The sequence below is a fragment of the Apostichopus japonicus genome, chromosome 13, assembly GCF_037975245.1.
Source record: "Apostichopus japonicus isolate 1M-3 chromosome 13, ASM3797524v1, whole genome shotgun sequence".
Classification (NCBI taxonomy): Eukaryota; Metazoa; Echinodermata; class Holothuroidea; order Aspidochirotida; family Stichopodidae; genus Apostichopus; species Apostichopus japonicus.
The window spans coordinates 731,724-833,361 of NC_092573.1; the positions used below are offsets into that span (position 1 = coordinate 731,724).

The window sequence follows — 101,638 nt, forward strand, 5'->3', positions numbered from 1 at the left end:
AAGTGTTGAACAAGCTGTTTAATCTATTCAAATCGATTATCGACTTTTCACTTTAACCTAATTGACCTATTGTGCATTTTCAGAGGAAGTATATGTAAACTAGTGTTTAGAATGTTACTTCTTTACCTCACCAAACTTTACTTCCAAACATGATAATGATTATACCATTTTGACATTGAGTTCAACATCACTTGAACATTTACTTTGATACGCATCCTGGGCTTCATCCACATATTGGGATTCAGGCACGATCTACACTAAGGTGCATTGACTGGAAGTGTTTCTATTTATTAAGGTGTACACCCTTGTCTCCAATATGATAGTTGGTTCTGAGAGATCTGTGTAGATCATATATAACCAGTGTATTATATATATTCCGTGGTACAGTCCATGTCATAAAGCTAACATTACAAAAACAAATTGTAATTCATTAACGGAGCATGGACAGAGACGTGACTCAAGTGTGATGGTTGGGGGGGGGGGGGCTCCGGATCATTAGGGGCCCTCGAGCCTCAAAAAAACACGATGCGCATAATAACAAGATATGACTGGATCAACACAATCAAGAATATATTATAATCGATTCTCACTGATCAAGTGTGGTCTCGCAATTGGGTCAGCAGAGCCATCTTATATATGTGAGCCCCTGGACCCCAAGTTAATCGTTACGTCACTGGTTGGGAGGGTTCGATCTGGCACGATAGAAAAAGTGCTCCCCTAATCGCATACATAAATGTAAAGGTATATATAGCGTTATCCATATCAACCCCAGTCGACCTTCCACCTGTAAGAATCTCTACAATTTTGTGTACAGTAGTTTTATATCTAACCGCCAAAAAGATTTGCCGTCGTAAATGGGGTCATGTAAGATTAAAGAGAGAGGGTTATACGAATAGGCTATACGTTGTAATGATGGGGTGCGGAGAAGTGGGGGTGGGGGTAGCTGGCAGGTCGAATAATCTGGCGAGTAATAAAGGTAACATTTTAAACCGCTAAAGATTTTGTATTAAGGCTGGATATTTTTCTAGCTACGAAAACATAATATGCCTACCAAAGATCGCGACAGGAATGATGGTATAAGGTATGAGGTTTGAGAATGAAACAAAACACTATGGCCTACATTTCATATACAGGATACAATTTTATTTTTGTGCAGCAATTAAACTGTAATTAACACTCTAATTAAGAGCAATCAAATGTTCATAACCATACAGACCTCATGGTTGGGTTGGTTGGGGAGGGGGGGGTGGGGGCTTTGGTTCCCCATCCATCACTGCCCTACCTCAACCGTTTACTATAAGGGTCCTTATTTACACAGTTATTAATACTCAACGAAATCAACGTTAGATGTGAAAGTAAGACAAATCATAGGCGTAGGAACAGGAGGCAGAAAGGGCTGTTTACCCCCCCCCCCCACCTATGAACAGGAGGCAGAGAGGGCTGTTTAACCACCCACCCCCCACTCCACCCCCTACGATCCAAGTTTTTAACTAGCGATGACAGTGCTTGATCGTTTACATTAGTACATTAAGGGCCAGGCAATCAAAATAGTCAAGTCTCTATAAGTCTCTTCGACATAGCAGTATCAATTTCGATACAAGGCTGCAATTTCGACGTCTTATATAAAAATGTCGTCACGAATAGTCACAAGTCTGATAAAAAAAGTCAGATATATTATATCGAAGTTTTAGAGTAAAAGTAGAAATTTCAGGCAAAGATCAAGTAATTGCTCTTTTGAGATAAAAATAAATAAATGTCGTAATTTCAAGAATATGTCGAAAATGTAACATAAAAGCCACATCTCTGTAAAAAACCTCAGTGAGAAATATTTCCAGCCGAACATGATGTTGACGACTATTATCATCTAAAATTAACCAATATATTTACTTCTAACTGCACATATATGGCACGTTATACAGCGTACAAGTTTGACTCGAAACTGAATATCTGCAAATTACCATAGTCTAAAATGTGTCTATCAAGGGGCTTCTACCGCATTCCACGCTATCTACCCCCCTCGCTCTCCCCAACCCCCTTCCCCTTCGCTATTCCCGCCCCCTTCCTCTCCGTACGATCAACCAGCTCCATACCAAGCGTTTGTTAAACCAACCTCGATTTGCGCTGCGCTGACCTCTTATCAGCGTGTGCTCCATAGCAACGTAAATACTGTTAAAAAGTTATCAATACGATAGGCCACATTGTATATACAAAAGTAAAAATTGCATCGTCGATGCGGTTATGATTGGCCTACCGATGCGCATGCGTGAAACCCTTTGTTGAAAGACATATAAATGTATCTTGAAAGGCAATTACAGTCATTGGAATAAATTGACCAAGAAGTCTCTCATAAAGTTTTACCTGTCAACGAAGCAGTTATTATGGCTTTGCGGATAATTATCAGTATTCTTGCAATTTTTCTTGTTGGTTCTTCTGCGGAGTGTCCTGCTTTTTGGACCAGATGGCGTGATAACTGTTATATGTAAGTATATATATAAGACCCTATTTGGAAAAAGGTTTCAAACTTTATCATGCTCTCTGCTTTATGAAACTAAAATGCTTTCTGAGATTTTTTTTCCGTCATAAATGTTGTACTGTTTATATACAATATATAGTTTTACCATTGTTTACCGTTGTTATACCATTGTTATACCATTGTTTGTGTTAAACCATTGTTTTATTATGTGAAGTCAGCATAGCCAATTTTTACCTTTCTAAAGTTGCATACATCATTCAAAAGAACCCGAATGAGAGAAGAAACATAGTAATAAATTCATAGTTATATAATTATATTGTTAATAGTTTAGTTATGTACCCATTAATATGAAGCAAGCACATTCAAGAAATAATACAAACAAATATATTCTGATTAACGGGAACATCATCCTCCTCCCATACCCCTACCCGCTACATCCGAGTCTAAACCATAACTAGCATCTGAAACGTGAAGAAAGGGATCAAATTCTTTACCGCAGATATATTTTGCTTCTTTCAAGTTGGTATCGAGAGGGAAGGGGTGGGTGGGTGGGGGGGGGGGGGTTGGAAGAGAATATATTGTGAACTACTTAGCCGACGGTAGGGGAATTACTTTCAATACGTCGGAGAAGAGATAGACCGCACCTTTACAGATATAGGCCTAAATATAAACCTAATTTATAATCAATGAATGAACAGAATGAACCATTAGACGTCTAAACTGCTAATGTTTTCCCGGGGGAAGGACCTCCAGACACCCCACCCTCCATGTAGAGTCAGATACACCGCGTCCTTTTAAATATCATGAATTTGACCCTTGCCATTCAATAAAGGTTCCTGTCCTGCCTTAAATCAGTCGGCCGGGGACTTAAGTTCGCCACGGCCACCCTCACCCGCCCCCCCCCCTCACATATTCACCTTTTGAAATCCTGTGCGCATCACTGTGACTGGAACATATTCTTCATTGCAATTACAACTTGGCTCTGAGGTAAAAACGAAAGATAATGTTTCTTTAAACCCATGATAGTCAACAATAAAACTAAAATAAAAAATTCATCTTGATTGACATGGTGGATATTTCTTTCTTTAAAATACAAAATATGTAACTGCTAATAATTAATTATGTCTCTTTCAGAGCTATATATTTTTTTCTTCTATCAGGTACACAGGTACACCGGCGATGAATTGGGACGACGCTGAGAAAAATTGTGTGCAAAATGGCGCCCATCTTGTGTCGATACACAGCGCAGAAGAAAACAAGTTTGTCTTAGACTTATGGAGAAAAAGCAGGGACGAAAATACTTGGTTTGAGGTTAGATTTATATTTGTAATGATTACATAATTGTATGATATACAAAGCATGTTGGCAGTCCATTTGGCTTATGAGCCAAACAACCGATTTCCCCCCCTAATGTGGCTGCGTTTGCAAAAGAATTTCTCTTACCGTCAGTTATTCTACGAGCTTGGTTTATAGGCTCAACAGATTGTTGAAAATGTTCTGGTGCCCTTCAAAAATAAAACAAGACAATTTCGAGGTTTTGTAGACGATTAGGTAAAGCTACAGCTTTACGTTATAGGGTGGATGAAACTATATAAGGTATTGTTTAATTCAATACAAGAATATCATTCCGAAGATCTATATAAATTTGTCCCCCAAAAACTCATTGTTGTTGAATCGATTGGAATCGTCCACCGAGTCCTAGTCCAAGTGGGTCCTAGCTCGAGCAAAGCTCGAGTCCAAACTCGTCGGAAATAAAGTCCGAGTTCCGAGTCCCAAAGATAATCGACTTGAGTCCTCTAACCCTGTACTTTAAAAACAACAATTTTCTTATTCATTCCCAGAGTCCCTTTTGGAAGGCGATGCGCAAAGCTTCACGAAAGCCATTTGTTTACATTGGGCTAAATGATAGAGAGGAGGATGGGGTGTTTAAATGGACCGATGGAACGACCTACGACTTCGGACAAGATCATTGGCTGCCGAGGAACCCGGAGCAACAAAACACAAAATTAGCTCTTTTTGAAGATGGCGTGTTCATGTGGGATCGAAGGGGTAACATGGGCAAATGGAATGACGTTAACTCACGAAGTAGATTCCTGATCGGTCCATCTGTCTGTAAGAAGGCAGTATGATGGAAATGCTTGCTAACTTCATCATTAGATTGTAAATAACAATAGATTATGACAAGAATGTGATGTGACCATGGAGAAATTGTAAGATACGTAGTTTAAAGTGTCATACGCAGCGATAATGGATAACCTCGTATGCAAATAGAAAGTGCTGTCTTTGTTTAAGGAGTACTACTATAATAAATTAAACTATATATTATGTGTTTGGATACGAAAGGCAAATACCTGTCCTTCCTCTTAATGATTTTTTTTTTCCTTCTTCTTAAGATTAAAACAGTATTTACTAAAAATTTGGGAAGGAAGTAAGATAACGATCGCACACAACGGAATGAAGATTTTGCGGAGGTGTTTGTGGGTTACAGTATTCGATAGCAATATTATACAATGTTAGTTAAAGAAGATAACGATTGCACCTTCCTTTCCGCCCTTACTTTCCCACATAGCTTGTATATAGTAAATATGTTAAAATGGCTTAGCTTACGTTTAATATAGTTATCTCAGGCGCACTACTTTGCGTGTGTGTTTGCGTGAGTGTGCACGTATATTACATTCCCTTAACACTTCCAATCTGTTGGTGCTTGAATACTGCGTTTGTACCCGCAAACCTTGCGGGAAGTTCAGGTTACTCTAAAACTAACTAGTTCACATCAAGTTAGGAATATTTTTATTCGCCGTGTGCAAAGGGTCCGGTCTGATCATGTTGTCGTGGAGGAAATGTCCAATCGGAAACAGTATATATGGTTCCTATTTGCCATTCCAGTGTCCTCCAATACATACCCCCGACGTATACTTATTTAGCGTGTTTTAGATAAACAATCGCAAATGGTGGCGAGGCTCATTGTTGTGTTAACGTTGGCATATGGAAGTAATAAGATGTGATATAAAGCGACAGGATTTATTTATAGCACGATGAACCTTTACTCAGCTGTTTTCACTCATATGGTAACGTGGGAATGGTCTCGATATGTGACCTGTGGAGTGGGTGTAACCCTGGCTGAATTTTCACAAGGAGTGATAAGACATATAGGGAGAGCTATTTCGTTTTGCGAGATGGTGAAGCTTCGGCCGTTGTTATGGAAGGCTAGCAAGATCATGAGACGAGAGAGGAGGGGGAAGGGCGGGGTGGGGGGGGGGGCACTGCCATTTAGGCAAATGTGTGATGCTATACTTCCTATACTGTTACACCAGGTGGTGAGACCTTTGCATTTTCTTCTTTTTTCTGTTCATCTTTACATAGTGAAATTAAACAATAAGGTTGGTATATAAATATTATTACATACTATATTGTAATGTGTCATATTTTCTGGTAACAGAATATTTGCAAATGGCAATTTTTACCAATGAATAAAACCAGCGGACCGCAAACGTTTAGTCCCACTACCCAAGAACTTCCCACTCCCCACCCTATAAAATCCCCTTCCCTACCCCACCCCACCCCACCCCACCCGAATCGATACTTAGAATGCATGAAAGCACGGAGCAGTGGACTACCAGAGAGTTGATATAAAAATTAATTAAGTTAATCTATCTCCGTCGCGGCAAGCTCCAAAAAACTGTAGATAATTTTGCCTACATCTGTGGAAAATCCCCTGGTCTCACCGAAATTATTTCGCGACACACTTTTGGGTCACGCAATAAAAAGTAAGTTTTCGGACCGTCGAATTAAACAAAGTAATGTTAAAATAAATAGATTTAACAGTCCTAGCCCTGCATGGTCGCCATATTTTCTTTTCGAACTCTTCCGAGCCCTAAGTATTGCATATGAAACAGTATTAACCATTCGATATCACAAATGGAATGAAGATTGTGCGGAGGTGATTGTGGGTTATAGTATTCGATAGCAATATACTATACCATGTAAGTTTAAGGAGATAACGATCGCAAAATTTACTGTATGTCTCTTATACATTGTATCTTGGCCACGGCATGATCTTTTTACATCTTCGGCTTCGACCCCTCCCCTCCCCTCCCACACTGGTTCCTCCCCACCCCACCCCACCCCACCCCCACAAACATTTATATAACCAATGGCAGCAGCGCAAGAATCCTAAGATTTGGTATCAACTGAACTATTCAAGGAATTCTCGCAAGTATTGGTGTGAGATATGAATTATTGATACAGTGGCTATAACTTGCCTTTTCTTTCTTTTTTCCTAATTTTCTTTTTCTAAATAAGTAAAGGGACTCATCGAATGAAGTATTTTGTTTTGTAGTTGTCGGATTTCCTACAACCAATAACAGCACAAGTATTTTCGAATAAAATGCGATCTTTCAAACTTGTAATTATTCGGAAACGCTTAAGATACTCGATAACCTCATGATTAAAATTCCGTTTAGTCAATGGAGTGTCAATGAACTTCTTCATACTTCCTGCCAACGCTTCATGTAATTGCAGAAACACATAGTGGAGTTAATACTTTTTCGGAAACAGAAACACTTGTTCAGTTTATTGCCCTGTCTGACCAAATGTTGCACACTTTAATGTCCCCTCATTAACACACATAAAAGCTAAATTCCATACTCGTTTGTAACATATTAACTCTTAACTTGAAAGAACATTCATTCATTCATTCACTCCCTCCCTCCTTCCTTTTTTGTTGTAAGGGAAGGGGGAACTTTTACGGTAATAATACCTGCAGGAGCGAAAATTGGTGAGGAAACTTTTCTCAGTGAGTTTTATAGGCAACCTTATAATATATCGTTAGGAGTCTGGTGAACCAGGCATTGAAAAACAGCAATATCATTCACAAAATTAAACTTAACAAGAAAGAGGTCGCTATTAAAATTCAAAAGTCTCAGTGTATAATTGTAAGGTGCCAGTTTCCCAGTTCCTCTGCCTGTAAATCATGATCACGCCCTCTACACACATTTGTCATTTTCCCAACAAAAAACAAAAAAAATCAAAACTACAGTTATGGTGTCGCACCAACAATTACCCCCATTGACTTACACACTAAACTCGCCACTTTCCAAGGCCGCTAGAGCATAGATAGAAGATTTCAACTGACATGTCCTACCCACCATACGATAGCTAATGGCTTGGGCTACCACAGTACATTCATACATCTTTTGCCACCGTATTCGTTTGAGCTAGAACAGCGCAATGTTTAGCAGAGTGCTCCCCAAACCATCTGCCAGCTCTCGCTGCAGAATCTTCATGTTTCACCCAAGACATTCTAACATACCTTAAAACACTACAATCCTCCACATTTTTAGACCATCAGTAGTTTATTTCATCCTCTTCAATATCCAAGCATCAGACAGAATGATAGTGACTTAGAAAATGCCGAAAGAAGTCAATACAGTAGGTTTCCTTTTAGGGCTATTTTCCGACAATGGTTAACCTTTCAGGAGGACTTGCACTACTCTAATTGTGGTGCTATACATTATGAAATGTTTCCCCGAAAGGTAATGATAGACGGTATTGAATAACTTACCACAGAGCCGTTTATAAAGCTCTGACTTAGCATTGATAAACTCCTGATGTGTGACCTAATAAATTCACTTTGGCTTCGGCTTTGAATACAAAGGCTCTATATGCTGCGTGTTGAACGAATCTAACTGTAATAGCAACTACTGACTTTAAGATCCGTGTTGTAGTCATTGCCGACTTTGCAATCCGCCCAACACCCACCCCACCCCACCCCCTGAAAATCCTTTTAAAACAGGATAAATATTATAGATGGATATATTCAAAGAAATTTATCGATAGAAACGAGGAAATTTTTTATTTCTGTTTCGCCACTTCTTCTAATACGTGTGAAAGTCATTTGTGGGTTTGCTACTTTTTTTTGTCACAACAGAGTTTTACTCCTGAAAATTACATCAACACACGGCCGATCGCCTTAGCATTTTAATATAACAGACGTGTCCACCCGGCATAACCTATGCTGCGTGTTACAATCGGGACGGAGTTATCATTATTATAAACTGATAATGATATAACCTGCCGCCATTCCAGTTAGTTAAATATGGAGAAAAACCGAATGGCTTGTATCTGTCAAGTGGATGGCTCCTGGATGTAAAACCCAAACCACTTTAGCAAGCTTCGAATCATAATTTGTAGACTCCATTTATTCTCATCGTCGTTATTGACTCAATCTTAGCACTGATCTCATTTGCAATGAATTGTACATTTTAGGAAAGTAAAGAAAACAATTGTACCAATGTAATAGGTATTATACTAAACACATCGGTCTGTGGCACGAGCTGCCAGCGCCAATTATATCTAAATGGGTTCCGACAAATGTTGACTATTTTCTGCAGTTACTCTCTCATTCTATCTGTATCTTTAGTAAACAAAATGACCAATTTAGTGAAACGATTTAATGTCAGGTTTACGTCAAAGCCATTACTTGTTATTTATTTATTTCTCACGTGGAAATTTTTTAACCCATGAACAGCGATTTTTTTTTTCCGTAAAAAAAATCTCATAGAACCCCAAAAGAGAACCATGCTACAAAAAACTGAATAATATACATCGAAAAAAAAACAAATCTTTAAACTTAGAATTTCAAAAGTAAACGCAAAATCTTGCACTCATCTTGTTCAGAATTAGTATTCATGTGACGTGACGTCAGATGCCGTTATACTAACAAGTGGCGATTTTCCGTGCATGTGTTTATCGTTTACGTGATAAAATCAATAGATGAGATATAAGCGTAAAATATACGACACGTGACAAAAATTAAAATAACGTCTAATACAAGTACTCGTTTATTCCACAAAACTTGAAAATATCTGACCTTCAGTTAATTTTAAGACATAACTCTCAAATTAGCTGTTTGTTTTTCTCTCTCTCTCTTACTGTATTTTTTCGGCAAACTAATCGATTTCCATACAACCTTGCGTCACTTTGAACTGTATAGCTCTATAACTTCTTCAATTGCAAAACCATTGACATCCGATAATAAAAATCACATCCTGTAACCGGAACTAAAGTTACTTTGAGCTTTGACCTTCAAAATGTGCTTATAATAACAATGACCGATTCCAGATTCTGGTAGAAATATTTTCATGATTCGGGCAGAGAAGTCGGAGTGTCTCAGTTTAGTCTTGAATCCGAAACATTTCAAAATGGCGCTGAGATTATTGGTCCTAACTCTCTTAGTAACGGCCACGTATGCAGCCTGTCCGAGCTTTTGGACTGAATGGGAGAACAATTGTTACCTGTAAGTCTATTGTTTTTGTTTTTGTTTTTTAAACAATTATAAATAATGTGCATGAATAATTTTAATTAGTTGTTATAAACGGATCAATAACCAATTCGTTCTTATACATCGGGGATTAGTCTTTCATATACTTCAAATTAAGTGCTTGTATATATAATAAACCTCGGATGGGGTGGGCGAGTGGGATTGTTTAAGGTGGGAGATGGGGAACCGGTGGAGGTGGGGTGGAACCTAGAATATCGGGGGAAATAGGACGGAATGTTATAACATCGCTAATCGTCTGAAATTATTAATCAAACTTCTTTCGAGAATCCTTTTCAAGAATTTCTTACTTAATCAACTAACCATTTCCGTCGCCACAAGGGTTCACACATGTTTTGATATGTGTATGGCTGTTTCAACCTCTTCGATGTTATAGAGGCATCATTTTCTATTAATGACATACCTGACGAGAATGATTGTCAGGGGCGGCGAGAGCTATAGCCCGGGGATCCGGTGTCAATGAGGGGCCCTGACAAAAAGGGTGGTGTCAAGGCGGCGAGGACTATATCCCTGGGATCCTGTGTCAATGGGAGGGGAGACGGAAAGTTATATGGAGGGAACCTAGGAAATGGGAATAAAGATAAATTATGTTCATTAAATTGATACCGAAGAGTGCAAAAAAGAGGACCCCGTAGTATAAGTATTCCCGGGACCCAACCTGGCTTCCAACGTCCCTGTATGAGGAGGGCGCACTATTTCCTCTATCTGACACATTTTGCTGTTTGAATCTGTTGAATGTGTATTTAATAATTATTTATAGGTTTTCCTTTTGTTTATATAGTATATATTTGTATGCGCTTTTATGTACATTTAATTGTCTGGTATTTTAACAATTAGATTAGACTTAGATTAGATTAAAAAATTTCAGGATTTTCATATTTTTCGAATAGCTTCTGTTTCTCCTTATGATGTAACTTTTATGCGTGTCACTTTTACAATATTACTCAGTTTAATTGTTAGCTTTTCTGTTTTGTTTTAGGTGTAGAGAAGTGTATGAAAAACGATATTACAAAATAATAACTACCTTTACCCTTTTATTTCCCTAACTTTTTCTCGTCCTTTCTTCAGCCCCCCCCCCACACTCCACCCCCTTGTTTTCCTACTTTATCCATGTTGAAGAAGCCAGATGGTTTTATACGTTTTAGAAAGAAAGAAAAAAAACAATCATATTCTTCGAGTACGTTTGAATGTATTAAAAGACAGATATTCTGATGGAAAATCACTCACCAGCAAGCTTATTTCCCATAAGTATACTAACATCTTTATAAGAGAAAAACAGTATTTAAAATTATGAATATAAACAGCGTTTAAAACATTCTACAAACACCGGAAGTATTGATTTAGGCTTTCCAACCTTGGCCTTGTGAGTTTTACATTAAGAAAGATTGTGTTGGTTTAAGAAAAAACAATGAATATTCATTTGCCTACAGTTACGTCGGTACACCATCTAATAATTGGAACGGGGCGGAAGCATACTGTGTGAAAGAAGGTGCACATCTGACATCTATACACAGTGAGGAAGAAGATAAAATGGTCAAAGACCTCTGGAGATTGTCACGTGATACCACAACTTTCTACTTGGTAAGAATGACTTATTTGAAAGTCCTAGTATTGTTATATTCGCGTTCCACAAAAGAAGGGCAACTTATGCAAGTGACTCCCTTGCGATTAATTACGTCACAATAGTCGCTTCTCGTGGCATATTTGATTACGTCTATAGATAATACCATGGAGGTTACCTCCATGATAATACATAGGGCTACAACTTTAAGCGAAACCATATCTTTTTTTTCCTTTCCAAGGTACATCACTTTGACGTATAATATCGTCATGATCATCCGGTTACAGTCTCGATTGATGTATATACATAGCGCGAGGCCCGGGTTCGAATCCCGGTGGAGGCTGGAAGTTTTTTCACTGTTCTTGAATTTCCAACTCATTACGATTTTCAATTATATATATTCATTTGCCTTTGTCGTTTACCTCCATTTCATTAACATAAAGTCCGTTCAAAGTATCTCTTTCGAGATCCGGCTTTAGGAATCACAAATGATTTTCGAGTTGGTTAGCATCATTTTTGATCTCTAGATTATGGCAAATTATGTCACCAAAAACAGAACTAGTATTGTTCGATACAGGTGACAAACGCCTATAGTGGAGTTGCGACCTTCCTTACCGGTTTCGAACCTCTGGACATACAATCAGCGTCCATAGCCTAGTGGTTAGGGTGTCCGCGTACAGAGCGAGAGGCCCGGGTTCGAATCCCGGTGGAGGCTGGATGTTTTTTCACTGTTCTTAATTTTCCAACTCATTACGATTTTCATTTAAAGTAACATTGTCATGATCACATTGATGAAAGAAGACTGGTATTGAGGGCGCATCAACTTCTACGACGTTTCGTGCTCGGATCCTCTTTATTGGTGACTTCTATTTGAGCGCATGCAATATATCTATTCTTTTGAGAATGGTGATTCTAACGGCGTGACTTTTTCATAACCACTATAGTCCTAATGAAAGAAGATTGGGGCAGGAAATGAGTTCCATTCGGCACTGTAGATCCTAAAACTAACAAGCGAAAAATGTTTCGATTTTTTTTTTTTCTCAGGATGACCTAGTGAATCAGATGGCCCCTGTTTCCGTGGCTCCATTCGTTTACATTGGTTTGAACGACAAGGATGAGGAAGGAACCTTTGTTTGGACCGATGGAACTCCAGTAGACTACACTAATTGGATGCGCGCTGAACCTCGACAGGACAGGCAGGACTTGATGCAGCGAGAAGATGGAGTTTTTATTTGGGATAGAAAGGACGTGGGAAAATGGAATGACGTTAATGAGCAAAGCCGGATTCTGATTGGCCCATTCATATGTAAACAACCTTCTATCTAGGGCATATCCTGCCAATAGAAAACAAATACACATGTTTTAGTTTGATAATAAATATTTAACTTTTCTGTTATTTGAAAATGAAATGATAATAATCTAATAGATATATCAGTGTAATAACTGTTGTTGACATTGTGAGAGGCAGATACGACATAAACGTCTGTATACAGACTGTTAGCTGGTAATTACAGTCTATTACTGTTGACTATAACAACACCCGCCCTAATTAATATATGCAAAGCAAGCTAGGCTTAGTGTATCTGTTACAGAAATGTGTAACTAAGGCGTTAACAAACTTTCCTAAGCTTCATAGTGGGATGTTGTGATAATAAAATAGAAAAAATACAATATAGTGTATACTCAATGTGTTTGCGTTCCGAAGGACCTAGCCCTTCCGTCGTCAGCCCAGATTCGTAGCCAACAAGAAAACTGGGTAAAAGCCCATGGGCTTCGAGACTGAAATATCCTCTCCTTCAAATTAGTTAGCTAAGCTACTTTTAATTTAGCACAGTCTATAGACGTAATGTTTATTCCTGTTAATTCGTTTCGGTATTTTGCTCCTCGTTATCTTATTAGCCTAACACCCTAACCTCCCCTCCCCTCCCCATCCCCCATCCACGTCCACCCACCGACAAACACACCCACGAACTTCAATTTGGTAACTGTTGCAACTCTATTGGATGTATCTACTATAAATGTAAATTATATATATATATATATATATATATATATATATATATATATATATATATATATATATATATTTATATATATATATATATATATATATATATATATATATATATATATTTATGTCGATATATAGGTATATATTATTATATATATCGGGGTCACTTATCGGGACCGGGAAATGTGGGTTTTAGTATGGTTTAATCTAATTTTTATTATAGGCTATATTGAGTAGAATGAAAACATTCACGAGAGGGCTCGATGAAGTACTTGAACCAGCCTGGCACTCGGCGCCAGTGAACTGATCAAAGGGTGCAACACAAGAACGGAGAGGAAGGGGTGGGTGGGATCACTGGCGGATCCAAGGGGGGCCATGCCCCCCCCCAAAGGTGAGCCAAAAAGTGTTTCCGAACATCCGCTAAATCATATGATTGGAAATTTAAAAAATCGAGAGGAATAGCAGTGGTAGACTAGTCTAAACCTTTTCGTTTTCTGGTTTAAAATTAAATGCAGAGCTCCCAACTGACCCGCAATTCGCGGGAATTAGACCCGCATTCTAACACCCAAACCCCCTGACCCGCACAAGCGTCCGAAAACCGCATTGTAATTGTCAAGTATACATAAAAAATTTGCATCAAATTTTGACTTAGCAACCATCATTTCTTTAGCATTTAGCATAATCGAGTATAAAACCTCCTTTACAGCATCATTTGAATCTCAAATTAGCCTATATTTCTTTTCATTGGGGCGAGCAGCGAACATTTTCATGCCACGGGAAAGAATGAATTATCACCTACTATTCAATTTATTGATGTTACACACAAAAAAATGCATATTTCTCAGAAAATTTTGGGTGACAAAAGCCTTTCTAAGTGCCACCATTTAACATGTAGGCATCACCAGGATTCCAAAAAAAAAAATCCAAAAGGGGAGGGGGACCCCCCTCCCCTTATACCCCTCCCCCAGGACGGCGATTCGTGGCATGGACCAGCATTTGCCTTCTCAAGAGTTGGGAGCTATGTAAATGTATGAGCATGAGGAATTACAGTTTAACACCATTTTGCAGTTACAGGCTGGTTGTAAGAAATTTATAACCTATGACAAATAAAATTTCTTGAGAAAGATGATCCCAACTTTGTTTTATAAATATTTTAGAAAATTACACCTGGGAAACATTTTTTTTAGAAGTAAATTTACATCACCATTGTACACTTTTGTCGCACCAAATTGCATCTGAGGGCATTCAGCAATAGAAAATTTTCCAAAGGGGAGGGGGAACCCCCTCCCCTTAGATCCCTTCCCCATATCACCCTAATGCCACTTTGGCCCCTCCCAAACAAAGGCCCTGGATCCGCCAGTGGGTGGGATATGCCCGTACATCAACTGTCGGTTCTTATACACGCTATCGCACCAACGAAAAACACCTATAGAAAACTAATCAAAGGGTGCAACACAAGAACGGTGAGGAAGGAGTGGGTGGAATATACCCACACATCAACTGTCGGTTAATACGGGAATACGCCTATATATACGCGTTAAACTCCTATAGAAAAACCCCTATAGAAAAGCAGTATATATAACGGATATCGCGATCTATATACCATTAGCAGGTGCGTAATCAGGGGGGGCGTTGGGGGCGCGCGCCCCCCGGGTAACAAAAAGAGGAGAGAAAAAAAAAGAGAAGAAAAAAGAGGGGAAAAAGAGGGGGAAAAGGAAAAAAGAGGGGGAAAAAGGAAAAAAGGGGGAAAAAGAGGAGGAGGAGGAGAGGAAGGAAGGGAAAGAAAAAGAAGAAGGAGAGAAAAGGGAGAAAAGAAGGGAGTAGAAGATAAACGCCAAGACACCGGGAAGAGAAAGAGGAACAGTGACATCATTACAGCGCCGATCCCTATTACATACACATGGCCGGGTAGCCAATGACGGATCAATGATTTCGTAAAAGTGTGACTCACCCTACCCCTTACACCGACAACTCCATTTTTGACGTTTCCATTTTTCCTCTTTCACTAATGTATCTATATAAATACTATATATGGTCTATCATAACACGTGTGTGTGTATGGACGCCTTAAACAATTGTGCTATGAAACCAACTGTGGCTGGTCTCGAACTCGACCGAGTCGTCGGAGAACATGACGCATTTCAGGAATGGGGCGACCGCCCCCCACCCCCGAGGATATTTTTGTTATGATATCGCTAGTAAATTCGAAATAGAAAATGCTTAGATGCAACTTACAAGGCATGGTAAGTGTCATTTCGAGCGATCTGGGATGCATTTTCGGCCAAAATGTTCTTGTACGCTTCGCACCAACTCGTGGTGGCGCTACGCTTAGATAGTTTGCCTACAGGCTTCGCCCCTCCCTTGGCAAATCATTCGCTACGCGCCTGTTCGAATTTGTAAAGCAAACAGCAGATATCACATCATATCAGTGAGCATGAAAATGGCGGTTCCAGGATGAACAGCCTCAAAACTGTCGATGTGTGTAGTCATAGGAACTCAATTTGATTTTGGGGCTGTAACGACTTGCCCGAAAAATATAACCTGAATTTTAACATGTTGGTGTCAATATCATATCAGCAAGCATCGGGTATTACATTGCATGCCATCGTGTACCGTACGGTCCGTGGAAATTGCGCAGTATACCGCGGGATGCTAATGTAAACAATTGGAATGTATTATGGAGAAAAAGCATTATTAGGTCCAATTATGTCAAATTCTCTTTTACATTAGTAATGGCGAATTAGTCGGCCAAGCTTAGAACTTTATTTTAATTATCAAGGAGATATTTTTTAAATTATTCACTTCCTTTAGCTACATCATTGCAATTTATTTTTCTTTCAGTAGGAGCCCCCCCCCCCCCGCCTCCTACGCCTATGTGTGTAGTGTTCGGTTTCGGAAATATCTGCTATTTTTCCATTTCCTTCAACCAAGTTTTATAATAGCCGTTATAAGAGGGTTTAATATTTGTAAACCAATAAATTAACTGTGTCTGAAATTTCGAAAATTTCCTAACCAACCTTCTTCATCATACTTCCCTGAGTTCCCTCTATACTCGTGTAATTTTGACCGGTCTGTTAGGGGTTGAAGGAGGTTTTTCTATATTGGTTGTCCTAAGATGACATTTTTTGTAACATTATAGGTATGTTTTCAAGTGAGTTTATTCACGAGAAATGTGAATTTTCAAATTCTGAACAAATAACGGGCTTAAAACCTTCAAAAGTGGGACTGTCGGGTATTGTGGGCCGCGACGTAGAATCACCTACAAAAGCAATGACCCACGGGAGAAGCGATGAGGTCGAACATGATGTGTGACTGGTGAAAATCTTCAAAACGTTATGGATGGAAGAAAAAAAAAACTATTGGGAAATACTTGGTTCACAGGCAAAAGTGTACATTTCGTTGGTCATTTTCAAGCCCGAGAAGTGCCATTTCCGGTGATCTGGGGGGTATAAAACCCAGAAATTTTCTTGTACGCTGCGCGCCAACCGATGGTGGCGCTCCGCTTAGATAGTAATACGCGCCCTCCGGGTTAAAAAATCCTGGATACGCGCCTGATTAGCTTCTTTCCTCATCATTACACTAATTATAGGAAAAGAAAATATACCGGCTTTGTGATACTTCGCTGATAAAACCCCAACACTGTCCCTTTTTCGTCCCCTCCCGCCCGTTGCCCTCCCTCGCCCGTCGAAATGTGCCGATATACCTTACACAATGAACCATTACTGCGTTTAGCTAATACAAGGGGACCCCCTCTTTGTAATATTACTTTACGGTCAGTACATGCAAGCGTTTTTTGTGTGCGTGTGTGTGTGGGTGTGAACATTTCACATTATACAGGAATTTGAACATACCGGTTACCTTGACTGAGGGATATAGTGACAATCCTCTGCCTGCCAATATATATATATATATATATATATATATATATATATATATATATATATATATATATATATATATATATATATATATATATATATATATATATATATATATATATATATATATATATATATATATATATATATATATATATATATATATATATATATATATATATATATATATATATATATATATATATATATATATAATATTATGTGCAGTAGTCACCCTATAGAAGTAACTGAGTAATGGACAGCAGATGTTATGTCCAGCCGGAAATTGTTTGATCAATTGTTTTGTGAACTCTATATACCTACGTCTGTGAAAAACACATTCTTCTAGCACATCACATAAACAGCAACAGGGACTAAATGAATGAAGTCTTTCGCTAGCTTTTTGTTTACTCGAAAAAAATGTTAGCTTGCATTATGAATGTATAATTCCCAGAATGCACAATGATGGTGATATTGTGATGTTCAAGAAAGCATCGTGCTGCCTCAGCACAATGATTCGATTTGTTTAGCTTATTTTCAGCTGCTTTCAAAGATGTGTAAGTAACGACTTAAAGTGTAATTTCTTGGAAACTATAACGAATTGAATCGACACATATACAATGATACAAATTATTCCTAGTTGTTTATCACATATCGAAAATGTTAATAGTTCTGTTTACGTGTTTCTGTTGACGTCGAGGGATCTTTATTGAAATACACGCTCAAGTTCTTCCAACCTGAAATTTGACGTAGTATCATATCTAACTTTATGACTAAATATTGCCTTTTTAGGGATATGTAACAGTTTCGTCAGATTAAGGTCATGGACATGCACAGACGGTAACTCTAATATCAAAGCAGAATAAGAGGCAAAGTCACTTTGAATATCCAAAACCTTGTTCAATCTTGTCAATGATATTCCATACCGGACCTTCGTTTATTGGTTACCTAATGGTTACCCACAGTTAATGCTAATAAAGAAGAGCGAATCGGTTTCACGAAAAGGTTATAACGGTCAAAACACCCAGCGATTGGAAAGTTAATGAACTTATCTATCCAGACTGTCGATTACTTCATTTAACAGATGCATCGATCCCCGGTCTGCTTTTATGCCTGTAGTGCTAATTCATATCACCTTTCTTAACCAGACTTCTGTATATATCAGTTCCGCGAAAGGACTCTCTTTTAACCTCATCATACTTATCATATCGCGTTGTGTAGCGCACGCACGTCACAATGCATTGCATGAATTACAAGATAAGACTTTCATTCCAGTTTGAAGTCGACGACCAGTTTGTGTTTCCTAAAATAAAATATATATATATATTTAAAAAAAAACAGGCAGGATACAACAGTGTCGGTCATCATGGGCCAATGCTGTTTCAGCTGGGAGAAACATTGATGTTATCACATGAATATAGCAATGTTCAACTATTTCATACACATGGTTGATGAAGAATTAACTACAACTTCACATGTCTGACAGCGATGCAGGCTCTCTTTTTCTTTTCCTTTCTTCATTTCTTTTTTATGTTTCCCGCCTGTAGATCTATATTATCAGTGGAGTAAGACTATTCTTTATCCTATATTTTTCACTTCCAGATTTGTTCTGTCTCCTATTTGGTCCTGATCCCCACAGAAGGAAAGTTGACTGGCTGGTGATGATTTTGGGCCTAGACACCCTCCCACTCCAGCCCCCCCCCCAATCCCCTCCCCCCCCCAAATATTGATGCCAGTTTTATGCAGAACACATTGACAGATTTGCTGTATTGGAATCAAAAGGGCGCTTACTTTTCGTTGCTATGGTGACATTTGCTACAAGGGATGTAGTAGGTACTGCGCGATTATACATCCCAAGACTATACTACATGACTTTTATGTTACTCTTAAGCAATTATGGAGACATTGTGTGATGATATGTGCTGTATTATATATTCAGCACTAGAGATGTTTTCTCCCCCCCCCCCCTTCCTCCACCCCTGTCCCTCCCCTCTCCAAGGAGAACCATCATTTTGATGAATTAACCGTATTGTTGTTGTGTACAAACCTGAGTGTATATACGTAGTCAGCATATCGCTTTAAAAGTGTTGCAGGGGAATATATGTGAATGGCCTGGGTCAAATAAACAAGCTCTTTGGTCGGCAATCAATTGTAAGAAGATTGGAGACGATTTCAGATGAATTGTTTCCGATTTTTCGATATACAAATGTCAGGAATGAATTGAAATTATTTTTCAAGACTTTTGTGAAAATCGTTGACAATATTGAGCTGGAAGAGACATTGACTGCAGACATCGTTAACTCAAATCAAATCAATAATTCATGAAAATGGGAAAGAGGTTCAAACAATGAACTAAAATCGACGAAGAAACTTTCGTTTGAAAAATGTCGAAGGATTAATACTTACGATAGGGGCTGCCACCCCCCTCCTCAATATGTGTTACTGAAAACCAGGCAATGATGAGAGTTGGTCAAGTACAACAGCTTCGGAGACCTGGGTCAATGGAACTTACGGGCAACTATGGAGAGGTTGGGCTGGAAACAAGGAGGGGCCAGAGAAAAAAAATAAGAGATAAAGAATAGCGTAATCTTGTTTTAGGAATGTACACAAATGTACATAGACACGAGGGGCAGGCGACAGCATTCGTTGTTCCTTAGCAACACGTAAACAAGCGCGTATGATATATAGGAGTGATCGCTGTAAAAGCAACCTATAACGCTGACAGTAGATGTTTGAATTGTAGCCAGGGTCCATGCAGAAGGAGCATTTCTTGAGACGGAAAATTTATCTCAAAACGCTATCATCCAAACTAAGTAACCTATTCTCATATTTACCGTAAATGTCCGTTACAATGCACCACTGTTAGCAAAAAATTTGTATTTGGTTTGTATGTATGTGTATGTCTTTGTATGTGAAAGTATGACGAATTCCTTAATACAATTGCAAAAAGGGACGTTTTGTCCCTTTTTATTATTTTGATTTGGACGGGGGGAATTGCTGGCCAAACGCAAAATGATGCTACAAAGGATATGGAACACAGTCCCGACGAAGCCATGTACTCTTAACCTTTAAAGTGTCGTGAAACCTAGTAGATGGGAGGGGGTCGGGAGGGGGAGTGGGATGACATGAGTCTTCTAAGTCAGTCACATGGAACAGTATTTCGGCACCTCAGTTTAATTCGATAGAATATCACAAAAAGAATATGATAACATGCAGACCTTAATTCCTCTAATAGAATCTAATATTCACTTTTATCCAACTAATAATTGCTGAGACATGCAGTTCATCCATGACTTTCTTAGAAATAAAGGCAAATTTTTGCTGAATATATACTTTATAAGTTAATACATAATTGTGGCTGTAACCCTTGATGTAAAGTGACCTCGTTCTGTCTCGTGATATATATATATATATATATATATATATATATATATATATATATATATATATATATATATATATATATATATATATATATATATATATATATATATATATATATATATATATATATATATATATATATATATATATATATATATATATATATAATTAAGGTGGGTAATACACGCATTTTGTATAAAGATTGGCAAAGACATGGTATATTATATGTTAACGATCTGATAAACTCTAAGGGTGAGTTCTTATCTGCTGATGAGATTTATACAAAATATGATGTGAGAACAAATTTTCTTCAGGTGCATGTTATTAAAAAAGCAATAGAGAAATCCTTTTCTGGTCTATTAGGGGGGTGGGGGTGGCAGATGAGAGTTTAATTCATTTATTTTGGGAATGCAGCTTCACTCAGAAAGTATGGAGGGATTTTCAAATCTGGGTTCAAATTAAATTGAATATCAATATTGTAGTTAGAAAAGAGCTTGTTCTGTTTGGAAATTATTTGTACAAAGACTATGTGTTTAATAACATCCTTCTGGTTCTGAAATTTTGTGTTTACAAAAGTAATGTTAAAAATGAGAAACCTTCCTTTAACTATGGTAAATTGATTTAAAGAATTTTTTTTAAAAGAAAAGTTTATGTATCAAACTAGTTGTAAGCAAAATGCTTTTGATATCAGATGGCATAAGTGGAAATCTTTATTTGAAGTTTAATGATTTATTTGTTGTTGTCATTAATATTGACTATTGGTCATAAAGTATATGTTATTATGAATTGTACATTGTTTGGACTCTTGTTGGAATGATAATAAAAAAATATTAAAAAAAAAAAAAATATATATATATATATATATATATATATATCCGGCTTCAGGAATCACAAATGATTTCGAGTTGGTTAGCATCATGTTTGATCTCTAGAGTAAGGCAAAATATGTCACCAAAAACGGAACTAGTATTGTTCGATACAGGTGACAAATGCCTACAGTGGAATTACGACCTTCCTTACCGGTTTCGAACCTCTGGACGTAAAATCAGCGTCCATAGCATAGTGGTCAGGGTTTCCGCATATACTGAAGCGGGAGGTCCGGGTTCGAATCCCGGTGGAGGCTGGATGTTTTTTCACTGTTCTGGATTTTCCAACTCATTACGATTTTCATTTATATATATATATATATATATATACATATATACATATATATTTGCTTCAATGAATTTGAATTTGGGTCGCCGAAATTTGTCTTTAGGCTACATGCAGGCCGTCTGCACGGACTTTGGCCCTCCAGTTATCTGTAATATTAACGCAAGGTTATAGTATATCGAATAAGATATATATATGCAAGGATTATTAGTTTAACAAGTACGTTAAACCCTGGGTTGGTCGCTTATATGATGGACCAGGTTAATGGGTCTGGGGTCGTTTGATCTTTCCTGGCCTGGCCTGGGAATAAGGTACAAGTAGTGTCAATTTTCATAAAGGAAACACCTGTTTGAATCATTTAAATATCCGTACTAGATGCTAAATGAGAAGAACATAGTTGAAATTGACCAGTAGACGTTCAGCCGCTTTGCTTATCAAAAGGACAGGGAAAGGTCTTCGTCCTTTATATCAGTTTAAAGACTGATGTGTTAGTTTTAATTTGGAACAATTGCAGAACGAGATTTTGGTATAATTGTTAAAATAATGCATATATATGCGTGATATTAGAGACATCGAGGGCCAGGCGGGGGACCTGGGCATGATGTTAAGCAAGTGATAACACTCTCTTTTATACCAAACGGTTACTGGGCGCTACAAACTCTAAAATTGGCCAACGAACTCAAGACAGAGTATATACAAAACACTATAGCAACAAACATCCGAGGAGACGCTTGGATGCATATTCAATAGCAATGCATATTCATAGCTTCGATGCTACTGCAATCCAACAACATGTTTGACATTATTCTGAAATTAACATGATCTACAAAACTTGGACTAAATCATTACACATTTACTTGATTTCCACAGACAAACAATACTCATGTATTACTTTTTGTCTTGACTCTTTATAAATCAATATCTTTGAAAAGGGGGAGCGGTTGGGATGGAGTAAGTAGGGCCTCCCCCCCCCCCTGTTGGGGATTGTAGACGCTTTCGAAAGGAAACTTATTCTTCGTCTTCAAAGTTTCTTCAAGATAGCTAGAAATTGTTTGACAAGAAGGAGAGTAATAACCTGCATGAAAAGAAAAGTAATAAAGACAGATAACGTAATTAGAAAATATGTGTAGCGTGGTCTTTGAATTGATCTACGGTGCTGCAATAAGTTCCATACCCCCACAATTTCATCGCAAAACACCTTTCGTTGAGGTTTACTGTAATCTGCATATGATGAAACATGACGAAAACCTTAGTAAGAAACATACAGAGGAAAAGTAAATCCAATAATGATATGCATCATCATCGTCATCGTCATCGTCATCATCATCATCATCATCATCATCGTCATCGTCATCGTCATCGTCGTCGTCATCGTCGTCGTCGTCGTCGTCGTCATCGTCATCGTCATCGTCATCATCATCATCATCATCATCATCGTCATCATCATCATCATCGTCGTCGTCGTCGTCGTCATCATCATCATTATAATAATAGCAACATCTCTTAGGGTAAAATGAGACAATAATCTCAAAGGTGGGCCACGTATTGTTGCACATTGCGTTAGTTTCAGTTTCCGGTTTCTTGAATAAACCTTAGCCAGCAAAACTTTTCTCGATTCTTCAAAAGTTGGTTTCATAGACAAGAGACCACAATGTAAACACTACCTTGGCATTGACTGTACAGTCAGCCTTGATTTAAATAGGTCAACCATATTGTAAGCATAACAGCAACACATGGTTTTAGTTTTAATGTCCACCTTTATAACATTCACATAAGGTCAATGTTATGCCCGATAAAGTCTACCGTAAATTTTACACGAGGTACATGCGTATACACATGTTAATTTACTTGAATGTATGGTTTGGTCTGTATTAATTCAAATCCGAGAAGTGTATATGGTGCGTAAACATCACAATGTCGCGTTTTTCAACTTTTAAGCAGCCCATAACAGTATTGACACTTTCTATCTAAAGTAAATAATATGCGATTTTTTTCAACGGAATATTTCTAACATAATTCAAGGCTTCAACGTAATATAAAACATGTAAAGAAACTTCTAAAGAAAGTCTTTGGAAAGGTGTGTTACTATTCAACACATATTTCAATACTTATGTAAAGCCTAGCTACCACATTTTCATAATACATGTGTGGTATACGTATAACTGGAGTACAACTTGGTTATCTAACACAGCTAGTTAATAATATGTATGGAGTATGCACATATTAAAACTAGGAAAGAATGGCGCCGTCTACACTAGGTTATTCAAAACCACATAGCTGGCCTACAATGTATGTTAATGTTACAAGCAACGTATTGACCAACTTAATCTCCTTATACATAACCATATTCCACATTATAAAACTATATAACGTTATATTATACATTTAGTCTTATACTTGCCGTCAATACCGGTATTGATTCGTAAGCGACAATTTCAAAGGTTTCTCATAATTGGTGAGTGTCACAGGAACGGTAACAGTCTTGGAATTTAAACAGATGGCTAGACGAACGGAGATAATTTTCTTCTTCCAAAGAGCCATCTGTGTGTGAAGATGATTACTAATTTATGTAAAATTGTAATTAAAAACCGGTCTCGAAATGAAACTGAAGGCTGAATATTTCCTCTTAGTTTCCGATTATCTCAAGGTGAAGGGTCTATGAGTATTACCGATTGTTAAAACATTTAAGTCACGCGGTAATGCAATCGAAAAGCTGCATAAGATATTTCGCAGAATAAGTTATTTTAACAGACTTTTTACCTTATGACAATATTACATAGAAATAGCTCCAGTTCAGTCGATTTAAGTGGTTCAGGAAAGGCGAGAAAACTGATATTAAATCACATTCTAAAGCAAATCTGCAACTTTCCTTTCATTTAAAAAAAAGACACTGTATATGACTTTTAATACACTTCGAACAGTTTGATCCATGACGCCTGCATATTTCCTGCGTAGTCGATAGCCAACAAACAACTGGTATAACGTATACGTACGGTAAGTAATCAAACGAACGCTCGCCGAGTTGGCCACTAAATCTAAATATTCAGAGCTAATGACCGGTCACAACAATTTGGGGTACATTTTGGGGAATTAGTTTTCAGCTGAAATTTCAGTTAGCAATTATAATGCGCATATATACTTATGGTTACACAGATAAAAGTACCGACAGTTTTCTGGTAAAAGAAATTAGTTAAAGGAGGTAGGTGTTCAGTTACATTGTGTGACGTTCAACCCTTTCTCCCAATTCACTCATCCCCTTCCTCCCTCCACCATCCCCTCTGGAGACTGATTGCGTAATTTTGGTTCAGTTCAAAATTGATGATTCAAGCAATAATTATTACCAGGCATATCTTTAAATTATTATACTTTCGAATAAATTAAGAAGAAGAATTCGTGAACTCGTAGTCACTAACCGCTGGATATCAAAAAAAGATAAATTACTATAATGGGTTCCATGGTATGAAGTCATACCGTCCCCATGGTCTGGAATCAGACGAACGCTCGTTTATGAATTGTTCAGCAATGAAGCTGAAAACAACGTAGGCCTATGTCGTCAGAACACCTGAGCCAAAGCCATGATGATGTGATATAAACCTATAGTAACGATATTGATTTATTGAAGTTGATCTGATAGTCTGATTTTCACTTGACGGAATTAAATGTATATTTTTGAAAGTTTTGGAAGAATTTTGTCGATAAAAAGTTAGCTTACTACATTGTGTGGGTGTAAACACAAGACGTAAGAAAAGATAAGGTGCTAGCTAATGAATATTCATGTTGTGGGAAGCGTGAGATAATTCCAGTTGTTAGTACTTAAGTACGTGAAGGTCAAAACCAAACAGAAATTAGAGGTTGTTAATGTCCTTTGCAAAACATGTGAACATTAGTATCATCTGGCATATAGTCTACCATTTTTCATGTGACTTTGAATATCCAATCACATCTTCACTATACAGAAAAAGGTTTAGGTTAATAATTTCTGCAGATCTGACTTCACAGAGGACAAGGTTATCTATGATATACGTGATCAGGGTACAACCAATACGTTTCACCAGACATCATTTAACTATAGACTATATTTGACTAATATACAGTAGGAAACTCACGTAGCCTACATATACATCAACTGAGCTTTAATTACAAATATACAAGCATATACAAGGGTATAGATTTGAGGATCAAAATCATTCAATGTGTTGTAACATGTCTTATCTGATAGCTATATATCATATCGTATAGGTTATGAATATGCATGACATAATACACACCTACAGGGTAAGGGGTTAAAGTTACATCTGTGAACGAAATTATTCATAACGAAGTTTATACTTCTATAGGTTAATATATGTGGTTCTCTAGCAATTGGGGAGGCTCATCATTGGGGTGGGGTGGTGTATTGGGGAGGGGTGATCTGGTTTACAACCTTGAGATAGCGTACTAACACCTTTTAGGCATAAATATAACAAAAAACGAACGAAGAGGACCATTAGTTAATTCTTAACTTTATTCACGACAAGATATAGGTTGTATTTCTAACACAAACATGAAGAGCAAATAACCGAGGGAGACCATGGAGGCGCCATGGGTTATATCTAAATGGCAGCTCCCTGGATATTAAGTCTTATTAAGTAACGAGGCAGTTTATAGTGTTAACATAACACATTGTACCGTTTATATCCTACCTATACTCCGCTGTAAATCCAATCTTTTAATATGTCATTTAAATCGAAGAGGGAGTGTCTGCAGCCATTCCAACGTTTCACAGAAAATAATATGAGTACAGATCGCAAAACTGTTGTTCAATTTAACTGACTGTCAAGGTAGATTTTAGGTTTTACAGAAGTTACCATGCAATCGTTATAACTCTATAATTATTTTTTTCCCTCTCACTTTTACATATTTTGTTTTAAATGTATTTATTTATTTAATATATTGTGAGATTTAGTACATGAACAACTGTGAGTTAAGACATAAACTACTTTATTTGATGTTTCGGACATTTCAACACCAATTTAGACGAGTTGAAAAATGGGTGTTGGTATACAATCTTTCCGTAAAACAATAACTAAGTTATAACATCTGAAATGATATGAATCTTCAGAAGCTGAAATTATGCTAAATATAATGGTGAGGCGGCAGACCGGTGTACGGGTGGATGTTCCCCCTCCACCACCCCCACCCCTAGCCCTCCAACACACATATTCATGAAAACTCAGAGAATCCTTTTTCGTTTATGAAGAGTACGGTGACGTATCGTTCTCAGTTTTGTGATATTAAAAGTGCTCATATCTGCATGGGGAAAACTACAAGTGCAATTTTATTGTAGTTGCAAAGAAATTTGTGGTACGGAATACATGGTGTAGTAATTTAATTTAATTTTTTGGAAAGTTTGTGAGTTAATATGTGGTTTTTCTCTTCGAATGAAAGTCACGTGTCACTCTGTCCATATGCTTTTCATAGTTTTCTGTGTTAATTACAGGCAAACACAAGTCGCAAAAAAAGAGTAAAAAACAAAAGCCCTCTTTAAGTGTATTATATGATATGCAATTTGATTGGACATTGATCAACATGTGAAAAATAGAATTAAAAAAAATTCTGCTTTTAAGTATGCTTTTTTTCTGTGAGTGAAATGGTGAACCGCAGCTACTCTTAAATCTTCAGTACACAATAGGCCAGTCAAAGCAGGAACGTGTTTCGAAAATTGAAGGAAGCCATTTGACACACTATCGATTAAAACGCAAAAATTGGACAGGAAATACAGACTTACCTGTTTTTGAATTGTTGAGTTAAACATAGTTTTATGTGACCTTGACATAAAATCGAAATTATTTTAAGTCACGTTTTCATATCTCTTCTTTTTTGTTTGTTAATAGAATGATGGCTATTGTTAAATTAGAACAAAGAAATTAAAAACACTATAGCTTCTTTTTCACTTAATATATAGATTAGGAAATAGAACGAAAAATCACAATTAAGTTTATAAGGAATAATGATCACAAAATCCCCCCCCCCTTGTTTTATTTAACTCGTATACAGTATCAACATCACATTATCATATATTTCTTATTAATTTGAACTTCTTCGTGACGTCATACTCAGATTATTTCAAACTGTTTCGTCTGAACAAATCCTCAATAAATAATGACGTCATAATGCATTTGTACAAGTCAAGGCCCCTTCTATTTTTAACATCATGTTGTATGTATATAGTTACATTTATGTTTACTGTCAAGGATTTGCGTATTTCTTTCCGATTTGTTGAGATTTTGACTGAAACAACAATTCCTAATTGATACTTCGCTATTACAAAGACCCCGTGTGATTGGGACGGTACCGCTCCTGTAATATCTCAGTTTAGATACAAGGACTCGCACTTGGACTCGGATGCCAAGGACTCGAATTCAAGACTGGTCCATATAGCAAGTGTTCAAAATCTTGACATATCCTATAGCATCTTGATATATCAAATAAAACCTGCTTTACGTATTTTAAAGCGATTGATGTTACATACGTTACTGTTCAAACTAATTACCAGCCAATCGCACCTTTCCGGACAAAAAAAATGACCTCAAATAGTTTATATACAGAACAATAACTCTATTGAACGTGGTTATATGAGACGCGATAAGTTGCCTTGAGGAGTCTTTATATAGCACAAGTATAGGCTTTAATGACCTGAAACAATTGCTATCAATAAATCTATCAATCTGTGGAATTTCATTTTTCTAATAATCGCTTATTAACATAAATACAAAAGAAACAAAGGCTTCTAAGGCATCCACGTTAGCGCACAGGTATGAGCATGCGTAGTATATCGATGAACTTAAACCAGGAAGCACATCGCTAATATAAACCTCCATTACGTTCTGTATGCCAGCACAACTGGAAATTTCAACTGCATATAGTATATTTTAGTTCCGAAACTTTGGGCAAACAATCAACGTTGCAAAATGGCGGTGAAAGTCGGTCTCCTGTGGTTGGCCTCTGTGATACTAGTTTCTCATGCCGCGTGTCCTACCTTCTGGACTGAATTCGGATCTAACTGTTATATGTGAGTAAGAAAGATTACTTTATATAAAGAAATCGTTAATTTAATATTTTGTCCTGAGTATATATCAGTTTGTATCGTCCCTGTTTAGTATTACACTTGCTTCATATATAATAATGTGTTGATTACCGTTGAGTCATATACCTCCTTAGTAAAGGGTTGTGTAGGAGGGGCCTGGACGGGCGTAGGGGTGGGGGGTCGTTAACAAAGTTACCAATTAATGATTCGAAATATGTTTGATCGCCAACTGCTTTTAAGTTAACACAAAGTCAGATTATGAGCAACCGAAACATCAATGCTATATGTCTAATTACCAATTTATTTAGCTTTACAGTTAATGATATGTTAATGACATGCATGAACATGCAAATTTCCGGCAACAAGACTTCATGTTTTGAAAGTTATGGTATATGAGAACGAAATATGTTTTTACTCCGGTGATAATTTGTTCGGTGCCTTAAATAATACTGTATCATAGAATCAGCCTCATGATTTTCTTCTATAGACCTATATTCTTCTTTACCCTTCTCCCTTCTCAAATCAGGGACTAAAAGGATGTTAATATTTATCCAAATTGCGCTATTCATCTATTAGTCCTCCTCTATTACACATGTTTGCTCATATCAAACCATAATACTAGACGTAATGGAAGTTTCCATTAGGGTAGGGGCAGAGTGTGACAGATTTCATTTAACAGAGGCCACAAAAATCAAAAGAAATGTTCAACCTTCTTACTTCAAGGATGAGTTTGTTTCCCCTCTGCCATTCCTCCCTGCATCCCTTCCTCACCCTTCCTCATCTGCTATGCACCTCCGGTTACCCCCTCCACCCCCCTCCCCTGAAGTAGGTTATACGTGTGCAGGCCTTGGTGCGGAAATCATGTAAGAATCTATATATATAAATTAACTTTATTATTAACTGTATATAATATATTAAACAATAATATATTTAATATAATATATAATATGATATAAATATATATTTGGCTATATATAATTATCTCCATATATAAATAAACTTTAGAATATTAACTTTACAACTCAGCTTTATCCTTTAAGCTGAAATTGAACCCTTGAATGCTCCTTTAAATGATATTGTAACATGACCTTGTTGTGATATTGCCAATGTTAATATGTGCAACATTTATCTATGCTCCTTTAAGGGACTTCATAACATATTCTTGTTTTGATAATGCCAAAGTTAATGTATGCCACATGTTGCTTGACTGACAGTAACGAAGCCTATACTGACGACTGTTGTACATACTCCTCACATGTCTGTGTGTCTGTATGTCTATATACCTCTCTATCTATATGAGTCTGTCTGGCTTTATAAGTTAGTGACCTTCATTTATGAATTTCTGGTCTTAAAAACAAATTATCATATTGAATTCATTCTATTTTGTTCCCTACCAACCAACTAGTTGACTTAAATGGTAAATTTATGAAACAGTTTTTTTTAGTCCGATTTTTGGAATACTTTCATACTGAGTAAAGAGCGCAGAACAATTGTTCATTTCACAAGACAACTAGTGAAGTAGTATTTTTTGTAAAAACAAAGCATATTTAATACCGAATAGAACGATAATATTAGCTAATTACTAATGATAGTGATGATGTTTGTAAATGTTTTTCATGTTTCCTTACTATTCCTAAATTATTTTATGGTTGGATGATTTCAGCGGCACATCTTCTATGACCACACTTTTTATTTAGGGTAGGACAGGGAAACGACCGTGTATAGGGGGGGGGGGGGTGGGGTGGGGGTGAGACTTAGTTTGAAAACAAATTCGTTATAACTGTACTTTCGAGAAACCATTGTACATGGATTAAACAAGATACGTTTCTTTACAAGAAAGTCAACACTGAGTTGAGACCTGCATCATTTTCGTATCAAAATCACACATACTCAGAGAAATAAATATTCAGATTTATGCATCGAAGCTGTTAAACTTTGTGATGGACCCTACATTTTTGGATGCCAGAAAATAGTAATAACAAAAGTAATAATAATGTTACAAGGGAGACTTTCTACTTAGTTGTAAAGAACGAAAGTGGAAATCGTTTGAAATAAGAAGGTGTAGCATAATAATTTAGGAAAGAGACATAAGCGACGGCTTAAACAAGATATCGATAATGTAGATATTTCAATAAATTAGGATTGAAACTGTGTCCGTCTAACAACCGAAAATTACGTGTAATAATGGAAACTAGTGTACAAAAAAACCCCCACACATGCATGAAGTTTGTTCTACTTCTATATACTAAAATCATTTCACACAGTAACTATAATGACCGAATGAAAATACATGACATAACTATGACGTCAACACATTATCTATGGAACAGTCTTAATAACGTCTGAATTAATTAAGAAAGAAAGAATAAGAAGTATTTCTACTTGTTTACTGGTGATATAATTTTAACATTTCGTCTTCATTTATACAGGTACGTCGGAAATCCATCTTCAAATTGGCAAGAGGCCGAGGCATATTGCGTAACAGAGGGCGCTCATCTTGTATCCATTCATAGCAAGAGTGAAGAACAGTTCGTTCAAGCTATCTGGCGAAGGTCAAGGGATTCCTTTACACTGTTCCCGGTAATAGTTTCCTTCAGATATTTACACAACTGCTTTCTCAATTAAATATGTCGGCTATGAATAGCAGAGAATGCCAATACTATCATTTGGTTGTGAGCTGGTCGAGTTGTCCTACTGGATTACCGGTTCTGCGCCGGCTTGTTTCGATTCGCCTTATTACGGTACACCGCCACGGTGACGCGCAGTCGCGTTGTCGACAATGACGTTAGTGTGGTTCGAGGCGGCGAATGTGTCAACTTCCACAGCATCACTACGCCCGTGGGAATATATGCCCCAGACCGCCCCTGGTTGTGAAAGTACCAAAACTGAAAAAAGGGGAAAGTTATTGTATAACCCCGCACCCCCCTCCCCGCCATTTTCCCACAAAATAAACACACACACACACACTTCATTTCATCTGGTGCGAAAAAAACTTTGATAAATGTAAAACCTAGAAAATATATTGGAATTTTTGGTCCCCTTGTGTATTAACGTTAACTGTAGCATATTGTTGTAGCTGATTTAATAATGCAAAGTACTAAGTTGGGTTGTAGTTGTATAGCGAGTATTTTGAGCACACCTTTATACGTTCACCAAACGATATTGTCGAAAATGATTAAGATTTTAAAGAACGCGAATAATTAGCGTGGTCACCGTGATTGATTAATGCATTCATCAATTCGAATTCTCACCAAAAGGAAATCTTTTCCATATTTTTTTTAAAAACTTTCTGTGATGTTGATGATATTTTGAAGACAAAAATAGACTTTTGCTCGTTTTCTCTCCGAAGTATAGCCTCTTCTCCATACAATGGACTTGCACTGTAGAAAACATAGTACAATATGCTTGATTACGTTCACAGTACTAATAGAACATTTCAACAGAAGTGAGAATACAATACTGTTTATGTTGATGCAATCACCATTAACTGCTGACAGTGTTTATGATTGCTTGCATTATGTGAGGGTCAGCTTCAAGACAGACATAATACAAATAAACCTTTGCCGGGAATGATATGTTAAATGTTACAAACGGGGGGGGGGATGAGGGGGGGATGAGGGGGAGATGAGGGGGAGGGGATAGAGAGAAAGTTTATAACGTACAAAAAGTATGTAGTACTGTTTACGTGAACATGTGCCGAGACGCTTTCAAAATAGTGGCGCTATTCATGAAAATATATGTTACAATTTGAAATAAATTTGAACAGCGTAAAAAAGAAAACTTTGGGTTCGAATCAGTGACCTCTGGATTAAAAAAAATCGTTCTTCATTTACTTAAAATGTGAAATAAGAATTATATCCTCCTACTCCCCTCCTCCTCCCCCTCCTCTTTCCGCTCCCCCACCCCCACCCCCCACTCCCATCCCCTTCCCCTTCCGTATTCAGTCGAGAGACATTTTCTTTCAAAATGCAAGTGTACTCATTAGCACAACCTAGCGTTTATACCCAATTGTGTTAACAGGGGCAGCGAAAGGTTGTTCAGTCTGGGAGACATGTGACTTTGATATATAAGGAGGGGCGGATGGGACTAAAAAGTTACCTCAAAAACTTAATCTTCGTCCTTCATGGACTGCACACCATTTCGTGCTTGATTATAGTATTATTGTACATTCTTCTTAGTTATAAACCCCTCGTTCAAACCATCCAACCAAACGTTTATATAGTATCGGTACTGTGTGGATCATGAAAGACATTCTTTTCACAGTTTTGCATTAACCTTTATATTATAATTCCTTATTTTTTTTTTATATTCGTCGCCAGAAAAAATTGACAGACACCCTTCCACCAGTCTCCCTTGCTCCGTTTGTATATATTGGTCTCAACGATAGAGCGGAAAATGGCAACTTTGTCTGGACCGACGGAAGCGCAGTGGACTATACCAACTGGATGAGGAATAACCCAAGCACCGACGCTGTCTGGGGCCCTGCCGAAGACGGTGTAATGATGTGGGATCGAAAGAGACAAAGGGGCAAATGGAACGATGTTAGGTCAGGAAGTCCCCTACTTAAAGGACCATTCATTTGCCAAAAACCAAGTTGAATGGGATGAATGAATTTTAGTTTCTCGTTTTTAATGCATAATATTATTTTATATTATATTGACTTCTTATAGCAACTTATTATAATGACTTACTATAATGACTTATTATCTGGACTTACTATCGTGACTTATCATGTTGACTTACATGCAATAGTGACTTAATATAGTGACTTACTATCGTGACTTATCATGTTGACTTACATGCAATAATGAATTATTATAGTGACTTACTATCGTGACTGATCATGTTGACTTACATGCAATAGTGAATTATTATAGTGACTTACTACAGTGACTTAGTATAAAATAATAAAAATTAAGATATTTTAGAATATTGCATTAAACCCGATTATATGAGAGTAAAACGAGTTTGAAATGACGTTTATACAAAATAAAGTTACAATGCAATTATTGGACTCATCATGAATGTTGAAGGATAATTTAGGAGGTAATGAGAGTTCTTCAATTTACCTCATGCTGCATAAACGTAAAGTAAAATTCTTCATTTTTAAGACCCCCCCCCCCCATAATAAACAAACCTTCTTTAGAGAAGCTTTGATAAATAAAATTTGCCGTGTACTTACTTGTACTTAGTCCGCTTAGTTGATTATGAATAGCGCCATCTTTTAATACAATTTTTTTTTCAGAGCGTGTTAGATGTTTCCGTTCTTCTTGGTTGAGACTTAGTTAGTTTCAGTTATATGGTTATCATTGGAGACACGTCTAATAAAGCTATTTACTGCCCAAATCAAATAAATCTCATGACGTTTGTATAAATGTTTGAGTCCAAAATTTCATCGATTGTTTGAAGAATACCGCGCGCGTACATACTTTTACAAGGTCATCTATCGATGGTATTGGAAAGCCAAAATTTAACGTTCTTAAATCACAGCAAGATTCCAAAAATAATTTCGTTGGGGATTAACTTTCCAAATTATTTCCAGACAATTGGCATTGTTCAATTGGACAATAAAACATTCTAAGGGAGGAAAAACGATCGTTGGTAACAGACAGGAAACATATATTGGCGACGTTTAAAATGAGTGGTTTTGTCATTCCAGCATATGTAGGGGTAACATCCTGTCCAGTATAGTATATCAGTAGAATGAACTAATGTGTTCTTCTTATAAGAGGGTGTACACCGCATAAATTGATCGTTCTATCTTCTTAAATAGTATTCAATTCTCCGCACGCATAGTACACAACAAGAAACATGTGGGATCTTCGTGGCGAGAGCTGTCCTCATATCAGTGTTACAACCGGAAACTGTGCATAAGAAAACGTTAATTTTGGTGATGGTCTCTATGGTAACAAACGAAAGGACTATAATCACCATGACTATAAATCATTGGAAGCATATACATCAGGGCCTGATCGACCGATGACAATCATTATAGAATCGTTTATCGTAAAATGCTCAAAGTTATCCAAGAAGCCCTCATATAAATCAATCTTTAACCAAGTTCACAAACCCTGTAAACACCTCAGTTTTCTAAGCTAGACTAACCTATACATTGTAAAGTCAGAATTGAATATTTTTGCAAGTAAATTCACTGAGTAATGTATACTGGCTTAACCCCCCCCCCCATTACAAACTATCACCTTCCCCCTCCCCTCCCTTACAATGTTTCCATGAGTTTACGTACCAATGCTTGCCCACTCTTTTTCATCTTTGACACAATTTTCTTAGGTTAAGCAGGAAACGCTCGCGCACCAAACTAAATTTCTCTATTCTTCTAGATGTTACGTCAAAATGTCCGATCGAAGGACTGGTCATAGAATGACGTCAGTCATCGAGCTGTCAACCAGTGGTAGATTGAAAAGATTTCAAAGTTGAAACGATGTTATTGTTTCCTATCTGTACAATATAACATGTACGACGACTTTGTTTTTGGCGTTTTTCCCCGCAATAAATACTGTTTTCCTTCTCACCAAAAACGACATTGATGAAGAAGTCAGGGTTGGCCGTATCTCTTCCCACGTCCTTCTACAGTTTGATTTGAAAGTCGGGACACCACTTTTAGCATTTTCATTTATTATAGGCCGGTAAATCGACGTAGAATATCCTTAATAATACTAAAAATGGTGATGGTGATGATGGTGATTGTCACCAAAATGAGAGTTGCGGGGTATTCCTCTGTCGAATCCATCCGCCCCTAACCCACCCATCACTTCCCTTTCGCCTCCTTTTCCTTCTACCTTCTTCAGCCCTAAGCTTCCAGCAACATAGGCGTCGAGGGCCAGGCTCGGGTCCCGGGACAATAACTTTATGTCACTGTGACTGTTAATGCATTCTTCATGTGTATTTTAGGAAAAAATAAAAAAATAGCCTATATTCTCCATCCTTATGCTATGTTTTCGCCGATCCCCGTCATATTTTCCCGGGCCCCTAATTCACCACGATCCCCTGAGCCATGGGAACCCTGGAGCCGCAGCTCACCCACTCTCCCTGTCCTGTATCAGGCCCTCGATTTTCCTCTAGTGTTACAACGTGTTGTTGTTTTTGTTTTTGTTATTTTACTGGTGACACGTAAGCTATAATAGTAAAGCCAATAATTGTGTAACAGCGATGTGTTGTTATGTAGGCTTTCGTAACCATGGGCACGTGTGATTAAATAACAATGCCTTCACGATCAATTTCGATATTATACTTTGCTTTCAACAATTTTAACGGCAACATGAACTCACCTCCGTCGAAGGGGGAAAGGGGGGGGGGTACCCCATACACCATAACACATGGATTAGACAATCAACAACTTACGTTCAAATATTGTGCTGAAGTAATACTGTACGTATTATTCGCAGATGAATACGCATGCCCTAACCCCACACCCCACCCCTAGCAACCCCACTCCCACCACGTCCCTGATCCCGTTTATCCTTTCATTGCATTCGATTGAAGTTTTGAAATAACATGTAACGTAACAAATATATAATCATTATGACAGATTAAAAGAGATAAACCAACAACACAAAACAAAAAAAACATAAATAGCGGATGATTAAGTAAAATGAAGTATATAATAAACAGTTTGAAACAAATATTAATGCCATGGTAACGGCTATTTTTGCCTTTCAAGAGATTTAATTTTCGAAACCCTCATTTGTAAATGTGCTGTGCCTTTTCCATATTTTTTTTCCTTTTTGGCTTTAAATATTCAAGACTGGAAACACATCACTTTATTTCTCTAAAATTAAGTTTCTTCTTTCTTTTATGCAAATGTTATTATTCTTGCTCTTCATTCTGCTTCTTAATTTCATTTTTTATGATGCATTTATGTAATGTGAAAGAGAATTTCGGTTGGAAGCCAGAGGCAATCAGATAGTTATCCTAATGGAAGTGAAATATGAATATTGTTTAAAAAAAAGGGGGGATATTGCAATGACTGTATCAAATGTTCCCCACAATGGTAATATTTGTACACAGTTATAGACCAAAACTAGACCAAAATATACATAGCGCCACCTATTCGAGCCTGATTGCGCGCCAAGAACTTCTGTATTTTTCGCATTATCTTTGAAGAAATTGATGTAAATTTTATCAATTACAAATAGATTTTTGTTTACCGTAACATTCAAAATGTGTAGCCCACATGTGGGAGAGGAGTGTTATTCAAGAGTTTTGAGTTTTACCATTTTAATCATGACCGTGTAATGATAGGTAATTTGAAACCATTTTCAGACTTTTCGTTCAACGAAAATTTGGTGATTCATTTCGTTTCAGAACCAATCAGCGCATTTTCCAAAATATATTCTCAAACAACTTATATACCATTCATTCCACACTGACAACCAATTCGAACTGTTAAAAATTTATGCCATACCCTTGAACGGATATAAAACCAGAAAGCCTGCCAACCTTAATGTGATAAATAGCTAATGATAAAGCACAAGAAACATCGCTTTCGATTTCGGATCAAACTTTTCTTGTTAAGTTGTTTTTGTTGCTTCATTATCTAACAAATGACAAATACCGGTCACGTTTATTTGACAAATTAATCTTGGGATAAATCCAATCAATTAACAAGTTTGTAAACACTTGTTGATGACGTCATCAATCGCTGTGACAGAATATGAATATTTCAGTCGATCAAAGTTAACATATCTCACATGTACTTCCAGAACTTCAGCTGAAAATGGATATACTCATCTTTTCTACCGCTTTCACTGATCTTGGTTCACGTTCAAGCTACAAGTGTAAACGTCATACTAATTTTCCCTCTACGTTTAACCTAAATTGAATGTTAAATTATTAAGATTTAACTCAAAGGCCACATGCACAATTCTACTTTCAAAATGATAAAACAAAAAACTTTAATTTCGCTACGATTTCGAGCCATTTCTTCTTTTGCTTTATAATTCAGGTTTTATACTGAAATGTTTTTTATTTATTTTTTATCTTCTTTTGTGAGTTCTTTTTACCGCTTTGTTTTTCTTTTATCTTTTTGTATAAGGATTTCACGTTATCTCTGCTCTGGACGAGATGCGGCAAAACTCTACACAGCTATGTCTGTCGGGGTCAGACGGCCCCTGCTAGAAGTATGGGACGCCGATCTTCAACATATCTACTCTCGAATTTGCGGGTTTCCTCAAAACCATAAGTACTTCCGCTTAGCCGCTTCTAGCGACTAAGGGGTTACTTCATTTCGATTAAGAAGTGAACTTATCGATGAAAAGTAGGATTTCGCGACTTCCAACCGGCTTCAATTCAACCTCTTGTCTACACTCATTCTGTAACAAGATCAACTCTTAAACGAGAAGGACTCTTGAAGGCGCAATTCCGGGGGAGGCACCGCAAGGAAAGGAAAAATGCTTGTCAAACTTAAGGTATAAAGGCTTTGACTCAGCGTTTCTCAGATTCTAGGTTTTATAACATTTGAAATAAATGTCAAAAACAGAAAGACGAAAAAACAAGAGGGAACGATTAATTATCTTGGATCAGAATGCTTGGGGGATGTCCTCTGGACATAGACACACCTGTAGGCTATAAACTGCATTTACTGTTGTCTCTTGGTCTTAATTGAATTATATGTTAAGACGAAAATAAACAATATTCAGAAGTCATTTATTAATTTTGTTCATAACGAAAATCACGGCCTTACTTATTGATTATTGACACCGAAATGAAGTTGTCACCATTTTCTTTTATTACTATAGATAAATACACTGTAAATTTTACATTTATAATTGATAAAAATATAAATGTCAAGAAAATGATTCCTATAAGATTTTTTTAAGATCATCCCTAAATAATTACAGGGCAACGTCGTGAACAAATTCCCTCCTCGAGAAACTGATCATTGCGGACTTTACTAAATTTGGAATTGGGACTGTAGTTTCAGAGTTTAATCATTGCCTTTATTATGTTACGTCATACAAAATATGATAACAACATATGCCTAATGAAAGAAAACTCTTTGGTAGGCGAAAATATTCCATTAAAAATTTGTATATATATACATTAGAATTAAATATAATTTTTTAATAATACTTGTGAGTTGAGTATATGGGTTGTATATATTATGATAATCGTATGGTTAACACATTTGATGTTAAAATACATAGTTTTATAGAATATAAAACTACCATTGGCTGTTATTAAGTTAAGTATATCTGTTGGTAATACATGAAATCTTTCATGTAAGTTGCAGACCCATTTTAACAAGTTCCATTTGTAACTAGCAATCTAATTTTTAATTTCGCTAGGCAGAGGGGTCGATGCTTTAATAAACTTCTATGCACAAAGTGTCACCTTCTTTTTTTTAATGGATTCATTTTTGACATGTATTTTATATATTTTGTCGAGTCCAGATTTTTCATAGTAGTGGTACCCCAGCAACAAGACAGTGGGCCTGTTATGAATGTATTTTGATGAGATTCCGTTATTAAATTCTTCATCATCACAAGTTTCGATCATTTCAGATCATAAAAGATAGGAAATTGTATTCTTAATTTGTCCCATCTTTGTATAGATAATCGTTGGACTGTGCCTCAAGCTTTCACAGTTTAGATCTATGGTTTATTTATAAAGATATAGTTAAAGTATAGACTATATACAGCTAGCAGCTGGAACCATGTCGGGTCAACCAATCAGGAAGTCGCAGACGACCGAACCGTGGTAACCACGTGGCCAAAATTTGTCTGAGCAACGGTGAGCAATAAGGTATGACTTATCCAGGAATTGACAACTCCCATCCCCATCCCCTTTTCACCTTCGCTATAACCTCCCTCACAACAGTCTGAAACAATTAGAGATTTCATATATTCTGTCATGCGCACTAAGTAATTGTAACTACAATGTTGTGTTGCTCGTGTCAACCTTTGTCATATTTTGACTACTTCCAAAACAAAATGATTTGATCTCCTACATTATATCGGCTTATTTTTAAGAAATCATTTTTGGGGCAGTCAGGTGAAGGTTACTATGATAATGTGAGTTGTTTTGTATTGATTTGCTAATTTGCGATAATATGATCAAACCTACCGATTTATTTACTGAACTGACATGAAATGATACTTAATTAGCAATTCTAACCATCAGGGAAGATGAAAAAGAGAGAAAGAAATGTAACCGACCTGCTGCTTCATGTTGTAACATTAATCATATGGAAAAAGTAAATAAATCTACAAATATAGAAACAAATCTATGGGGTTTGATTAGTTTCCTTAAACTGTTTGAAATGAAATATGACTAGCAAATCTATGAAATAAATTTTGCATCGAAACGATACAGAAGTTTAACAAATCTAACACGAACAGATCCGTTGAAAATGGAGTAACTCGTTACAACTCAGTTATATTGTATGTATGATCTTGTTAAATATTATACAAGACTAGAACAAACGTATACGTGTGCAGGCCGAAGCTGCTACACGGGTTTCTGTATTACAAGCGAAAAGTGCTTGCAACTATATAATACTGAGCAAATTTAGCGCGAATAGAAATTTAAACTTAGTTAGCGCCCTCATTTATTGCTTTGTTCTTTTCACGACATCTAAAGCGACGTTTGACCTGCGTCGAATCAACAGAGTTCAACACTGACCGGCTGCCTTCAAGAGCCATTTGAAAAAGGGTAGGAAACGCAGTATTTTTAAGTTCTCGGTTGGTGTCATTTTCTTTGTCTTCCCGGTTTTCTTACAAGCAGAATGGGATTTTATGCACCCCCTTTACCCCCCCCCCCTCCCACCCCTGCATCTATACCTCCTCCATCACTCTTTACTAGGCATCACATACCAGTATCTTGCATTGAACATGATTAACACAAATCTTCGCTATTGAAAATTGTCAAGTTTCACTGTAAAGTTTTCTTTTGCACTAATTCAAGCTATGCGCAATTTGAAAATTAAGTAACGCTCGATCGAACAATAAACACATTTACATATCACATGATGAGGAATATTATTAGTTATGTTTTTTTCTTCTTTTTCCCCTTCATTTTGTCTTTCACATTTGCTGTAGTTTCTGTTGTATTTTATATGATATATTTCTTTCAAATGTTAATTTATTATTTCCACCTCAGGATTTTTCATATTCGCAATTTCTTTTTATGATTTTCTCTTTCATATTATTTTTTTGGCACTGTCGAATAATATCAAAGGTGGGCCGTTTCGTCATCCGGCCTCACCTCCCCCTCACCCCCCCCCCCCCACAAAAAAATAACAGGGAATATCTAGATTTTAACTACTCTACAAAGAGAGATTTCAAATTTAAGGGGCAGCATAGTTTGCGCTGTTTTTTCTGTTAAGTTTTTACTCTTTTAAGTTAAATTAAGCGCACGAATTTCTTCAAAATATGCAAGCCATGTGGTGATCATACGCGATCAGTCTTTTGACATAATCCTTTAATCCTATGCGGTTAGGGATTGTATCCATTGTCACCCAATCTCAAACGCGACCACTCTCTCTCTTCATTTCGCCTGCCTCAAACAACTTTCGTCCACTTACCTCAACAGAAGACCTACGTCACAGTTGATTAACCAATCAACAAGTAAGATTCGGCCGTCTTGCTGAATACATTTTAAAATGACGCGTTTTCAAACGTGTAATCTGAACAAGACTTATCGCGCCTCTTTCACGTAGGCCTACAATATAGAGTAACTCAATGTGCACAGTAAAGGTAAGGTACAGTTAGTGACTAGGAAGGGGGGAAACTTGCAGGAGTATCTACATATAAACTACCACGGCGCGAACACGCGTGTATAGTAGTGAACTAAAATCGACTCAAAAGTGAACGCTGGGGAATTTCCTCTTCGCCTGGTTTTTTATCTTCTTCTGAACATCTTGAAAACTTCGTGTATAGAACATCTCAAGTTTTTTTTTTTTTTTTTGGGTACTTACTAAATCTTTCTCTTTGGACCACTTTACTTTTTATCGATGACAACTGAAGGAGCCATTTCTTCTATTTGCGAGAGTTCTTGACATCTTTTTTAAACTAAGTTGGGAATAGCTTAGGATAAAATTTGTTTGGAATTTGTGATTTTCTGTTTCACCCTTGCCTCATCATGACGATGGAAGATTTACAGATTATGTGTAAGTTACAATTTACATAATTGTTTTTTTTTTTACTTTTTCATCAATTTTATATTATTATTTTTTGGATAGTATTTATCGTAATGGAATGTGTCAATTTATATATAGAGAAAAAGGAGAAATTGTATAAAAAAAAATAGTGATTTGGAATTAATACCAATAGTGTAAAGGTCAATGCAAAAAAAAAATAATGAAGGTAAAAGTCATTTAATAATTACTAATGTGAGTCAGTTTTTAAAAACGTCAGGAATGTGATAAAGGGTTTTGACATTTATTGGTACTACAAAGTATTTAATTTTTTTTTTTAAAAGAATGATATTTATTTGACAACAGCAAAATTATCATAAGCAGCTATATTGTTTTGGTTTCACGAAGAAGTCTGATTCAGAAGAAATTTGTCGAGGAATGTGTGATAATTTGGTTGCCAGGAAAAGTTTGGATTTTAAAAATAAATTCTCGGGATACTGTTAGGTTGTTCATGTTGTTACAAAATGACACTATCAACTACTTTCGTTATTTTTAATTTAAAAATAAAGGCTTTTGAAACTTGCGTAAACAGAAACCAAAATGCATGATTTTATTAACTAAGCAAATTTAGTAACTTCCGGTATAAGTTAGATTTACTTGTACAAGAAACTATGGTTGTCATATTTTTCAGTTCAAATGGGCATAAATTTAAAAATTGGCTCTGAAATATTACCTTTTTGCTTCCATTCGGAGTATTGTATATATTTATGTCAAATTTATGACTTTACCGTCACTTAATGTAAGCATGTGGCTAAATGTGGTAAACAAATGCATGTGTTTAATTTATTTTTAATAAAAGATTTGTTTCCCCCACATACCAACCCATGTTTATTGGATTTTAAGTTTAAAAAGAATATTTATTGGTATAGGATAAACATTAATTATAAAATATTTTTTCAATTGTAACATTGTTATGCTTCATTTCTCTGTTAAGGATTTTGAATAAAGCAAATATGAACACAAAAATGTGAAACGTTAGTGATCAAGGAAAGATGTAACAAAAAAGTTCAAAGTTAGACAAAAACTTCATTAGAAGCAGGAATATTAGCTACGTTATTTGTTGTGATTGATTTTGATGTTGAAAAGTAGGATGTTTGTCTTTATTATAAAGTGAATGTCAATTTTAAAAATGAAGTTTATTCGCTAAAAAGGAAGTGAGAGGTTTATAATAAAAAGCTAGTTTCAGTTTCAGAAAAAAAAAACATTGTCTTGGAAGTTATGGTAAGAGAACAAAAATAAGATACCATTAACAAATCATGTACATCGGCTATGACTTCCTTATATGTATGTATACCATACAGAACACAAAACATATAAATCAAGTAATGGAGTTCAGTAAATATGTTGTAAAATAATACAAATTTAGGATCCGTTTAAATTCTTTTAGTTTACTTAAGATAAATGCCAAAGCGCAAAGTAGTCGGCCCTTGATCGTTAGTGGTATAGTACGCGAACACACTCTAGTCTCGTAGAGGAAAATAATAATAATAAAACGGTTTTCAGTTAAAGGTTTCATTGAGTTTTTCTCTTAATTATGAAGTTGATAAAATGCCACGAAACGTTCAGAGCTGGTGATAAAAGAACGGTTTATCAAAATAAAGATTATTTTCGGTGGCATTAAACGATAAACGAAACTGTAATTCTATGGAAAATAAAACAGTATGTAATGTTAAAGCGTTTAATGACAATAAATGGGTAACGTAATGTAAAGTAATTCTGTATCCGTGCACATACTAATGGGGTCACTTTTAATACAGATACATAGAAATGATAACATTGATGTCCATCTCAGTTATTTGTAATAGACAAAGGATTCACTGTTATTTCACTTTCGTACCGTAACAACAATACCATCGGCACCGCAGGTTATTTTCGCTTTATTATGTCATATGTATTTATATATATATATATATATATATATATATATTGCATACCACTTTCTAATTTAATATTATTTCAAGCTGTGATTATAAATTCCCCCAATAAACAATAAAAGTCCAAATATGAATCTCGTTGTACCTTCAACGCTCTCTTCAAGACAGGATATGTATACCATAGATATACCACTTAAACCAACATGCAGGTATGCATTGGGTTATTTAACATACACACACACACACATACATATATATATATATATATATATATATATATAGTATATATATATATATATATATATATATATATAGTATAACCTATATTCATTTACAATATGCAGAGGTGGCAATTCCTCTAAACTCTTTGGCCATTTTTCATCAAATCTGAATTCTGTATAGTCTAAGATATCAAACTGATCCATTTTGCCTGAAAGAAATCGGCTTTCAGCGTGAGAAATGTAATCAAAGTAACCAATATTTATCCATACTCAACTCTATATTTACGTTCATATTTCCTTGAACAAGTCCACCCAAAACCTTGGCTTGGTTTGTTTGTTGTTCTTGGTTATACCACCCTGCGCGAGATTACTGCTACACGCTTCAGCGACTGTATGATATACTGTGCCGTTGGAATGACGACTTCGGCAACGTAATGTGGCGGAACCCGTAATTAGCAACTGTGATTTATTTTTTCAAACCGAAATAAAATTCACGACACAGAGATAGAGAGTGAGAGAGTTTACTGCAGAACGAATCATCTACTCTGGTTGTAACTTTTCGTAACACATTTCGACAATTGCTACGTGCTTTGATCTTCTTTCTTCTGTTTCTTCCCTTCTTTTTGTGTCGAGACATAAAACCCTGTGTTTACGACGACCGCGTGAATAGATACTTTGGAAAATGAAGAATTTGTAAATAAATCCATTCGCAAAAGGCTTTAATCATAGCTAATAGCTCTATACTATACATTGGCCAATGACTAAATTTAGTCATATATTATAGAAATAAAGTCGATGTGAACTATTCTTTGATTGCATTCTATCTGTGCTTAATTCACCAATTAATTATTTCGGATATAAAAAGGTACATTCTTTGTCTCGGACACAATCTAAAACAGAGCGAATCTCCCTTTACGCCACCACCCCCCCCCCGCCCCACATCATCCCACCCGAACCCTTCAGCTAATCCTTTCACATAAACCTACATGAATGGATATGCATGTGATTGTTCAATATATAAAAAAGAAGAACAGATATTATATATATATATATATATTTCAACTGAAATGTAAAAACAAAGAGTACATATATATTTTAATTGTCTTCGACTATTGACCCTGTTGTGGTTTCCTTGATCGCTCGATATTGATTAAGATTTTGGTAATTAATATCGATCTTCATTAACATTACCGGCCACGTGAGATTTGAAAGTGGTACTGTTAGTGTTCCTTGGAGTTTTCTTCAAGGCAGATGAAGGAGGTGTCGGTTAACATTTTGAGTCCAAAGAATGCTTGGAGAAGGAAAGTTGGGAGCATATATACATAGAAACAGTAAATTATGTTTTTTACATATTTATTGTTATCGGAAGTTTCCTTTCTCTCTTTCTCGTGCTGTATATTATAAGATCACACGAGAGCCATTGAGTCTAAACCGGTCTGCAATCATTCTAGCTTAATTAAAGATTACCTTGGCTTGTCAGTATTTTAGTTTAAATATTACCCACTGGTCCACAAGTAGGCCTATTCTAGTTTAAATATTTCATGATGGAGTGGATCTTGGATAAAGTCTAAAATTCTCGACCAATCAACCACATAAACGTCTTTCAATAACAGTCGTAAAAAACAAGAAAAAGAAAAAATAAGGATTGTTTTCACTTTAGTAGACCAAAGTAATCTGCAAGGATAAATCAAGATGTCAAACTTGAGATAATCTTTAAACTGACCAAATGCATCCATTTCAAGTGACCTGATGTGTATATACGTCAAAATTCCTGCACGATAACACGCGAGGCTGATGTGTATGAGAAAAAGTATTGATAGTATCTCACAAGCATGGATGCTTCGAATAACTTATACCTTCGATAGGAGCAATATGAACAGTGGTTACAAAGAAAACTAGTACTTGAAAAAGATATGATTTAAGCCTACAGATTTAGATATAATCAACAACAATATGATCTGTTTATAAATAAGAAATTACTTCACGGAAAGTTACAGAGCTGAAATATCAATTGGGTTGTCTTTTGTTTCATTTTTTTTTTTTTTGTAATGTATTTACATACTTTTCAGATTTAATTATTTACAAAGATCCATAGGTCATGCTCATAATAATCTACAAAAGCAGCAAAGTTGTACTTTATACTTGATGGGTAGACATGCATGCATACAGGGCCTGCAAATGGCATGGACTATGTATTCGAAAATGCAGCAAACTTGTTTCTCTATACCTCAAAAAAAAAAATCCAAATTTGGTTATAGTTGTTGCTGGTAATGTTGTATTCCCCCAGCAATCCCTCCCCGGGTTTTTATTTGCTTTCATACAATAAATCAATAACAAAGAAAGACAACAAAAAAAAACATGCATAAACACAATACATGCTTATCTTAGTAGCAAAGAAATTTGAGAGCCTGTTCTTTGTGGTTCCATTATTGACAAAATTAAAGAAAGGTTAATTTTGCTTAAACCAATAAAAGAAAGTTGGGGTTTAATTTAGTCATTGTCTTGGTAAAAAAAATATTAAAAATTACCAAGAATGTTATTGTTTTTTATTGTATGCAAATCAATAATGTACCATATAAAGTAATAGAGTGATTAAGTGATTTTTGTATTTTGTATTTAATTTTTGTGTCAGTAAATATCTTGTAAATCAAAAATCATAGTAAAATACTTATGGTCGTGCAACTTTCTATTAATCATGCAAATCAATTAAATGTATTTATAAGACAAGGTCTCTCATCTACTAACTCATACTTTTCTATGAGTTTATAGCCTATTTATGTTATTATCCTGATAATGTCACTAACATACTTTTCTAATTTGTCTTCCAGCGGACAAGCCGAAGAGGGCCTCCGTATGTGTTGGTTGCGGAGGTGCCATACAGGACCAGTACATCTTACGGGTAGCCCCTGATTTAGAATGGCACGCCTCTTGCCTTAAATGTTCCGATTGCAGCACGTACCTTGACGAATCTTGTACCTGTTTTGTTAGAGATGGAAAACCTTATTGTAAAAGAGACTACCTCAGGTATAGTATATAATGACCATCATTATATTGTTTGTATGTTCTCGTAATGAGTAATGTTTGTCAATGTTTCTTCTCACAGTGTAATGCATACTACATAGAGGCTTCACCATGAGCCGTTCTCAAATTAATATAGCCCTAACTTGAATCATTGACCAAGAGGCAACGTACCCGCGAAGTGAGTCTTGTTCTAACTTGGTTGAAATATCACGTTTGCTTACCCTAGATTGAATAAATATAAAATCAATATTTTAATTATATCTGGGCCACACAAGTAGGCCCAGTAGTAGGCTATTCATGACTGTATGGAAAAAAATCACTTCGGCATGTTTTAAATTGCTTAAATATAATCAGTGAGTTATAGATCCTTCTATAATATCGTTACTGTAACCTACTGCAGTTACATCAAGTGTAGACGGTAGCCTACATGCTAAATAGTTTATAGGCAAGGGCCTAGTCAAACTTAGATCTACATAGGCTCTACAACACGTCCATATAATGAATTATGAACAGCCTACGCTAGCCTAGGTTGTTTTCATTGCTACTACACTGCTACCGTGCAAAGATCCTGAAATATTTACTGTAATTACCAAGTTATCGTATTAAGCAATACAACTTTACACATTTTCATTACTTCACTGTCCACCAGCTTTTCACCACGGATTCCGTTTACCGTCGCACAGGGATACCTACCCGCCGAACAGATGGTTATCACAAGTCTGAATCTAGCCGCGCGGCTGAGCCACGTGTTGCGCGCGTGGCTCAACTGTGTGTCCTTTATATGAGGTGGCATTGACATTAAACTTTACCAACACACATCGACATTAGACCATTTGAGTTTGGACATATGTTAGGCTGTATTCACATTTCTTGTGTTTTCATAGAGAAATGCTATCTTCTTTTGACGAACTATCAACTTGATGCGAGAGTTTTTCCCCTTGGGGTAAGATTCATGCCGAATTTGCGTTTAGACATGGGGCAAAAAATCTGTTCATTTTGGAGTTCAATCACACGACGGGATGTCAAAGTATATAATATATACCGCATTTAGGCAGGCTGCTACGTCCTGGCTTATAGTTCACACATTTCATGTCAGACTCCAGCTCAGAGATAAATACAAGACCGATCGAATCACGGATAAAAATGAAGAGAAACACGAGGCGCCCTCTGAAAATTACCCGATAAATGTGTCAGTCTGACATAGGAGACCGCTTGTGTCATATTCAAACTTTTCAATTTAAAATCGGTTGAAATAAATACTTCTTTGAACAAAAGGTGCTCCCGTCTTATTCTCAGTTATTTGTTGATAACATGGGCAAGTTAGTGTCAGTCATAGACTGTATTTTGTAAGTGAAGTCACTGTCATAATTTTGCACACAGGCTAATGTTTCCAATGTCCATCCCCCGTGCAGTGACGTCACATATTACGTAGGTCTATTTTGTTCCATTTATAGACAAATAGCATCACAGTCATATTTTAATACAAATTTTTTTTTGGGGGTATTGGACCAGTACTTCAACCACGCGGACAATGCCTTTCGGTCTGTTTAACTGGCATAGTGCTATATTCGAACAATTATACTTTGTTCGGTGATCCTCAGAGAAAATAATAGGACAACACCTTTGACCCTTGACCTGTGGTAACCCTCTCTGCGATCTCGTCCATGGCGTATTTATTTGCTTTGCTATGATTTGTTTAGCCTAAGAAGATCTGAGAATCATGCGAACTATTCGGTCGGAGGTGCTAACGGAATCAATGCGTGAACGCTTCAACGTTACACTTAGATATATTGTTGTGTTACTTTTGATACACATAGAAGGTCAGATAAAAAGATAAATCACAAAACAAATAGGTATAAAATCATGAATATTTGATGTCAATAATTCGGCTTCTGGCACGGATGACGACAAAACAGTAGAATACATCATGAAGACATCCTATAGTGTGGATCAAATGCTGAGAAATCCAACAATCTGAATAATTCTAACAGGTCGCGAAACTTGTGATTTTCTTTATTGCAAAAATAATATAATATTGAAAAGGTTAGCAACTGCTCAACTTTAAATTCAGAGTGTAGTATAAGAAGTCCATCCGGTGTATAAGTAAATCCATCCATTCATTCGTCTGTTTCTATGTATACAAGATGTAGGTCAAACCTTCAAGAAGTATTTTCCATCGCTGTGTTTGATTTAAGCAAGTTCAATTGTTTCAACTTATGGAATATAGTTCATATTACAAATAATGTCCCTATAAAGACGGGACGAAAATATTTTTAAAATGTCAACAACAACAAAAAAAACCACTTAGGCCTACATCCATGTCAAGTAAATTTGAGTGCAGCCTAGTTACGGCGTTTCCATGGTGATCATCTCTCAAAAAGCAAAAGCACTTAAACATGAGTTATGACAATAGCTTCTTCATGGATTGCTTAACTTTCGAACCAGATGTGGAATATCTCGAATAACAAAATATGTCAGCCTTTCAATACAAATGTCAAAACTATAACAGCCGTTACATTTGCAGACTTACAACACTGTATATTCTTGACCTCCTCCTTTATCCTATAGCTTTGAATACAACCAACGGACGGTTATTGTTCTTGGTCAGTGGCGTAGGAAGGTACTTTTGAGTGGGGGGGGGGGGGGCTGAAGACTGATGGCCGGCCTGGGGGAGGGGTCTAAAGGGAGGGGGTGTCCCCCTCCCCTTTGGAATTTTTTGCATTTCCAGGTGGCCTCAGATGCAATTTGGTGCAATATAGCACACTTCAACACCCACTCCATTTTGTAAACTTAATTTTGTATTTTCAGCTGGCCTTAGATGCAATTTGGTGCTCCAAATGAGATTTTTTTCTCATTTGGAAATGAAAAAGGGGTTTTCTGACTTGCGGAGCGGGGGGGGGGCGGAATGATACTTCCGCCCCTCCACATTTTTCACGGGGGGGGGGGGCTGGCGCCCCCCAGCCCCCCCCCCCCCGGTTCCTACGCCCTTGTTCTTGGTTATTTCCATTAATCAACTTATACTATTTTCCTTTAGAATGTTTCCAACTTGCAACCTTCACCGTCTTACTTTATCGTAGCCTTTACAAGTTACATACCAACATTTTACATCATTTTACGACAAGTACATAGTGGGGAAATTTAGGGTTGGGGTGTGTGTGTAGGGGTGGTGCGGAGAGGGGGTGTCTAGCCCCCTTGAACATTTCATAACCACTACAAAATTACATACAAACATTTTCGTAAACAAAGTACAAAGTGGGGAACTTTGGGGTTGGGGGTGTGTGTGTGTGTGTGTAGGGGGTGGTGCGGAGAGGGGGTGTCTAGACCCCTTGAACATTTCATAACCACTACAAAATTACATACAAAGATTTTCGTAAACAAAGTACAAAGTGGGGAACTTTGGGGTCGGGGTGTGTGTATTGGATGTCTTGGTCCCCCCCCCCCCTTGAACATTTCGTAACCACTACAAATTACATACAAACATTTTCTTACACAAAGTACATAGTGGGGAACTTGGTTCTAAGTTCTGTAGCCTATCTAAAGAAACTCGTCTCCGGGTCCCCCTATTCCAAGGAATCCTGGGCTGGACAAGATTTGATAACAGGTGAAATAATATGTTGACTTTACAGAGCATAAATTAAGACGCAACCAGTTGCTTGGATGTATTTATGTGCACTGTAGAAGGCGGGATAACCGGGCTGTCTTTTGCGTTTGTAGTATAGGAAATTTGCGTCTTTCTGACCACGCCATGTAGCATTTACAAGTAATGGATAGGCCTACCCTTCAATCTAACTTTGATCTATGCAGCTTTAGCAATTTGGTTGTATATAATTTGGTTACTGAGTGATGTAGAACGAAAATTAAAGTAGGTGGTCCCGTGCATATTAATGTCATAACACTGTACGAGTTTTTATGGAGTTTGGCTTTGTCGAATATTAGTATTAAGTGAATATGTTTTTACGACCCCCCCCTTCCCCTCCCCGTCCTTTCCAAACGGTCTAGAAAATACAGTCATCATCTGATTGACAATTAAATGCAAAATTAGGTTTCTCTCAGCACTAACATATTTTGTATTTTCAGATTTTAACTAGATCTATATATGACTTTGCCGAAATTTGCATGTGTCAAAAGAGTTACAATGCTTATGTCAAAATTAATTTTATAGTCATCCTGACTTGAGTAAGGAGTAAGTATCACATGAGAATACTTTATTTGTGTATACTCCTTAACCCGACTAGGTTTGTTATTAGTATTGTGGTAGGCTTTGTGTTTTTGCTAGCCCCTGTGGAGTTTGTTGTATCATCTAGTTCGACTACCACATAACCTCCCACTCATGTGAATCGACATGTTTCCTTTTACATGTTAATGCAAACAAGTCTCTACTATACCTGTACTCCCTGTTTAGCTCACACGATCGACTCTATTTTCCCATCCTCTGTATTCAGTTGACTTGAATCTTTTAGTTTACTCTTGAAGATGTTTAGATTTGTCTGCAGAGGTTGTGGAAGTATAGAGTAACATACCGACCTCATCATTGGCTATACAACCTTTTACTTAATTCGACAGCAAACAGAATTGTACCGTGGCCTCTTATATAACAATAGATACAATAGGTCCTTAGTGACTGAAAGAAATGTTTGAATTTTACAATACAAAGCGACTAACGAGCCGTGAAGTATTGGAATAAAGTTAACTTACTTAGGCTTCAGTACTCCATTCAAGACAATTCAATCTGTCCTCTGTTGATTCTATTGTTTGATTCTAGTTGAGGCTACAATACAGGCTAATTGTAGCAAATCTCGTAAAGGCTTCCTGAAAAGTTTTGTGTCGTGCGTGAAGAACAGATTAAGGTGAAGAAGGCGGCCCGATATTTATGACTTGTTTGGGGGATGTAGGGAGTTGTTTCTCAAGGGTCCCGGGATAGAATAATAGATAAGAAATAGTAAGCTGTCGTTAGCTAACTAGCTTACCACACATCCCATTATTAGTGATGTTTTAAGCTGTAGGAATTAGGTTAGAAGAAGCGCATGGTAATTCAGAAGACTGTCTGTATTCTTATTTTTTTATGTAGTAAAATATATTGCTGTTATAGTTTTATATTTCTTGCCAGAAGTCCCTATAAGTTTGTATAGGCCTATCCTTTTTTTCCCAAACCTTGGGTCCGTGTCAGGATTTGGTAGGATAGATGATGTAAAGATACCTTTGTTCAGTTAAATGACTGACGGAAGGTGAGATATCCTTTCACATGAGTTATAAGGGATATAGTTTCGGTGAATTCTTGATGGCCAAAAGAAAGTGTTAGTTATCGCGACATTACTCTTTCCACGAAAAACGAAAATATAATTTATCACTTCCTATGCTCTCATCCATGTCCCTTTAAATAAACATGACCTTTGCATGACTTGAATGCATAGTAATTCTTGGAATAGGAATGCATTTATCATGATTGTAGTGAAAGGTAAACATTTTCTTTCTCATACAAGATCAATCAAATTAGACACTTGTAAAACCAATAGACCTTTAAATATTTACACTTAGTATGTGAATTGAAATCAAATAGCATGTTATATGACACCCCTCCCCGATTGCCCCCTCCCACCGCTGGCCGCATATACAATGCTATCCGTTACCTGCACTCATGCACCCCGCGACCCTTTCTTCTTATTGGACCCTACCCTACCCCACCCCAACCCCCCCCCCCCCCCCCATCAGTTCTTACCTCTCGTTGCGCCAGGCGATACAATACAGTCCGAAAATGAATACCCTTCCCACTTTTCACTGACATTGGCATTCGCGGAAACCCTACTTTCCATATTACCTGCACCTGATTCATCAAGAACACGTCTATAACAAATGTTTTTTTTTTTCTTTCATTATTTAATCTTTTGTCTTCAGATTCCAATTAATTTGTTGAACATCTCCCAATGCCAACGAACTAGACTTATATTGTAGTTATAGACTTTTTGAGTGATCTCACTGTTTTTAATTAGCTCGACTTGAGTCTCTCTGTTCCCCAGAAGTGGCTAGGATTTTCTTTTCTATATTTCTTCTTCTCTCATTGAGTCTCGTTTTCTCTCAAGATAAAGCAGTTGTTCAAACATGTGAAGAAATCTCCACTGAGGTGAAGTTAATGGACTAACTCAGGCAGACAGACCCGGGGACTTTTACCTTGATGCTCGATGATAGTGGTCTCTCCATTATTATGATCTATGCTAAGTCAAGTATATCCGCGTGTGGATAAGACAGTGCCAAAACTGGTAACGAACGCCGATATGACTGGTGTATTGTACAGAGAAAAAAAAACACATAACGTTAACATCATGACCAAAAAAGTCAGAAAGAAGAAAAATATACATTAACTGTGAGAAAAGGAAACAAACAGATGTCATACTTATATCAACAAATTGATATAACAAACGTCTTTATCAAAAGCTTGCTGAATTTCAATAAATCACGTACAAATAAGTCACGTGCAGCTAGATTTTTTGTTTGGGGGGGGGGGGATGGGGGTGAGATAAACCCGTAAAAATATAGGTTATCAAAATGTTACATCTGTTGATTTCAATCGTAGAAAACAAATACATGCAGGCTATATTAAACATCTAACTTCAGGTTTGATTTACATCGCGAACTGCTATCTTAGAAGAAGAAATGTCATCGGATTTACCTGTCATGGAAAGCCTTTCGCTTGACAAAAGGGTTTGCTAAGCTAACGATGGGTATGAGGACTCTTGGCTTTTAACACTGTATATAGGCAATAGGTCTCGAGCGTCTGTCAGGGAGGGAATTCTATTTTCTGGAACCTGCACATATCACGACCAGTTCATGGAGGGATATAGAATTAAGCTTGTCGTGATTTTATAGTCAGTGAGCCATGCCTCGACCTCTTCTCACTCCCCCCCCCCCACACACCTCCTCTCCTTCTCTCCATTCTCCCTCCTTTCTCGAGCATATGCCTATCAAGATGTATTTTTTTTATGTATATTGATGTATCCGTCTTGTCAAGTGATATCTTCCAGTGTGTTATACGAATGATCAGCTGATGTAAACATCACATTATCAATGGATAATATTGTTGTTACATATGCCAAGTTTTCTCACCGTGTCGATATTCTTAAGCCCTGAAGCGAACTGAGCTCACAGCCTTAGGTTTAAACATGTTAATCAGTAACAATATTAACTCAGTAAACCACAGGTCTCGTTTTATACATTTATTTGTCTTAAGTTGTGATAGTGAAATTAACATTTTGTTATCCAAAACTTTCAAACGTTAAAATAAAATTATTTCTTATTTACGTAAGATTTTCTGATGAAATTTTAAGTAAAGTTCAAAGAGTTATTTTTACATAAGTAAAATTTGAATCTCTGTGACATGTTTACCCTATCATTAGTTAAAGCATGAAATGTGTGCATTATTAAAGTTAATCTTTTCCCACCCATCAGGAAGGGATATATTCTTTGGCATTATTTATGTGTATTTTTGTCCACCCCCCAATCATAATAATAATAAATGAATAAAAACAATAAAGAAAACATCTATTGATGTGTTTTTAAAAATATATGACGTACTTGTTAAGAACCAAACCAGTTGTGAAGTTGTAGCCCAAACAAATAGGGAGCAAAATGAAAAAATGAAATTTCTGCTTAAAAATATGAATAATCTAACAATTACAAGTTTTCTCCTTCATTACTTATTCATATTATTATCAATAAACTAACTCACCCGTGCTGTGAAGTGTCAAATTACACAGAATTTTGTTCAACAAAATTCAGATTTCGAAGAGGGAAAAAGTCCCTCGAGAAACGACAAAACGGGACAAAATGAAATAACAGAGAGGGATATTATAAAGGTGCGGTCTATTGTAGCAATATTAAATTGCCATATTTTAGCATATTTTTGGTATAAAATTGTATCCATGTATACTCATTTTTTCCACCTTCTAAGTAATGTATATTTCTTCGTCTTCTATTTTCTTGCAGGTTATTCGGAACAAAGTGTGCCAAGTGTAATCAAGGATTCAGTAAAAACGATTTTGTTATGAGGGCAAGAAGTAAAATTTACCACATAGATTGTTTCCGTTGCGTTGGATGCAGCCGCCAGTTAATTCCCGGTGACGAATTCGCCCTTCGCGACGATGGATTATTCTGTAAAGCGGACCATGACGTTCTCGAAAGGTCCGATGGAGATTCGCCAGACAGTAACGGTAAATATTATTAGCATTTTTTCGGACAAATTTGGAAAATTTACCCCCAGACGTTGGTATATACGAAAAACAGGATACACCGTTATAACCTTCAGAAGAGCCCTTTCCTACCACCGTTGAACCACCCCGTAACACACACACATAACCGTGACACGAATTTTATGAACCAATATACCATTATTTTGTTCCCCAAATGGACCATGTCCGTCGTCCCGAAAATAGTATTAAACCCTTTTAAAACATTTATCCTGACTATTATCAATATTTGCATTATTTGATATAACAAGTGTAATTTGGTGGCAGAAACTGACTCCTTTCTTAACTCCTCTCTTTACACGGCTTTGCCTGCATTAATAAACAAACATCCCGACATCATGTATATAGTGTGCTAAAACATGAATGAATATTTTAAGTTAAGTTAGTAGTGTAAATATTGTACCTGTCAACTTAAGAGTATGTGACGTCATTACTACAGATCTACTTTGCCACCGATTTTCTTCGCAAGAATGATGTTGAAATCATCATGTGCAAATAGGAAACTAAAGTTATTTTCCGTTCTAGGATGAACGAAGTACTATAAGAAAAGAGACCCCAAATTTTTACAAGCATTTTGGTGTTTTGAAGTAAGAAACATGCTTATGAGGTCATTATAAAAGTGTACCTATATCTGATGGCTTCCATCAATCATGTTTATATATAGATATAGTTATATATATATATATATAGATAGATATACATTTATATATAGTTATATATCTAGTACAACGCTGACGTGTATAGGCCCCAAATAATAACATTAGAAAATCATTATACGCCTAGTCTAGTCTGAAGAACACTCGTTCATAACAAATAGATCGGGTTTTTCCTCTAGTTGATGTATACACGGCGTGCCGCCGCATTCCTATAGTTCCTTTTATTGGTGCTAACACTCTAAAGCTCAGGCTGCCTGGTGATAGTATTGGTTCTTACTTTACGACATTTGGTCTGTGTGACGATGAACATTAAATGACAACAAAATCAAATTTATTTCCTCCTTTCCCTTCAATAGAGAGAATGCGAAGAGCGTAGTTGATTTTGGTTTACGCCCGCCCCCTTTTCTTTCCATGCACTTTCATCTCTTTGTGTTCATCGTAATAAATATCGTGCAGCTCTGTCTCTCAATAAAGGGTCCCATGTGTTCACAAATTGACGGTTCCTTAACTAGCGGAAAACACAGACACTGCTATAGCGCAAAAATAATTCAATTAAGTCCGCTTACGTCAGCTTTAATGATCCACTAAGATCAATATAGCGCGACGCTCTCGCTTTACATTGAAAGCTCACCCGAGGGCCGTTATGTCTTTGTAGTCAAACATAACGACGAAGTCAGTCAAATTTTTAATATGTAACAATCAGTAAAAGTTTGGTGGTAATTAAACTACGTCATTGGTTCACCGCTGTCCGTTTGATCGTGTTGTAAGAGGGTAATCTCTCTCGGACGATCGAAGTAATCCAGGTTGAGGCAAAATAAGGACGTCAAGTATAGAGGTTGTGTTGGCTGTATATACTATATGTAAAGATTCTAATTAGGAGTAAAATAGTCCCTATACAGGTCTAAATATATATACCCAAGATTATCCACATGCTAGGTAAGGTTAGCTGAATATATATATATATCTCGTGTGGTCATTTTAAGGTAAACTTAAAAAAAAAAAATTAAAAATAAAAAAAATTAAAAAAAGTGTCTCTTAAGACATAGGGTGAGCACTATATACGTTATATTAGCAGCTAATAACTCGCTAACTAAGAAATGACAAACTATTCATTTGATTTAGAATAATGTATAAATATTACATGATTTGACCTGAGTGATACACATTATGGCTTTATGGCCAGAACCACCCCTCTCTACAGGGAGGCTGGGGGGGGGGGTCAAACAGGTCCTATGTACTCTTTGTGGTCTGAGAAGGCCATATCCGGTCTCTAAAGGTGCCCAAAAAAATTAATCACCCAAGCCGAAATTATGGATTAAACTGGGGTGAATAAGGACTCTTCTATGAAAGGGGGGGGGGGTCAATTACTGCACCATGGCCCTGATGCTCCCTGCCACACAACTGGCTATTGCCATATCCTAGAATGCATACATAATTAATGTGGCCAAACACACTAGTAACTACACAATGTGTCATTCAGCTTTACCCCAGCCTGGGAGGGATTTTTTTTAACTTTCACTTAATTCACAGAATTCAACAAATTCAAGATGATAAATCGTCTCGACGTGTGACGTCAGACTTTTATTCTTACGCATGCGCAATTCAGTATTGCCCGTATATGCACTGTTATTGTTTTTTGCGGCAATACGATATTATGATTTAATAATTGAGTATAGGTAAATTTTTCAGTGATTCGCTCTACGGTTTGAATACGTTCAGGTTATACGCACATGATTTCTATTCAATGCGCTTATCAACATTTACTACAGATAAGTTGCATTAGCCTTTTATAGAACTTCGATTTATAATTCGATAAGTTGGAAAATCCACTCATCCATGCATTAAATAAGCGATTGGAATAAATTACATTGAATACAAAAATTGCAATCTATTGCTCCGAAAATTAATAAATATTTTGGAACAAAATTAATAATCGGTATCTCGACAAAACGACTGTTCAAAGTCTAACATTCACTCCTCGTTATATTTTGTATAGGCCTACGTCAAACACAGCTGATACAAATTTACGCTCATAACCATTTTGTATAACTATTTCTGTTCCCATATTTCAATTATTCTGTCTGTTTATGCTTTTAATTGCTTCCCACACGGTCCGAAGCAAAGTCTCGACTGGGAATCACAATTGTTTCTTTCAGATAAAGTAATTTTACGGTTGATTGATTTGTTGATGATCGATCAGAGAGACTATATATATGAACGTACCAACAGCCGTCAGTATATATTGTTGTATCACATGAGAATCATGACCACTATACCGTGAAAAGTATAGTCTTGTTGCATAGCGTGATGTATACCTTAACCAGTCATACGTGACTGGTAAATGCGTACGCATGAGTTACAATCTGTAGAGGTTGAAATATACTGTAAACAAAACTAAGAAACTGAATCAGAAATATGACTCAATTCTAAAATGGAAAAAAAATCTCAATATGTATATAGGTTTTCCGCTATTGCGGAGCACTGAATGCCTTACTTTCTCTTCTGTTTTCTGTCATGGATTCATCAGGGTTTTGCATATCACAATTTATACTTACGAGGAAAATTAGGGCAGATAACAATCTTTAAATGAAATTGCGAAGGTTGTCTAAATCAACTTGTCTTGTTTTCTTAGAGCATATCCTTCACACATAATGTCCATTGAATACGCATGTCTAGTATCACAAGAAATATATTATATATATATATATATATATATATATATATATATATATACATACATACATACATACATATACATATATTAACACTTATATTTATTAAAAGAAACAAATCTACTAACATGTATAGGGTTAAAAAAAACAAGTAACGTTTTCGTATTTATTTAGTTATTTTTCGCAGTCCTTGCATTTTGCACGTCCAATTATGTACCCTCTATTTCCGTAGTAATTTCGATGTAACTGACAATCCCTCACCTCCCCCTCCCCCGTTCTCTATTCCCACAACCCACACCCGCCTCGGTCCGCCACTGTAGCCTGTAGACATTGGCTTATTAAAAAAAATTAAAAAACGTTCAAATATTCGAGACGAATGCTGCATGAACTTGTTTCGTTACTAGCCTTTGTCTTATACATTTTGTTTACATTTTAAACGTATTCAAGTTGTGTTCATTTTGTGTTCTCTCTCCCTCTCTTCGTATAGCCTCCTCCAGAACGAGTGAGAATAATACCAGTTCGAGAACATCGGTCAGACATCATGTACACAAACAAGAGAAACCAACGAGAGTTCGAACGGTACTTAACGAGAAACAACTGCATACCCTTCGAACGTGTTATAACGCCAACCCACGACCAGATGCACTCATGAAGGAACAGTTGGTAGAAATGACTGGACTCAGTCCGAGAGTTATCCGGGTTTGGTTTCAGAATAAAAGATGTAAGGATAAGAAAAGGAACGCCTACATGAAACAAATGGCGGAACAACAAGCAAGTAAGGTAAGAAACACCGTTTAATTCATATTCATCACCGAGAACAAAAAATGATGACGTCAGCAGGTCATGTAAATGATACCTTTGTTGACGTCACACGATTCAACCATTTTGAGATTGATAAGTTCAAAGCCCTGTGTATTTTAGTAGGGATCGCCTTACTTGGCGGTTATGATAGGAGGATGCATGTGGACCTGGCCAACATGAGCAACAGGAGACGTGGCACACCCTTTCACTCCCTTACACTCCTTCTCCCTCTCACTATCCCCCTCCCTTACCCCTCCCCATGCCTTTCACCACCTCTCCTAACTTCTCAGTGTGTACGCCTCTGTTTCCATCTGTTTTAATTAACCACATGTTTACTTTGCCATCTAACTAAAAACGCGTCAATATCTATGTAGATATAAAGGTTTTCACATATCATGAAAATGAAATTGATTGGACATCTCGTCTATGCATAAATTATCCCAAATGACATGTAATCCAATCTTTCGGATTTTCTTTGTTAGCAGCATTTGTTTGAAAGTTGTCTGTATCGTTAATAACGGTTTACAGTAAAGTAAAGAATTCGGCTACAATTCTCGCTTGTGTTTTACTTCGGCAAACTCAACTTACCACCTTGTCAAATCCAGCGACAAGTTTGTGTTATGCATAAGATATGCCTTTCGTGAAAAAATCTAAATTTTGATACAAACTTGCCATTGGAAGACATTTATCGACATGTGTACAGCTTTATGTAATTTTAGTTTTGAAAACATATTTTGCTTCAACGTTTGACAACGAATTCTGAATAGTTTCGTATATGTATAACGATACGCTAAGCTTTCATTTAAAGGCATTTAAAGAGTATTGGCACATAGTATACAACGGCTGGAAAACAAGTTTTATAAGAAAGTCAGCTCATGAAGAGTATATACTATCACCAGCACCTATATAAGAAAACAGCAAACGTGTTCTCAAAAAATGGAAATAATTGAATGAATAAAATGAAGTGCACTGACTTTGTCAAATGACAGATGCGTTTGATGTCACAGGTCTGTACATACCCTGTCATTGATCGAAATTAGAGGGTGAGGGAGGGGGAGGGGGAAGTTTTGATAGGCTGAGTAAATATTTATAAAATATTAACACTTCTACTTGAAAAGTTGACGTCATAACCAAGATCGCATATTATAACCTAACAGGTGATAAGTCTTTTCACGTATTTCCAAAGCGAATCATAAAAGCCCATAAAACGCATATAGAAGACATGGCGTGCGTTCACTTTCATTTGTCATCATCATATATCAAGTCATAATACGACCATGTGTCAATTATCTTTCAAGGACCACTGTGCAATTTTATTAGACATATGATTATATTCGAGAATATCTCGGCATATATATGCATATATACCCTTACATAATAAACGATGCACTGATTCTGCAATACATTACACTTGACACATTTAGTCCTCAGAAAATCAATCGACTGAGGTTAAAATTTAAATAACGCAGCTCACAGGAACGGTCAGATGAAAGCAATTTCCAAGACTTGATTATATTTCGTATCTGTCTTCTGGGTCTTACACGTTTCCCCATACAGTTACATGTTAATCTATACGCCAACAGCACTTGAGAGGATCTATACCATGGAGTTCCCGTGTACTTTATCTACAAGTAGGCTCTTGTCTCGCCTAACTTGTTCAAAAACAAGACCGTTAGAGTGAGATTTAATTCATGTTGCCCAGCGGGGTAAAGCGTGCGCCATCATGAATGAAGGGAGTACCTACTACAATTGATGCGTATATATATACTGAAAGTAGATATAAGCTGTATAACATGTACCCTTAGGCGGCTTGTACGTGAACCAAATGAATGGTAGGATAGGTATATACATATATACATACATATATAGGCTATAAAGGCTTGAAGAAACGGAAAATGGAAAAAAAAAAGAAAATCAAGGTCTAGAATTGAACTGGATTGCAAACGAACTTGACGAAAATATGCGCTAGTGCAACTTCAGGTGTAAATCAATTAACGTCGAATTTCTATGGCAGAGATGAATCGTATTTACGAGTGACTTTGAAGAGCAGACGACAAGTAATAATACAAGATTTGTTGTGTATAGTATATATGCTACACAGATGACCGACCTACTGTACGTGGGTTGGAACGATAACTTCAGCTATACCGCCAAGGAATAAGGAGAATATGAAAAATTTAGCTGGTTGGAACGTCTGTATCTAACAAACTTTGACAGATTGCAGAGTAACACCCTTTAGGCGTTGTTTTATTAAATCCAAGAAGATTAGGGGCTGACGCCTGCATGGTTTGCCGGCGGATTGCTCGGATGTAAGAGTGAAATTTAAAGTAACTCAAGTTAGGCTTTAACAGGATAAAATCATTGTATATATTATATTCTACATAGAGTATATGAGGTGTATATAGGACAGACATTGAAAAAATGAAATGAAGAGTTACAGGTTTTATTTGATTTATATGAGTCCCGCATACTTATGAATGGAGAAGTGTGGTTCATTGATGATATGTTAAATATACATCGGGGATAGGTTGTGTAAATGCATTTCAGTGTAGAATTCGTATAGGAATCGTTATCTGTAATTTTATCTTAAACAATTTTGATTACTGACATTCATCTAACGTTTACCATGTACATTAAATTCATTTGGAAAGAATAAAGGTATTTGCCTTTGTATAAACGAATTATTATCGGGTCAAATCTTATTCAAAATGAATATTCGTATATAAAGACGTGCTAAACTTCATTCGATCAATCAAAGTGATTCCTCTCAAATATCCATAGGAAATGTTCTTGTTGGTAAAGGATATATGCGAAAGAAATGGATATAGCAACCATACATTTATGCTTAAATGTGATAATATTATGTAAAGTTTGAGTAACCTTTTCTACAGTGGTAACGTAACGAATTATTTATGAAACCCACTGAACGAAGATGTCACTTTGAACTTAAGCAAGATCCCACTAATGAACATCGCGTACCGATCATGACCGTATATTTGTCTGTGAAATGTAATTTTCACATTAACCGATGTTTCCTTGGCATCAGTCTGAGGATTCGATCTGATCATGTAACACTGTGTGAATCCACGATTTATATAACATAACGCATGCCTTAGATATGTGTCCCGGTTTGTTATGCGAAACCAGAGATAATTCTCTTGAACTGAATAAAAAAGTAAGTAACTAAATAAATACAAATAAAGAGCCTCACCAGCATTTGGGTACCAAACATTTCAATGGGAGATGATAATAGCATATGGTGTTTTTTTTTACGGACACAGAGGGGGTGGGGCGGTAGGATGGGGTGAATAATATATCTTAACAGTTTCTTATCATCATGTAATATTTTTGTATTAGTTTCGATATTTTGTTATGAAAGGGACAAACCGAAGTCTCGGAAGGGGAGACTCAACCCCTCACCCCCCCCCTTGTTCTTTCCCCACGATGCCACTGATCCCAAGCTTTCAGGCTTTCCATTAAATATACACATACACATATCTACATTAAGTAAATACAATACCGTATAGTCAACCATTTACATCGATGTCATTACCACGCGTACCTTGTCAAACATATAGATCTGCGACCACATGTTCTAGTTTGATAGTAATTCGATATTTTCATAACACTTGAAATAGCATATATACGCCATCTTTTAATCTCTGCTTGCATACTTTGGTTACCAGTCGCTTCCAATTGGTTATCTTTTTAGCTCATCTTTCTGAAAATACGTGCGCACGTTTAATGCACTGTTATGACATATACTGTTCTGTATCGCTGCATCGTGAAGTTCAACGTAATATATTATATATTATATACACATGTAGACATATATAGCTGACCGCCATTTAGGTGTACTCATCGTGTTAGTTACTATATACAAAACTTGAATTAGCGTGTGTAATTCGATCAACCGAGAATAGTAGCGGAAAATAGAAGATATTGTTAAAGCAAGACTTTACTTATAGCATTGAGGGAATTTTCTATTTTACACGACAACAGACTTACATAATTAAGGATGTAACCTTGAAAGCCGTTCATAGCTTGTACGTTTATGTAACAAAAACGATAGAGCCGGGTCACTTTCCGTCAGTCAACTTCAACTAGTAATAATGCAGAATGTATATGTATGTAGGAATATATATATATATATATATATATATATATATATATATATCTATATATATATATATATATCTATATATATATCTATATATATATATATATATATATAAATATATATATATATATATACATATATATATCTATATATATATATATATATATATAGGCTATATATATATAGGCTATATATATATAGGCTATATATATATATATTGGCTATATATAAGCATAGACATATATATAGGCTATATATATCAGTACATGAGCATTATACAATTATACAGGAACATAGGTAATAGATTGTTCGTAGCATTGTCAAACTTGCTAAGGTAGATGAATACAATGGAGTTTAAACGGAGTGGCCGATTAGTCTTTCATCTTCCGCTCCTTTGCACAGAACTCGCCACTGAAGGGCTACGCGACGAATTTATTTCATTACACGCGGCGACATCCACTGTTCAGGTTAGAGTAAAGGCTCGCGGCTTATCGTTAAAGCGTTGGAACTGATGTCCCGTACAGTCGACCTTGTATCCTTAAAATTAGATTACCAGATTTGTATGATTACAAACTTAATTTCTGTAAAGCTTCAAGCGCATATGTGTCTTGTGACATCACTTCACCTTCACGAAAAGTGCATCTAAGTCGATAAAAGGAGATTGTAACAGTGTATAGTCTAATATAAACCCATCTAAGTAACACTTCCCGTTTTCACATTAAAAATGGCTTGTAATCTAAACAACTGATTGTTATATTGCAGGCATAGGTCTCTTATTACGAGTTCCGCTGAATCTTCGGGGAATTTAGTCTTCATTGAAACATTATGAAGACGAGATTTTCTTTTCAAAACACAAGAAGAGCGACGTTTTCTATCGCTTTTGCTAATTTGAGTTTTATTTCTAATAAAAACAGAAATAAAAGTAATCTGAACGTGCTTTCATCCTTTTTTTTTGTATTACAATGGACGATGTTCAGAGATAGATAGAGTGTACTGACTTGCGAGGGAGCATGTCTTAAATCTTCTTCGGGCTGATAAAATTCAATATGGTGCTATATATATATATATATATATATATATATATATATATATATATATATATATATATATATATATATATATAGGTGGTAAGCCTCTCTATATGTGTGTAAAGGCCTATAAATTCGGGCATGAAATTGATTCGGAATGTATCACTGAAAAATTGTTATAATTTGAGGAAAATTGAACTTGAGACGATGGCATACACAACCTCCTATTGAAATATTCAAGCTTCATAGTAGCAAAGTATGCGCAATATCGGTCTTTTTAAGTTATCACATTAGGACCTACTATATGCATGTATCACCATTTCCTTATCGCATTCAAATCGGTTTTCAGATTTCATATTCCATTCGCGAATTACCACAGCCTACATTATTCTTTATGTTATTAATATTCAGCAATGAATTTCCTGGAACCGGTATGGAGGTAATTGTTTATGACGTCACACTATTAGACGTCATATGTGACGTCATATTCCAAACAGAACGACATTTCAGAGGATTGCGTATAACATACAGTGGGCCTATCTCCATCTCTGTAAATATTTGTATATATAAATGTTGTAAATATAGGCAGGACGTTATACTGACAGACGGAAATATTGTAGCTGCATGCCTCGTTGGCTTTTTAACCTGCTAGTATCCGTATATCTTGAGATCTTTATTCAAGTTATCAGTTCTGTATCCTCACACTTTTGTTAAAAGTTTATTTATTCAACGTTTGCTCTGTCGCCACCATCCGTACTGTTTCCATTCACAAGAGAAATTATACGGATGTGCTGTGGTAACGGCTAAGCTGTGTTTCTTTCCACGACACCATCAGTAGAGGTGTTTGAAAGTAGCCTGAACTAAGCCATGGGATAATTTTATTTTTAGAATGCATAAACCGTGAATGCTATTAAACAACATGCTTCATATAATTAAATGGCGTTCATTTCAAAATTATATCGCATGGTTCACATTATATTACCGTGTTAAGAGTTCAAAATTACTTACGAATGGGACAGTAAAGTAAATATATATAAAAAAAACTGTTCTTGAAGCATTGTAAAATATGAACTTGAATGTTAAAACAAATAACCGATTCAAATCAGAGGATTAAAAATTCTCTTGATTGAATTAGAATATTTTGTATTTCGACTTATAGAAATATTACAGCTTTTAATATAACTACAATGATCATGAAATGTAAATTACTTTTACGAAACAGTTAATTTAATAAGTTTGCATAATTACTAAATTTTTGGGTACAATGCATTTCTTTATTGGATCAAAACTTAAATAAGCATTGAAATATTAGTAGTATAGCTACATGTGCATTACAATACTGAGGGATTGTTGAGGAAAGATTATTTTATTCAGAATTATACTTTTTATGTCAAGGTTTAAATTTAAGCAACATGTCCTCTATATATTACCGAGTTTATAGAATACCTTTATTCTATATATATATATCTATATATATATATATATATATATATATATATATATATATATATATATATATATATATATATATATATATATATATATATATATATATATATATATATATATACCTTCGCCAATTTGCGTGACGTATTGCCCTCCGTATAATGAAAGAGTCCTCATTGTTTATACTTTCCCTGAAGCTCATCTATGCGAAAAACAATAATTTCTTATTAGTGCGTCTGACATGCGAGTGGTTTTGTGGGTAATATTTACGTTAGGAAGGTTCCTTGCACGTGCTATTCCTTCGACAGAGTTCCCTTGTCTTGCTGGACCATTTAGCACTAGTCTCCCTTCGAAGAAAACTGCCAATCGGCTCGGGAAAGGTTTTAATTTCTCGCTGAAAAAAAGATGTGTATGTCTTACTTTGATGGCTTCGTAAATCACGAAAAACCAATCAAGGTTCTACGGATTACCACAGAAACGCTTCACAGAAATTTGTCGAAAGTTTAGGCCTGGACTGTTGAAAGGTGAAGGAAAAGGTCCTTGTATAGTCATTCATCTTTCTTTTTTTTTATTCTCTTTTCTTCGTCTTTTGTGTCTGATGCAAGGTTTTGTAATGTACACAATATCAATCTCAACAATATACTGGATAAGAGTGGATATAGGTTCATGATATGACATTTTCTTTTTGAGAAATAAAGAAATAAAAAAAATCGTCCGTCCACGCTCAATCGTGCGTTCTATTGTTCGGACGAAGTATTTGTCTATTGCAGAGAGCGTTCAAAGCAAGTTAATCTTTAAGCAACACGATACATCTAGATATAAATATTTTTTATTAACTACACACCATCCGCCTTCTTTAAATATCTTGATAAGACATATATTTGTCATTTGCTGTCAGAGCAATGCATCATTTTCTAAACCTACATAAGTTTGTCTGGAAAAATTAATGTTTACATTATGCCTGCACTTTCAGTATATAAACTCTATACAATGTGTATGTACATTGCATGATAAAACAAAAGCGAAAACGTGCCGTTGACAAACATCAGATTGAAGGGGGGAAAAAGTGACAACTTCTGTAACATATTGTGTATGCTGCGATAGATCAGTAAATGTCACGTTCGATTTATTTGGGAAAATCATTCGTGTTATTGGAATAAACGTGAATTCCATGAACATTCCAGGATTAATATGTATGTTTGAAGCCTAATATGTTATATATATATATATATACATGTATATATATATAGCCTATATATATATAGCCTATATATATATATAGCCTATATATATATATAAATGAAAATCGTAAAATAAATAAATATATATATATATACATATATATATATATATATATAAATAAATAAATATATATATATATATATATATATATATATATTATAATGTTGTATTTGTCTGTATGCATGTATGTGTGTGTGAATGTGACATGACTAAATGTAATAATAATCACTATAAAAGTACTCATATAATAAGCGGCTATAAAGTCCTTCATTGACAGATTGTGAACTAGTTATTCCGACAAGACCGGTGATATACTTTTGTCAACAATACTTGGTGACAGGTGAAATCACTGCACCATGATTTAGTTTATTATACCATACGTTCTTGTGTAACATATATACACGATCCTCTTGAAGCTTGACACAATTATTAATGTTACAAACCAATACCGGATGAAGATGCGTACAAATACCAGTCTGTTCACACACAAAAAGATATCATTTTGTGACCTTTTTGTCGATTCCAATAGAAGCGAACGAGATTTTAATATGATTGCAAACAATGGTGAGCGTTCGTCACCCACCAGTCAGATATACAATTAACTTTTGTGATCTCAAGCTCTCCGTAAGCGTAACATGTAGGCTAATTCTCATTGCCTGGTTTGTCACAATGTACACACACTTAAACTCGTGGAGCGAGGGCTTGGGCAAACTATACAGTTTGAATTTGATAACGGTAGTTGTATTACACGCACAAACTTTAAAGTGGTTTATATATATATAGAGACCATCTGCAGTTATTATGCACAACAAATGTTGCCGTTTGTTACTGATAAGGAGTGACAAAGGATAAATGAAAATATGCTCAAGCCATCAGTAAAACAAATTAGTGCTCAAAATCATTGTTCTATTGGAATTACAAAACAATGTCAAGAACCAAAATGGAGGGATATTTGAATCACTTACTTATTTAAATTGCAACGGTTTGCAACTAATAGCATGTTTCATTGAACGCCAATGAATAGGTTCCTTTTATCAGTTATTGTGTCACTCCAACCCCTCCCCCTACATCCCCTGCCTCATCTTCCCCCCTACTTCCACCCCTAATTTTGGGTCCTTCTTTGAAATATGTATATACATTCTCTTTAACTATATATACAAAGCATCAACCCTGACGAGAGACAAACGAGTGTTTGGGGACGCTCCTAGTAGAAATGTACACACGTTCTGTGCTCATCAGAAAGCGATTTCAGTTTCCGGCTTGCTCGGTCTCGGCCGTGAAGAGGCGAAATCTAGCCCATGCAAACCGGACACGAAGCGCGTGCCTCGGATCAAATCTCCAAACCCGCTTGTTTGAACAGCATAAACGGATCGAAACTTCGCAACTCGAGAAAAAAAAAGGAGAAGAATATTCACTACGTTTTTATTTCGTCTTGTGTGTAGACAACGAACGCTGAGTCAATAATGAAGGCGATCTGCTCTTCGATTATGAGACAAAATTCCCAACCGATGATCGGGTTGCAATGGAATAAAATCGCAAAGAATGTAGGTTAGAATTCACTTATTGCATTAATGCAGTAGGCTAGGACTGCATCTGATGATGTGATGAGATTTTAGCATCATGTGTATAATTGAAAGATGAGTAACGGCCTGCACGTATATAAGATATCTGAAAGTTTGAATTTTAGAATAAAGATTATTCATTTTGCAAACCACGAAAAAAAATGGGGAAGGGGAATATAATTAATATGAAAAGATGAGAAACGCAGTGTGGAGAGTAAAATGTTATGAACTAATCGATAAAATTGCATCGTTTCCTACGGATTATGATAAAAATGAATTAATGTGCATATTCATGTCACTATCTATCTATATATATATATATATATATATATATATATATATATATATATATATATATATATATATACACCCGACTGTATTTATATCAACGACGGCTTCTATATACGCGTATGTGCAACTGACTTAATAAACGGCGTTCGTTATAAATTCATGTTTAATAAAAAAAATTCTATACCAATTGATATCAAATGGAAGGCTCGTCCTAATTAAATATACATAGACAATTTTGTCAACATAATATAATTTATCAACGTTACCTCCTCGTTGGAGACAGACAGAAAAATTAGAAGCCAAAAAAAAATGAAAAATGAAAAAAAAAATGCTGCTGCACTGTTGAAATCTTGACATCATCAGTCGTTTACAATAGATATAGTTTTTTTTTACCTGCACCTTTAGGCGACAAGCCGACGAGATAGTCTGGGAGTGGAATCTTGTATTTCGCTTTAAAGAATTCTCATGATGCATCTTGTCTATTCTGGCTTTCTGTATCAAAAATTAGGTCGCTAAAATATTGGACATATATAATAATGCAATCGGAAATCGAGCGAACACGTTTAATTTTATATAGATCAAACACTATCAGACATATCTTTTTGTCAAGAGAGGAAATTGTCAGAGAAACATATATAACATACACAATTAAACCTGAATATGAATGTAAACATAAATATGACTTTACATAATTTTTTTGTTATTTTGCCTTGACTGTTTTCTTTGAGGAGGGCAGAGAGAAGTGGGTGGGAGAGGATTGGAGTGTGGTAATGAACCGAACAATGAGTGGGCATTTGAAACTATACTTCTTCTGACAAGACCAAATCATGTTTCGGGTACATTTAAAAGGATTTTAGCAAAGATATAAAAACCTATGAAATGTCAGTTGCTGATTTATCCATCTCTCTTTTGGGAAGGAAGAATGTAGGGAGGTGCGGGGGCGGGGGGGGGGGGGGGTAAAGGGAGGTGATGGAACGGTAGAAAGGTCAAAGGAGTGAGAAGGCGGGAGGGATGGGTGTGGACTGAGTCCTCTGTCCTCTTAAAAAATGGACGACCAATGAGTAGGTATACTCACTTTAATATACCTATACCCTGTACAGATTGACTGAATGTAGTAGGTTCAATAAATTAGGACACGAACGATGCAAAGCTCACAGGAAAACCTTGAGATCCGAGTAAATTTGAAATGTTAACATACAGAGGCCAGCTTTGAGGGTAGCACTCAGTTGATTCAATACAACAAAACAAAAGTCGAAAAATTGTCTATATTATTTCAAATATTACAGAAAAATAGAACAAATCTTCTTTGAAGAGATTAAATAATGTATAAGGCCTAGTTAATTTTATTTTCCCTTCAAAATACATTTGAAAGTTGCTTTGTAATGATAAATATTCTAACTTATACATGCGGTGTTTTATATATCATCTTTACTACACGTTTATTTCACACTGTATCGTGGGTTGGGTTGGGGTAAATTAGGATAGTATGTGTTGGAGGATATTTGTGTGTGCGTCTGGGGGGGGGGGGGGCACTAGATTAAAAACAGTAACTAAAAGACGCCTATCATATCAAAATAACTTCATGTACTCGTCCAATTGTCGCGCGTGTTTAATGTCACAATTTTAAAAACTCGCGTCGTAATGATAAACGAATAGTCAGCCGTACCAGGGATTTGATATAGCAAGAGATATGAGGTATGATACAAACTTGGCTCTTGCAGCAGCGACATAAACGTCATCAGCTTGCTCGGGTTATATCGATCACAAATCTCTACTCCCTCCGCCTGACTGTGTAATTTTAAACGGATTATGTGTACCGTAAGTATTAAGCGTCTTGTTGCGACGGAGAAATAATAAACCTTTTACTATATTTATATTATTCGTCGGAACAAGGTTTTCAAACAAACCTCGAGAATTTTTTTTTTTTTTTTTTTTTGCTCAATCAGGGGTTTTTGGAGACGTTGATGCATCCTTTCTTTAATGAGATGGAGACTATATAGAAACTTTGAAAGATTCAAAAGACAAAATGATGAATGGTGTAGGGGCCTCATCAACAGTGCGTTGGTGAGTTCTGCAAACAAATCACAAAATTAAATCGTGCAAAATCATTGAATGTTTGACTAACGTTTTATCATGAACGTATTGTCGAGACGTGAGAAAAAAAAACTTCCCTTGGAAAGTAGTGTTTTTATTCTCCTTTTTGTCCCTTTTATTGTTTGTTTCCTCTAGTGTGTGTGTGTAAAGAGACGAACAAAAATACCATGGTGGTACATTTACTATATGTGTATATAGGTCTGTATTGACTCTGATGTGGATATTACATAAACGCATATTATCTTAACGGTATTACTAGCTATCTGTGAAAACATGGCTGACAGTAGCAATAGAAACAACCAAATCATCGCAAACTATAACCCTTGTCTTTTATAGTTGCAGCATTTATATAGCCTATATTACATCAACACACCAACACTCCAACACACGAACCCCCTCTCCCATCCTCCCATCCACCCCAGCAACGATCATTCGTGGAGACCAAACCCCATTACTCCTCTATCATTTATCGATCCTGTATGTCTTGACCACATACCTATTTTTCTCTCTCTTCAATATTTTTTAAGATGTTGGTTGTGAATTAATTTGCCAACACAATGAGGTAACTGGGCAGGAGAATGGAAGGAAGTGGGGGGGGGGGGGTAGTAGTGGGGGGCGAGGGTGTAGGAATGTTCCGTATTAAAATATTTTTACGAGTTGTTGATTTGACGCACGTATTCGATGTTTTTTTCATACTAAGACCCAATTACAATGTATATAGTTCATTACATCTTGAGTATAGCCGACTTCCAATTTCAATCAATCTTTTCATTCTTTTATGTTACATTTTTCCTACTTATGCTTGATATGATGTAATAAAAAATAAAGAAGGGGGGGGGGGGAACTGTCTGGGCGACGAAACTCTGAGGATCAAATACCATTCAATATACGCATTCGCTCATTATAAAAAAAAACTAAGAGGTTGCCTCAAATTTGATTTATTCAGGCAATCTTAATTTATGCAACAATCGGGTACGTTTGGTTAAGTTGCAGACCAAACAGAAAAAGATACTTTCAAGGGAATGAGTTACACAACCACTAGAACCGTTTACTGGTGAAGATTCTACGTTTCAGTCATCATCCCATTTATTAATTTTATTATTTCTTTTTTATCTTTCAAGGATCCAAGCAGAAGGATACAGAGTTTTAATGGTGTACCAATGGTTGCCTCTAGCCCAGTCAGACACGAAGCCCAGATGCCACAAGGCAGTCAAGTGGAAGTACAAAGCTACCAACAGCCCCCATGGAAGGCCCTTAGTGACTTTGCTCTTCAGAGCGACATAGAACAACCACCATTCCAGCAGCTTGTGAGTATATATAAGCATTGACTAAAAATTGTTTGTTAAAATTCCAAACAGAATTTATACTTATAAGAATAATATGTCATTTTCGTGTATTTCTTTTTACATATGCGAAATGAATCATATACCCAGGGTAGGGATAGGGGAGGGGGAGGGGGAGGGGGAATTCGGTGGTTTATAACAGCAGCAGCAAACATTTCTTTCTTTCTGTATAACTCCCCTATCCCCCAAAACCAAAAACAAAATTTCTTACCAAGACGTACTGCACAGTAGATGAACCCAATTTAAAAACATGTTTTTTCTGCAATAATTTCTTATATATATATTAGGCACATGTATGGCTCAGGATTAACCCTGACACGAAACCGCATCCGCGTTGCTAGGGTTGGTTAGGGTTACGATGTACGTAGCCTACCGTATGTCAGGATGTGAGGTCCCCCTCCTTTATTTGCCCTCTCTCGTAAGCTATACACCGCCGTTTGCCCTGCGGTGCGCCTCGTTCCTTCAATACATTTATTCTAACCAGGTGTAGCCGATATACAATATTATTTGACAGGCCATCAGATCACTATAGTAATGTGTGTGTGTGGGGGGCCTTGTAATCTTATAGTAAGCGGCTCTATATACCGCGCTATGCCACGTCAAATATGATAAGGAGGATAGGCCTACTCAGGGTAACCTTTCCTTTCCATAAGAGTTCTTATCCTTGTCAATTAGACCCAAGTGAGACGTAAATTCCAATTCGTTGCCTCTTTAAAAGATAACCCGTTGAATGTCAAGTCTCTGAAACCTTTAACGAAAATCGACAGGGTAAAAGATACCGCGCAATGTTTTTGTGGGACCTTCAGCGACCCGCGTCTGAGGTAAATACTTCAAAAAGAAAAATGCGATACACCTTGGATTGACGAAATAAGAAAAAATGTTAAGGAAAAGATGAAAATGTAAAGATTGATGTTTTGAGAACCAGACAACGCGAGGTCAAGAAGAACGACTTCATGTGAAAAACAAACTTATTCCGTCTGAGAAATGCTGACGCTATAACTATATCAACATAACGTGAATTTGTGCGAACAACAATTATGCAAATCGTACGGTCACGTGACCATAGGTTCAAACTGCTATTAAATGCAACCCTAGTTTTGTAATAGGATATCGAAGGAGGGTAACCGTCAGTTGTGCAAATATGATTTGTGTCGTTCGGTGTTCGTGACGTCACAAGAGCCATCTTTTATATGCATTCAATCTAACACGACACACAACAACATCAAAATTATACATTAATACTCGACATGTAATATATTCAGATATTTATAAAAGTATAGATGAAAATATAGATCTTAGCTTAAACGCAATTAGTTGTGCTTACGTCACACGTCCTGACTGGCCAATCGTTGATCCACTAGTGATCCATTTAATTCTTATAAAACACAGATCTGTCGTAAGAAACCTCGCAGTACCGCCAACAGGAAACCCATGCTATAAAATAACCCCTTAAATTCTATTTCATTGTCATTCAAATGATTACTTCATTACTTGTGTAAAGTGTTCGTTTGATTCTTATCAATACATCGTTATTAAAAAGTTTACACTCTTAAATCACGCGTATCTGTTTGTCTGTCAAATATATATTGTTTGCTTTCAAATTACGAAAAACGTTTGAATAAAAGACCTTTTTACCTGTGTCAAACGCACGGTTTTTTGACACAAAGAAATGACAAAATATTGATGGTTATAAAAGTTGGTATAAGGACAATATACCAAATCTGTTTTTTTATATATATTTTTTTTACCATTTTATAAACCTTTCAAATTAGTTGAAAATGAGAATTTCAATCTTAAAATCGATTTTGATATTCACAATCCAACTAAATATGAAATAAATCTAGAATCTCTTCGTAATGGCTTCCGGAAGACTCCGCGGTATGATTATTAATTAATGTTCGCACCAGTTTATTACGATAGAGGGGGCACACGTTACCAGGCGAATTTATTGATCGCGGACGATCAATAGAACGTGAGCTTGATCATAGAGAGGGAGAGAGCGATCAAAACAAACCGGGAAATAAATCTCGAATTGTTGAATATTAAAATTACTAATGCAATGTGCAAAAGCCCCGGGATAACTTCAGTTTATATATATTGGGGAAATATAATTTAAACGCATTAGGAACATGTTCGAGAGCTGTATTTAGTATATAGCGTGCGTATAAATTGTGTAGACATTTTAGAGCTTTGTTAGTATGTATGAATAGGCGGCCTATGGGTGTACTGGCGGAAAGGTAAATATAAGGGGGACGGGGAATTTTATTTGAGTATTAGGTAAACAACAACATTCAGGCATTCATTAGCCTATATAATTAGTGTAAATGCATCATTCGTGTGTCTATGGACTATTTTACTCTTTCAGAAATAGAACTACAATCATTTAAGTAATAATATCAAGATAATGTTGGCATAGACATGTTCAAATATTGAGAGCGGATATCTCCCTGGTTTACTGATGGGTGCAGGTGGGTCCTGGATGGAGGGGCCTCATGTTACCTCGCAGCGCGCTTATATTCTCAAATTAAAAACGAAAAGAAAATTCTTTCGAACATTTTCTATCCACCCCAGCCTTTTCTATAAGTAAAGATCAATCTAAATTTCATAAATATGTCCAGTCTCTTGTTTATCATTTGGTCGTACAAAGATTGAACACAAATGCGATTTATTGGATAATTTTTCATTTAAAGTACACAATAATTTTCTTGAAAAAGTATTACGTCATCAGTTAACGATGATATTTGTTATGCATTACTGTCATAAGTTAAATCCCAGAGACTTTTGAAAGATTCCAAAATGTCAGAAAATTTGACCGACACTACCAAAAAAAAATGTGAGAGTTAAATTACAAGCTTCCATTTGTTAGAAAGCATCTGATAAAATGTTCCAAATAGGGTGACAGTCCTTTATCAGTCAAACGTCTTCAAGAAATCCTAGAAATAACTCTCCTTAAATCTGTCCTATTCATAAATGATCATATCCTTGTTTTCATAATATATCTATTATATATAGTTATATACTATATTGTAATCTAGTAATTACCTATATTTATTGAAGAGAATGCCATTATAGTTCTCTCTACAGAGTTTGTCATATCACACATATTTATATTCCTCCTCTCATGTATTACATGAAAGGGTTAACCCTACCATATCACTCGCTATATACCTTTATAAATATACTTCAGTTTTTCTCAGGTGAAAAAATGAAAACGTGTTTGGTTCGTCTGTAACCAGATTGAGCGACATGGCTCTTTATGCCAATTTGTCAAAGAAAAAGGTCAAAGAATAGAAGGGGGAAGGAAGAAGGAAAAAAAGAAAAAAAAAAGAACCCGATTGAAATGGTTAAATGCCTAGCGAGCTTCTGTACGATGCTTGAGAAAGGGATCGATAAATGGCGTGTTGTACCAATTCATTACCCCGGAGTTATCGGGTGGGAAAAGTTAAATGAGAATGCTATAGATGACAGGAGTGTACATACCACACGTTACCGACACGAACTCCAGTTAGGTCGGTTCAAGAAAAAAGGGGAAACAAAAAGGTTTTTTAATTGTCACCATTGTCGTGCATATAAAAGGGATGGTCATAATAATAGAGTGTATATAACATACACACTAGAACTAAACTATACATTTTGCTGGTGCATGCGTGCTGTGCGAAGCACCCTTCGTTAAAGGAAGGGTTTTTTCCTTTTTGGGCTCAATCTTGTTTGGGGCGCTCAATTAGTATTAAAAAAAAACGCCTTTAGAAAACGATGAAAAATAAAGAGAAGGAGAGAGAGAGAAAGAGATAAAATCCAGGAGCAATATAGGACAAATCAAACGATATAAAATGGAAGTTAAGGATAATTACAGGAAATAGAACATCAGCGGTGCGTGTGGTAGAAACATTCCTTATATGGTCAACGCTGCCACAAGCAATCCTAATATCACCGGAAGATATTCTCGTTTGTACAGTACAGTTGAGCATATATTCTACTTAAAAATTTCCTCTTTGCATTTTTGCTAATGAATACCGTCTCTAAATGAAGCGCATAGTGAACGGGAGAGAGGTGATAATAATAGATATAGTAATGACAAGCCGGAAGATTGAAGGGGGAAAAAAAATTATTCACATTATATCAGCCTACTCCATTAGGATGTTTCCTGTCGAATGAAGTCGAGAAATCAGCAGATATATCGCCGTCTTGTTTTATATTTCTTTTTTATTCTTCTAATCTTTTTTTATCTTCTTTTCTTCCTATTCTTCAATTGAGCATAAAGTACTGAGCACTTTGAAAGATTTTAAGACGTTTTAAGTATGTGTTGTAGATGAAAGCGAAAATGAGTTTTATAGTTACTGAACTGGAATATGAAGTAGATAGTTGGTTCATGGTAATGGTACATATATATATATATATATATATATATATATATATATATATATATATATATATATAAATATATATATATATATATATATATATATATATATATATATATATATATATATATATATATATATATATATATATTACAATATAGGATACGGTATATAGCAGTGAAGGTAGCAATAAATAAAGTAACAATGCCTGCAGATAGTCAGCTACTGTTTACAATGAATTCCTTGCATAACTTAGTGAAATCTACTGATGAACATTTTGGTGTATATTCTATCAAATCTGTTACTATGACATAAAGGTTAATTGGAGTATTTTATAAAGGACGCACATCGATTTTACTGAATTGCCATAAGCTACAGTTAGCTATAATACATTGGTCAATTGAAAGGAATAATATATTTCAAGAAAAAAGACGGCGATCTTCTTTCATATCACAAATCGTTACAATTGCTGCTGCCTTACTGACCTGTACTATATATTTTTATTTGTAAACCTGTCCTCTCATGAAGGGAGAGAGTGAATGGGTGGTTCGAGATAAAAAAAAGGAAAGAAGATCCCCCCCCCCCCACATACACACATACCCCACCACCACAATCTACAAGATTCTCCCACCAAATTTAAAATTTTAAAGGTATCGTTATAATGCAAAGTTTTTATTCTCTCGCCACTAGATATATGTAGGTTTTCATCGCGCTACGTAAGTTGAATGAAGGCAATTCTTATGGGGGAGAAGGTATATCTGTCGAGGCTATGTGATGCAAGTAAGCAAACTTTAGATCTTTGCGAGAGATGCAAGAATGATTTACATTCGAAGTATTTATCTTCAATTGACCTCAAACATCTTTATTTCTCTCCTCCAGGTGAATTTTTCAGAGCAAAACCTGGGTCACACTATCGTCAACAAAGATCAGCTCCCTAGGGACGATGCTGCTCAGGGGTCGGGGATGAGCCTTCCCCCCACCCCGGACTCATCTGATCGCTTACATACAAACTCCAGTCATCTCGAATCCATCTCAGTTAATTCCGATTAACAAACTCTTCGCCAACAATACTTGCAAGTTTTCTGAAAAGGAAATTCTACTACTATTTCTTCTTCTTCATCTTCTTTTTCTACGGAACCAAATTCTTTGGGAACAAATATTTGCTCAGATGAGTTTTTCAATTCCATTAGGAGCCAAGAGTTCAGAGCTAAAGCACGCGACAACTTCGGTTTAAATACTTACGGGGATACTGCTATCGTACGAAGATGGGCCTGTTTGTATGTAATTCATCAAATCCATGGCGCCAATGGAGTGATTTCAGGGTATTTTTTTTCTATCATACACGGAAGTTACCAAGATCAAGAGAGGCAAGAAAAAGACGTTGGAGAAACACATCATGATTTGTTTCCTTCTGATGGTAGCAAAAGTTGCCCAAATAGACCTACCCTTTTTCTCACTCACTCTTTCTCTGTTAATTTGTTTGGCAAAGTCGGGGTGTGAATGACTGTGGCGTCGAGAGAAAATCGGACAAAAGGTTGTGTGTTTTTTCTCAGATAATGTGAGTGCAATTCTTAATGCAATAGCTATATAGATTTAAAACAAAAATCAAAATGGGACACAGTTGGACGAGACTAAACATAAGTAAAAAAAAACCATTGGATTGTTTTGACGGTACTGTATTCGCTCTCTCTTTGAAAAAAAAACCCAGTGAAACGGATGAATTGCATAATGTAAAACAAACCAAGAAGGACCAGTATGTGATTGAGTTATTACCACAATGGCATATGTAAATCATTTTCTTTACCGATAAGTGTGAAGCATATAGTTGTCATATCTAGGACTTGGTGTCTCCTAAATTAGTATAGATCTTAAAAACTGAAATAAACTTTCCGGCGGAAAAGAAGAAAGAAAGAAAGAAAGAGATTGAGAAGGGGGAAACAAAGGGGATTATTTATAAACAATGAGTGTCATACTGTTGCTCATCATTCATCATCAATATGTGGTCATGTTTAACATAGCCATGCATGAATATTAAATAATCATCCCGTCAATATTTATGAATAATTGAAATTTTAGAACCACGGTATTCAAATAAATATACGCAAAGATGGCAAGAAATCTGTTGCAAAATCGCTTGGAACCGCAGCACAGTTATGTTTGGACTCTAATCCCGGGCAACTGTGAGTATAACGTACCGGCTCTGCTGTACGGTGTCCACGTATACACCTCTGTGATCTTTATAGGTAATGGGTGATCTTGTACGAAAGCTCTACAAACGATGAATGTATGAAAGACGTTACATAATGTTTTCATCACTAAACTTAAAAAGTTTTGAGCATAAATGGCGGCCCCATCTGAAAGATAAAGAAGAAAATACCCAGCATGGTATCCAGGCGGTATTTTGTATATCCACATTATATCAGTATCAACGCGTGCCTCTAGTCTTTCATTTCGTAGCGGACATGTTCGGCCACACTGCTAAATTTTGGCGCGACAAAATGTTTAAAAACAAAGACAATTAGCGCAACGACTTGGGGTAGGTTTACAGCTTACGGGATACGTGCAAAAAGTGAACTTAGATCATTACGTGAAAAAACAAATGCTTAATATGCATTGTATTATATTTGAAAGTACTTAGATTTTTGTGTACAATAATAAACAAGCAAAACAACACTTCATAACATTACTTTGAAGTAGTTGAAAATCTAAGTGAACTTATTTGACCACACGAGTATTTTTTTTTCTTCTCTCTCTCATTTATTTGTCATATAATGTAAAGATATTAATGGGCACGTCTGCAATCAAACTTACGATTTTTTTTTTTAACAATATATATATATATATATTTTTCCTGTTCATAAATTTGTGAAAATCTTTGTGCTTCGTGTGCTTTGTTGTTACAAAAACAACATTCCTTCTGGTCGCCATTTGTCGTAGAAATTTAGATTATTTATATCAAATCTTGAGTTTTGCTCCTGATTTTCGACCTCTGTAGTCAACACACTTGCTCGCATTGGTACATTACACTGTTATCATGCGGTTAAGGAGTCATTCGCCCCTTTTTTGTTTACAATAATATAATTCATAAGTCAATAAACCCTCGTTTTGCGTAAAGTATGAAAAAACTATGAAACTGTAGAAAAATCGCTTCGAGAAAATCGTATGGGCTGTTTGAAATAAAGCCGCGATATCGGTTGTTAATGTCCCTTCGCGGAAGTGATACCAGTGTTGTGCGATATGTCAATAACACCTGGTGATTATTAGGATGGGTTTTCTAGGTCGCCCGTCTCGTTTTAGAGAAAGTGCTTCATCGACCCATTGGTGAGGTGACGTAAGCCAATCTAAATGGTGAGCTAGATTTATAACTTTTTCACCTGAAGTACCCCTTTAGTTGTAAAAAATATCTTATTGCCAATTAGGCAAATTGGAGGACTAGAATGTTTGACTGCGAGATAGGTTAATTGTGCCACCGTTCTCTGTCTCTGAGAAAGATGGCGAAAACTTCGAGTAAATTATGGTCACTGGAATTAACCATCACTGAAATGAGACGAAAAACAGAAACGCTTTCGTAAAAAAGAGTGTATACGATGTTTGGTTTAAAGTTTCCTTCATACAGAGAGTGTAAACAAAAAACAGGTATGGATGGTATATACTGCAGTACAGTTATACTCCACCTGCTAAAATCACGAAAGAATAATATTTATGTTTTTATACTGGTTAATAAAATGTTCTCACATTTTAAACTGAAACTCTGATCTGTTTAAAAAGTGGAATCTTATATTCCCCCGGTTGTTGCTACATCGAAAAGCTATGATTATTTTTTTTTAAATATTAAAACAACCAAATTGTATTGATATCCATCTTTTTTTTATATTTATGATAATTTAAGCAGATGTCGTCGATGAAAATGTTTAAAAATCTGAAAATAATTTCTTCCTCCACCTTATGTCATGTGCTTATTTAATATCGATAAGTTTATAAGCAATTTTTTTTTGTTAAGTGAAGTTGTGAGCTCTTTGTCAAGTTAAATGTTGGTAAGAAATAATATCAGCTAAAGCATGTATATTGTTCACAGTTTTATGATATTTGTAAACACGAAACGTGTTCACGAAAATGGTACAAAAAATGTTAAAATGAAAATGGAATACTTAACCCTTCTGTATCTGCCTTTTATATACGGTCGTCTGTTTGAATGCGTGAAATCTTGATCTGCAAAATTGACCCTACGAAGCTACATAGTGCTTACATCGAGATGATATAGATATGAACAGCGATCGCATAAGCTTCTATTACCTTCCTGTGATATCACAACTTCATAAAAGCAATTCATTTAACTATATTTTGTAGTTTTCACAAAAAAGTTTTCGACTTCGTCCTCCCCTTACGTCTCACCCTGCATCGTTCGTCGCCATTTTGTTTTCATGGTTTGTTGTAACGCTATATTAACATAGATATTGCACTACAAACTGAACTGGGTGCGATGGAAGTAACCTGTGGGATTTTGTTAATGGTAAATATTTTTTTTCCTTTTAGAGGCAACGTAGGCAACACGGCAGGTGCAAAGTTTCAGAATATAGAGTCATTTTCAAATAAATACGCAGACAATTCCAGAGGCAAATCTGTATATGTGTAACCGCTTGGGTAATGTAGTATTTTGAGTAAAATTGTTCCAATGGCAATCCCTTTTCCTCGGTTAATCATGCAGAAACCGTGTAAACAATTATTAATTTTTTCCTAACCTAAACCAACAGACACATTCACCACAAACTCAAATAAAATAATATATATTCAACATTGAATTGAATATATAATATTCAACATACTATATAGTTCATTCAAAAATAAATGAATGAATATTACAACACCAATTTATATGTGACAAGCATTTGTTAAATTTCTATCACACAAAGAGAAAAATATGTCAAAGTTGGGACAGAACATGCCACCCTTCAACACCGCGCCCCTTCCCACTTCACCACCACCCCCTCCAAGACACACAGATTCTTACACGCACACACTCTTGATCGAACTCGAGGTTCTTTTTTTTGTCAACTTGTGTTGTCTAGTAAGGTCAAAGGTTACCGAACTCGGCGCATCACCATATATATGCTACGTCCTTGATTAGCTATTTGTGGTCGCTGTATTGATCACATAATTATAAAGCCGTTGGATTCCATAGCTTTGTGGGTCTGCAGTACTAGCCGCCAAAAGGGAGGGCTTTTCTATGGCTAATTACAAGATTCATTACGTCCATTGTACCCTTAACGTCAACCACATTGTCCCATAATCAAATCGTATTGAACACTTTCTTTTGTTAACTGAACGCGTTGTTAGGAAGCGTAATGCTAATACCCTAAACTGAAAGCTTAGGTTTGACAGTCATTTGAAATACATGTCAAAAAGGGACCTCTGATTCTTTACAACGTGTTTTCAATGGTGTCCCTACTGGGCCAATCCGGTCTCTGATCAGCTTAGAAAACTTTGAAGTTCTGATCGAAACATCTGAAGTAAACGAGAACACACCGCCCACCTCACTCTTGCAACGAGTATCTTCAACACCAGGATTTATATGTTCGAACGTAAAGGCATAACTATATATATTAAGGAATCACAAATGATTTCGAGTTGGTTAACATCATGTTTGATCTCTAGGGTAAGGCAAATATGTCACTAAAACCGAACTAGTATTGTTCGATATTGTTCGATATATATATATATATATATATATATATATATATATATATATATATATATATATATATAAGAGGTTTCGAACCTCTGGACATACAATCAGCGTCCATAGCCTAGTAGTTAGGGTGTCCGCGTACAGAGCGGAAGGCCCGTGGTTCGAATCCCAGTGGAGGCTGAAAGTTTTTCACTGTTCTGGATTTTCCAACTCATTACGTTTTTCATTTATATATATATATATATATAAATATATATATATATATATATATATATATATATATATATATATATATATATATATATTTATGTGTGTGTGTGTGTATACCCTGAACTATATTTGATATGGAAATAGATTTGTGTGGCCCTGACAGGGAAACAGAACTAGAATGCTTCACTACAAAAGTAAACCTCAATACATTCCGCTCATTGACGGTTGTGTTGCCTGTGTTTGCCAAACGCCAGGTCTAAACTAATAACGAACATGGTAGCTCCTTCATGCTTGTTTACCATATCGATCGACATATTGACATGTTGTAACGTTGAATCAATCGCCTCAACTCGTGTCTTTCTCATAACTAACTTGAAAATATTAGACTCAGTCTATTGGAAACAAATCCCAAGTCCCATATCGGCTGTAAAAGCATCTTCTTTTATAATGTTATACAGATGAATAAATATATATTATATATATATATATAGCATATATATATATATATATATATATATATATATATAGAGCATATATATAGAGCATATATATAGAGCATATATAGAGCATATATATAGAGCATATATATAGAGCATATATATAGAGCATATATATATATAGAGCATATATATAGAGCATATATAGAGCATATATATATATATATATATATATATAGAGAGAGAGAGAGCATATATATATAGAGCATATATATATAGAGCATATAGAGCATATATATATATATATATATATATATATATATATATATATATATATATATATATATATATATATATATATATATATATATATATATATATATATATATATATATATATATATATATATATGTTATTTATGGAGGCACAAATCCAAACAACCATGTTAAGCTGATATGATAGAGGACTTTGTTGTGAAAGATTCCCCCAATCAGGTACTAAACTTTATACTTAGTTCAGGAGGTATCCATATAGCAATATTAGTAGGATCTGATTATATACCTCTTTTTCCTTGTTTTCAAATTTGCAAGGTGAATAGGTTGCAAATTTTGGATACTGAAACAAATGTCATCATGAGTGCCATGTTTAGGTCTTCAATCTTTAAAATTCACCATCTACAAAACCCATCTCACTTACTGTAATTAAACATTATCATTAATTGAGAATAACTTTGAGTTTAATTTAAACATACGTGACTCACACGATGATGTCAATTGTTAAACTTGATCAAGTCTTCGGCCAGGTGTTTGAAGGGGAGCAGCATTAAATCTGTGATTATATCCCAAGTGGAAGAAGCTGTTTGGAAAATTTATATATCACTGTGTATATCACACAGGCGACTGGTAGTGGTTGGGCTGGTGTGTCTCCTAATTTAAAGTTTAAGTTTCTCCCAATGTTTTAGTAAATATTTGTTCGAAGATCCGCTCAGCTTGATCCTTCAGAATGGGTCGACTTATTTTGCAAACATTTTATCTCAAATTATCGGTCACCCCCGTCAGTCGCTATAGTTACATTTTATTTTCAAGATAAAAGAGTGAGCTTAGGCCTATCCTATACATACCGATATAGTTTACGCCTGTGTGTGTTATACAGGGCGGTCCATGTTATCGGTTGATATTGTTTTGAGACTAACTCAGAGGACTGAATCGGGGGAGCGTTTAAAGATTGGTTTGGTCAATATTCCCGAATAAGATTTGATACCTTTCTGGCCGTGCGGAGGGGGTCTACGTGTATACCTGAATCATTAAATCTCAAGTACTCCACAACAAACTCTTGTGCTGTACTCGACATCTGATTCTATTGTTAACTCACACAAAAGACAGATTAGAAAGATAAAAGCAAATATAACTCTATTCAATGCCGGTTGTTTCTTTTGCCCCTGTTGACAAGATCGACAAACTCTCCGCATCGGGTGTCAGTTTGTCTTGTCCACAGAAAGGTTTGGAAAGTAAACAGAATTTATATCAATGAAACCAATTGACTTTAGCGCTGAAGGACATCTCATGCTATATAGTTTAACATAGTACGAGAAAGTCTTAACTTTTGTCCCTTCTTTCTTTCTCTTCTGTTTCTAGTATAGGGCTACAGATTAACGGTGATTTTATTAGCTGGTTGAACAAAGATAATGTTCGTTATTTGCTAGAATATCTTATAATGTGTGGAGGAGGGGTGGGGGTGTTCTTTACTGTATCCGGCTCAAACGAATGAGCATATATATTAGTTTGCTTTAGTTTGTGTGCTCAGTAAAGCCTCTGTAATTAACTTTGCAAGTTTACAAACAACATCGACAAGGCTCTAACTTGTGACGGACAAAAGTTATAGGCTAAATTGGATTGGCGGTGGTCAGGTTGTTATGACACCATTTCTCCTCCCCAATACCCTCCCCCCTAAACAAAATTAAGACCCTCTCACATATAAAAAAAAAACGACTGGATTGCTTAGTATACTACAATGACCATAACCAGTTAGCTTCACAGTTGTAACATATTATGGTTTCAAATAAGAAATGAATAGTTCCAAAGGCAACTTGTTTTCACTTTCATATCATGGTATTACGAAAACAATACTGATAGAGTAAACCATTAATATTTATGAATCAAGGGAAAAGTCAATCAGGAGAGACTGACGCCATCATCAAAATCCAACTTAAAGGAGCATTTCATACATTTAAAAGCTCATACTTAAATAACAAATAACGAAAACCAATTGACAATGTCGTGGGATGTATGTATATTAGATCCTCCTGCATGAACTGAATACCCCCCCCCCCCCCACAAAAAAGGGTCATTGGAATTTGTCTATTAAATCTAAAATATTACATCAAAAGCCATCATTTACATGCAAAAGAAGAAGGGCATGAACATACCGAGGGTATTTGAAGAAGTGTATGAGATGGAGGAAGATAAGCTGAATGTTTAGCATTTTGTTTGTGTTACTCTATACATAAACTGTTACATGTATATAGTCTACACTCCGCATACCTTATGTATGTGGTTAACCAGGAACCCAGCCGTTAAGCCCTACACACTGCACAATCATTCCATCGTTATAATGTCAGCAATATCTAGACATCCATATCTCCCCACTCGACCATAAAATAAACACAACCTGTGCAAATAGTGAAAATATTTCTGTCCAAACAAACAAGCAATGGTATGTCACTATAAACTCTGGTATTTAAACCTGACAATAGTATATGGACACGAGACTTTATGTTTAAGATAACGAAAGTACCATCTTACGACGCATGCAGGGACCAAACTACTTAAAGGTCATCTGTGTTGCTCCCAAATATGTTAGAAAGTCAAATAATGTCCACTCATGTTAAAATATACATATACATATATATATAAATATATATATATATATATATATATATATATATATATATATATATATATATATATATATATATATATATATATATATATATATATAAATGTGTGTTTATTTTTTGGAGGGGAGGGGGGGCTTCAAACAACTTTCTTTATTGATTAGGTTGTTTTTGCTGATATATGTTAAAATATACATATACATATATATATATATATATATATAAATAAATATATATATATATATATATATATATATATATATATATATACATACATATATATATATATATACATATATATATATATATATATATAAATGTGTGTTTATTTTTTGGAGGGGGGGGGGGGGCTTCAAACAACTTTCTTTATTGATTAGGTTGTTTTTGCTATACCAATTTTTTCTTATCATGTTTAGGCTGTTTAAAATGAATGAAATGGGTACACTTTCTCCGTATGTGTTCATGAAAGACTATAAAGCCAGCCACATGAATGGGGTGAAGTATTTTGGACAATCACTGCTTGAGTTTTAAGAAACCCGAACATGTACCTTGAGGTTGGTACCCACGACACGGCTTCCTTAATCACCGTCTGGTATTCTCTTAGATGGCTTACGGTGGGAACCCCGTCGAGTTTGTGAAGCGGTCCATTGGTATTTCGTCATGCACATAATTCAGCCATTGCTTATCCATCAATAGTATTAAGGCTCATTCAATAACTGTTTCCTTTTGTACAATTACAAAATAACCGAGACAATACTAGGTAACGCACCTATTTATCTCGAGGCTCTTTAGTGTAAGCTTCTTGGAACCACTGTTATCTATTCAAATAGATTCATCGATGAATAGGGGGGTTACTAGGGGGCATAGGATTAGCTTCATGGACCTAATAAGATCGATGCAAGGTGTGACAATTGCACGCGGGTTCAAAAGAATTTAATTGGTTCTAAACAGAGGCTATTGATATAGCTAAAGAGTTGCTCCTCCTTCCTCAACACTTATATAAAGGAGTTGGAATAATTAGACAAGGGTACCAACAGTTTTGTAGCAACTTACGGATACAAGTGACAATATTATTAGAGCACTTACTCTCTTCCTGTTTGACACATTATGGGGCACGCAAACTGTTATGCTTGCTACATTAAACAGCGCCGCACACTAGGTCACGTGCTCACATTCATGATGCAAGAGGAAACCTACGGCCAACAATAAAAACGGATAGTCAGTTTAATATGGGATATCCACAATAAATGCACGTCTGGCCTTTTAATTCGTTTTGTACAGCAATCTATCTTAAGTTACATTTATCCCTTACAGTCGTATTGTACAGTCTTAAGTCTTAAAGTTAGTCCTTGAAGGCGTATTGCACACTCTATCCCCTTTACTTCGTATTGTCCACCTTTAGCCCTCAAAAGTAGCCCTTAAGACCGTATTGTACACCCTTTACCATTGAGTTCGTATCATATATCACCCTAGCTACATATCCGTGTTGCTCAATACATTTCGATATTAAGGTTTGACGTCTCTAGTTCTTTCTTGTATGTATAAAAATATAGTCCTACATATCTTGTGAAAGAGACCATTTTATATTCTATATCCTATTTTAAACCTGGAATTACACTTCAGGTCGAAAAATCCACCAAAGACATGTTTGATACATATATATATATACATATTTATATAAAATAAAAAAATAAATAAAAAAATAATAATATATATATATATATATATAAATATATATATATATATATATATATAAATATATATATATATATATATATATATATATATATATATATATATATATATATATATATGTATATATATATATAAACTTATACAGAACGACCCAGAAGAGTATCTGCTCTGGCGTAATTATGTTTTCATAAGACTATTGTTTAGAACTGATGAGGGTAATTCTGCTTTTGGTTTGGTAAAATATTGAAACATTCCAGGTATACCGTCCCGAGTGAATGTTGTCGAAGAAAACAAATACTTCAGCAGACCTAGACGAAGGAGAGATGATGAATGCTTACGGTAGCCCTTAAAAAAAAACCCGAAGAGGAACGATGTGATTTGGTGTCTACGTCCTGCCTGTGGGTTGTCACTTTCAAATGTGTGTGTAATTTATACAGAAATAATATTCGTCTTCTCTGTTTTTATGACCTGTTTTTTAGTGACGGAGAGGAGGGTTTAATAAGCCTTAGCATTGAGAATCTGGGGAAATGTCTGAGTGGGGTTATAATAATTTCAGGTTATCTTCAGCGTTTCTTGTTATTCCTGATCATATAGTTACTCCTGTACACTAGAAGATAGAAGGTAGAATACAGCAGTTCTCAAACCTTTACGCCCTCGACCCACGAATTCCATGAGGGCTGATCCACCACCCACCAGTTCCCCATCCACTCAGAATCGAAGGGTATCAAGTTTATACTGTGGACTCGATGTTATAAAACTAACCCAATCACCATCCTCGTCGGCAAGCTCCGAAGAGTAGACATATTTCCAGACGTCCGGAAAAATGTTCGCGTCTCACTTTTGGGGCGCCCAATATAGTTTGCGGATAATCAGTATATAACATCGGCGGATAGAATATTCTAGGGGGAGATTTTATACTGTGACACCGGTCGGGTCGTCCATTCATACTTATTACGTAATGTAACTTGATTCGCAATATGTGGGTCCCAGTAGTAATAAGAGGTCATAGTTGGTCATCCGATATGACGTCATGGTCTTTTAACTCATTGGTTCAATTGTACGTGGTCTGACCTCATTTCAATAGTTTTTGCGGCATTTCTAAAAAATTTCGGAGTTCTGACCCGGAAGTACTTGTGTTACGGATTAAAGTGTTGCATGGTAGTTCGTTCGATGGAACGCCTTGCTCATCAACTTATTGCGCTTTTTGGGGGAAAATCCCTAAATACACCGGTCAGGGGTACAGCAATAAAGTCTGGGTTTTTTGTTGTCAATACCAATGAAATATTAAGCTCTTGGTTACAGCAATTTATATATCAATCACTGTTGGTGCATACTGGGAAATAAGTAGATTACTTTGATACATGTTGTTATTCTGATTAAAAATATCAATCCGTCCTAATTAATTTATTGTTTTCTTCAAATCAACAACAAAATACACGTCGTAGATTAATATGACATATTTACCACATTATTTAAAATATGTTATAAATTTAAAAGTTAAACGATCCCCCTTCCTTGTTTTTACGTTATTGTTTGTTTCCTCGTGAGTTTGAGTCCAATGTTACACATGGACCTCCGTAGATTCCATTTGAAACTTAATTTACGAGAGCAGCTTGTAGGTCGCTTTAAATGGCCAGCGCGTCTGACCAAACACATCGGTTGATATATGACGTTTATTCCTTGAACTTTACTTCTGTATTTTATCGTGAACGAGTGCAGGCTTCAAGGTCAACTTTTCTATTTATTTACAATGGGTAGATTTCGGTTGGGGGGGGGGGGTTGTTGTAACGTCACTATTGGAAGTAAATCTTTTTTGCTGGATGCGAGCGTATTGTGTTGGCACCGTATGCATGTGATCAGATTTTTGGCGGCTTCTTCTTCCGCTGTGTGGATGTTACAAGGAATCACTGGCGGATACAAGGGGGGCCAAGGGGGGCCATGGCCCCCCAAAGGTGAGCCAAAAAGTGTTTCCGAACATCCGCTAAATCATATGATTGGAAATTAAAAAAATCGAGAGGAATAGCAGTGGTAGACTAGTCCAGTGGCGGCGGAAACGGGGGGCTTGGGGGGGGTCAGCCCCCAATGCAAAAGTTGAGGGGGCAAATGCATGATAAGCCCCCCCCCCCCCAATATTTACCAAGGCTCCGAAACGTGCATCTGCCCATTTTTCAATGCATACTTGTCGATCTGTCCGATGCACACGTATAGGGCCTACTATATAGGTGTAATAATTTTAGTAAATGCTGGGGGACCCTCGGCCCGTCCCCTGGCTATAGACCACATTTTCTTTGCGAGTACACTACGAGTAATAGCTACTCTCTTAAAACACCATCGAATATACAAATTACAATGTTTTTACAGACTTTCTCGTGCAATCTGAGAAATTGCAGGCTTGAGACCCATATTTTAGGGCTAGGTATTCGCAGCATAAAACACTCAGGAAGTGCCGTTTCCGGCCATCTGGGGGTTTGAAAAAACCTAAAATTTTCTTGTACGCTCCGCGCCAACCGATGGTGGCGCTCCGCTTAGATAGTCTCCACACATTAGCCCCCCAATAATTTTTCCGTTCCGCCGCGCCTGGACTAGTCTAAACCTTTTTGTTTTCTGGTTTAAAATTAAATGCAGAGCTCCCAACTGACCCGCAATTCGCGGGAATTAGACCCGCATTCTAACACCCAAACCCGCTGACCCGCACAAGCGTCCGAAAAAACCGCATTGTAATTGTCAAGTATACATAAAAAAATTTGCATCAAATTTTGACTTAGCAACCATCATTTCTTTAGCATTTAGCATAATAGAGTATAAAACCTCCTTTACAGCATCATTTGAACCTCAAATTAGCCTATATTTCTTTTCATTGGGGCGAGCAGCGAACATTTTCATGCCACGGGAAAGAATGAATTATCACCTACTATTCAATTTATTGATGTTACACACAAAAAAAATGCATATTTCTCAGAAAATTTTGGGTGACAAAAGCCTTTCTAAGTGCCACCATTTTACATGTAGGCATCACCAGGATTCAAAAAAAATTCAAAAGGGGAGGGGGACACCCCCTCCCCTTATACCCCTCCCCCAGGACGGCGATTCGTGGCATGGACCAGCATTTGCCTTCTCAAGAGTTGGGAGCTATGTAAATGTATGAGCATGAGGATTTACAGTTTAACACCATTTTGCAGTTACAGGCTGGTTGTAAGAAATTTATAACCTATGAGAAATAAAATTTCTTGAGAAAGATGATCCCAACTTTGTTTTATAAATATTTTAGAAAATTACACCTGGGAAACATTTTTTTTAGAAGTAAATTATCATCACCATTGTACACTTCTGTCGCACCAAATTGCATCTGAGGGCATTCAGCAATAGAAAATTTTCCAAAGGGGAGGGGGAACCCCCTCCCCTTAGACCCCTCCCCCATATCACTCTAATGCCACTTTGGCCCCTCCCAAACAAAGGCCCTGGATCCGCCAGTGCAAGGAATAATACACAATTGACTTGGGAAGTCATCATAGTACGAAGAAAAACAAAAATATAGTCTTATAGAGAAATTAACAAGAGGGCAATCCTTTGAGTTGCATATCTCATCTCTATTCATGTCGGCAGTGATTGTTTGGGTTACTTCTGAATGCATCTCGTTGATATCTTTGCTAATAGGCTGGAATTCAGTTGTTTGTTTCCAGATTTATAGATTGACCTTTGACCCCTACCCTTAACTCCTAAATCCGTCCATTTTTTTTCAACTTCGTCTTATAATTCTCTACATATTATTGTGGTTTAATGAATTTTCCCTACATGTTGACAAGCAGAAAATGCCAAAACCCAAGGTTTTTTGACCGATGATGTTATCAATTACGAAGGTATCGAGTTTACATGGTCAGGTACCTACTCATATTATTAGAGACAGGTGACGTAGCCTTTCCAGCTGCCAGATACGTTCGCGTTAAAGGTCGTTTGTATAACCCATCCCACCTCCACCTCACCCAAACACCTCCTCTCCCCCCCCCCCCCCCCAAGATAAAAAGTGGCAATCTATTGCCAGGCTTGTAACTCTTGTTTCGGTCTTCTTAAGATACATCTTAACACTCGGATAGTTCATAATGTTAGTGAACATACTCCTTATCATCTACTAAGAATACGGCGGTGGGGGGGGGGGGGATAAAGTAGAACATAAGTAAGAGCAAATTAGGTTTGGTAACTTGTGTCAATCTATAGCCTGCCAAAACTTGGTGACAATATAGTTGTGCCAGGTGCCTTCTATTTGCGTGTACATTATGAAATATACTACGTCACCGAAAATCCCGCCGCAGCTGGAGATCATAGTTATCTACGGAAAATATTTCTTCCTACAACAACCATTGGAAAATTTAGGAAAAACAACACGTCTTGCGCTCCGAACAGGATGAAATTCAATAAAGTATTCATGTTTGCTGGTTCTTTCACCCAGGCACCCTCTCCACCCCACTACCCCCGTCCCCACCATCACTCGGCAAACAGACGGGCACTAGTAACGTTACTGACTTATATTCAATAAACAAAAGTTGAAAAGTGATCGTGGAACTGATACTTGGATCGCATAAATGTAAAACCATATCATGGTCTCAGACACCGGGAAAGGGGTGGGCCATGAATCCAATAATTGTGCAGCCGTGGGTTTTCACGCGAGAGTGGTGCTTCCACAAACGGCAAAGCCCACACTGAAGACTGGTCTGGCTCCTGCCCACATCCTCTCCCCTCCCCCCTCCCCTCCCCTCCTTCATTCTTAGACTTGTCAAGTAAATGCCTATCATTTTCCCACATATCATGTAGGGACATGAATCAAGAAAACAGAATATATGCTGCGCAGAATACAAACAAACTAAACCCGTACATGAGCCTATTCTCCGATTCCGGTATAACTTTAGTTAGTCAATTATCCGTTAATCTATATACATTTCCTACTTGAATACGTCAATCCCAGACTTACAGACCTACATTCGGGATTATACACACATTGTTTTTCTGTCATCATTTTATACAGTATATATATATAGTATTATATAGTTGTATTACGTAAAGCAGCATGCTATAAGAATGATCATATAGGAAGCTATATAAACATATATGAATGTACATAATGTGAATCCGTCGTAGTTTTCAACATTATAAGGCCAGTTTTACCAGATTCGTGACTTTTTGAGTTTTTGAACCAAACTAAATTCTGGGAACTGCCATTGCTAACCAAGATGGCGCCTACCGAACCGTGATACTACAGCCCGGCTCTTAATCAGGAGAGTTACGAAACAAGGAAACATGTTAAATTAGAAATTTGAAGAACAAACCGCCGTATGTAAGTGAACAAGGAGCGAGTCATTCAACATACATATATTGCAGCGATCGTTTTAATAGATGCAACATACGTAGGATTCATTGTGTTTATTTGCTGTTATGTGCGGAATATGTAGAAGGAATACAACACATTTTTACTATACTGTGTATGCTGCGACATATACTGAATTCTTAATGATGATCAGTACCTATACATCTCCCCTCCTCCGTTCAAACAAAAAGAAGAAGAAGAAGGAGAAGGAGAAGGGGGGGGGGTATGGGTGACAAGTAAAAGTGGAGATCCACTCAAACGCCTTGATTGATTTCTTTGCAAATAAAGTTGTCTACCAGAAACTGAAATCGCTCAGCGATTGATCGTTGCCGTCACAAATTCTACCCTATTCCTTTTTAGTCTCTACCACCGTTTCAAGTGGTTCATTTTAACCCACGCATTAATTTTAATATTTAAATGACCTAGTTACTTTCCATGCATGCTTGATATGATTATTTTTTAAAAGACCCAACTACTAAACCTTTTTTCCCCTTTAGTTGTATTATCCACATACTTAAAAAATACAGGAATGACTGATTATTTACAACTTTTCTTTCCTTTTCTCTTTTAAAAAAAAGTGATATACAAGCTCTTAGAATTTTATTTTGATTAATATTCTATTTAAAAAAATTGCAACAGAGGCAAATAGTTTTGTTCGACTGAAGTCATTACTTTAGAGTTCGTTAAATTAACAACAGAAGAATAAAAAGCGTGATGGATTAACAATGATTTGAAACAAGACAAGCATACGAAAAAACGCTTCATGGCATTGCACTATATTGTAACCGGTCCTTTACAACAGCAAAATTAACAATAGTGTCATCAATAATTTATTTCATTTATTTATATTTCTTTGTACGTGAAAAGTTTTTTTTTTCTTAAACGTAATGGGTATATTGGCGAGATTGGGAACAACGTGCTTCGTTTTCTACGCTTTGTTAGGCATTGTCAAATTAAAGACAAAGAAACAACAAGAAAAGAAGTAGAAATTCATGGTTTGGGTGTTATTAATTTTGTTGAGAGCAAACTAGCGTGATAGAATAACAATAAACCAAATCCAATGAAACTAAAAGCTAAGGCGTGTATACGTCTATGAAAACGGTTCGTTGATCACGCATCAAATTCTGATCAAAAATAACCATTTACAAAATTTCATATGAATAAATATAAGACCGAGCAATTTCTTTAAAAGAGGGAAAACAAACTTTGTAAACATTTTGGTTGTACTTCTTTCCGTTTTCAATATTTTTTACTTCATATAACTTATCTTTTCTCTTGTTTTCTTGTTGCCTTTCTTTCTTGTTTTGTTTCTTCGATGTTTGTTTTGTATATAACTTAAAAGTTCAATCTACTTTGGATAAATTGCATCCAAGATAAATGGTTCAAGCTTTGCCCTTTTATAGTGTTTGACTTTTGGTGACTTTCGTCATCCTGTTTTATATTTTTTACAGTTGTTAAATACGAAGAATGGGTTCATATGTAAATATGAACGATTGGGATAGTTGTTGTGTCATTAACAAACCCTTTGAAGTTGAGTCAGTGGCCTTGTCTCAAAGATACATGTACTTTTCTTTCTTATGAAAGTATTCTTTTGATTCGTTGTGTGTCGTTGCATGTGTGAGTACATTTTACTTATAGGATTGGTGTTAGCTATGCACATTTTGATGATCTGAAAACTAAAAGCGACCAGAAATATATTTCTTTGTATGGTTGCATATCAATTTATTAATTATTTTCGAAACGTAAGGAATTACTTCGTTTTTTTTTACATGTATTATTTAAGAAGAGGTCTTGTTGTCTGTGTACTATCATGGAGGTAAAACAGATGGTACTATAGACCTGTTTTGTTTTTACTCAACATACACTCAATGGCTTGTTGTAAATCAGTTCTTTATGAGCTAAGTAATACTGGGGGCACATTACGGTACACCATATAATGCTTTAGCTGATGGGTTCAAAAGTGCCCAAGCCGGGCTCTATGTACGATGTATTATGTACGAGGAAAGCATTTATCATCTATCATTCCGTAAATATTTATCATTATAACCTGCACAATTATTCAAACCATTACACAAGTAACTTATCAAGAAGCTTAGTTGTATAGAAGTGGCCCGAGAGATTGGTAGGGGCTGTATAAAGAAGCGTTTTGTGAAAAGTGAGGACATTTCCTCACCCCTTCCACAACGCCAACCTCCTCCGAGACCCAGAAGTTGTCAATAATCTACTAAAACATTACTTGGCGGTTTTATCGTACCGTACAGGAATATCTCATGATACATGCATCCCCATTAGAGCTCTCTCTAGGTTTAGTACCGGGTGATATATATATGATCAACAGTTTTCCACGTACCAAAATACAAATAAATATTTATCCGTTCTCCAAGGTAACTGTAAAAAAGAAGCTTATCTTTACGATCAATACCTGTTTTTTATTGAAGCGAGAGATAGAGGGGGGAAATCCCTCTTCTGATTCTTGTTTTTTTGGGGAAAATTCTCTTGAGGAAATGAAGGATACATCAGCATTAACTGACAAATTTGTATCAATTTGATAACTTATCCGCTTAGTCATCGCATCCTAATCAAAGTGTGACTAAGATTTTAGAAGAAAAAAAAATAAGAAATGATATCGTTTTATATAATTTCTAGCTTGCGCATGTGCAAATAATGCTTTTGTTAAAAAGAAAAAGAAAAAACGTGCCGTTTCCACAGCCACCGGAAAATATACCGGAGGGTGTACAATACTATTAATTTATGCAATCAACTTTGATCTAGACATGATTGTATCGCTGACGAGTTTTTACGATCTTGATGTGAAGTTCGTTTTTCTCATTATTACACTGTGTCTATATGACGAGTATTCACGTATAGGCTTTTTTTTAGTTTCTGTTTTTTATTTGGGTTCTTTTCTCCCCTCGTTTACGATTATTTTTGTCACCACCATGTTGTTCTGAACTGTGAATCGATTGTTGTTTTATACTTGTAGCAGTTTTGAAATGTGTCTACAGGTTTTATTTTTAACTATCGTATAATCATACTTATATACGAAATATAATTTAGTAGATTAAATGATGATTTTGTTTACAGATATAAATATAACCTTCAAATTTATGGTGAAAGCAAGGTGCTATTAAAAATTATGCATAATAATTCTTTAAATATTAAGCGATTTAATAAAAATAAAAATAAAATCGTCTAAAACCAATGAGTACCGGTATTAAAATATTTGATAATATTTTGAAATTGTTTGTAATATGTACATATGGTTGGTGCATGCTCAATTACAATCAATTCATAGAGTAAAACACATCGGCTTTGCCATTTCATTCAAGGACTATATTGTTAACTCCGTAGATAATTTTCTTCTCATAACATTAACCTATTATTACCTTTTTTTATATTATTATTTTATTTGTTTTAAATATATTATATTTGGTCTTCTACAAAACATGTCAAGAGCATTTCAGAAAGTTCTTCACCTTATAATATTCTTCACCTTAAAATAATAATTCTTTAATGGTCAATTAAGGGGGACGTATTGGCTCGCTATAGTGATGTTACGTAATACTTTTGTAACTTACATGTATGCATTAACACGTAGCGTGCGTGTCTTACCGTATAAGTGACCGTATAACTTGACCGAAATGTTAAATCCCACCAGTTGTCCTTGTTTTAACTATTACTCTCTTGCTGTATTTAAAGAGCAAAGCCCGCCGCATACTTGCCCGAGTCATCCCGACGAACCGACTCAACTCGACCTTCGTTACGTGGAATATCGTAGATACTCGGGCAGGATGTGTGTGTTTAGGACTACGACTTGTCACTGTAAGTCGTGTCGGCTTCAGTCGGAAAAACTTAAACGAGAGTTTTTCCGACTGTTAATCATGCACAAATTTGCATGTGACCTAAATGAGCTCCGGCCGTTAACAGCAAACAGTCATTATGTGCGGGGGTCAGTCGGTCATGATGTGCGGGGTCAGTCGGTCAGTGTGTGCAGGGGTCAGTCGGTCATTATGTGCGGGGGTCTGTCGGTCATTATGTGCGAGAGTCAGTCGGTCATTATGTGCGGGGGTTAGTCGTGCGTGGGTCAGTCGTAGGACTATTACCCTTCACGATTATAAATATCAACTTAACCACCATCGAGTTGTGTCGGGTCGGCATCAGTCTTTCAGTGTACGAGGTTCAGTGGTAGGTAGGCCTATATGGGTCTCTGCGTGCAATCGACAGAATCAAAACTCAACAACGGTGCCAAGACGCAAAACGCACAACGTACAACGCAAAAGGATAACAAGACGCATACTTCAGAAGATATTAACGTTTTTTCTACTTTAAGATTCTCAGAAACATCAGAGCAGGAGACACAGGGGAAAGCCCCCCCCCCCACCCCCGCTTGTTTTCTTAATAACCCAAAAGTGTTCCTTTTCATATATACGAAGTGCCCATGTTTTGGAAAGAAAGAACACCTTATCCACCTTTTTTGTCATTACTTTATACTCTTTTGTGTTGTAAAAGTTCCCTTTTGTTGAAAAATTGATTAAATTGCAATTATAAAAAGTACCCCTGTAACTTGAGCAAATAAAAAAAAACGGCAATTTAAAATGTACCCTTGGTCGCAAACATATTTAAATATACTGAAATTTGTGGTACCGAGTTCATTTTATCAAAAGGTATTGAGGTATACCTTTGTAATTATCTTGTTCCGTCAATCCACATGTCCTGCCCCCCCCCCTCTCGAAGTGCTCCCCTTCCCCAACTGAACACTCTTACACCCTAGATGGATTTTCTTCTGTCCGATTTTATACAAGACCTACCATAGCATGGGCGTATAGAACCCGTGAGCTGTGGGGCGTAACACAAAATACCCCCCCCCCACCACACTTTTCAGGCCTCTAATGAACAAAAAGACATGCTGAAAATCACTCCACGTGTAAGAAGAAGAGGTTAATCGGAATATTCAGTACTGGCAATATCGTCCAATGTCTCACGAATACTGTTGATGTGACAGAGGCTCTTGATACCAGTCACAATACCCGGGTATTGATAACAGCGACGAATGTGTGGTAGTATGACGTCATTCTGCGTCCCATGTGACGTCATCTTCGATTGATCCGACTGATTTCGTCCACCTCAACCCCCCCCCACCCCCGCCCACACACACGCAACTCAGAAAAGCGCTATCTACGCCCATGTACTCATGGCAAGAAATGTTAAATGTTCTTCATACCATTTCGACTGTTAAATTTGTGAGACAAAACAAGTCGTTTCTTGTTGTGGTTATTAATATCTTTATAGCAGTATATTAACAGTTATAAACAACAATAAACGTATTTGTCCATATTAAAAGTTTATTTGAATACCCTGGCCGAATATTTCACGTGTTTTAGAAGCCAAATAAACCCGAAATGTTGCGTAAGCTATATCGGTATACATTATATATATTTTATGAGCTATTAGTTTTATCAATTTTAAAAGTACATATTATCATATACAACTACAACAACCATATCAGAAGGTTAAGCTTGTATAGCCTATACTATTGAATTACTGCTTATGTGTGCATTTCAAAAATACATGTTATACCTAGGTGTGAACTTATATATAATATATTAACATATTCTATACATTTTAAATTTTTTCCTTGAAAATTATAAGACCTCTCTTTTTCTTTCTTTCTTTCTTATTGTTGCCAAATTTTGGTTCTTCACCGCCTATAAAAAATAATCCTTTTTTTCCTTCTTCTTTTTATCTTTTAAAAAGAAAACCTTGTATAATGTCCGAAAAACTAATAACGCGCAATGCCCTTGCATAAAATGCGACGTCGCCAAGACTCCTTGATATAAACCTTAGGGATATATAACCGAAAACCGCCGTCCGGTCACTGGAGAATCACAGAAACAGAGAAGAAAAAACCTTTAAATCAGGTTCATAAAGGGAAAGTTATCAGCCGCAGAATGAAATAAATACGCTACAACTTTATTAGAATGTCATCTGGTGGGTTCGTTGATATAGCATTGGATATTTTATCCTTCCCCCCATTTTTTCCCCGTTCCTTCTTTTGTATATATCTATCTAAATATATTTTTTTATCATTTTCTTTAGGTAAAGGGAGGAAAGAAAATGAGAAAACTGAGGTTTATATTAACTAAGTCGTAAATCAAATGCATATAGTCAATTAATTCATGGAACGCACAAAGAGACAAAAATCGGGACAGTGTCTTTGTTTATGAATTATACTCCAAACGCTCCAACGCAGGACGAAACCTGACTCATGAAATCCCGAAGGAATTTATGTGACGAAATATCAACAATAATTTTCAGCTTTCATCAACCTGTGATCATAGTATTAAATGTTCTTATAGATTTTGAGAGGGGGTTTTTATCGTTTTTCTTCGTTAATTAGGTCTACTTAAAAAAAAATGTAGAGCGTTTTGTGACGTCACACTGACGTAGATTAATTGGACAAAAATAACATAAAATATTACTGCAAAGTTAATGAACTGTACTGTTATGACGATATAGCAATATACTTTTTGAGAAATTAAAATTTTAGAAATTTATTTTAAAAAGATAAAAGTTCCCGTTCTCTCATCTTCCTTTTCAAAATGAAACATTAAAGGAATAACAAAATGTATGAAATTTGATAATGATTTATTTTGCCAGAAAATAAATACATCAAGGAATAAATAGTAAAAATGACGGGATTGTTCCTAGTGACAATTGAAATTTTATCTCCATGTAGTTTTCTTTCAGAATACATGAAAGTCGAAGCAATCTTTGAAAATGATGTGCCAAGTTCTTGTTTTAAAGTACAAAATCGTTGCTGATAACTTCGTGACGAAATATGTCAAAATGAAAACGGGCAAGGAGCAGTGGCTTGATCTGTTAAAAGCCTTACAATGTCTCTCGGCGACAATCAGTCAATGTAATGAGAGAAATATCGCAATTAGAGATCTCCTACGAGACTGAACTCAAGACGGTCCATACACTACTTTCGCCTCTGCCGATTATATCTATATGCTAAATTACCAGGTCAAAAGGAACAGTTACTGCCAAGATTAAAGCGATGTAAGCCACCACCCGCTTTGACTAGATATACCTGTGTATATGTGTAAAGGTGTCCCATCTATGGTTGTACTTCAATCTTACATATCGTATAGGTGTGCATATATATATATATATATGTAAATATATATGTAAATATATATGTAAATAAAACCCCTGAGATATTGGTGAAATCAGTCAGCCTGTCCGCCTATTAACAACTATTTTTCCATTTTTCAGTGATAGTTATTATTTATAAAAACAAAAATCTTTGCAATAACCTAGCCATACTTAAGCATCCGCTTATTAACACGTTTGTAGAACTTTCATAAATAAAACAAAATATATATTTAACAAAAAGGGATATTTTCATTCTAAATTGAAATTATAAACATATATACAGCTTTAATATGTCGCAATCAGTTTGATAAGTAAGCCTTTACGGAAAAGACTAATCTGGTGTCGGCTTTAGCTTTTGCTGACGAAAACAACAAAGGATTAAACTTCTGGTCGTTCCGTTACCAGTCTTGACAAAGATGAATTGGTGTCATTTCTATTGTCCAATTCGTAAAATAGAACAAGAGAAAAAGAGGTCATTTATTACAGAAAAGAATATATAACAATCGAAGGAGTAACCATAATCCTTCAAAAAAACGAAAATAGGTACAAGATCTGACACACTTTCTGTCTGCTCTTATTGTTATTAAATAAAAGAAACAGGAAAGATATTTGATTGATATGGTCTTGACTCTTCTTATAGCTTTCGTTCAATAGTCATTGTCGGAAATCCACGGGTGCAATCTGCGATTTGTATTCACAAAAGCAAAATGTATGAAAGGCGATAAAAATGCACATATGCTAGTCTGTTTATAAGCCACAAGAATAACTTATTATTTTCCTAATTTGCGTACACGTTGAATTTTAGTGAGAAACATTTTCATCCCCTTTATTTATCCCTCCTGCCCCCCCCCCCCTCAAAAACGAACTTGGGACCACAACCCCTGTTTCGACGCGATTCTGCTGCACCGTAGGTCTAAACAAGGTATAGTTGAAATATTTCATTAGTACAATTATATATAGACAAACTTAGTGAGCGGGGGAGGGGTTCACTATATGCTTGAAGAACCATTCTCGTATATATATATATATATATATATATATACACCGATGATGTAACAACAAACAGGATGTGATCTTAGGCATTTTAGAAAAATCGTCGATGAAATGATAAGAAGTTTGGTGCGAGAGCTAACACAATGATTGGGTTGTATATGTTACATTTCACGAATTATAGTTCTGAATGGTTAAAGTATGTAATTATGGAGTGCTATAATAAT

The 101,638-nt window shown here is 36.1% G+C and overlaps 3 protein-coding genes across 3 annotated transcripts; all 3 read left to right on the top strand.

The window, feature by feature from the left end:
- The first annotated feature begins 2,321 nt into the window (after window positions 1-2,321).
- Window positions 2,322-14,513, top strand: LOC139979006 (C-type mannose receptor 2-like). Its single transcript, XM_071989645.1, has 6 exons — window positions 2,322-2,479; window positions 3,634-3,784; window positions 4,315-4,599; window positions 9,589-9,770; window positions 11,243-11,393; window positions 12,418-14,513. The coding sequence occupies exons 1-6, from the start codon at window positions 2,379-2,381 to the stop codon at window positions 12,697-12,699; spliced, it is 1,152 nt and encodes a 383-aa protein (XP_071845746.1). The 5' UTR covers window positions 2,322-2,378; the 3' UTR covers window positions 12,700-14,513.
- A 14,146-nt stretch (window positions 14,514-28,659) lies between these two features.
- LOC139978562 (echinoidin-like) lies at window positions 28,660-34,045 on the top strand. The gene is made up of 3 exons (XM_071988874.1): window positions 28,660-28,849; window positions 31,294-31,444; window positions 33,184-34,045. Exons 1-3 carry the CDS (start codon window positions 28,749-28,751, stop codon window positions 33,460-33,462), a joined length of 531 nt encoding a protein of 176 aa, XP_071844975.1. The 5' UTR covers window positions 28,660-28,748; the 3' UTR covers window positions 33,463-34,045.
- A 7,497-nt stretch (window positions 34,046-41,542) lies between these two features.
- LOC139978563 (insulin gene enhancer protein isl-1-like) lies at window positions 41,543-78,238 on the top strand. Its single transcript, XM_071988875.1, has 6 exons — window positions 41,543-41,990; window positions 46,941-47,136; window positions 55,111-55,334; window positions 59,186-59,478; window positions 72,404-72,589; window positions 77,866-78,238. The coding sequence occupies exons 1-6, from the start codon at window positions 41,963-41,965 to the stop codon at window positions 78,034-78,036; spliced, it is 1,098 nt and encodes a 365-aa protein (XP_071844976.1). The 5' UTR covers window positions 41,543-41,962; the 3' UTR covers window positions 78,037-78,238.
- Window positions 78,239-101,638: the final 23,400 nt, after the last annotated feature.

What these genes read in the sequence shown, in the direction of transcription:
- LOC139978562 (XM_071988874.1), top strand. Translation starts at nt 28,749, where the DNA reads ATGGCGGTGAAAGTCGGTCTCCTGTGGTTGGCCTCTGTGATACTAGTT. An exon ending in TTCGGATCTAACTGTTATAT is followed by an intron (nt 28,850 to 31,293) that starts GTGAGTAAGAAA and finishes TCATTTATACAG; the next exon opens with GTACGTCGGAAATCCATCTT. An exon ending in ATTCCTTTACACTGTTCCCG is followed by an intron (nt 31,445 to 33,183) that starts GTAATAGTTTCC and finishes ATTCGTCGCCAG; the next exon opens with AAAAAATTGACAGACACCCT.
- LOC139978563 (XM_071988875.1), top strand. Translation starts at nt 41,963, where the DNA reads ATGACGATGGAAGATTTACAGATTATGT. An exon ending in GGAAGATTTACAGATTATGT is followed by an intron (nt 41,991 to 46,940) that starts GTAAGTTACAAT and finishes TTTGTCTTCCAG; the next exon opens with CGGACAAGCCGAAGAGGGCC. An exon ending in CGGAACAACAAGCAAGTAAG is followed by an intron (nt 59,479 to 72,403) that starts GTAAGAAACACC and finishes TTATCTTTCAAG; the next exon opens with GATCCAAGCAGAAGGATACA.
- LOC139979006 (XM_071989645.1), top strand. Translation starts at nt 2,379, where the DNA reads ATGGCTTTGCGGATAATTATCAGTATTCTTGCAATTTTTCTTGTTGGT. An exon ending in ACGAAAATACTTGGTTTGAG is followed by an intron (nt 3,785 to 4,314) that starts GTTAGATTTATA and finishes ATTCATTCCCAG; the next exon opens with AGTCCCTTTTGGAAGGCGAT. An exon ending in TGGGAGAACAATTGTTACCT is followed by an intron (nt 9,771 to 11,242) that starts GTAAGTCTATTG and finishes ATTTGCCTACAG; the next exon opens with TTACGTCGGTACACCATCTA.